At 42.1% G+C, this 144,179-nt stretch overlaps 2 protein-coding genes and 1 long non-coding RNA gene across 8 annotated transcripts; 2 read left to right on the top strand and 1 right to left on the bottom strand.

Moving 5' to 3' along the window:
• Positions 1 to 35,806: 35,806 nt before the first annotated feature.
• On the top strand, positions 35,807 to 67,461 carry RAB1A (RAB1A, member RAS oncogene family). Its single transcript, XM_004470967.5, has 6 exons — positions 35,807 to 36,113; positions 53,887 to 53,959; positions 59,171 to 59,266; positions 63,904 to 63,999; positions 65,228 to 65,359; positions 65,629 to 67,461. Exons 1-6 carry the CDS (start codon positions 36,091 to 36,093, stop codon positions 65,824 to 65,826), a joined length of 618 nt encoding a protein of 205 aa, XP_004471024.1. The 5' UTR covers positions 35,807 to 36,090; the 3' UTR covers positions 65,827 to 67,461.
• CEP68 (centrosomal protein 68) lies at positions 67,294 to 101,370 on the bottom strand. 6 transcript variants are annotated; one of them, XM_071208868.1, is made up of 10 exons: positions 101,214 to 101,328; positions 96,964 to 97,073; positions 91,610 to 91,716; positions 90,181 to 90,219; positions 88,128 to 88,530; positions 84,576 to 86,090; positions 83,053 to 83,175; positions 79,841 to 79,937; positions 72,323 to 72,496; positions 67,294 to 71,230 (listed from the first exon to the last, which is right to left on the bottom strand). In XM_071208868.1, the coding sequence occupies exons 5-9, from the start codon at positions 88,485 to 88,487 to the stop codon at positions 72,327 to 72,329; spliced, it is 2,265 nt and encodes a 754-aa protein (XP_071064969.1). In that variant the 5' UTR covers positions 88,488 to 88,530; positions 90,181 to 90,219; positions 91,610 to 91,716; positions 96,964 to 97,073; positions 101,214 to 101,328; the 3' UTR covers positions 67,294 to 71,230; positions 72,323 to 72,326. The 6 variants fall into 6 exon arrangements, with proteins under 6 accessions (XP_071064969.1, XP_012385481.1, XP_004471020.1 ...); XM_012530027.4 differs by lacking the exon at positions 96,964 to 97,073 and having other exon boundaries at positions 101,214 to 101,370; XM_071208871.1 differs by lacking the exons at positions 67,294 to 71,230; positions 72,323 to 72,496 and adding an exon at positions 79,089 to 79,630 and having other exon boundaries at positions 101,214 to 101,304.
• On the top strand, positions 86,087 to 87,645 carry LOC139436756 (uncharacterized). The gene is made up of 2 exons (XR_011646114.1): positions 86,087 to 86,705; positions 87,355 to 87,645. It is a non-coding gene; the product is annotated as an uncharacterized lncRNA (long non-coding RNA).
• Positions 101,371 to 144,179: the final 42,809 nt, after the last annotated feature.

Genomic DNA, 144,179 nt, shown 5'->3' with positions numbered 1-144,179 from the left:
GCTCTAACATTTCACAAGTCTGTCCTTTTATGTAGGTCTATTTTCATCTCTTATGTTGGGTACTTGGTGAATTTGTGAACTTGTTTCCTTCAGTTTTAGGAATTTTTCTTGGATTATTTCTCTGATAATTTCTTCCCTGCTATTTTCTTCCAATGGAGGTCCTGTAACGTTAGACTGTTTTTCTAATTTTCTTTCTGTTCTCTTCCTTTTTCTACTTCTGTGACTTTTTCTTCTGCTTTCTGGAAGATTTCTTCAGCTTCATTTTCCAAGCCTTCTACTGAGTTTTTCATTTTTGCATTTATATTTTTAATTTCTAGGGCTATTCTCTGAATTAAAAAAAAAAGCATCACATCCTCTTCTTTTTTCATGGTTGCTGATTGCCATCTCACTGTGCTATCTCTGATTCCTCCAAGTTGATTTTTTCTGATTGCTTGTCTTAGTCCACAACTTTGACTTTTAGGGTCTTTCCTCTGATGACAGGAATCCTCAGGTGTCTGTTTTTAGTTCAGAATAAGGTGTGGGGAGACTGAAAAGCTGATTTGAAGCTTTGGGTGCATATACATGAACCTTACTCATAAGATTCTCTGTGATTGGCCTGGCTGGGCCATTTAATTGAGGGGGAACTTCTATCTTATTACCTTTCGGTTTCTCCATTTTCTAAAATTCCTTGCTCCTCCCACCTGCTTTCCAGCTCCTAAAATTGTGTTGCTATTCTCTCCTCACCCATTCTCCCTGCCCTTGTGGGTTTATGCCTTTTTAAAAAATTCCTTTTCTTTTGTATTACTTTTGTTTTAGTGGGCAAAAGTAGAGTTCATATTCAACCATGTGTTCTTTTATGAAATCTCTGGGCCTGAAATTAATGGGTTTTGTTTCATTTGTTGTTTGTTGTTCTGACCCAAGCCCTCAGGCCTGACTCAGTTTCTTGGGTAAAATATGCTTTTTCACTTCTCATTTGACTTTTAGAGTTTAGGGTGGCCTGAAATTTCTCTTTAGACCTTTTAACAACAGAGACACTATTGCCATGATCTACTGGCCCTGACAGGTGTCATGGTATGTTACCTATGAGGAACACCAGCTATCTAGCAATGTAGAGGAGTTTGTCACCAGCCAATGGGAGCCTGCAGTGTGGTTTCCATCTTTGCTTCATGATGTTTGTGCTCTTTTTGCTGACCCATACCACAAAATGAACTCTAATTACAAAAACTTCTTGTGAATTGGCCTTGCATCGTGTCACAAAAAAGTCCTTCCACTAAACTAGTTCATTGGAAAGCTGTGGTGCCAGGAAGCCACTAAAAGGTCTTCAATGGAGCCATTTTTAGACACAGACTTTCTGCTTGGGATTGGGTGTCATTGGGCCCACTGGTCTTAGGGCACAGGCTCTGAACCCTGGTTGTGTGTGAGATCAGATATAGAACTTGTGTGTGTGTGTATGTGTGTAACAGGGCAGGGGGACAGGAGATCCTCAGCTCTAATCCAGACCAATTAAATCAGAATACCTGGAGAGAGGTCACAAGCAATGGTATTTTTTTAAACTCTCGCAGTGATTGTAAAGGTACCAGCATTAAGAGTCCTATCTTAGGGTGTGGAGTGGAGGAAGGGGCTTGGCTGAAGCTTTTGGGGCTTCCCTGGAAATTGTGAAGGTCACTCCTTCTTTGGTTTAGGCAAAAGGAGAGGGATCAAGGCTGCCTCACAAATTCCAAGAACCAGGAAATGAAACAAACAAAAAAATCTTTGTGCATGAATCCTTCTAAGAAAGTTGTTTTGACATATGCATGCCTTGTGTTATTTATTTATTTTTATTGCCTTTTTTTTTTTTTTAAAAGATACATAGATCACACGAAATGTATGCCTTTTAAAGAACTCATCCCTTGACTAAGGCAAAGAATGCTTGTATAGGAATTACACAGCAATCCTGGCTTCATGCTTAAAACCTTGGGCAGGTGTTATGACATTTCTCTCTAAGCCTCAGTTTTCTCATCTATAAAAAGGGGATAAAAATATCATAGTATTCAATAAACGGCAGTTCTTATACTTTTTAAATAATAAAAATGAAAATATAATGAGATGGGAGCAGATTTGGCTCAAGCAGTTGAGCGCTTGCTTCCCACATGGGAGGTCCTGGGTTTGGTCCCTAGTGCCTCCTAAAAACAAAAACAACAACAACAAAGACAACAAAAAGCAAACAAAAGGGTTGAAGAGGCTCAGTGGTTGAGTGCCGGCTTTCCACATATGAGGTCCCAGGTTCAATTCCTGGCTCCAGTACCTCAAAAAAATATAGATAGATAGATAGATAGATAGATAGATAGATAGATAGATAGATAGATAGATAGATAGATAGATAGATAGATGTATATAAAATGAAAGACAAACTAAGGTCCTAAGAAACAGTACTACTGAGGTAAAAGATGACACTGGAAGAAGTAGACTTGGCCCAATGGATAGAGCATCCACCTACCACATGGGAGGTCCATGGTTCAAACCCTGGGCCTCCTTGACCTATGTGGAGCTGGCCCATGTGCAGAGCTGATGTGCCCAGCATGAAAGAAAGTTCAGCCTGTCCAGGAATAGCACCACACACACGGAGAGCTGACACTACAAGATGATGCAACAAAAAGAAACAAAGATTCCCAGGGCTGCTGATAAGGATAGAAGTGGTCACAGAAGAACACACAGTGAATGGACACAGAGAGCAGACAACTGGGGGAGGGGAAAGGGGAGAGAGAAAAAAAAAAAAAGATGACACTGGGAAGCAGATGTGGCTCAACGGATAGAGCAACCTACCTACCATATGGGAGGGTTCAGGGTTCGATACCCAGGACCTCCTGTCCCATGTGGTGAGCTGGCCCATGCGCAGAGCTGCTGAGTGCGAGGAGTGCTGTGCCATGCAGGGGGACCCCTGGGTGGGGGTGCCCCACGCTCAAGGAGTGTACCCCGCAAGGAGAGCTGCCCCGCGTGATAAAAGTGCAGCCCGCCCAGGAGTGGCACCTCACACACAGAGAACTGATGCAGCAAGATGACGTAACAAAAAAGAGACTCAGTTTCCTGGTGCCACCGAGGGTGCAAGCGGACACAGAAGAACACACAGCGAGTGAACACAGAGAGCAGACAACCGGGGGGAAGGGAAGAGAAATAAATAAAATAAATCTTGAAAAAAAAAAAAGATGACACTGAAAAGCTGCTCTGAGCATATGTGTAAGGTTGACAACTTGTCTGGCAGGAATGTAGCAAGAACAGTGTTGCTTAACTGTGCTTTGCAAATTTTAATGTTCCTACCAATTGCCCAGGCAGTGTGTTAAAGGGCAGCTTCTGACTCAGCAGGTCTGGGGGGGGGCCTGAGCTTCTGCATTTCTAACAAGCTCCCAGGTGATGGTGATGCTGCTGCTGGTCTCAGGACAACACCTGAAGAAGCAAGGTAACGGGCACAACAGCCATGGTGTCGGCCCCACCCAACAGCCCCCCTTCGCTGGAACTGACTATTCTCTGTAATCCACCAGGACTTTTGTGAGGATTGGTAAAGGGAGGATACTGATTGCACCGGGGTTGACCTCTGACCCCAGGACAGCTCAGCCTCAGGCGGGCTTCCACCTGCAAGATGGCGGCTCCCACAGGAGCTGTGGTCATTAGCGGAGACAGAAGAGGTTCCTGGGGAATTTGCACGAAGGCACAGGCCAGGCCCTAGTCAGAGGAGAAGAAAAAAGAGAAAAGCAGAGCCAGAGACAGCCTAGATAAGATGGACAAGCTCCTAGAAACACACAACTTACACTACTCTAGAAGAAGTAGAAGAGATGGAATTAGGAATCAAACGCCTCCCAAAAAAGAAAAGCCCAGGGCCAGATGGCTTCATTGGTGAACTTTAACAAACATTACAAGAAGAAATAGTACCCATTAGGCTTAAACTCTTCCAAAAAGCTGAAGAGGAGGAAACAGTCCCTAACTCAATCAATGAGGCCAACTTCACCCTCATACCAAAGCTAGATAAAGATACCACAAGAAAAGAAAATTACAGACCAATATCACTTATGAATATTGATGCAACCTCAGCACAATCCTAGCAAACTGAATCCAACAGCACATTACACGAGTTACCAGGATCAAATGGAATTTATCTCAGGCATGCAAGTGTAGTTCAAAATAAGAAAGTCAATTAATGTAATATGCTACATTAACAGAACAAAGCCATATGATCATCTCAGTTGAAAGGCTTTTGACCAGCTCCCTTTCTTAATAAAAAGAGAAAACTAGGAAAGAAGGAACCTTCCTCAACATGATAAAGGGTATATAGGAAAAACCCATACCTAACATCCTGAGTGACTTAGACTGATAACTTTCCCTCTAAGATCAAGGAACAAGACAAGGATGCCCACTGTTATTTAACATTATATTGGAATTTCTAGCTGGACCAATTATGTAAGCAAAGGAAATAAAAGGCACCCAACTTGGAAAGGAAGAAGTAAAACTTCCCTTGCAGATGACATGATCCCATATATATAGACAGTCATGGAAAATCCACAACAAAGCTACCAGAGCTAAAAAAACAAATTCAGCAAAGTGAGAGGGTACAAGATCAACATGCAAAATTCAGTAGTCTTTCTATACATTAGTAATGAGCAATTTGAAGAGGAAATTAAGAAAAAAATTCCATTTACAATAGTAATTTCAAGGATAAAATATCTAGGAATAAATTTAACCCAGGGTGTATTATACGTGGAAAACAACAAAATATTGCTAAAAGAAACCAAGGAAGACATAAACAAAGGAAGAACATTCCATACTCATGGATTGGAAGAATAAATATTGCCAAGATGTCAATTCTACCTAAAATGATTTACAGATTCAATGCAATCCAATAAAAATTCCAGCAGCCTTCTTTGTAGAAATGGAAAAGCTAATAATCAAATTGTGGAAGGGATCCCAAATAGCCAAAACCATCTTCAAAAGAAAAACATTTGGAAGACTCACACTTGCTAATTTTAAAATATAATTAAAAACTCCATTAGTCAAAACAGTATGGTACTGGCACAAAGACAGATATATAGAATTCAGAAATCAATCCACACTTCCATGACCAATTGATTTTTGACAAGGATGCCAAGTCCACTCAATTGGGAAAGAATAGTCTCTTCAACAAATGCTGCTGGGAAAACTGGATAGCTATATGCAAAAGAATGAAGGGGGACCCCTATCTCATCCTATATACAAAAATAAACTCAAAATGGATCAAAGACCTAAATGTAAGAACCAGGATTATAAAACTCCTAAAACATAGAGAAGCATCTTTAGGACTTTGTGCTAGGCATAGTTTCTTAGACTTTCCACCAAAAGAAAAAATAGATAAATGGGTCCTCATCAAAATTAAAAACTTTTGTTCATCAAAGAACTTCATGAATTCAGAAGTACAAGACTTCCAATTTTGTTCTCCCTTTTCAAGATTGTTTTGGGTACTTGGGGTCCCTTGCATTTCTATATGAATTTTAGGATCAGTTTGTCCATTTCTATTAAAAAGGCAGTTGGAATTTTATTAGGGATTACATTGAATCTATCAATCAATTTGGGGGATACTGTCATTTTTAAAAAATCTTAATCCAAACCAGGAACAAACCATTTATTTAGGTCTTGTTAAAATTTTTAAAGATGTTTTTGTAGTTTTCACTGTACAAGCCTTGCACTTATTTCTTTCAATCTCTTCTCACATGAAGACAACAACAAAAACATCAAAACTTCATCATGAAAGTAAAGAGACAATCTACAGAATAAGAGAATATTTGGAAACCTCTGTAAGAGACCACATGGTCAGAGAGTGAAAGAGAAAGGATGAGAAGCCACAGGAAGTGCCTATAGCTCCCAAAGGGCCAGACAGACTCTATAGTTTCATTCCACATGCATTCAAAATATTCCATACACTCTCCTTAAGGGGATCTGGGTTGTCCTTGATACACTGACTCATCATTCATTCTTTCATTCACCAAATGTAGATGGAGTGCTGCTCTAGTTCAGGCACTGTTCTCGGCTCCAGAGATACAGCAGGGAGCAAATTCAGACCCCCTGTTCTCAGGCAGTTTGCTATGTAACAGAGAAGCTGTATTAGTCAGCCAGAGGGTTGCTGATGCAAAATACCAGAAATCTGTTGGCTCTTATAAAGGGTATTTATTTGGGGTAGAAGTTTACAATTACCAGGCCATAAAGCATAAGTTACTTCCCTCACCAAAGCCTGTTGCCACGTGTTGGGGCAAGATGTCTGCTGACGTCTGCCAAGAGTTCAGGCTTCTTGGGTTCCTCTCTTCCTGGGGCTGCGTTTCTCTCCGGGCTCAGCTGCTGTGCTCTTTCCAAAAGGCAAGCTGTAGACTGTCAGGCAAACAGCTCTGTCTCTTTCCCTGGGGCTTCTGCTGTGTCTAAGGAGCTGTTTCTATTTCTCTGTGTTCTTCTCCTGTGTGATCACTTTCTGGACTCTATCTCAAAACTCCAACTTCCCTTCTCTGTGGTGTGGTTTTTCTCTGAGTCCCCACCCACGGGGGGGGGGGGGGGCAGGGACTCAATGTCCTACTGCTGTGGCCCAATCAAAGCCTTAATCAGTATTTAATCAAGTAAACCTCTGAATCCAATACGATCTAATATGCCCAGAGGAAAAGACCAGTTCACAAACATAGTCCAATAGCTATTTTTTGAATTCATAAATAATGTCAAACTGCTACAGGAGCTAAGTGCAAATGGTTTCCCCCAAGGGCCCCCAAGGTCACTCTGCACTGTTCTTTTAAACACTTGGCATGTGTTTAGCTAAGTTAATACAGGATAAGGAGCTTGTTATGAAAGAGATTGTCAAAAATGAAAACATTTCAGAAAGGTCAGACAAAATACTATGATAGAATCATAACTCTCTCTAGCATGTGAATTATCTATGTATCCAAGTTACAAAGAAAGTGGAAAGTATATGGAGGTACTCTTTAAATTTTCAGAATTATATTTTAGAGGGCATCTATCTTTAAGCAAAATTATCTGAAAATAGTTTGGGATATGCTGTTGGTCCCCACATTTGTTTGTTCTTTTTTTTTTTTCAGGAGATGCAGGGGATTGAACCTGGGGCTCAACCACTGACTATACCTGCTCCCCAGTTGGCTTCCACTTTTATGCTGAGCATTTTTTAAGTACTATAGTAGGATACAAAAGACTGACAGTCACATACTTGAGTTGAAAATTTCAGCATCTTAGCAGTGTTTTATATAGTAATAGTGCATAAATTGGAACAGCTAGTGGGTATAATAGAAGTAGCAGCATTTGCAATTCTGATGTTCCATAGCTGTCCTCATTTTCTACATTAGGAAGCAGAAGAGCTCAGTAGTTAAGAATATAGGTTTTAGAGTCAAATATATTTGGGTTCTATTCCCAGCTCTCCCTCTTGATCCATACGGCCTTAGGCAAATTACTTAATCTCTCTGAGCCCTAGTTTCCTTATGTGTAAAATGGGAATAATATTTTATTATTATTGGAGTTAAATAAAACAATCCATGTGTAACTCAATACCTACTGGTTTTTATGAGTTTGCTGAAGTCACAAAGAAGCTCCCATCCCTTCCCCCTAAGATTCCTATTAGAAGCACCCAAAGGGGTGCCTCATTGTACTCACCATGAGTCCCTTCCCCTTATTTTCTTCTCCAGATTTGGATCTCCTTTGTCTACAGCTCCTGTCTATGGACTCATGGTGGCACCCCTGATTCCCCATCCCCAACCCAAGTGGTCTCTGGGTGCTCCCAATGCTTCCACTTCTCAGAGTCCAAGAACAGTGCTGGGGCAAACAGAAGTGGAAGCAAGGGGCCGCCTCCTGTTCCTGCCCTGTTATTGACAAGTCTTGCAAAGCCCCACTTGAATATTTCATCAAGTTCTGCCTCTAACCCTTTCTCACTAGTAAGCTCAAAAGCAGTCTACAGGGCTAGGTGGGTGCTGAAAGTCCTTCTATCCTCTTATATGCTCCACATTCTCAGTTTACAAAACAAAAGTTCCCTTGCATATGATTACACACATGACCTTTACTGACCTGGGTAGCGGTAGTAGTGGAAATGGGCTGTCTATACTGACAGTTACCAAATAGAAAACGCCCAGGTTTGCAACTGTTTGGATATTGATCACACTTCAGCCCGCATGCGACAACTCCCTTTTCCAACTTTTAATTTATTAGCAGTAAAGAGTATAATTTTATATATGGTGTGCTCTACTTGAGACAAACACACTATTTTTTTTCTAGTACCAACAGAACAAATCAATTCCATAGACACAGTGTTAAATTTTTATTAATAGGGTTTTGTGTAATGAAAAGAAGTAGGGTGAAGTGTCTACCTTGCTTCCCCAGTGGATGAGAGAAATAATATTAATTCTCACCTTTTAATGATCCAAATACATTCTTTTTTTTTTTTTTTTTTTAAAGATTTTATTTATTTATTTAATTTCCCCCCTCCCCTGGTTGTCTGTTCTTGGTGTCTATTTGCTGCGTCTTGTTTCTTTGTCCGCTTCTGTTGTCATCAGCGGCACGGGAAGTGTGGGCGGCGCCATTCCTGGGCAGGCTGCTCTTTCTTTTCACGCTGGGCGGCTCTCCTCACGGGCGCACTCCTTGCGCGTGGGGCTCCCCCACGCGGGGGACACCCTTGCGTGGCAAGGCACTCCTTGCGCGCATCAGCGCTGCGCATGGCCAGCTCCACACGGGTCAAGGAGGCCCGGGGTTTGAACCGCGGACCTCCCATATGGTAAACGGACGCCCTAACCACTGGGCCAAAGTCCGTTTCCCCCAAATACATTCTTAAGGCTAATGAACTGAGTCTAAGGTTGGGACTCTGAGAAAACAGGGAGAGGGGAAGTACTTCTGAATTACCTGAACAAGCTCGGGGAGTTTCTGTGGGATTGACTGACTGCAGCGTTTGGATATCAGGGCTAACCAAAATGATTGCCCCAGCCAGAGAACCTCTGGAAAAACATCTGATCAAATTCCAAGGAAAAATCCCAGGACATCACATTAACATCATACCCTTTACAGAGAAGGCGGCTTTTTGTGAATGTTGGCGTATTTCTTATGTATACTGTGTATTTATGTATCGCTGAATGTTTTGCTTTATTTTTTATCCATTTAAAACAGGCCTAGAAAAGGAAGAGTTGAATGTTCTTGATTAACATACAGATGTTTTGGAAATAATTCTAGGGCAAGCTGAAAGGTACATTTCTTACTCATGGAGCACTTTTCAGTTATCTCAAAGCACTGTAAAATAACTTGTGTATGAGAAAATTCAAAATAAGTAATATAAGTAAGTTTCACAAGATAAAGAAGTTATTATTCTTAAGAAAAAATGAAAGAAAACACATTATAAATCTAAAATAAATACAAGAAAGTATTGGACATGTTAAGAAAATATGAAAAAACAAACAGAATTTGGTGTATCATGAATGGGGTACAAAAATGCAAACCTGTTGTTAGATTTATGAACCACAGAGTTCAAAGTAAAGCATCTGGTTCTTGGCTGCCCTTTTGATATAGTAATCCCATTTGCATTCATAAGGGTGTGAACAAGGCACGGGAGATAATTTTGATGAAATTTTAGTGACTCCTTAATGAAAGAATCTTTTGGAGTTATGTCTTAGAAAATAGGTGCACCTGACTCAGTGTTAGGCAGGTGCCAGATGTTTAAAGATCTGTAAACTTTTATGCTCATCAGCCTTGACAACCATGCTCTAGATCGATTATCAGGACTTCTCTCCTTTTTTTTTCCTTCTTAACCAGTGGATCAATCAGTAATCATCGCCAGTTGGGAAAAGTAGCTTGCCTCTTGAGGCTAGGACAATCTGTCTTACTCTATATTTAAGACTTGAGACAAAGTTTTACAAAGTGCAAGCTTGTCATAATTTCTCCCATCAAGCCATTTAAAGTATATTTATTTGGAATGAATCACCTTCTTTTGGCATAGCAATGAAAAATAAACTGTGGGGGTTACATGAATTTCCTTTGACTAATACTGTAATAAAAACCTCACCTTTCCATAGTGGTTCATTTATGAGACCTATTTAAAGTGAAATTGGATAACATGAGATTTCCCTTCTTAAGACAGCCTTATGGGGCCAGGCAACTCAAGGTGGGATCTGCTGGCTGTCCAAGAGTCGATAAACTGTTACCTGTTGATGACAAGGGAAGTACGGACATTGAGAGCAAGCATTTAGGAAGCTTTCTAGTAGTAAGATATTGCTGCAAACTCCAAGCATGTAATTATATTTCTAGTACTTTATTTTCATTGCATTTGGCAAAAATGTCAGTCCATATCGGAAATGAAAAAAACTGATCCTTCAATGCAGTTAGTTTAGGAAGTACTGTTGTAGGGAATTCTTTCAACACTAATGCCATCTTCTCCTAGTATTTCTGTCTTCAGAACTTTTTTAGGCAATTGAATATTACTCTTATCCTCTAGCAGTGATTTTACCTGCAAATTCGACTCCTCTGACAGAGAAACAGCTTCAGTAAATCCTTTCCAAACAGGACTCATTTCCTTCCAGATCTTATGCAACAGGGAAAGTGTGCCCTTGGTAAGGTGTTTGTCATCATCTGGCTGGCCCCTGTGTTTAGGGGAGTGCTGAGGAAGATGTCCTCTCTGGTGTCTGTCTCCAAATTCCAGGAGGAGTTGGTTAGTTCTTATCATTCTTGCATCAGAGACAAGTTAGGTTAGCTGCAGTGTGAGGTAACCTGTAACAGGACATGAAGTGAGCTTCCTTCTCTACACACAGATGGCCCTACACTGTGAAGGAAGCAAGCAACGATTTGGGCACCCTTCTAGATTACTGGGCACCCTCCTGGCCTCTTTGTTGATTCCGCTGGCCCACCTGCCCTCCATAACCTTGACAAGCGCAACAGGAGCCTCTCAAGGCTCCAGGGCTCCTCTGGCAGCCAACACATCAGATTAACCCATAGGTTTAAAGGCTCTTTTGCACATCTGTACATACTTTTTGGGGGAGTGTATATATGGAGAAAAACAATTACTTTTTTAATCCCCCTCCCTTGTTTGCACTCACTGTCTGCTCTCTGCGTCTACTCGTCTGCTCGTCGTCTTTTTTTTTTTTTTAGGAGGCACCAGGAACTGAACTCAGGATCTCCCATGTGGGAGGGAGGCACCCAATGGCTTGAGCCACCTCTGCTCCCTGCTTGTTTTATCTCTCATTGCCTTTCCTTGTTGTGTCTCTTTGTTGCATCATCTTGTTGCATCAGCTCGCCATGCCAGCCCATCACGTCAGCTTTGCTGTCTTGCTCTTCTTCTTTAGGAGGTACTGGAAACCGAACCCAGGACCTCCCATGTGATAGGTGGGCACCCAACTGCTTGAGTCACATCCACTTCCCACAATTACTTTTTTGTTATAAAAATTTCATAACTAGAATTAACAAGAACTATTTATGTTCCAGATAAATTTTTGTTTGTACAGTGGTACCTCAGTACTTGTTATTAATTAATTCCAGGAGGCTCAGCAAGTACTAAAAACGATGAGTACCAAACAAATTTTTTTCATAAGGAATAATGTAAAATAAATTTAATGTGTCCCTAAACCAAAGACAATGCATATTTTTAAGGCAATATGGAAAAAGATAGTGTTGTATTAATATATCATTACTTTACAGGAGAAATATACCTAAACATTAATAAACACTTAGACTATATAAACTAAAAAGTTTACTTTACCTGTCCTAAGAAGAGTCCATGGCCTAATGGGATGGTGGGAGGAGAGTGGTGAGGAAGAGAGGTTACCTGCAGTGTTGTGTGGAAGGAGAGTAGAACACCGGGTACTTGCACTTCAGGTGTTCTTTCTTTTTTCAACTTGCACCACAGGTTCTGACACACTTTTGTCATCTTCACTAAAAACATATCCAATGAGAACTGCTTCTGTCTTCTATTCAGAATTCCTTGAAAGTATGAAATTGTTTGGTCATTCAATAAATTCACATTTCTGCTTATCAGAGCTTTGTCCATATATTAGTCAGCCAAAGGGATGCTGATGCAAAATACTGGAAACTGGTTGGCTTTTATAAAGGGTATCTATTTGGGGTAGAAGCTTACAGTTACCAGGCCACAAAGCAAAAGTTACTTCCCTCACCAAAGTCTATTGCCACATGGTGGGGTAAGACGGCTGCTGACATCTGCCGAGAGTTCAGGCTTCTTGGGTTCCTCTCTTCCCAGGACTCAGTTTCTCTCTGGGCTCAACTGCTGTGCTTTCTCCACAAGGCCAGCCATGGACTATCAGGCAAATGGCTCTGTCTCTCTCCCCATGCCTTCTGCTGTGTCTAAGGAACTGTCTCTATTCCTCTGTGTTCTTCTCCTGTGTGTTCACTTTCTGGTCTCCAGCTCAAAAACTCCCAATTCTGTCCTTTCCCATGCCTTTGAGCTGTGAGTTCCCACCCACCAAGGGGCAGGGACTCAACACCTTACTGATGTGGCCTAATCAAAGCCCTAATCATAATTTAAGCAAGTAAAAGTGAAACCTCAGACAGACCAGTTTACAAACATAATCCAATAACTATTTTTTGGAATTCATAAAGTATATCAAAATGTTTCAGTCCAGATGGTACTTCTCCATAAGGTTTTGAACTTCTGCCCATTTTGCACACATTTCTTTCATTGAGGAACTAGGGGCATCCTCCCTTATCTCCTCCTCATGTGAAGAAATCTCTTCAGCCACCTCGTGTTGCTGCTCCCTCGGGGAGTTCCTGCAGCAACTCATGATGTTCCTCCACTGACTCCTCAACATCAGCAGCATCGACCTCCAGACCCACGGATTGGCCCAAAGACACAGTATCCTGCACAACGGTGCCCTCTGTACCTGCAGGCTTGAGGTCAGCCTCAAACCCTTCAAAGTCTCTCTGAATCACAGCTTCAAGTTTGAAATGAAAATGACCTGCTGGTCCGTGGGCTGGATGAGAGGAGAAGTGCTGGGGGGCAGGAACCTTACGTGATGAAGCTGAACTCCTCCAGTAAGTCACCCTCCAGGCGCATTGTCCCATAGCAGGAGAGCGTTCAGTGGCAAATCTTTCTCCAACAAATATTTTTGCACTGAGAGACCGAATACTTCATTTATTCACTTGGTGAAAAATTGCCTCGTGACCCAAGCTTTGCTGTTTACCCTCCACATCACATGGAGTTTGCTTTCAATGACATTATGCTTCTTGAAAACTCACAGGTATTGTAGGCTAGTAGAGGCTTGAATTTTAAGTCCCCACTAGCATTCCCACACAACAATAGACCGAGCCTCTCCTTCATTGGTTTGTGGCCTGGTAATGCCTTCTCCTCTTTTGTGATGTAGGCCCCACTCAGCATTTTTTCCCTAAAAAACTCTGGTCTTATCACCATTAAAAACTTGGTGGAGAATACAACCCTCAGCCTGTACATTGTCTTAAAATTCACTGATGAATTCATTGGCAGCCTTTTTATTAGCACTTCCTGTCTCGCTGTGTGTATTAGTCAGCCAAAGTGGTGCTGATGCAAATACCAGAAATTTCCTGGGCTTTATAAATGGTATTTCTTTGGGATAGGAGCTTACAGATACCAGGCCATAAAGAATAAGTTACTTCCCTCACCAAAGTCTACTTCCATGTGTTGGAGCAAGTTGGCTGCTGACGTCTGTGAGGGCTCAGGGTGCCTTGGTTCCTCTGGGCTCAGCTTCTCTGTTTCCTCCACAAGGTCAGCTGTAGACTATGAGGCTCCCTAGGCTTTGCCTCTCTCCACAAGGTCAGCTGTAGACTATCAGGCAAACAACTCTGTCTCTCTCCCCAGGGCTCCAGCTTAAGACTTCGGCATCAAACTCCAAATGAAAACTCCAACATCAGAACCCCCCAGCTCTGTCCTTTGCCATGCCTTTTATCTGTGACTCCCCACCCGCCAAGGTGCGGGGAATCAATGCCCTAATTATGCGGCCCAATTAAAGCTCTAATCATAACTCAAGCAGGCCCAGGTACAGATCAGATTACAAACATAATCCAATATCTATTTTTGGAATTCATAACTTTATCAAACTGCTACACCATGCCTCATGACGCTATGGGTGCTGGTCCTCTTTTAAAAATCATCAAACCAGTCGTGGCTGGCCTTAAAAACTTCAACACTCTCATCACTTGGTTCCGGTTTGTTTTTCAAAAGATTGGCAAGCAACACTTTGGCTTTTCATGACTTCTGATACACTGTCGCCCGCTAATTGCATCTCATTTACCCAAATTAATAACAGCTTTTCAACTTTGTTGTTTGGTAATGCTTTGTTACTGCTTTAACTCCTTTTGCAACATCAGCCTCTTTTTTTTAATCACTTCTTTATTATTTTTTTTTAAGATTTATTTTATGTATTTATTTCTTCCTACCTCCTTATTGTTTTTCACTTGCTGTGGTCTGTTCGTCTTCCTTGTTTCTTTAGGAGGCACCAGAGCCGAACCTGGGACCTCCAATGTGGGAGGGAGGTGCCACGTCGCTTGAGGCACCTATGCTCCCTGCTTTATTGTGTCTCTTATTATGTTTTTACCTCTCGACGTCTCTTGTTCTGCCATCTTGTTGCATCAGTTTGCCACGCCTGCCAGTTGTGTCGGCTCACTGTCTTCTTTAGTAGGCACCAGGAACTACTGCTCCCTGCTTTGCTGGGTCTCTTATCAGGCCCTTCTTGCATCTCTTGTTGTGTCAGCTTGTTGCACCTGCCCGTTGCGCCAGCCCGCTATCTTCTTTAGGAAGCGCCAAGATCCAAACCAGTGACCTCCCATGTGGTAGGAGGGAGCCCAGTTGCCTGAGTCACATCTGCTTCCCATCGCTTCTTTATTCTTAATAATGGCGGAGACCATTGCTCTAGGCATACCATATTCCCTATCAAGATCAGTAATGCAAATACTGCTCTCATATTTACCTATTACTATATTTCTTTTTTTTTTTTTTGTAGTTCCTTGGTGGTGCAAAGTGATTTTCTTTTCTGCTCAGCACTGTCACTGCTCATTTTCTTAAGATAAGAAAAAAACACAAAAATACACAAAATGACCACAGAAGCTAAGATAAGACCACAATGGGATGTGCACAGGGCAAAAGCTACTGTGTGACTAACATGCAACCCATTTTTTTGGCTAGGAAGGGTAGTGAGTCATGAGGCAACCAACGCTGAAAAGTTCTAGCTTGCATGTCAAGTACCAAACAAACAATGAGTACTGGGACAGAATTTTCTCATCAAAATGCACTGAGTACTAAATTTGATGAGTTTCAAAGCAGTTGAGTACCAAGGTATGACTGTATTTAAAAAACTAGAATATTAAGTCTTCTCCAGTCTCAATATTCTCTCCTCCTTTCCCAGATGCATTTGCTAACATGAAGTTGGCTGTACATTTCCTTTATCTGTTTTAGTGCTTTTACTATTTTATTTATTTATTTTAACAAACTTAGTACTATATCAGTTACCTATTACTGTGTTACAAATCACCCCAAAATGTTCTGGCTTAAGATAACCACCACCATTTTATTATACTCTGTCATGGTTCTGTGGGTTGACTGGGCTCAGCGAGGAGATCTCTCAGAAGGTCACAGTCTGATGGTGGCAGGCTTCCTCACTCATGGACCTGGGGGCCAACACTGGCTGTTGGCCAAAATCTCAGCTAGGGCCATCAGATGGAACACCTACATGTGGCTTCTTCATGTGGCTTGGGCTTCTTCACAACATGGTGGCTGGATTACAAGAGCAAGTGATCCAAGAGGACCAGGGAGAAGTTGTGTCACTTTTTATGACCTAACTTCAGACGTCACACAGCATTACTTCCACCATGGCCATAGGCTCACCTAGATTCAAGAGAAGGGAACACAGACCTCCACCTCTTGATGGAAGGATGTTCCAAGATTATATAGGGCGGGAAATCTTGTGGCTATCTTGGAAAATGCAACTACCACAAGCACTTCTTATGTGCCGGTGCTATTCAAATCGTTCTACAAATAGTACGTATCCATACTCAAGATGTGGTTCTATTTTATATGTTCTTAATCTTTTATAAATGTTATCATATGGTATGTATTATTTTGTAGCCTTTTCCACTCAATCTTATAGTTTTGATCTCCACCCAGCTAACACATTTGTTGTAATTGCTACTTTATTATGCATTTAGACCTATATCACAAGTTATCCATTGCCCATGTCCATGGAGCTTCATTTTTAAATTGAAATCAGATAGCATATATTACATTGAGACATCCTTTTAACAACTACAGTAAATGGTCAGCATTTTTCCATGCTACCAAATATCCTCTCAGCACATTATTTTTAATGGCTATGTTGTATTACATCATAGGATTGGGAAAAAATTCATCTAACTAAACCCCTACAGTTGAACCTTTAGGATGTTTACAATTTTTTCCACTATTATAAATAAAGCCACACAACCATCCCCATATCTAAAAATGTATCTATATTTTTAAAATTTCCCTTAGGAAAATTCCTATGAAAGGAATGACCAGATGAAATGTTATAAACAAACTCGAGGCTTTGAAGACATACTGCCCATCTTGGACCACATTTTATTTCTGGTTAGGTTATGATTAATACAAGAAACATCTGGGTATCTCCCACACCCAACACAGTTGAAACCTTCTGTAGGCCCTTCCAATTTCATCTCCTTCCCTTCCTCCAGAGGTCCCCACTTATCAAAAATTTGATATTATTCCCATGTTTGTATATATTTATATAATCAAAATCAAACTATATATACCCTTCCTAAGTAGTTATGTATATATATAACTGTATATATGTATGTATGTGTGTATGTATGTATGTATTATTTAGCTAAAGAGGTGCTGATGCAAAATACCATAAGTCTGTTGGGTTTTACAAAGGGTATTTATTTGGGATAGGAGCTTACATTACCAGGCCATAAAGCATAAGTTACTTCCCCACTAAAGTCTTTTGCCACGTGTTGGAGCAAGATGGCTGCTGATGTCTGCCAGGGTTCGGGCTTCCTGGATTTCTCTCTTCCCCAGGGCTTGCTTCTCTCTGGGCTGAGGGTTCCTTTCTTCCAGGCGTTGTGTTTCTCTCTGGGCTCAGATGCTGTGCTCACTCCACAAGGCCAGCCTGACTATCAGGGGGATGGCTCTGTCTCTCTCCCTGGGGCTTCTGCCATGTCTAAGGAGCTGTCTCTATTCCTCTGTGCTCTTCTCCTGTGTGTTCACTTCCTGGGCTCCAGCTCAAAATTCCAGCATCAAATTCCCAACTCTGTCTTTTTCCATGTCTTTTATCTGTGAGTTCCCATTCACCAAGGGACTCAACGCCTTACTGTCGTGGCCCAATCAAAGCCTTAATCATAATTTAATCACACCCTGGTACAGACCAGTTTACAAACATAATCCAATACCTATTTTTTGAATTCATAACTATATCAAACTGTTACAATATGTTTCATATATACCATATTTCACCTATCCCTCCTCAACTTTGCTCAATATTATGTTTGTAAGATTTATCTTTAATAATACACGTATCTCTAATTCATTTACTTTCACTGCTGCTTTGTATACCATTGTATGGATATATCCTTTGATGTATTTATCCATTGTCTCATTGGCTGATGTTTAGGTTGCTTCCAATTTTTCAATAACAAACAATACAACCATTGTTACATATATAAGAGTTGCTCTGGGGCACTTTGGCTAAATTTTCAAACTGTTCTGAATTGTGACAAGACAGAAAAAGACATTTTACATTGTGACCCAGAACTTGCACACACAAATACATATAACTAAAATAAAGGTTTCACTAAATAGTATTAACCTTACTATATATGAGTACTCTGATCTATTCTATTCTATTCATCTAAAAGCTTCTGTTTGAGACCTACTAAGCTGATTTCACATGAAGGAGTGGTTGGAAGCCCCTAGTGTAGAAAAGCACAGCTTAAGGTATATACTTGGAATGCAAATGCTGGCTGTAAGATATACTCATCTTCAGCATTACCAGGCAGTATGCCAAATTACTCGAACATAGTTTGCCTCGCTTGGTACTGTCAGATGTTTTATTTTTGCCAATCTGATGGTGTGAAGTAGCATCTCATTGACAGTACCACATTTTGAAAAGCCTCTTAGAAATGGTCTTACATCCAATGGGAGTTCCCAGGCTGGTGGAAGGAGCTGTCATTCAGAAGTGGCTTAATTTATTCTGTCACTCCAGGAAACAGAGTTAGTGACTATCCTTTTCCCAGACATGGTTTAGAAGAAGTAGATGGCCAGCTTTCAGGATGGCAGTGGCGCTCTTGGAACCAGGGAGGTTCAGGCATGCGTTCTGAGAATTGTGTGAACTCTCAAAGATGTTAGCAATCTGTTTGTGAAAGGGTATATGTGCCTTTCTTTGGGGAGAGGGTTCTTAGCTTTTTTTCTCAAAGAGCTGTGACCCAGATATGACAGGCTGAACTAAGACCGTCTTTAGGGGGCTAACAAGCTTTAGGCTTCTATTTTACTAATAGGAGATGCTGAATGCTCATTGATGGGGATATTAGAGGGGATGGAGTGCAGGGTTGGGAGCAGATAGTGGAAGAAGATTTGTAACATGACAGTTGAGGTAGGGGAGGCTTGGGTGAGAAAAAAGATGCTTGATAGAAACTTTCAGTTGTTTGGGTTTGTCGTTGCACGAAAATTTCAGTGAAATCTAAACTATTCAACAGTATTTGGGGAGTAATTTTTTGGGTGTTGGTGTGTAAGTATTTGTGTTGTTTGAAGGTGGGGCAAAGGACCAGAACAAGGTCTACTGAATAGGCACTTCAGGTCACTCATATACGCACACAAAGTGTTTGCATTTTGTATGGGAAGTTGCACTATTGGGCCTCCACACACTTCTAAATCCAAAACCCCAATCCATTCACACTAAGCTGGTACTGATACTTCTAGGAATAATTGCCTTTTGAAAGAAGACCTGCAGAAAGAAAGCAATGCAAAACCCTAAGGAACTCCTTGTTAAACCCTTATACCTTTAACTACCCTTATATCAACCGTAGGCTAGGATATGAGGGCAATTAATGGTAGGGAAATTTCTGGTTCTTCTTAAACTGCATCACTATTAAAAAAACAGCCTAAAACCATGGAATTTGGGAGATAATGTCTTCATTACAAAGATTTAAAAAATGAAACACAGAATTCTCCTCCTCTTGAGTATGAACTGGTATTAATGACTTGCTTCTCATGAATATAGACAGGAGAAAATAATTTCATAGAGGAGAAATCTGGCAACCACCACCTTAAACAAGTGATCAAGGTTAATGTCACCAGTAATGTCATGCTGATATCCTCTGATATAATAGAGAAGGGCACAGCAACTCTGTTGTTCTTTTCCCAAAAATCCGTAACCCCAGTCTAATCATGAGACAGTATCAGACAAACCCAAAATGCAAAGAAATTCTACAAAATGCTTCACCAGTACACTTAAAAAGTGTCAAGGAAAAAAGAACAGGAACAGACTAAGACACTGGCAGATTGGAGGAAACATGATGGGAAAATGGTATACTGATTAACATTAGCAGAAGCTCAGTGAAAGTTATATGGGTTCTCTGTACTATCTTTGCAATTTTTCTGTAAATTTAAAATTATTTTTTAAAAAAAGTTAAAGAAAAAACAATTGTGATGAAAAAAGTAGTGAAATGCAGAGAGGTTAGTTACTGCTCAGGATTAAACAACAAATATAATAAGAGGTTTATCTGAAACTGGTACCCAGTTCCAGGGTTATTTCTCCTAGAAGTTTCCATGGTATCCATCATTCTTGGTAAACACATTTATGAATTAAATCTCACCTTGATAAATATATTTTTTAATTAAATTTCTTCTAGACTTGCTGGGCAGGAACTGAGTAAAATTCTTTCCTGCACTGCAAATCCACTCTCCCATTCTCCCAGCAATCATTTCAAACTTTTCCACTCCTCCTTCACCCGCCCTATTGCCTTCCTCCTTGCTCCTTGCCAATGGCCCAGATCTACTTCACAGCAAAAACAAAAGACATCAGAGAACTTCCTCAAATTCTTATGACCAAACCTACAAACCACCTGCTTCCATACCTACCTGCCTTTCTCCATCCCCTACCATTTCACCAAGAGATGTGCTCTATCCTGCTTCAGAGCGTGCCCTCCACCTGTGCCCTGGATGTTTCCCATTCCTACCATCTCAGAGACTTCTATCAATGATCCTCTCATCTTTCCAACTTCTCCCTCTCTACTAAAAGCTCTAGACGTATTCTATCTTCCATCTTAAAGATAATTCCTCCATGCTATATCTACCTTAGACACCTCCCTTGCCCTAACAGCCAAACTTCCTGAAAGAGTCATCCAATTTGTTTCTCATTCCTTGCTTCCCGCTTCTCTGTTCTTTCCCTGTTTGATTTCTCTTAGCATTTGACACATTAACCACACTTTTTTTGTTGTTTTAAAGATTTATTTTATTTATTTCTCTTCCCCTTTCCCCACACCTGTTGTCTGCTCTCTGTGTCCATTCGCTGTGTGTTCTGTGTCTGCTTGCATTCTTGTCATGAGGCACCGGCAAACTGTGTCACTTTTTTTGTTGCTGCATCAGCTCTCTGTGTGAGCATCGCCACTTCCGGGTGGGCTGTGCTTTCTTCGCACGGGGCTACTCTCCTTGTGGTGCACACTCCTTGCATGTGGGGCTCTTATATGGTAGGTGGATGCTCTATCAATTGAGCCACAACGGCTTCCCACCTTTTTTAAGTTTTATTGAGATATAATTAACATGGCCTACAATGCACTCATTTATCATGTACAATTCAATGGTTTTTAGTATATTCACAGATACGTGCAACTATCACCTCAGTCAATTTTAAAACATTTCCATAACCTCAAAAAGAAGCCCCATACCCTTTAGCTGTCCCTCCCCTAAGCCCCCATCACTCCCACTCCTAGTCCTAAGCAATTACTTATGTACTTTCTGTCCCTATGGATTTGCCTCTACTGGGCTTTCATATGAATGGAATCATATACTACCTAGACTTTCGTGACTATCAGAACTTCATCATTAAAAAACATTTCATTGTATGGATATATCACATTTTGTTTAACCACCTGTTGATGGTCATTTGGTTGTTTCCATTTTTGACCATTATGAACAGTGCTCCTATGAACATTCAAATACAGACTTTTGTGTGAACATATGTTCTTATTTCTCTTGGGTGCACACCTAGGAATACAGTTGCTGGCTCATATGGTAACTCTATGTTTAGTCATTTGAAGAAGTGCCAGACTATTTTCCAAAGTGGCTACACCATTTTACATTCCCATCAGCAGGGTATGAGGATACAGATTTCTCCCCATCCTCACTAACACTTGTTATTATCTGTTTTTAAAATTTTTATTATAGCCATCCTTGAATACATTGAATACATTGTGGTACACCATTCTTGTGTGTAAATGATTTGCTTGGCTTCCATGAGGCTATACACCTAGGATCAAAATATATATATTTTAAATTGGGGAAATACAACTCAGACAAATAGGAAATGATAATGTGCCAAAGATTTTACTTAACTTATTAATTAATAAGAAAGCCAGTAAAATCATAAAACTGGTTCAAAGAGCATTTTGAGAAACAGTGTTGATATGGTCCTTACAGAAGAGAGAGAGAGAGAGAGAAAGAGAGAGAGAGAGAGAGAGAGAGAGGCTGTTAGAGTAAAATTCTAAGTTAGCTGCGACACTGGTTAATGTCCTACACAGTTACTAAACCATAACCTTTGGGGTTACCCAGTAGAGGGCTGGAGCCAGCTCATTCCAGCTCTTGAGAGCTGATTATTAAATAATCAGGAATTTTGCAAGCCCTAATCCCAGAGCTGTTTCCCAGCACACACTGATTTCTACTGGAAAGGAAATTTTCACTTCTTTACTAGACACAGACTAGCATGTTAGTAAGTAATTATAGAGAGTCTCATTCCTTAATTAATAATAAAGAGCAAAGTCCAACAATGGTACATTCTTCTAAAAAACTGAGTAATCTTTGAGTGGGCGTGTTAAACAATGCTTCAGAATGACATCGAAAGACTGCAATCATCTTCTTGGCCTCATTTCCAAGTTTTGGATAGTTTTTCTTAATATTACTTTTCCTCCACCTCTCTCGCTCCTCCTTTTCAGTGTTCTTTGTGAGCTTCTTGTCCTCTTCCCTCCCTTAAACAAAGGAGCTCTTCAAGGTTCTGGCTTTAGGAACTGTCCTAGGCTGCTTCTCTTTTCAGTCTTAGTCTTTCCCCATCATTGACTAAAGAGCTATATTCATCCTTTAGACTGTCTAGCTTAGCTCACATAAGCCTTCCCTGATTTCCCAGGTAATATTGGACCTTCTTTCTGAGCACTTATCACAAGTTTAATATTCAATGCATTGCGTAATTGTTGTTTAACATCTGTCTCTTCCACTAGACTATAAGCTCCGTAACAGCTGGGATCATGTCTTTTCAGTTCTATAATTCTCAGAGCCTAAATAAATGTTTGTTGAATAAGTAAATGAGTAAATGAGGGCATGAATGGTGGAATAAAGAGTTGGTTAGATGATAATCTCATTGTTCACTGCATGACCTCAGTTTCCATCAGTATATTGGTGATTAAAAGAATGTGTATTTTTGTTTATTATTATTATTATTGAAATAATGAAAATGCTCTAATAATGATTGAAGTGGTGAATGCACAACGATGTGATTATACCAAATACCATTGATTGTACACTTTGTTTGAATTGTATGCTTTATTAATATGTATCAATGAAATTGATTTGTTAAAAAAAAACTGCTGATTCTCTTTCTCTTTTGAGACTGAATAACAAATAATATTAAGGGAAAGTCTCCTGGTATATTCCAAACACAAGGGCTAGGACATCAGAATTCCATGTATTTTGAAAAGTGTGCCAAATGTCAACAAAGGAGGTGCACAAATAGGCTGTTACTTGATCTAGGAGATAGCATGTTATTGCTCACTAGGTGTTGGGAGACCCTTCTCCATGGGTCCCTGCTGTTTCTGCATATCTGTGGTCAGATAAACCAACAGTCTTTTCTTGGAAGATGGGGGTAGTGTCTCCCTCCAGAGCAAAAAGCAGTTTTGCTTGCTGTCCAGTATAATAAAGATAATGTCTTCTTCTGAGGTGAAGGTTGGGTAGGTTTGCTTGCAGCCCATTACAAAAAAGTTGGAGTTTTCTAAGCTCTGGATTCCTCTCCTGTAATGCAACTCACTGAGTGTGCAGGCATCAGCTGGCCCTCCTTGTATCACCCTGTGGGAAGTGGGGCTCAGGAAACCGATGTGAGAAAATGATGATTCTCTGGCTATGGCCATTGTTGTGGGTAATAAACTGGCTCGTGAGATTCGTCTTCTGCCCACATCTACAAAACTGTGGCAGACTAACTTGTTAGCTTGCAGTAGGATGAAATCTCAAACCCCTCACAGTTCTTGACACAAGCAGCCGTTTACTAACATTGATATTAACTGCTGATCACAAAGCTAGGTTTTAAGCATTTTACATCCTAATATAATTGTCACTTACAGGTGCCATGCAGTATTTTGGTTATGGTTTAGAAAATTGGTTGGGTTTTGGGATAATGTGTAATTCATTATAATTTTTCCCTTTTAAGAAACTAGGAAATTGGCTCAGATTTTGGATTTTTACATAAAATGTCTACTTTTCAGAAGAGCTTTTCTGAGGTTGAATGGGAGATGCTTGTGCATTTATCTATACTAACTGGTACAAAGTTTTAAAAGTACCTTAACTCATTCTCTCAAGTGTAAGCTTTATGTTGCCAGCAACTACCTCAAAGGAAAGAGCCATGCCCTTCACTTCTTTTGATTCCCTTCCATCCTTCCTATCAGGCTTGGCACATGGTTCTTTCCACATACTGTCACTAGGATTGTGCTTGCCAAAGACTGCTGCCATATATGCCACTCCCTCACAAGAACTGGAGTCTATTTCTCCATCTCCTTCAATCTGAGGAGGTCCTGTAACTGCTTTGACCAAAAGAATGTGGCAGAAGTAACACAAGAGAAATCCGGGACAGAGTCCTTAACTGGCCTGGCCGCTTCTGCTCCTGCTCTCCTGGAACATTTGCTCTTGGGCTTCTTTCTCCTAGAACTAAGCCTTCACGTTGTGAGAAGCCCAGGACACATGGAGACCCACACGTAGATACTCTCGGTGCCTGCCTCAGCTGTGCTCCAGGCTAACAGCATCAACCACCAGTTGGGGGAATGAGTCATCCTGGATGCCTAGCCTAGATGTACCTTCAATTGACTGCAGTCCCAGTTGATATATAACTGCATTTGCATGAGAGACACGAGCAGGAACTGCTCACCTGAAGCCAGTCAACCCATAAAACCGTAAGAGATGAATGATTGTTTAGGGTTAGTTTCTTATGTGGCTACAGATAACCAGAACAACCAAAGAGGCACCTGAATAAAGAATTTCACTTGACCTTGTAGTTCTAAACCCACCTTTATCTGCTTAGAGTCCTTAAAGTTAGGAAACATGCTTTATTCAAGATCCTGCATGGCAGTTTGTACCTTATATACATTCAGTAAGTTTTTTAAAATTAATAAATGCTTGTATATAAAAACCCAAGTCACTGTAAAACAGAGGTCTTTATCCCCAGTTTTTGCAAATTGCTTTGCTCATTTATAAATCAAGCACTTGGGAAATAACTCCTCTCGTAACTTAAACTTATCCGGCCTCTTCTTCCTTCCTTCCTTTTGGGCCTGGCCAGATCTCAAACCAGAATCAAGACAAACTGTTTGATCACAAGTTTGAGCTCACATATTCTGGAACTGTTTTTGCCATTGTTAGGCAACAAATTGAATCTGATGTTATTATGGTAGCCCAGCATGGAAACTCACTTGTCACTCTTTTTACGGCTGTGAGATTGTCAGGTCATGATTCTGGGGATATAGTCTTCAGATCTCAGAACCTGAAGTACTTTTAGACAAAAAAATAAAAAATAAAAAAGATCACTCTGAAGCACAACAGTGGAAAGTTATGACTCAACCCACCTCTTCAGCCTCACTGTGTGCCTCTTTGCTCTCACACTCTGTGCTCTAGCCTGGCTGATCTTCGGATAAGTCCTCAAATTGTGCTCCTTCTTGCTACAGGACTTTTGCCCATGCTATCCCATCCTCCCACCTCCTCCTGTCCATCCCTTCATCTAGCCAATTCCCAGTCATCATTTTGAACTCAGTTCAAACCCAAGTTCCTCAATGATGCTTTTTCTGACTTCTGCAGAGTAGATGAGTTGTTCCAGTTATATGCAACCATAGCACCCTATATTTCTCCACCACAGTGCATTTCACAATTAGAATCGTATATCTTTAAATTGTGTAATCATTTTATTTCTCCTAAGATGCACTTTTCCCCCCACATTTATGAGAATCAAGACCATTTACAGGGAAGCAGATGTGGCTTAAGTGATTGAGCTCCCACTTACCACATGGGAGGTCCCTGGTTCAGTTCCCAGTGCCTCCTAAAGAAGACAGCGAGCTGGCAAAACAGGCAGGCATGACAAACTGATGCAACAAGAGGCAAAGAAGAAAAACATGAGAGACACACAAAGTAGGGAGTAGAAGTTCCCAGTACCTCCTAAAGAGGACAATCAAGGCTGCAAGCTGATGCAATGAGCAGGTGCAGCAAGCTGATGCAATAAAGTGATGCAACAAGAGATACAAGAAGAAAAACATAATGAGAGACACAACAAAAGCAGGGAAGGGGGTCGCTCAAGTGATTAGGCACCTCACTCCCACATTGGAGGTCCTGGATTCAATTCCTGGTGCCTCCTAAAGAAACAAGGAAGACAAACAGACAAAGCAAGTGCAAACAATGAGGGAGTGGGGAGAAATAAATAAAATAAATCTTTAAAAATTAAACCAAACCATCTGTGTAACTTACTGTAAATATTAATATGACTTTACTCTTTCACTGCCCTCATCAACATAGCTTTACTCTTCCAGGAAACTCTTGTCCAGGAAAATAAAAATTGCAATAACTTCATTGTTCATTCCAGGAACTTCCTGAAAATGTCCACGAATGCTTCAGAAGAGAACATCAAATGACAGTTTATATCCCAAGACTCTTTGGATACCTGGCATCAAATTCTTCACCTTCCTGTATCTGCCAATCCTAAACTATTTTTCATGATCTTTATCCAATATTAACACCTCCCTCTCCCCCCACTGAAAGAATAATCTTGAATCAGACTTTAAAAGCTCAATAAATAGCCTAATTTTGCCCTCTGAGACACTACTAAGACTCTGTCTAGATAGTGCTCTCTGTGACCATACTAGCAATAAACTGAATTTTATCTTATCAACACACTTCTTAGATGATATTTTTTGGGGGAAGAATTTCATATTTATATTCAAGCAATGTATATATTTAATGTGGTAGCACTTCTTTTTTTTTTCCTAAAAAGCTGTTATTAAATCCATGTTGGAAATCAAGGATGCCTTAAATTTTAAGGAAAAATAGTAAGTTGAGTGATAAATCTCTCCCATAAAAATTTATTTATTTTTTAAACACAGCAATTTTATTTTTATTTAATTATTTTTATGAAGTACTGGGGATTGAACCTGGGTCCTTGTATATGAGAAGCACTCAAACCACTGAGCTACGCTTGCTTCCCTCTTCCATAAGAATTTAAATTTGCCTTGAGGGCATAGACCTGGTTAGTTTTGTTCACTGCTGTATCTTCTGTGTCAGACCAGAATAGTTGCTCAATAAATAATTGTTGAGTGATTTTGTTGAGTGGATCAATGAAAAGATGACAAACTAAAATGGATTTCATGGAATGTATGGGAGCAAAACTTATTATAGGACTTCCTGCATGAGCCTTTTATGGCAACGTGGGAAAAGGTAACTCCACTTTCTCATCCTTCTACTTTAACCCAATTCCAGAAAATATTACACAACTGTATAAGAGTTTACATGGATCTCTGATTGTGACCTCATATAATACAGTTATATATACAGTTGTAATACAGTTGATTACCTGCCAGTGTGTTGTTTTGGTTTGCTCAGCTTAGTTACATGGAATCACTGTGGGAAAACGTTAAGTTTAATTTTCACAAAGGGGAAGCCAGAGTCATCTCTGCCCTTTGAGGAGGGAGTGAAAGGGGTTCTAGGGGCTTTGGTGTGCCAGCAATTTGAAAAGTGGTGCCAAAATGGCAGGGGGGCAATGGTGAGTGCTGGGGGCAGGGCCAAAGTGAGAAGGGCCAATGGTGAGTGCTGGGGGTGGGGCCAATAGTGAAAAACTGGCACCAAATTTGAAAAGCACACCAGGAATGAAAGTGGTGCAGAGCCCTTCGAGGGTGTAGGGAATGCAAGAGTGGCAACTGAGAGCGAAGACCCTGGAACTTATTAGATGATTCGGATAGGCTGTAACCGCTGAGGTACCCAATCAATGGGGAACAGGGGAGGGACCTGTGTGTTAGGTTTAGGGTATAAATGTCCATGTTTCTTGCTGTTTAGGGCGCTGGCCATTTTATCCAGGTCGTATGTCCATTCTTGCAAGATCGTTAATAAAATTCTTTACTCCTCCACAATTGAGTGAGCTTTTGTTTTCTTACAGGTACAGCTTTCTTTCTAACATCACCATTAGGTGATAAGGGGGCTATCCACTAGAGTAAGCATTGTTTGAAAGGGAGTACAAGTGAGTTTCTTAGGCCACATAATATGTCATTGTGGCTTGGTTGGTTGATCAGCTTCAACTGGAGTAACACTGTGAAGATGACTATGTTGCATTGCCCATAGATAGTGCCAAGGGAGCAGCATTGGAATGACCCCATTGGAAGAGCCATCAATTTCTTAATCGGGCGGCGGACTTGGCCCAGTGGTTAGGGCGTTCGTCTACCACATGGGAGGTCCGCGGTTCAATCCCCGGGCCTCCTTGACCCGTGCGTGTGGAGCTGGCCCATGTGCAGTGCTGATGAGAGCAAGGAGTGCCCTGCCACGCAGGAGTGTTCCTGCGTAGGGGAGCCCAACACGCAAGGAGTGCACCCCGTGAGGAGAGCCGCCCAGTGCGAAAGAAAGTTCAGCCTGCCCAGGAATGGTGCTGCACACACGGAGAGCTGACACAACGAGATGATGCAACAAAAAGAAACACAGATTCCCGTGCCGCTGACAGCAACAGAAGCGGACAAAGAAGACGCAGCAAATAGATACAGAAATCAGACAACCGGGGTGGGGGGGGGAAGGTGAGAAAAATAAATAAATAAATAAATATTTTAAAAAAATTTCTTAATTGATGATTTGTGCCTCATGTGCAATGACTGCACCCCACAGGGAGAGCCACTCCACAGGAAAAAAGCGTAGCCTGCCCAGGAGTGGTGTCACACACACACAGAGTTGACACAGCAGGATGATGCAACAAAAAAAGCAACACAGTTTCCCGGTGCTGCATGACAAGAATGTAAGCGGACGCAGAAGAACACACAGTGAATGGACACAGAGAGCAGACAATGGGGGAGAAGGGGAGAGAAATAAATAAAATAAATCTTTTAAAAAAAGAATCCCAACTTGCATTGTTTGGAACATTTGTTACAATTGATGATAGTACATTTTATAATTAAACTATTAACTCTAGCCCATGATTTAACTTCGGGGTCACTGTATAGTGTAGTTTCATGGACTGTGACTTGCTTTTTATAGGACTTATTTAGAACATTCATCCAACATTTACTCAGCACTTAGAATACCCTACACTTTGAGATATATGAATATAAAAGTGTAAAGTGCTTTGAAACATATGAATATAAAAAAGGTACTTTAAAGGCCTTTGCCCTGAATATATCATGGAGAGATATGAACAATGACTGGTATTCAATATAAATGACTATGTATTTATTGAAATATATTTGTTGATTTTACAAACAAATCAAACAATAGATATTTACTGAACATCTATTATGGGCTAAGCCCTGAAGACACAAAAAAGCATAACATCCTCAAGAAGAGCCCACCCTGGAAGAAGGTATAAACAAACACAGAAGTGTAGCTAGCAATACCCACACTAACAGAGCAGTGAGGCACTTGGCAGTGTGGCAGGGCAAGTTCACAGGAAAGAAGGACCATTTCCCACTAGGGTGAGGTCAGGAGAGATTCACGGAAAGAAAGGGGCAGGACTTGGAGAGGTGGAGAAAGGAAGTAGAGTTCAGGGCTAGATGCTGGGGAGAGTGAAAATGTTTACATTTTTTAGGCCTCCTCCATGGCAGGCACTTTTACAAGCACAGCTTCATTAATCATCTCAAAAAAATGTGTAAGGGGGAAACGCACTTTGGCCCAGTGGTTAGGGCGTCCGTCTACCATATGGGAGGTCCACGGTTCAAACCCCCGGGCCTCCTTGACCCGTGTGGAGCTGGCCATGCGCAGTGCTGATGCGCGCAAGGAGTGCCTTGCCACGCAAGGGTGTCCCCCGCGTCCGCAAGGAGTGCGCCCGTGAGGAAAGCCCCCAGCTTGAAAAGAAAGAGCAGCCTGCCGAGGAATGGCACCGCCCACACTTCCCGTGCCGCTGACGACAACAGAAGCGGACAAAGAAACAAGACGCAGCAAATAGACACCAAGAACAGACAACCAGGGGAGGGGGGGAATTTAAATAAATAAATAAATCTTTTAAAAAAAAAAAAAAAAAAAAAAAAAGAAAAAAAAATGTGTAAGGCAATGATGACAATGAGGTCTCTGCCTTCAAAGGTATGAAGATTACACTTAAAACAATTAGAGACAGCTGGTAGGTAAGAAAATACTGGACTGAATATAATCAAGCAAGATTCAGCTCTTGCTTGCTAGTGGATTTCTGGAAAAGATTAGGCTCTAGTAACTAAGTCCAAAAACCCTCCTGATCTGTTGTGGACAAGAATGGGGTAAGGTCTAGCTATTTGGGTATGCCCTGAAATAGTCCTAGATTGTCTACCAGATCCCTTTGTTACCCCAAGTCCAGGAGAACCCAGGGAATGTAGAATGGTTTTGAGACCTATTTTGGGAATTTTCAATTTGTTTTAATACACCTGTGGGCACTCTGCCTGGAGTTGAACCCTGAGGTGGACTCAGCAGCACCCTGACCTCACGGGAATATTTCAAATTGGGGACAACCCCATGAGAAGTGGGAGTCAGGGAAGTAGGCCTGCAGATGGAAGTTCTTTTCAAAGGCTTGAAGCATGGAGTTTGATATCTATGGCAGGAATACAACACTTCAAGCAATCCCTTCCTTAGCCTCTTTTCTTCCTTTTGACCATGCCTGGATGGATAGGAATTTCTTATCTGTGAGGTTTCAATGCATTGTTTTACTTTTCAGGAAGATGAGCTAAGATCTATTTTTGGCTGAAGAAGAAGCAAACAAATTTATGTAATCCTAAAGCTTATTAATAAGGCAATTATCTCTTGGGGACCCAAACCATGAATATATTGGACATCTATTAGATACAAAGCACTGTGCTAAGTGGGAAGGGACACAGTTTAATAAAGCAGGGTTCCTGCCCTCAAGGAGCTCATAGCCTAGCTGGAAAAATATAACTTATACATAAAATATTATAACTAATATTATGCAAAGTTGTCCAATAGAACTTTCAGGGATGATGCAAAGGTTCTCACACTGGTGCTAGCCAATATGGCAGCATTAGGCATATGAGACTGTTGAGCACTTGGAATGTGGATATGTAACAAACTGAATTGAGTTTTAACTTTAATTTAAATACCCATAGTGGTTCATGGCTATTGAATGAGACTGTGTGGTTTGAGGCATTCCATGCACAGTACAAATAAGAGCTGGTGTAGATCAGAAAGAAGATCGCCCACTTCAGGTTGATGTGATCAGGGAAGGTTCCCAGGAAAGGGTGGGATTTGACTTGGGCTTTGAGGAATATGCAGAATTCTGACAGAAGAATAAGTGGAAGATAGTTGATTCTGGAAATCTTCAGAGCACTGTTGGGGAAACCAGAGATTAATTATTGACAGAATAGACGTCTTCTGGTTTTTATCTAATGTGTTAAAATGATGATTGAGTTTGATAAGACCATTATCTCTCTTTAGTGTTCTCTGATACTTCCATCCTGGGGCGTAAACAAATAATTTCAAAGGCAGTGAGAAGAGCACTGGAATGCAGTGGAGACACGGATTCTATTCTGCTGTGTCATTAACTCATTCACAAGGCTCAGTTTTCTGGTCTGTAAAAAGAACTGTGTTCTCCCCAAAATATGTTGAAATCCTAACCTCCAGTACCTGATAATGGGACCTTATTTGGAAATAGGGTTGTTGCAAATGTAACTAGTTAAGTTAGAGTTATATATTGGAGTAGGATGGGCCCTTCATCCACTATGAATGGTGTCCTTATAAAAAGAAGAGATACAGAGACACAGGAGGAGAGAATGTCATGTGATATTAGAGGCAGAGATTGAAGTACTGCATCTGCAAGCTAAGGAATGTCAAAGATTGCCGGTCTGAACCACTGGAAGCTAGCAAGAGACAAGGAAGGATCCTTCCCTATAGATTTCTGAGCCTCGAAAATGGTGAAAGAAACTATTTTTGTGGTTTTAAGCCTCCCAGTTGGTAGAAATTCATTGCAGCTGCTCTAGGAAACTAGTACACAAGTAAATGTTTTCCAAGGTTCTGTCTGGCATCAGTGTTCTCTGATTCCTGTCGCATTTTAGTGACACAAAATGGTGCAGTCCAATGCCCACCTAACTCAAGTCTTGCTCAAGGTGGAGAAGGGCACTCAATGGGAGGGATGTAGGATTGCAAAAGCCTACATGGATACCACTTTCCTCCTTCAGAAGCAGGCAATAAGAAATTTTCTGTAGGTTAGGAGAGATTGGAGGAAGTTTGAGTAGGGGTGGAGAATTAGCTTGACTTGTGCTGGAAGAATGTGTGTGTCTGGGGTAAGGTTGGGTATGGAGAAGACATTGGAATGAAAGAAGGGGTGGGTAGTGACTAGGAAGTTCCAGAATCCTGGAAACATTTTCCAGCTTCACAATTTCTCCTAAAACTTTTCACCACTGCTGTGTATTATCCACAGATTAAATGTGAAATCAAGGAATGTTTTTTCACACAATCATTGGACATCTTAAATTCTGTGTTCCATTTTCTATTTTTAGTGACATTGAGAAGGGGAACAATTTCTGGTAGTTCTAGTGCTTTCATCACCAGGGTAACTCTAACCCTGACGTCAAACGACACAGCACTGCCCCTCTTTCTCCTACTCCACCCTACTCCGAGCTCCTCCTCCCGGTTTTCTGACTTCCTGTTGGGATCTAGGCTCCCAGGCTGGTAGGTAAATCAGATCTCTCTGGGTCATTGTTAGTTCCTCTCTCCCCCCCCTCCCCTACATCTTCAGGTTTCAGCTCTTCCTCTCTGGAATCTTGTCTCCCTTCCTTTCTTGATACAATTGCCCTCTTTCCTAAATGAATCTAATTACCTTTTAACTAATCTCCCTACCTCCACCCCTCACAAAGCTCCAGAATGCTCTTTTTAAAACATTGACCTGATTATCTATCTCACTTTTCTCAGAACTTTCCATGGCTTTCCACTGCCTACTGAATCAAATCTAAACTCCTTAGCAGGAATTTGGAGCTTCTATGATCTAAGGTTCCATCTCCCATGGAACCTGTGATCATTATTCCTTAAAGACATATGTATTTTCACATTTCTATGGTTTTATTCACATTCCCTCATCATTTTGGGATAAATGGCCCCTTCTGCCCATGATCAAAATTTTATTCCTTTTCAAGGTCAAATTCAAATGTCACCTCCTTCATGAAAGTTGTTGCAAGTTTTTGAGTTGTAATTGTTTCCTTCCTCTACTGTACATCCACCTCATAGCATTTTTAAAATGCCAAGTTTAAAATTGAGGTATAATTTATATGCAGCTAAATTCACCCTTTTAAGATGTATGGTTCTCTGAGTTTTTCATATAGATTTGAATAACCATCACCATAACCAAGTTATACTGTATTTCCATAAAACTAAATGGTTACCTCTTGTCCCTTTGCTGACAAATCCTTCCCATTCCTAGTTCCTGGCAATTACTGAGCTGATTGCTGTCCTTCTTCACCTCTTGCCATTTTAACCTATTTTTGCATTTTCCTCTCTAGGCCTTATCTTGCTTGTGTACACGTTTCTACCATTAGTTTGTAATCTCTTTGAAGACAGAGAGTTGTAGTCATTCATCTCTGTATTCCTCATAATTCCAAGTTCCAAATATACTGCGTGCCAGGTAGTAAATATTTGATGAAAAAAAGAGAGGGAAGAAAAAGAAAAGAAAGGAAACAAGACAGAAAGGAAGAAAGAAAGGAGAGAGCAAACAGCTCTAGGAGAATTCTGATTTATCAATAGAGCAGCCAACAGGGCTCATGCTAGTTTAAAGAATGATTCTGAGTTATTAATCTGAATGATAAAAGAAGCTACTCCTAAACATGTAATCATGAAATACATTAACAGCAAAACTTTTTTTTTTTTTTTTTAAAGATTTATTTATTTATTAATTTCCCCCCCTCCCCTGGTTGTCTGTTCTTGGTGTCTATTTGCTGCGTCTTGTTTCTTTGTCCGCTTCTGTTGTCGTCAGCGGCAGGGGAAGTGTGGGCGGCGCCATTCCTGGGCAGGCTGCTCTTTCTTTTCATGCTGGGCGGCTTTCCTCACGGGCGCACTCCTTGCGCGTGGGGCTCCCCCACGCGGGGGACACCCTTGCGTGGCACGGCACTCCTTGCACGCATCAGCACTGCGCATGGCCAGCTCCACACGGGTCAAGGAGGCCCGGGGTTTGAACCGCGGACCTCCCATATGGTAGACGGACGCCCTAACCACTGGGCCAAAGTCCGTTTCCCAACAGCAAAACTTTTTAATGTACAATTTTAAACACTAAGTTTGGGAAGGAAATAATGTAAAATAACATGCAAGTTGCAGTGAGCGAAAGGAAACACCCATCCACCACTCCCGAGCTGCCTCTGATCTTGCCCATTAAAATATCATAACAAACATAAAATGCTTTCTGTCCTGGGTATGCAGCACGTACACCCAAAACTTTCAGAGTTAAGGGACAGAGAAAAGTAATTAACATTTATTAAGTGCTGAATAACTATATGCTTTATATTGTTTTGTTTACTCTCTAACTTAGGTTAAAAGTTATTAGGAGGTAATTCTTTGCTGGAAAAGAAAATAGGCACTTACAGGAAGTTTAGGTGTATATCTCCAAGGAGAGGGATTAGAAACTGAATTTTGTCTCAGGATGCATCTTTGAGTGCTTTTCTGTTTTTTTTTATTCTAAGAAATCACAGTAAGCAGAAAGGATTGTGGGCTATTCAAAGCCCAGGATGGGGAGGGGGTGTAGTTCAGTGGTTGAGCGCCTGCTTCCCATGAAGGAGGTCCAAAGTACCTCCTAAAAAAAAAAGTCCAGGGTAAGAAACGCTTTTTGGTATCTATCATTGACCTTGTTAGGGTTCTGTTCTTGGCGTGGTGGCTACGTTCGTTTCAGAAGTCAACATTTAGGAACTCTTGTGCACTGGCTGGTGAAGTTGTCTACTAAGACATGGTAGAATTTGGAGGTTAAGGGGTTTAGTTACTAAATGTGTAGAAATGAGAAACGTCTTCTCTCCACATTTTGGTGTCATGGGAATTTAAAGTGATTTTGCAATCAGCCTCGGGATGTATTTGTCTCTGTCCTTAGACCTAGTTGGAAGATAAACTTTGAACAGTGTACTATACTATGCCCTTTGTAATTACATAACCTAAGATAATGTGTTAACGTTTAGTAGAGATTTAAATTCCTGAGCTGATTAAAGAAAGCTGCTAAGACCACAAGATTTTAAAAACGTGTTAATATTACTCCTGGAGTTTCCAGGCATTATATGCTGAAGAATTGCATGGTTCTAACACATTACTCTCCTGTCTTGCAGAATGGCTCAGTATTAACTAACGACTAAAATTAAGACAGGGGCCGGAGCAGGAAAGATCTCGAATTTTAGACTAAGGCCTCTGGGCTGTGACCAAGCAATGTACAGCCACTGAAGGTTATGGGATCTTGAAGGAAGTGCTGTTTCAGGAATATAAACCTGGCTGTGTGCAAATGGACTTGCGGAAGCGAGAAAACAGAGGCAGAGAGTCCACTCGGAGGCTGTGGCTCCATGCTGAGGTGGTAATTGCTGGAATAGGAATGGAAAGAAGGAAAACGGTAATGCCTGCGGCCAACACTGGACGATGACCGGGCGCAGGCGGGCCTGGGTGAGTGAGGAAGAGAACCGAAAGAACGGCTCCGTGTATTCCAGAGACCGCAAGTCGTGGGCAAAAGCCCTCTTACTTCCCCCTTCCACCTTCAGTCCGACATCCTCGGACGAGCCGAGATCAAGTCTCAAGCTGGTCAGGCCCACAGTAGCCACTGGGGCAGCGGAGCCGCTAGGAGTGTGATGCAGCCCGGCCTCCTTTCTCGCCTCTGCACTCGGGCCGTCGCTCCGGTTCTGGCCCCTCCTTCTTTCTCCAAGCCCGCGGTCTCCCCCCACCCCCATCCTCCGCCGCGGGCCGGCACCGCCCTCCGCTCCTCCCCTCCCCCTCCCCGGGGGGCGCTGACTCGCCCGGCTGCCACGTCTCACTCGTGACATCACCAGGGCCTTCGGCCTTAGCCAATCCGCTAGAGGGAGTCGGAGCGAAGTCCTAGCCAGCGAGTCAGCCGGGAGGGGGACCGGGAGGGGCGGGAGGGTGAGGGGTGAGAAAGTGGGGAATGGGGCGGACCACAGTCCTTCAAGTACGCATGCACCGAAGTCGCAGGGCTTGGCGGGAAACGGAGTCCTGCGGCCGCGCTGCATCGTCGGCGCTCAGCGTCTACAGTCGCGCCGCGCGACTCTCTTTCCCGGCATGCCACGGGGTGCGGCCGCCCTCTGGGTTGTATAAAGGCTCCTCGGTGTAAGGCTTTCCTATTTCCTGGTTCGCCGGCGGCCATTTTGGGTGGAAGCGGCTGCTGAGTGGCGGCGTCTGCTGATTGTGTTCTAAGGGGACCAAGTGGGGGAAGACGCTTGCTCTCCCGGAACTGCCTATCTCAGACCTTTTCTTCGATTACTCGTGGCGCGGCGAGTCAGGGCGGCGGCTGCGGCAGCAAGGGCGGCGGTGGCGGCGGCGGCAGCTGCAGTGACATGTCCAGCATGAATCCCGAATAGTGAGTGCAGGAGAGCACCGGTCGGCTGGGTCCGTGGGCCAGCTTTGGGAAGCTCTGAGGGGGCGAGGAGGGGTGGAGCGGGTGTGGAGGCTTACGCCTGGGTGAGGTGAGGGTTGTGGGGCGGGAGAGGTCGGCGGCGGGGAGTCCGGCCCCATTGTTTGACGGCTGAGGGGCGACCGGGGGGAGGGGGCGGGTCGGAGGGGTGCGCCGCGGGGTGAGCCGCCGGGGCCTGGATAGGCCCAAGGGGGAGAGCCCGGAGTGCGGAGCCGGTGCGGAGGAAGGGCACCCAGGGGAGTTGAGGGGGTTGGGGCGTTTGGGAGTCGGGTGGTAGGGCGGTGGGAAGAGGTAGTTTTCCTTGGAAGCAGTGACTTTTGAAGGAGGACTCATTTTTAAGGGGAGAGGGGAGGGAGGGAGAGCTTTAGAGGACAGTGCCAGACCCGGCGTCCCACTCTGCGGAGCTGTCAGGATCGTCGGGGTGAAAACCAGCTTTACTTGTAAATCCTGAGCTTGGTGGTTCTCTTCTTCCACCCTCCCCGCCAGGTTGCAGGTAATATGGATGTTTCTCAGGACTGCGTGGGATTGAGGAGAATGAATAGATGGGGAGAAGCGGTTTAAATTTTGAATTGTTTCCTGTAAGAGTTCTTTAAGAACTCGCAGGGCCCATCAGCTTTCTAAAAAAACCCGGGCATTTGTGAGGTGATTTTTTTTTTAGAGGACACTTAAATCATTTTGTTTTCTGTAGGTCAAAACACACAGACAACACACACAAACGCAAAAACAAAAAACAAAACACACACACAAAAACAAAAAACCGCAAACTAAAGCCAGGGTATGTTTCCTTTGCTGTCAGGTTGAAAAAGAAACGAATGGTACCTATGATAGATCCGTGGGTTTTGGATTACCTACTTGAGTGCTAGCAGGTAGGGAATGAGGTTCCATGACGTGTCATGAAAAGTTAATGCATTTCTTTTTCTTGCTTACTCAAAAAGTCACCACAGCAGATGTGACACACCTGGCTCCTTTCCTGGGAACTGGTGTTCACTTTCCTTGGGAAGAGTTTTGTTGGACTCTCTTCATTGGCCCTTTAAAAATCCTCCTGTTGTGTGTGTGTGTGTATAAACGAATAATTGGAGGAGATGGAGTTGGTATTCCTCTTCAGTGTTAGAAGTGTTTAGGAGAAGAGGAATTTCTCCTAAAAGTTGAGTTTATTTGCTACTTTGGTCAATTTCTACTTAACATTTTCCCCTAAAAATCCACCCATCAGTTTAGCTGTCATGTGTGTGTCACATGGCTCTTGCAAAATGCATTCTGACTTCAGGTTTTGTAATACTGTGGTTTGTTGTGGAAATGTTCCTTTTCTTTTGTACTGAACAGAAGCCATAGTATTTTATTAGAATTTTGTATACTTTTAAATTGTTCTTTGAGTGGCGTATTTGCTGTGTTGGCAGTTTTTTATTTCTTTATCAAGGGCTCCAAGGACGAAGTCGGTTTTGCAAAGTTGAACAAAGTTGGTTTAGCCTCATCAGACAGAGTTTAACTTGAGTTTCCTAATCCTGGCAACAATAGAGAAAACTAGGGTTTGGCACTTAGGGAGGTTTGTAAATCTTCACTGTCCAGAGAGTTTCTTATATTTGCTACATTTATTTAGTGCTGTAAGTAGATATTCTTGATCTATTTACATTAGTTGAACAGAGCCTTGAAAAGCCTCTGAATTGATTTCTTTTAGTAAAATAGGATAATAGGAATCATTCTTCTGTGGATAGTTACAAGGTTTAAATGTATGTAAAAGAATTTGAAAAGGTGATTTGTAAAGTGACGTACATCGTTATTCTAGAAATGCTGGGATTTAGGAATATAATCCTTACCATCAAGTTGCTTATAATGGAGTACAGAAAATGAATGGCATATATGTCAAATACCAGTAGATACAGCAAGTTCTAGATCTACAGCATGGATTGGAGTGAAAAGATTTCAGAGAAGGGTGAAGGGTCATGCTTCGCTGGATTGGTTGAGGAAGACTATAGAAAGGGACCAGTAAGGAAATTAGTAGCAGATTTGGTGAACCAGATGTGAGTGTGGAGAATTTTTCATGGGGGAGAAGAAAGAAGAATGGTTAATATAAATAACAAGGAAAATATTAAGTATTGTCAAGCCATCCTTTCTTTTTAGAACTCTAGATTAATGAACTCAACAGAAAGAAACCCAGAAATTCTGGCATGAAGTTTGTTGCCATAGTAAAAGTAATTAGAGAAATTTGGGAAAATAGAGAAATGAAGGAAAGAAATTCTTAGAATTTTACCACCAAACACCAGTCCATTCTTTAATACCTGTTATAAATTTAAAATATTAGGTTTTCTTTTAAATTAAAAATTTTAATGCATGAATATCCTTCCTTCATGACTACAGACTTTGCCGCCAACTTTTATAGCATTTTATGCCAAGTACTGTGCTAATGTGAAAGAATAGTTTGTTAGCCAATGTTTAGGAACACACCTGAATGTTCTTCCTTAACCGGTTTTGTTTGTCATCTAATTTATCTTAATCCTTTTAGGAACTTTTAAAATCTGCTTTATGGGTATGGCTGAATTTGGTAAAGAAGATGGGTTCTTGACAAAAGAAAAGCTTTGCTCTTTTTTCCCAGAAAGAAGAGAATTTTAGATTTTTATTGTTGACATAAAATTACCTGTTGGTAGCTTTATTAATTGAATGCTTTGCTTTATGACCTTTAAGTTGTAAGCTCTTGGTTGGGGGTGAGGAGAATAAGTATATCGATAACTAAATTTTTTAAATTAGAAGTTGTTGATTAATAGAAAAATCATGTAAAAAAATAACATTCCCATATACCACCCCCATTTATAGACACTTTGCATTAGTGTGATACCTTTGTTATAATTGATGAAAGAACTTTAAAATTGTACTGTTAACTACATAGTCTATATTTTACGTTAGGTGTAGTTTTCTCTTCATAAGCCACCCTATTGTTAACACCTTGTATTAGTGTGGTGCATTTGTTATATTTCATGAAAGAACATTCTCGTACTATTAACTATAGTCCATCGGTTACAGTAGGGTTCATTGTGTATATAATCCTGTGTTTTATCTTTTTTTTTTTTTTTTGTGGTGCCAGAAATTGAACCTAGGTCCTCGTATGTGGGAAGCCAGCATTCATCCACTGAGCCACATCGGCTCCCCTGTGTTTTATCTTTTAATTTTTATTCTAGTAACATATATATGACCTAAAATTTCCACTTTTAACCACATTCACATATATAATTTAGTACTGTGAATTACACTCACAATATTGTGCTACCATCAATTATTAAATGTTAAGATTTATGGTTGCTTTCTGTATTATGTGGTGATTTGGGAGCAATGATACCTCAGGGTTATCTTTAGGTTAGAAATAAGGGTATTGACTAACTCATTTGAATTTCAATTACAAGCAAAACCAAAAAGCTGTGGGAAGTGTAATTTGAATGGTAGAAAAATCCATGGAATGGAGCAGAGCTTTATTTTTTTTCTGGAGCTCTGAAGAAAGATTTTGATTTTCTGAGGGAGGTGGTAAAGCAGTACTGGTTAAGAAATACTTAACATTATTACCATACCAGAAACATTTTTCATAATCCACTAGTTTCTCAGCCCATCACAGTACTTTTTTAGTGTTAAAATCATGGTGGCTGCCTCTTTTTTGAGGAATGTCTTAAGAATAAAGCATATGTGAGCGGTTGTGCCTCAAGAAGTTAAGAGCGCTTGCTTCCTACATGGAGGTCCTGGCTTCTGGTTCCCTTTGCCTCCTAAAAACAAAACAAACAAAAAACCAACAAAAAGCAAAAGAAAAACCAACTCAGGGAAGCCAATGTGGCTCAGTAGTTGAGCACTGGCTTCCCATATACGAGGTCCAGTACCTCAAAAAAAAAAAAAAAAAAAAAAAGCGTATGTACCTATCATGGATATCCCAGTAAGTTAACTACAGGAGGAAGGGCTACTTGGATGAGCTGTAGATCTTTAATGCAGACAAATTTTTAAGTAATTACCTTGCTTTTAGCATTTCTTTTTTCCCCTTTGAGTACAGTGACTCCAGAGTCTCAAGATTTAATGAGCCTTTCACACTTTATTTTCCGCTCATGGTAGACTTTATCTTTTAAGCATTTGGAAATAAAAGTAGGTTAACCAGGTCTGTTATCTAGCTGATAAAATATAATTTCATTAATAAGTACAGTATATCAGTTTGCCTTCACATTATTTTTATTAGAAAAACAAAGTGACTGAAAATTGTCTTTTGTTCATTGTCCTGACTTTTTTTTTGGTGGTGGTGATGGTGCTAATTGTAAGAATTCAAGAAAGTTCTAAACTGTAATTTTGGATTTAAAAATTTTTATTTTTTCCTTATAAATGAGTTAAAATAAGAGATGCTGGCAGTTTCTTACATATTCCAGCAAATCTTTTAAGGTTTTTTTTTAGTATGATGTCTGAGATGGAAGAGCTTCAAAATCAAATGTTCTCTTGCTAGCTCTGTAGTTGGCTTTTTTTTTTTTTTTTTTTTTTTTTTTAAATAAAGGAGGTACTGGAGATTGAACCTGGGGCTTTGTACATGGGAAGCAGGCACTCAACCACTAAGCTACACCCACTCTGTAGTTGACTTTCAAAGGGAATTTTGCTGAGTAATTTTATTTCTTGGATATTACAGTCTTTTTATTCTGGAAGCAGTGTGAACATCTTATTATCTTTACATCCTGTTAGCAGTCCTTTGGCTATGTGCGTGTGTTTTCTCCTTGGTAGCTTTTGACTATGTATATGATGGTTTTACCATTTGCAGTTGTAATAGTTAAGGTTCATTTTTGATAGTAAAGAATAGCTTCCTTTTGCAATGTTATCTATTATTCTTGTCTCTCCTAACATAGTAAGATGTTTAGGGTTAAATGAAATGCTTTTTAAGGTTTTGAAGTTAAAGTTTTGCTAAGTAATAGACTATGAGTGTTTTAAGATAAAGAAAAACCGAAAGTGGGTGTAGGGTGCCAGTGCGTGAGATATTTTAGATGTGTGGCTTTTTACCACCCTTTGTCTAAACTACACTTTGGAAGTTTTAGTAAGAGATTTAGGCAAAATGCCCAGATTTTTTTTTTTTACTTCCAAGGAGAGGGGAGCTGTCAGGCTATTCGACTGTTTTCCTGTAGAAGGTGGGGCTGCGATTGCTGCTTTGATGTCTGACATAGAACCTAGGAAAGAAAAACTAGATCTTGGCTTTTCTTTGAACCTAAGGTCTGTGAATATTTCAGTTTATAAAAGGGTAATATTGGAATGGTATATGGAAATAAAGTAGTTCTGCACAGCCTGAGAAAAAGCATTTTTGGATTGATTTAGTAAACGTGAAGAAATAGGTAAAAAGTGGAAAGTAGGAAATGAACAATTTCTTGATACTTTTGTGACCTGGTGCAGTTTGCCAGAACACCCTGCCTTGTTAAATTCCAGGCTGTGGTAGGTTCTTCTGAGTACCAGTTAAGTGATTGCTCTGTTCCATGCTTGTAGAGTCCTAGTTCTGACAAGTAGTGTTGCATGGGATGTGCATGCCTTTGTTCAAAAGGGGGTCCACTCTCCGTGGGCCAGCTGCTTGGCTACAGTCTATGGGGCAGTTGATGCAGGTTGTACCTCAAACTACTAGTGATCTTTACAAGTGAAATTGACTGAGTTGTATAATTTAGATTTTCCAAAAGCAGTGATGGACTTAACATGTATGGATGTGTTTTCTTTGTTTAACAGTAGGACTTAAGTGGAATTATTCTTTTTCCTTTTCATTCTGCTTCTGGAAAATATTTTCCATTAACTTGATTTAGGACAATTGTTCTTAACCCACTTATGGTCATGGGTACCCCTAGAAGCATTTGATGAGCCCTAAGGACCTTCCTGTCTATGTCCAGAAATATTCATAACATTCTGCATAAAGTTGCAAGTGGTTGACTCCCCTTCCCCCAAGAGTCTGTGAACCTAAAATTAAGAATGCCCGAGTGAGGTAACTGAAAACAGAAAAGAGGATGTTCACTACCACACTTTTAAAACCTTGGAAACCTGAGGATGACAGAATTTAACCACCATTCTGAACTAATTTGAGTTTTAAAATGTGGGTTATCAGGGAGCATGCCTTTATTTTGACGATCTAGTCAGTGCTTTTTCTTCTTAATGCTTACCTTTCTGTTTCTAATATATGAAGTGTTCCCAAGATGCTTGAAACAAAGGCACTCTAAATTCACCAAACACTGTCATTCAAATCAAGAATAATAGGTAATCTCTGTAGTAACATAACATTACTACCTTAAAATTCACGTGGATGTTGTTAGGATCAATGCCTTGCCTAGTGTAATATATTTATGTTTAAGTGGATTAGGTGGAACTTAATTAAATAATGGAATTTATAAAAAGAACACTTGAAGCAACTTTATGAAATATATAGTATGGATAATTCTTGTGATACTTTATTTGTAGACTGGTGGCTAGCACCTGTTCTCATGAAGAGCAGTTGGGTTCATTATTTACTGAAGGTAATGAAGACTGAACTCCAAAATAGGTTATTTTTCGTTTTGCTCTTTTGAGCTGAGCTTATTCTCTACTAACACAAGCATTCTAAATTAACTTAGGCAGTGAATCACACTTTGCTTTATTCTTGGTCAGACCCTATGTGCTAGTTTGTAGATGGTTTAATTCATTCTGATAGGTTTTTTTATATAGTATTTAACACATTTACTGATGTTTTAATGGGAATATATAAAATATTAAGGAAATGTGATATGATGAAAAGAACTTAGCATTTGGAGTTAGAAAACCTAGGTTCAAGTTCACATTGCTGTTTACCACAGCCAAGTTATTTATGCTCTTTAAGCTTGTGTTTTTAAATCTATAAAATGTGATTAATACCACCTGGGTTCTGAATCTAAAGATCGTACAGTATTATGCAGATATTATTTGACCTGAGTATTGTAATGGATATTAAAATATGTGTAAATAACAGGTGGTTTCAATTTTAGAGTTTTTCTCACATTTAATCATCATACATTTATTTGTTTTCTTCTCTAGCTTAACATTTTTTTCAATTTAGATTTTTTTTTTTAATCCTTTAGTGGATGTTGGCTGTGGTACTATTGTAAGCCAGGTAACTTTTCTTGGGACAAGGTTATAAAATATGTATATATATGCATATATAAAACATGGACTCTGCTAACAACTGCTTACCAGTTGGTTAAGAAGATGTTTCATGTTCAAAAAGTATAATCAATGAAAAAGCATTAGTATGATATGCTAAAATGTTAAATTTATTGATAACTTTAAAGAATAGGATGATGGCATAACCGATAGGGTGCAAAAGATTTGGAGAAGGGGACTGTGGTTTGTTAACCACATAACAAGTTTCAGACTTGGTGTTAGTCTTGGGGTGGAATCAACAACTAATTTGAGTTCCTTATTACCAGCCAGGAATTTTTGTGTATGTACAATATTTCCCTTAATCCTTAGAATTTCTGTAAAGAAACAGTATCCTCATTTTACATGCAAGGAAACAGGCAGAGAAGAGTTAAAGGGCAGTCAGTAAGCAGCATTGTAATAATGCGATTTCCACTTCATTACTTATGGCAAACTTGTAGGAGCTTAAAATTTAAGACAGTTAATTAGGCTGCTAACATTTTTGTGGTTGGTTTCTTTAAAATTTCATGGTTGGAAAGGGTTTTTTTGTTTTTGTTTTTAATGTTGAGCATAGTTTTTGTAAAGAATAAAGACTTTATTCTTTACATATTGTGGAGTTGCTGTTTAAGGTTTTTCTAGAGTTAATGTATCCATTCTTAATTTTTCTACCTCATGACTGTTCTGTCATTTACTTAGGACCTTAGAAGTCGTGGATTTGTTTCTGTGAATAAAAGCAGAGAACTACCTTTCTCTTACTGTAGAGGGCACACTTGCTCCAGATAGTGTTACTATTGTATATTTTGCCAGCCTTTGGGAGTGGTGACTGGTGTGCTCATAGTAGTTACAACTATTAAAATAGCTGGTAATTTTAAACTTTAGAGTATAATGGTAGACTTCTGTGATCCTCTGTTATCCATCATCTGAACAAAAGCTTTGGATAAATAGCTCCAATGTTTTTGTCTGGCCTTTGAGAATTTTCCTTGTCACTTCATTTGGAAGGAAGAGAGAAAAATAATAATTGACATTTACTGTGTTCCTGTAATGGCCCAGATGCTGTGTTAGCTGTTGTAGAGACATTATTTCTAATCCTTGACAAGCCTAAGAGGATGGTAGTTACTTGCTAATCGAACCTGTTTACAGGTGAGGAAATTGTGACTCATAATGCTAAATAACTTGCTCAAAAGAATCTTATAGCTGTTGTGCCATGAAGCCTGAATTCAAATCAAGTCTGACCTGCTCCAAAACCCATGCAGAATTTGAGGACTAAAAAGGCAGGAGTCAATTACCCCTCCTTGGCACATTTTTCAGCAAATACTTGTTACATAGAGATTTAAGGCGCTCTGTTCTTCTATTACCTTGCATTGCTTCTTACAGCACTACCTGCAAAGTTCTCATCATTTTTGGAATTCCAGCTTTATTCCCCACCCCCTCCCGTTGTCTGCTCTCTCTATCCATTCTCTGTGTGTTCTTCTCTGTTCATGAGTATTCTTGTCAGCAGCATCCGGAATCTGTGTCGCACTTTGTTGCATCATCTTGCTGTGTCAGCTCCCCGTGTGTGCGGAGCCACTCCTGGGCAGGCTGCACTTTTTTCTCACTGGGTGGCTCTCCTTACAGGGCACACTCATTGCACAAGGGCCTCCCCTACGCAGGGGGACAGTCCTGCATGGCAGGGCAATCCTTGCGTGCATCAGCACTGTGCGTGGGCCGGCTCATCACATGGTCCAGGAGGCCTTGGGTTTGAACCTTGGACCTCCCATGTGATAGGCGGATGCCCTATCCGATGGGCCCAGTCTTCTTCCAGAATTCCAGCTTTAAATATGTCAAACACTGTTCTAAACAAAGCTAAACTGGAATGTGGAATGATAATTTATAGTCTCTATATAGCAAAGAAAAGTAGAATTTTAGTGGACAAATATGGGGGACAGTTTTTTTGTTTGACTGTTTTTAATTGCTTGACTTTTTCCTTAAATTTGAGAAAAGACTGTTTCCCTATCAGATTCTTGGTTAGTTGATTATTTTAACTGACAGTCGGCTTTTGTTGATAGCTGAAGGTTTATTGAGTTATTTTTTAATTTTTATTTTTTTAGATTTATTTTGAGTTTTTTTATTTTTAATTTAATTAAAAAAATAGTATGTGCACTCTATAAAATTCAAACAGCATAGAAGTATATGAAGTAAAACCTAAAAGTTCTTTGCCCTTTATTCAACAAATGGGTAACCTTTCCTGCTTGAAGGTCAATTTTGAATTGTATTCTAAGGAGCATACTTAAAGTGAATGAAGAAAAGTTGGTGTTAAACACAGACATTGCAGCCCAAGTTTGTTTGTTTTTAGTAGTTACTGGAGAATTGAACCTAGGACCTATGTGGGAAGCAGGCACTCAGCTGCTTGAGCCATATCCTTTCCCTCCCTCCAGGCTTTGATTAATCATTTAATAGCCAGAAAGCTATTCGAACAGTATGTAGTTTAATTTGTTTATAGTTTACGTGGCCACTTGATCATTATATTATAATCATGAATTTGTTTTGAATTTAACATTTCTAGGATGTTCTCAAGTATGACATAAGAACATAACATTCTTATAATACAAGTGAATTCATTCTAGATGAAAAAGAGAATGAACTTACATTCAATTTTTAAAATAGCAGGCCTTTTCTAAGATTTTTATAGCTGACATTAAGAAACTTGTATTTTGGGGATACTGTGTAAATACAGGCAGCCATGGGCTATATTCCTCTACTGTTAAACTTTACTTCCTTGGTGTATGTTTCCAAAGGTGGAATGCTGGAAGTTGTGTTAGTGTCAGCCATCTTTCTCTTATAAAATATTAATTGACATGTGAACCATATTTGATAATTCAAATTTTATTTCATGAAAGAAGAAAATGTTTATTCTCGCTTAATACAAAAAGCAGATTTAATAAACTTGTGACAATGTTGGGAATGTGCCAACACTATCTGCTTACTGCCTTGACCTACTATACCTACTTAGAAATTGTTTGTGTTAGGGCAGGTGTGCTGAACAAATTAGTAAGGATGTCAGGTCTTTGAATAAGTGTTTGTGATTAATAACGTTTGTCCCTTCATGTAACTTTGATTATAAAAGCACCTCATACTTCAGACTCTTAAAAAATTATAAGAAGAAAAAAAGTGTAAAGCAGAGAATAACAATTATTTGTAATCCTGCAATTCAGAAGAATCTGCCTTTTTCCCCCCTGGTCTTTTTTTTCCTAAAGATTTATTTATTTCTCTCCCCTTCCCCGCCCCCCCCCCCCACCCCGGTTGTCTGTTCTCTGTGTCTATTTGCTGCGTCTTCTTTGTCCACTTCTGTTATTGTGAGCTGCACATGAATCTGTTTCTTTTTGTTGCGTCATCTTGTGTCAGCTCTCCGTGTGAGCGGCACCATTCCTGGGCAGGCTGCACTTTCTTTCGCACTGGGCGGCTCTCCTTACGGGGCGCATTCCTTGCGCGTGGGGCTCCCCTACGCAGGGGACACCCCTGCGTGGCAGGGCACTCCTTGCGCGCATCCGCACTGCACATGGGCCAGCTGCACACGGGTCAAGGAGGCCTGGGGTTTGAACCGCGGACCGCCCATTTGGTAAATGACTCCCTAACCACTGGGCCAAGTCACCGCCCTCCCCCAGGTCTTTTTATGTGGAAAAACATTTTAAACAAAAATGGGATAATACTAAACAAAGTTTTCTATAATCTTTTCACATAAGTCTTTTCTCTTGAGGTTGCAGAATTCCTAGTAGCATTTTAGATTTGGAAACAAGTTGATTCATACTCCTACTTGATACTTTATGCAGTTTTATCATGTCATACGAAAGGGAGAGCATTTAACGTAAATATAATCATGAACCTAATATCTGTTTTAGTGACTTTTTAAAGAGTAGTGTTACATCCTCTCAGATAGTGACTTTTTAAGGCATAGAAAGGTATGTAAATAGAACTCTAAACTGAGAGTTGAAGCACGGGTTCTGGGATGGATGCTTTCACTGGTTTATAGGACGTATAATTCATTTTTTCCTCATCTGTTAAGAAAAATACCATTTTAAAATGTTAGCAAGAACTACATAATCATATGTCCAGGTGATCTTTCAGATTTACAAAAATTGGAAAAAATAAATCTCCTCTGCATTGAACTCCATAGCTCTTGTTTTACTGTTGAAATCTCCAGTATTGCCAAAGTAGACAATGAGTTGATGACTTAAAGGAGAAAATGAGGGTAAAAATAATTTTTCATTTGCTACTGTCTTTCATGCCTCATTATCCAGTTATTAAAACCTACTGTTAATTTCCCTGAATCTATCCCTTTCCTTCCAGTTTTAATCTAGGTCATTCTTACCTCAGCTGTTGCAACTTTCTCACTGAATTATTTCTCTTTGTATTTTTAGTTATTTTTACTTTTTAATGAGTTACCAGGGAGGGAACCCAGGACCTTGTACTTGGGAAGCAGGCGCTCATCCCTCAATCCACTGAGCTACATCTGCTCCCCAGTGAGAATTGTTCTTTTTTTTCTGTTTTTAGGAGGTACTGCAAATTGAACCCAGAACCTTGTATATGGGAAGCAGGTGCTCAGCCACTTAGTTACATCTGCTCCCAAAATTATCTTCTCTTTATATTAAAATATAATTCCAGCTCATGTTATAAACTCAGTAAGTTCAAGAAATTTAACTGAAATAAAAGTACTTGTGCCTTAGAAGTAACTTTTGCTTAACTTTTTTACCAATTCCTGCATGATTTATGATTTGTTGATTTGATATGAAAAAACAAAATGTAAAATATTTCTCTGTTAAACTTCTGTTTAAAAATTATCAGAAAAAAAGTATCAGGAGTTAGCTTTTTGAGGAAATTATTGTTAATACCAATATAGCTAATTTCCTCATGATACAGTTTAACTTTTTAATTTGTTATTTTTAAAAGTTTTATAGAAGCATTGTAAAAATGCTACAGGGAGTTCCTATATGCTCGTCACCTAGCTTCCCCTACTCTGAACCAAACTGTGGACTGTTAGATTTTTCCAACAGAGAAATGCCTGTTTCCTATTTTAGGATACCATTGTTTTAATAGTCATTATGTCATGTTAGCCCCCTCCAGGCTGTGACATTTTCTCAGTCTTTCCTTGTTTTTCATGAGCTGACAATTTTGAAAAGTTCCAGTTAGGTATTTTGTAGAAAGTTCCTCAATTTGAATTTGATGTTTTCTCATGATTAGTCTGGGGTTATGAGAATTTTGGGAAAGATACCACAGAGGTGAAGTGCCCTACTCATCCCATTGTTATCAGAGTCCATGATATTATTAGTTATATGGCTTAATTACTGATGTTTACCTGGAGCACTTGGTTAACTTGATGTCTACTAGGTTTCTCCACTGTGAAAGTTACTATTTTTCCCTTTCTGTACTCTGTTAGAAGTCAGTTACACTCAAAGGGAGGAAAGGAAGAGTGTCAAAGAATCTGTGGGCATATGTTAAAACCATCTCAGTAATAGATAAATATTTTGGGGGAGATGTTTTTAGATCATGCAAATACCCCTTTTTCCTTAAAGTTTTACCCACTGATGTACATTTATGGGTGGATCTTGCCTGCAGCATTTATTTCTACTGGTAATTTTCTACTTCCCTTGTTCCTTCTACTTTATTTTTGAAATTCTCCTGTAAGAAAGATTTGTCTCTTCTCTCACATTTATTTATTTAATCATTTATATCAGTATGGACTCATGATATTTATTTCAGTTTTGAGGTTATAATCCAATGGATGGTCATTTATTTTGTGGCTTTGGCCACTTAAAGAACTTTCAGGTTGGCCCCTGTATCTTTTTGGCACACCATGTCCATCTGTTCGTTTTGCCCGTAATGTTTACCAAGGATGGTATTAATTGCAATAAATTTCACCTGTAAGTACTTCCAATAGTCATGGTAAAGAGTAAAGTCCTATAAAATTATCTCTAATTTCTGAACAACTTTCCTTGCCCCTCCCCCTGTAGATTTTCTTTGGCTGTATCTCACAGTGAACAAGGCCTCATTAAAAATGCAAAATTAGTACATGCTTTGTAAAAGGCACAATGCTAGATACTGGATAAACAGATAAGTAAGTTTGTTTTACCTTCAGACCCACACAGTTAGGTATGTCAAACATAAGAGTAGGGAAAAATAGACTCCAGACTCTTGAGGGGTAGAAAGTATGATGTCACAGTAAATTAGAAATGTAAAAAACTGGCAAGTTCTGAATTGGTAGCAGTGAATAGGACATACTAGAATAATCTAATTTAGGAGGGTAGTGATTACAATTGTAAATCCCTATAGAATTCTAAACTAGCATAATCCAGTTTTGTTCACTTAGGTAAAAATTATATTGTAGATTGAAAACTTTGTGATCCAAAGAGAGTTACTAATTCTTGGGAATAAAGGATGAATACATCTAAAATCTTATAATTTATTGACATTTTCCAGTGTTTCTCCCTTTACTCATTTTGGCTCTTTGTACCAAAATTCTGCCCTTGTGCTCTTTGATTTTAGGTTTGCATGTATTTTTTTTTAAATAAATTTTTTATTTTTATTCTTAAAGATATTTAGATTACATGAAATATTAACACAGAAATATAAGGGATTCCCATATGCCCCACTCTCCACACCTCCCACTCTTCCCTACATTAACAACTTCTTTCATTAGTGTAGTACATTCATTGTAATTGGTGAACACATTTGGAACATTGCCACTAAGCATGGATTATAGTTTACATTGTAGTTTATACTCTCTCCCACCCAATTCTGTAGGTTATGGCAGGATATATAGTGGTCTGTCATTGCAGTGTCATTCAGGACAATTCCAAGTCCTGAAAATGCCCCCATATTACACCTTTTTCCCTCTCCCTGCTTTCAGCACCTCCATTGGCCACTGTCTCCACATCAATGATATAATTTCTTCTGTTGCTAGAATCACAGTAAGTCTTTAGTAGAATACTAGTAAGTCTATTCTAGTCCATATTTTATTCCCCAATCCTGAGGATTCTGGGATGGCGGTGCCCACTCCACCTCTAATTGAGAGCTGCCCTCAATCCCGTACAGTTGATGGATGGGACTTTCTTGCTTGCAGTTGTAGACTCGCGGTTCCTTGGTGTGGTGGTTGGCCATCCTCACCTCCTTGTTAGTTGTCGTGGGTGAGTCCAATGAACTGGAGAGTAGGTGTTGCAACTCTGCTGAGGCTCAGGGCCCAGCTGGCACATGGACAGCCCAGAGATTCAAGTCTCTTGAATGTACACCTACCAACTTCAGCACCAACTATAGGTTCAAATAGAAGGGACAGAAGAGGCATGTGTAGAGAAGTCACAACTGAGTCAGGTTTGTCATACTTGGAAGCACAAACTCCAAAGTATGGCCCACTAGTAAGGTATCAAACTCTGGAGCTATCTGCCATGACCAAAGGACCTGGGTGTCTCAGGAACCTCACTCTTTTTTTTTTTTTTTTAATTCATTGATGTATTCCATTTTAATTCAAGTTTAATTTATAAGGTGCAAAAGTTTAAGTAGAGCATAACATGAGTAACATGCGTACACTGACCGTGCATATACTTTTTTTTTTTAAGATACATAGATCATACAAAATGTTACATTAAAAAATACAGAAGCTTTCCATATTCTCCACTTCACACCCTCCCCACCCCCCCACTTTTCCCACATCAACTCCTCCTTTCATTAGTGTTATACATTCATTGCATTTGTTGAATACATTTTGGCCCACTGCTACAGAGCATGGATTATAGTTTACATTGTAGTTTATAGTCTCTCTCAGTGCATTCAGTGGGTTATGGCAGGATATATAATGTTCTGGATCTGTCCCTGCAGTATCATTCAGGACATCTCCAAGTCCCGAAAATGCCCCCATATTCCACCCGTTTTTCCCTCTCCCTGCCTTCAGCAACTCTAGTGGCCACTGTCTCCACATCAGGGATATAATTTCTTCCACTACTAGAGTCACAATAATTATATAGTAGAATACCAGTAAGTCCACTCTAGTCCATTTTTTATTCTCCAATCATGAGGACTTTGGGATGGTGATGCTCACTTCACTTCTTAAGGGGGCTTTGATCCCATATGGCTGACGGATGGGACTCTCCTGCTTGCAATTGTTGACTCTCTCAGTTCCTTGGTGTGGTGGTTGTCCATCCTCACCTCTTTGTTAGCTGAACTGGGTAAGTCCAGTGAAGTGGAGACTAGGTGTTACAGCTTCACTGAGGCTCAGGGCCCATCTTGCACATGGATAGCCCAGAGATTGAAGTCTCCTGAGGAGCACCACTCTTTGGGGGTAGTATCTATTTTGGCATTCTGTGAGATCCTGCTGAGACAGACATAAGCATTACCTCTGGGATGACCTCCTGACTCACTTTGAAATCTCTTAGCCATATAATCTCATTTGTCTTTACCTTTTTTTTCCCCCTTTTATTCAAGGTCTTTTTCCGGTCGCATTGCTAGTTGGTACTTTGTAGTAATCCCTTGGTGCCAGGGAAAGATTCTTGGGCGTCATGTCCCACGCTGTGGGGAAGGTAATGCATTTATTTGCTGAGTTTGGCTTAGAGAGCATAGTTTCCATACTTTACTGTGTTCTGTTTTGTAAATTGTAGTTGTAGAAAAATCTTTAATCTCAAATCCATGAGTTTTCTTGAACATTTAGTATATTAACAGTTTAGAAATATGCTACTGTGGTAGTAGGTAATTTAAAATGTCCCAAAGCAAGTATTATTTTATTTATCACACCACATAGGTTTTGCTTTTGTTTGCCATTCTTCTTGTCACATATTGTCTTGTTAGTAAAGCTGATGGCAGATCAGGGAGATGAGTAGTCTTTTGCAAAGACTGCCATATGCAGTGCCCAACTTTTTGTATTATAATGGCTTTGAGCCTTAAATTATCAGAAATTTTAAAGTAACATTGCTGTACATATAACTGTTAAAAGAATATATGGTAGTTGAAAAAGATGTTTTTTGGTTTTTGATTGACTCTTAATTTCTTGTAACTATATCTGTAACACAGTTGAGAAGTACTCTTAATTTCTTTTCAGCCTTATGTTGCTCTGTAATAAAGTAAGGAAGTTGATCTTTTAGGTAATGATCCCTCAGGCAACATCTGTGACTCAGTGTAGCCCCCTTTATTGTAACAGGATCCAGGAGAGTCTGTTTAGTGGATGTGTATTATTTACTGGCATTGTGGTAAATGGAGGCAATTCACTGTGCTGGAACTTCTGTTTAAAAACCAAGTGATTATATTTGTAACAATGCTGTGATTATTTTTACTAACTGAAATGTAAATTTTTAGCACATACTCATTGCCATGCTCATTGTTGAACAGTCTCTTAAGAATTTGGTCCGATTAAGGAGGAAACTATCAATAAATGCTAAAGTTAGTCAGTGAAGTGTTTCTGCCTAATATAAAGTTTTTGGTAGGAGGTATTAATAATCCTTTACTGATTTACTTGTTTAAAAGCTTCTTATTATCTTTTGTGACCTTTATTTTTTACTGCTGTTTAGGATACTTGAATTTATTTTTCATTCTTTTCCTCAGGTATAATTAGGGACAGTTAAATACACTACACTATATGGTGACTTGTTAAAACCGAAGAGATATGTTCAAAGTAATATAATAGTAACAATTGATGAATATTCACAAAGGTTATCACTTTAAAGTTTTACATCTTGCTTACATATAGAGAATTGTAATCTAAAGTTAAATTGCCAGTAACATTTGGGTTTTACTTTAAATCGGTAGCATTATTTGGGACTAAATCACAAGGAACAAAATTGAAAATCCTGTATATCTCCTAAAGTAAATCTATATTTTCTGATTTTATATCCATTTAAAATTGTTTAAAAATACATAGCACTTGTCAAGAGTTGGGAATGGCTGACATATAAAGGATTCCTTTGGAGACAGTCTATTGTCTTCAGGTCCATGAAGGGAATCCCTGGGGATGGTTTTTGAGTTAGTCCTGGTAATGGTAGATGTGCATAAACACAGCCCAGTTTCCAGTGTTCTCTGATGAGTGCTTTAATACAAGCTTAGAATTTTGCTAAAACACTTGCATAAATTGCCTTTGATTTTATCAGATTTTTAGTTTAAAATATTTATTATACAGACTTTCAAAAGTTAAATTATTATTATTTTTTCAGGCGAAAATTCTGGGTGGATGCTTGGCATGTTGCTATGAAATAATGATTTGATCTTGGATATTGAAGAAGTTTTATAGGCAGGGATAATGAAAGTTAACTTACTGTATTAATATACTGCAGAGAAGTGGGTTTTACTTAGCATGTGTCTTGGTCTTTCCAAGAATGCATATCAGTTATGTTTCCTTTAATTTTTTCCTTGGAAATAGAAGTTCTCAGAGATCATAGATGGTATTGCTTATCTTTCTCTTGTGTAATTCTGTCATTGTCAAAGATCCATCAAAAGGGTTTCTGCTCTTGGTTGCAGTTTTGACTTCTGTTAAACCATGCATGTATTTTTCATAAGCTGTAGCCTTCCACAGGTGAGCTGTTAGTCCTGGGTATATTTTTTGTAGAACTTACAAAGAAGTATACTTTTCATTAATGTAATTTTTTTTTTCTTTTTGCAGTGATTATTTATTCAAGTTACTTCTGATTGGCGACTCTGGCGTTGGAAAGTCTTGCCTCCTTCTTAGGTTTGCAGTAAGTTGAAATTGAAATGCCTTTAAAGAAATTCATGACGTATATGTTTTCTAGGTATTTAAAAGATTAAACAGTTTTAGGGTAAATGTAACGCTTTTAAAATATATATATTTTTAAAGATTATTTTATTTACGCCTCCCCCACACCCCCCGTTGTCTGCTCTCTGTGTCCATTCGCTGTGTGTTCTTCTGTGTCTGCTTGCCTTCTTGTCAGGCAGCACTGCAAGTCTGTGTCTGTCTCTGTTGCATCACCTTGCTGCGTCAGCTCTCCGTGTGTGCAGTGCCACTCCTGGGTGGGCTGTGCTTTTTGCATGGGGTGGCTCCCCTTGCAGAGCTCATTCCTTGCGTGTGGGGCACCCCTGCATGGCACAGCACTCCTTTGTGTGTGGCAGCACTGCACATGGGCCAGCTCACCACACGGGCCAGAAGGCCCTGGGTATCGAATCCTGGACTTCCTGTATCATAAGTAGGCACTCTGTTAGTTGAGCCACATCAGCTTTTCAAGTATACATCCATAATTATGTCTTGGAACTCTTAAATAGAAGAAATGTGGCTATTAAAATAAATCAAGCTTTTCAATATTCAGAAATTCAGTAAAGTATGGTTATAAAGTCAAAGTACCTAATACTTTTGGTAGAGGTTAGAGTAGTTCATTCCCACATAGGTAGCGAGGTAAAGGGAAGCTCAAGGAGTGCTAAGCCCCCAGTTATACTAATAGCCATTTTATTCTTCAGTACTCTGCACTCACAGGGGGGTGGGGGGCAGAGGGGGGCACGTGACGGGGACAGCACATTATCACTTAAGAATGTCCTGGCTGAAACAGTTAAAATTGGTAATTTTATTAAATTTTGATCCCCAAATATTCTCTTTCAGTATTCTATGTGAGGAAAGAGGAAGCACACTTGGAAAGTGCTTTATCACTTTTACTGCATACAAGGAAAAGAAAAGCATTTGTGCAGTTTTAGTTATGAGCTAAACTAGCAGCTTTTTTCATGGAACACTGTTTTTTTTTTTTTTACTTGAAGGAACAGCTGACAGGACAAGCTATAGTTATGCAGAATTGGTTATTTGGCACATATTTTCTCAGATGAACCAAGTGAGACTGTCACTTCAAGTAAAACAGCTTGATAGCATTTGTTGACTGTAATTAGATGATTTTCAAGTAAAAATTGGAATTTTAGAAATTTTAGAAAACTTGTAATTTACCACCTGAGCTTGACAATTTGTCAAATACTTATGTGACTTTTCTGATGAGTGAGTGGTGATATTTATGAATACAATTTTTAAAATATATTGAAATGTCAACTTTTGGAAGGTTTGCCTTCTGTTCAGAAGGCAAGATTTTAATATAAATATTTAATATAAAAGGATTTTCTTAAACCATTTTGAAGACTTCAGGAGAAAAATATGTATAAAAATAGTAATTTTAGCTGATATATCAAAGATCTTTAACAAGTTTTTACTAAGATATGGATAATTTGCAAATGTCAGCATCATGAAGTCTTTATTCTGAGGTCATGCATAGATTATGAAGTTCTGCTACTTTGCTAGCATTGATTTGGGGTTAGAGAAATCGTATTCCAAAGGTATCAGTAATTTTAATTGTCAACTTATTGTTGAAATCAGTCTCCTCCCAAATAGTGATTAGATTATATGAGACATAGTAATGTATGAATGAAATGGTATTTACATGAACCCCAGCTCATTGTTTTTAGGACTTTGGTGAGTGGTATGGAAAGTGGTTCAGCAATTTTTTGTGAAGTTGATATTTGGTCATTTGTAGATTTCTAGGTTTTGAAATCCTACAGAATAGTCAGATAAATAGGCACATAAAACTTTTTAGTGCCTTCATGACAATATGGAGTTTAATTTTATTATTATTTGATTATGAACTCTAACAAAGAATATATTTGTTAACCTTGGTGATGGCTTTTTTGCCCAGTCATCTACATGTGTGGTATTAGCTAAAGTAGTGAATTGTTTACTTTTCAAGTTAGTCCAAGTAAAGTTTGAGGTATAGTAATTAGAACAAACAAGTTATGGAAGTCTTTATTATTATTATTATTTCATTTAGATTTGAGTAGATGTTGGCAGAAAAAATTAAGTTAGATATCACAGATATTCAGTAAACATTTGAGGAGTAAGTAAGCGCTTTTTGCATGACCATATACGAAAATGAATTGCATTATAATTAAAAATGAAACTATAGAAGTACTAGATTAACATGATTCATTAATTTTGGTATATGAGAGTACCTTCTAAAATAAAGCCAAGACAGACTGTTAAATTTGATTACATTAAAATTAATTTTTCAAAACATAAAAATGTTATGAACAAATGGCATTAGCAAAATATATATATATGAGAAAATAAATCCTTAGTATGTAAAGTACACTTACACATCAGTTAGGAAGTAAAGTTCTAATGGAAATATGGGCAACAACATAAACAGATGGTTCACGAAAGAAAAACAAATTGCCAGTAAACATGAAAGAATGAAGATTATGTATCACTCATCAGTTGGCAGAGGTTAAAATTAAGAAATCCTAGTATTAGCTATTCTAGGTAGATGGGAAGTGTGACATCTCTTGATGATTGTGGCTATAGCCTGAGGTGTTTGTGCTTCAGAAAAAAAAAACTCTGGAATTCCCATTGTTCTAAGTCAGAGGTTTTCAGTACTGGCTACTCAGTAGAATTACCTGGGAATCTTAGGGAAAAAAAATACTGATGCCTGGGCCTCCAGAATAGAGACAAGTGTGGCGGCAGCTGTAACGAAAGTATAATAAGCTATGAGAACACAGAGGAAAGAATCTATTAACTATTATCCAAGGAGTTGAAGTTGTTAGAAAAAGCAATGTTGCCTGATCTCAAAATTGAATGAATAAAAAAATACCATGCTGAACCTGGGGAAGGGAGAACAAAATGTGCAGGAAGAGGAACTGAGGGGAGTGGATGTGGCTCCAATGATTGAATTCCTGCCTCCCACACGGGAGGTCCCCTGTTTAGTTCCTGGTGTCTCCTGAAAAAACAAAAACAAATAACATGCAAAACAAATGAGAAAACCACCTCGGGGAAGCCAATGTGGCTCAGTGGTTGAGCACCAGCTTCCCATATATGAGGTCCCAGATTCAACCCTTGGCCCCCAGTACCTCAAAAAAAGAGTGGTATTGAGAATTTTCATCATAAGGAATAGCATATGCGGTGACTCAGAGGTGTGGGAGAGTAAGGTTATTTAGGGATTTGTAAGAATTAGTATTTCTAACCAAGTACCCAGTATGTAAAAAGTGATAAGTTTACTGCATCCATTTTGTTCTCTGTCTACATTTTATTGTACCTGATACTAGGAACCCAGTTTTAAAACAAATAACTTAAACAAAACAAACGAATACCTAATAATGGTGAGGAAAAATTTTATCACATTGCATTCAAAGCCTTAAAAGTATATTGTTTTTTTTAAATGTAAGTGCGCAGAGATTTTTACTCCAAAGTACTTAGTGTTCTCTAGGTGGTGAAAGAGCATGTGACTTTTTTCTCTTTCCATGTGCTTTTTTTTTTTCCTCAAGAAGGAACTAGGGATTGAACCTGGGAACTCTAGGTGGGAAGCAGGTGCTCAACCACCCTGGCTCCCTGCCTTTTTAAAAAAAATGGTTCTCAAGATTTGCATTAAGCAAGTAGTTAAAAAAAAAAAAGTAAAATTTGTGTTTGTAAATTACTGGAATTAAGTCATGTAAACATTTAAAATTGAGTCAGTTATGATTTTTACTTAGTTATGTTCCAGCTAAACCACTGAGGAAAATCAGTGTTCCTGATGACACAGAAGAAAATTTCATGTTTTAACTTAAGAAAATTAAACCTTTTGTTCCATACTTCCTTTTCCCTTTCTCCATGGATATTGTTCTTACCAACTCAGTATTTACTCCGTGTTTATTTTTTGTTAGGAAAACAGGGTTTAGGAAATAGGAAAGGAAAGGGCAAAAGTTTTTTCTCAAGTGAAGATGGCATTTAGGCTTCCTTAGCATCTAGTTGTTGTAGAAAGGAGTCTTAGAATACTTGAAATATGGGTTTAGTGGTCATACATTTGGGAAATGCTGTATCTTGTGTTCTTTTGGACATTCATAATATTCTTTTCTTGATACAACCCTGCAGGAATGAAATAATTTTACTTAAATATATTTGACTCAGAGGATGCTTTTGGAAATACTCTTTATTGTTTAACATTTAAGACAATTACTTCTGCTAACTCATGTCAGATTATCTGCCTATCTTACCATTAATTAGTTCTAGGCTTTAGCAGTAGCAAATTACCAATATTATAACATGATGTTGACATTTTACTTCATGTAGTTATCATCCATTTTTGACCCTGTAGATTGCTTTAGAATTCCAGTATAGCTCTTTTCTCTCTAAGAATAGTGACTAGCTTCTACTTCCCTGAAACCTTATCTAAGTATTTATTTTCTGTCTCTTAGGTAATTGGCTTTGATGTATAAATGAAAATTATCAGAAGCATGAACTTAATTTTCTTTAAAATGGAGATAATACCACAGTTTAAAGGAACAGATATTTTTATATGAATATTCTATTAATATTCACTTTAAATTTTCAGCAGTTTCTTTGTAGGATATCTTGAAATACTGATATTTAACTATGACTTTATGTAAATCAAATACCATTATACTATTTTTTCATATAGATAGGTAGATGGAGCAGATATGATTAAAAAGGAAAAATTCAAAGTTCAGACCCTTTTTTCTTTGCTATATAGTGTCCCATAACTTTTACTGGGTTCAAGTCCTACCCTTAACAGAGAGTGGGCACAAGTGACTGCAGTTTCAAGACCTTTTACTACCATTGGATATCTAAAGTGTTGTTGTAACATTGAATTAGTTTCTTTCTACTGAAGTGGCTATAGGCCCAGTGATCAGGGGCTTATTAATGAGTCATCTAAGCTTGTTTTCCTTGAGGTTAACATGTCTACCAACCAAGACACATTTGAAAAAAATAAGTTATTGAAAAAACCTTAACTGAAGAAGAAACTATTGCTTATCTTAAGTTGTGAGTGCTTTGTAATCAAGAAAACAGTGAATACTGGAATAAGATGGAATGGCTGTAGTCAGAATCTTGTGCTTTGAGTTTATAAACTTTATAGATATAAATAGTTTTTATTTACTCTATTAACGTGAATTTTAATCATTAATGTTCTTCCTTTCAGGATGATACTTACACAGAAAGCTATATCAGCACAATTGGTGTGGATTTCAAAATAAGAACTATAGAGTTAGATGGGAAAACAATCAAACTTCAAATAGTAAGTGATTTTTGGACTAGAAATTCTGTTGGAAATCAAACTCTGAATGTAGTATTTTTAATATGTTAAAATTGAATATATAGTATCTAATCATGCATTTCTAATAAAAGTGGTCAAGTAAATTGATTAAAAAATTTTCTCTAAGATTACTTTCCTCATTTAAGTACAAAGCAAAGAAATAGATATAGCTTTAAGTCAGAATTGGTCCTACATAGGAATTTTGCTCTGACATTGAAGGTGTTATTGAGCATTTTCTACAAGTCTTTTACTGTGTTCAGTATTGTGGAACATTAAGAGGAGGAGAGGTTCTTCATATGTTAACTTAGTTGAAGAAAAGATATTTACTTAGTTCTGTTGTGTTTTTTAGATAAGAGTATGCACTAGTTTTGTAGAAAGTTTTATTGTTGAAAGGGAACTTAGCTTTTCTGACATGTTCATTTCACTCCAGCAAATGGATGCTGAGAGATTTAAAGACTTACTATAGTTAAATAGTAGAGCTAAGTGACCCAAAGCTCTCTATCTTTAGTATTTTGTGTTCCTATGACATGAACTTCTAATCTACCCTTACATTCCCACTTCCCAGTTAAAAATGGGTCAGTTTCTTATCTTCGTAGTGGGTGTGATGGTACCTGATAAGGAAATTTCGAGAATCAAAGTTAGTATCTTTGTGTATGTGTATGATAATGTATATGAAAGCCCACTGTAAACTACTGGGCAATACACAAATATTACTGATAATATATCATGCCCAGATGAATGGATATTTGATAAAGATTGCTATATTTTAGTTGCTCCCTTTCCTCATATGACTGATGAGGAAAAGAAGGTACATGACAAAGGAACCATGAATTTTGATACAAGTGAACCCTTGATACTCTAAATAAGGGCTTGTTAAGGATACAGTTATTAGAAATAACTTTGAACCAATGAATAGATTACCTTCTTATTAATTTTCCCTATTATATGTAATAAAGTATCAACTCTTATATCTGGCATCATAAAGAATATTTCTAAAAGATGTTCCATCCCCAATACCTCCTTTTTTTTTTTTTTTAAGATTTATTTATTTCTCTCTCCTTCCCCCCCATTGTATGCTCTCTGGGTCCATTCACTGCGTGTTCTTCTGCGTCTGCTTGCATTGTCAGGCGGCACTGGGAAACTCTCTTTTTTTGTTGTGTCATCTTGCCACATTAGCTCTGTGTGTGTGGCGCTACTCCTGGGCAGACTGCGCTTTTTTCACAGGGGTGGCTCTTCTTGCAGGGTGCACTCCTTGCATATGGGGCACCCCTACGCAGGGTCGCCTCTGCGTGGCATGGCACTCCTTGTGCGCAGCAGCACAGCACGTGAGCCAGCTTACCATACAGGTCAGGAGACCCTGGGTATCGAACTGTGGACCCTCTATATGGTAGGCAGACGCTCTGTCAGTTGAGCACGTCAGCTTCCCCCCAATACCTCCTAAAAACAAAACTAACATGAAAAAACTCTCATTGGGGAGCAGGTGTAGCTCAGTGGTTGAGTGCCCGCTTCCCATGTACGAATTCCTAGGGTCAATCCCTGGTATCTCCTTTAAAAAAAGTACTGATTTGAAATGACTTGTTATGTGCAGTGGTTGGCATTCATACAGTTGGGATGTATGTTTGTGAAATACTGATATTTTGTAATATTACATGTTACTTTTCTGTGGGGGATATTACAGTTTACTCTGTTCTGCCTTTAATCTTTAATAGGAATTTCCTTTCCAAACCTGGTGCTGAATAGTTTTGGGAAGCTCACCATTTTTTAAAGCATCTAGTTCCATTTATAAAGAACCTTTAACTTTCAGTTCTTTATATTAATCAGAATCAGTTAATTTTTCTCTTTAATTCTTCAGCAATATGGAGCTGCCTGAAGTAGACTAATTCTTCTGTTGCAGCTTGCCCTTTAGATTAATCCTCTATAGTCAGTCATTCCTTTCTGGGAGCATGTTTTCAGATTCAGAACATTTTGCAAATTTGGTTACTCTTTTGCATTTTTTTTTTTTTTTTAATTAAAACATGGTTCCTAAAATGAATGAGATTACAGGTGTAGATCAACCAGGTGAACATGAGATAAGTCCTCTCTTGATTAGGACTCTGAATTTCTTTTTTACCCTTGGACCTCAAGGCCTCATATCCCTTTCTCAGAGTTTTGCTTTGTTTTTTATCCCCCCCCCCCCCCCCCCCCCGCCTTGTGGCTTTTGCTTGCTGTCTGCTCTCTGTCCATTCACTGTGCGTTCTTCTGTGTCTGTATTTATTTTTTATTTATTCCCCCTCCCCCCTTGTGGCTTGCTTGTTTGCTCTCTCTGTCCATTCTCTGCATGCTCTTCTGTGTTTTTGCTTGTCTCCCTTTTTGTTGCATCACCTTGCTGAGTCGGCTGTCTGTGGTGCTGGCAGGTGGGGCAGCACTCTGCAGCGCAGCGTTTGGGCAAGTCTGCCTTCACAAGGAGGCCCCAGGATGCAAACCCAGGGCCTCCCTTATGGTAGACGGGAACCCAACTGATTGAGCCACAGCCACTTCCCACTTTCTCAGAGTTTTGATTTTGTTGATCTTTGTTTTTAATTATCCTTTCCTTTCAGCTTTGCCTGTTGGATAAGTTTGACCTCTCTGGGTCTTTGTATCAGTTAGTGATTACAAAACTTTCAGTAAGATAGGATAGGTATGGAATCCAGTCACATACCATGGAAGACCTTTTTCTGTGATTGTTAGTTCATTCGTAAAGCATTATAGAAATACCTCCATTTCATCAGACACTTGAAGAGAGTCAAGGTTATAGTGATGAATATAACACAGCCCTCTAAGAGATGCCATTTCAGTGTAGGGACAAACATGGAATAATCAGATATCCTATCATTATGATGGGTATTAAGAATTATACTCAGGGAGATCTAATTATAGTAGGTACAGTTATTACTGTTTGAAATGTAGAGTCAGGAAAGTTTTCAGAGTGGCAAACAGACATCAGAAGTTTTATTTGGTTGCCATTGTTTGGTTAGCTGAAATTCCTTGTTAACTTTTATTTAAAAAAAATAAAAACATTTCTTCCCTTTCTTTTGCTATCCTTGTGAAAAAAGGTTGGTGAGTAGGGGAGGGATATTTTATTGAGCAGTATCTACAGTCCGATCCATTTTACATACATTAATTCATTTTAAGTCTTTTTAGCAATTATATGAGGCAGGTGGTATCTAGGACTTACTGATGAAGAAACTGTTAGGTAATGCTTAACCAGGTTCTGAAATCAAGCCTGCTTGACCCCAAAGCTCACTTCTCCAAGGTAATATCCTGAAAGGTTTAGAGGTTCCTTACTAGTAGATCTAAGTATTCTTTTGAGCTTTGAGGCTTTTGCACAAAAAGATTTGTGATGACTTGTACCTATCTTTTTTGCTTCATTTTTCTTTTTCCTTGAGTATGTTAAATTACTGATATTATATTTTACTCCTAAATAATTCAGTATGCATTATGTTCTATTATAAAATTACTATTATCACATCTGTCAATACAAATGCCATACTATTATCTAATATCTAATCTATATTCACATTTACCCCAAATTGTAACTAGTTTTTTAGCAGATCTAGGTTGGATGGATCTTAGAAAAGGAAATTCATTCACTCAATGATCCTGGATCATTTTAAAAAACATTTTGCCATATAAGACTTTTGTGGGATTTGATATCAAGTTTACAGTCAACTGCAAAACTTTCCAGCTCTTACTTTACACTTGTATAGGTTTCAGGTCCATTTTTTATGGTAACCATTAAGTAAGCATTCAGTTATTTTCCTGCCTTCTGCCATTTTTTTAGTATCGTGAATGGGCTAAGTAGCTATTATAATTAAACAAATTTTTAAAAAAGCGTTCATTGTCTAGGAACGTTTTAAACAAGATTCTCATTGCCCTTATTAAACTCAGACTTTTAAAAATCTAGTATTTGAGTTTGCCTCTTGGTATTTTTATCATTTTTTAAAACCTAGACCCTAGACTGTAGCAATGTAAGCGTTTGTTTTAGGCATTTGAGCCTAAGTAGTGTGAATTGTGATAAACTTGTTAAAATAAGTTGTATAAAAGTATTTGGAATCCTCTTAAACTTTTTTTCCTTAGGATTACGCTAATGCTAATGCTGAGATGGTTAAAATACTATCTTGACTAATAGCAATTATCTGGATTAGGTCCTTTCAGTGCTTTCCATTATGGTAAAATGTGTTAGCAAGTAATTTTGTTTATGGTTAAGAGTGTACTGTGTTAAAAAGGCTTTAGGCCAGTAGCTTTCCTTATCAGGTCAGCCTGTCTCTACATTCACAGGGAATGCCTACCACTGTGCCAAGGGCTGTGAGGAATATAAAGAGCATGACATTTCTTAGAGCCTATACTGATAACTAGAACAATTTTAAAGTCATTATTATAAGCTAAAATTATAGGTATTATCTTCTTTACTGGATTTCAAATACTAGGCAAGAACTTTAGTCGTATGAACATTGAGAGGGCTAATATTTCCGTATCAAATCCTCATCACTATAACTATATAAGTCAAACTAGTCTCCTGCACTTTCCCAACTCTGTTTTAATGGAATTGTTTAGATTTCTTGATATATATATATCTTTTTTTTTTTTTTTTTTTTTAATAGTGGGACACAGCTGGCCAGGAAAGATTTCGTACAATCACCTCCAGTTATTACAGAGGAGCCCATGGCATCATAGTTGTGTATGATGTGACAGATCAGGTACGTTTCAAGAGGAAATTGTGTTACAGTGACAAACAGAGAGTTATTATTGTATAAGTATCAGATTTTGCAGAAAAATTTGTTCACTCCCAAATATAAATGAATCATATTAAAAAATTTTGTTTTCTAAAGATTCATGTATTCTAATATTGAAGCTGTTAAAATCCCAAGTCAGTTTTTATTTTAAAATCATCCTTATCTAGTGATCTTACTGTTGGGCTTACCTTCTGATTTGTCACTTATCTAACAGAGCTCTAGTTGAAAGCAAATGTCTCATGATACTTTGTGATGAACATATATACACCACCTAGGAAATGACTGATTTCAGGCAAGAATTTGTAGGCTATTGTGAGTTGTTTGGTTTATACTGTGTGGTACTGCTGTTTTTGGTATTGTGTTAACAGGAATTTGCCTAAAAATTACACTTGACAGAATTGCCAAAAGTGCAATTAGGGGAGTCCTGTGGAGCATGTGGTTCAGGAATAGGAATAAAGAATTCCTTTATTGGAATTTAACGAGTAGGATGAGCTAAAAGAGGATTTGAAGAAGAGAATAAATTTATGAAGGTTAGCTGTTGGGAGAAAGGTGCCTGGGGAGATTTAGAGAAGAATGTGGTCCATGGCCACACTGTGCTTTTGTTAGAAAGTTAGCAACTTATAGAATCCATTTCTTTTTCCTTTCAAAGAAAGGAATAAAAAAAAACTGATTTTTTTTAAAGCAAATGTTAAATCTTTTAACTATGAAATCATAGCTAATCAGGAGTTATTAAGCACAGAAATTTAAAATTATTATCATTAGTAAGTACTGGGTGAAACATATCAAGAGAAAAAGGATGCTAATTTTAAAAAAAAAACAAGTCATATTGCCATTAAATTCTTGTAAAAAATCATCCCCTAACCATGACTGGGGGGGAAAAAAAACTAGCATCTTTATTTTGGATCCATTTATTTAATAGCATCTTTGACATCTCTAGCATTACCAGGCACTTAATAAGTTCTCTTACTCATAAACCAAAATTTTACCAGATTTCAAAAATGAAGTTATAAAGGGCATTTCAGTTACACAATCCAAAACAATTGGATTTGCCTCAATCGTAGTTTCATGTTGAGCTATATTTCCCTCTTTTTTCTTATTTGTTAGGTCAGGAAAGATGCTTCTGTGTGTCACTTGCTTCACTCAAGCAGTTGTGTCCAGAACTATATTATCATACTTTAAAATGTCTTTTTAGGAGTCCTTCAATAATGTTAAACAGTGGCTGCAGGAAATAGATCGTTATGCCAGTGAAAACGTCAACAAGTTGTTGGTAGGGAACAAGTGTGATTTGACCACAAAGAAAGTAGTAGACTACACAACAGCAAAGGTATGTTTAAAGTTTGATTTTCAAACCTAATTTGGAAGGTGTTAATTTGAAAGGTGTTGAATTTGAATCATGTATGGGCATGGTGTCATACAACAGCTACAACCATCTTAAATTTTAAAATCTATGCACTAGAATACTGACCAGGAAAATCTGTGTAGTGTCTGTTTGGATCCTGTAAATGTCCTTCCCTTCTCCCCATTTCAGATAGTTAAAAATGCACTAAGTGAAAAAGGATTTTTCAAGTTTATTGTGCCTTATTATTCTCTTAGGAATTTGCTGATTCCCTTGGAATTCCATTTTTGGAAACCAGTGCTAAGAATGCAACGAATGTAGAACAGTCTTTCATGACGATGGCAGCTGAGATTAAAAAGCGAATGGGCCCTGGAGCAACAGCTGGTGGTGCAGAGAAGTCCAATGTTAAAATTCAGAGCACTCCAGTCAAGCAGTCAGGTGGAGGTTGCTGCTAAAATTTGCCTCCATCCTTTTCTCACAGCAATGAATTTGCAATCTGAACCCAAGTGAAAAAAACAAAATTGCCTGAATTGTACTGTATGTAGCTGCACTACAACAGATTCTTACCGTCTCCACAAAGGTCAGAGATTGTAAATGGTCAATACTGACTTTTTTTTTATTCCCTTGACTCAAGACAGCTAACTTCATTTTCAGAACTGTTTTAAACCTTTGTGTGCTGGTTTATAAAATAATGTGTGTAATCCTTGTTGCTTTCCTGATACCAGACTGTTTCCCGTGGTTGGTTAGAATATATTTTGTTTTGATGTTTATATTGGCATGTTTAGATGTCGGGTTTAGTCTTCTGAAGATGAAGTTCAGCCATTTTGTATCAAACAGCACAACCAGTGTCTGTCACTTTCCATGCATAAAGTTTAGTGAGATGTTATATGTAAGATCTGATTTGCTAGTTCTTCCTCGTAGAGTTATAAATGGAAAGAGTACACTATCTGATTAATAGTTTCTTCATACTCTGCATATAATTTGTGGCTGCAGAATATTGTAATTTGTTGCACACTATGTAACAAAACAACTGAAGATATGTTTAATAAATATTGTACTTACTGGAAGTAATATCAAACTGTATGGTGATAAGTATTGTTTTAATTCTTACGGTTAAAGGGAATTATAATTATAGCCTTGCAATTAGACTCAAAACAGCCATTTGTGTATGCAGCCAGGGCACTGTAGACCTATCTCAGAGCAGTATCCTTTAAGCTTCCCAGATAATAGACCCGATAAAGAACCTTAAGCTTCTTAAGTAGAGATTTAACCAACCTTAGGTGGTTCAGGGAGATGAAACTGTATGGAAACAAGTACATTTAGAATGTATGCTATCTAGCCTATCTCTGATCCTTCTCTAAAACCATTCAAAATGAAATGGCTTCATTTGTCAACATTTTGCTAATCTGTTGTAGAGGTGGAAAGCAGCATATACCTGTCCTATCTGGCAGATGATCAGATAACTAACACATATGCTAATATGTTCCTTCTTTGTTCTTGAGTCAGATGTCAACTATATCATCCTCTCCTCAATTGTATAACTTATATTGGAGGAGTTAAAACATTGTAGAAAACAGGAAAATTCACTTTTTGTCCTAATTTTAGAAATTATATTCCTCTAAAAATTAACTGAAACACAATGAATGCTGGATGGGAATGATAAATGAGAGAAATATATTTATTTCAGTGAAATTTTGCAGTTACAAAAATTTTGTCTAATAGGGCCCTGAAGATAATGAGGGTTTGTTTTATCTTCTTTTGCTAAGACTGGCATTTTAAGATATAAAGGTCAAAGATTTTTTTCCCTTGGGATATATATAAGTAGCAGCCAAAACATTCATCACACAGGAGATTAGAATGTGGCTGTTGGCAACACATTTTATGGTGGGGTCATTAATTCAGTGATAAAATTGAAGCTTAAAAACAAGTCAAAAATTATAGGTTTATTTTTCATTGAACAGGCAATTGAAATACATGGTACAAAAATAAGTGGTAAGATTATTGTAAAATGAAATGAACAGAATAAATATCATTTTCATTTCCCATCTATGAGCCTTTCACAATAAAATCATAGTTTACTTTGTATTATAGATGTGCTTGTTGGATCTATTCATCCTCATATGAGGGAACTGACAAATTCCTGAAGGTACCAGTACTTAAATTGGGTAAATGTATTTTGATGCTTCAAAAAATGTTTCTTGCCTTATTACACTATAAAGAGAATAAGAGTTCAGAAATTATTTTCTAAAGAAGCTGAATGACATAAAACAAAGTTAGATGTGATGCCATGCAGTTCAATTTTATATACAGCAGAAACTGTTCAAAGCATTACCTTGTTCTTGGTGCGTTAGCAAGAAACACTACATGAATTAATGGTATAGGCATATTTACATACTTTCATTTTTAAATTCTGGTATTCTTCCCCCCCCCCCCCCCCGTGGCAGTCAAGATTAGAACTTCAGCACAAGATGTTTCAGCATACTTTACTAATTTTTTTTTTAAGATTTATTTATTTATTTCTCTCCCCTCCCCCGCCCACCCTGGTTGTCTGTTCTCTGTGTCTATTTGCTGCATCTTGTTTCTTTGTCCGCTTCTGTTGTCAGTGGCATGGGAATCTGCGTCTCTCTTTGTTGCGTCATCTTGTTGCGTCAGCTCTCCCTGTGGGTGGCGCCATTCTTAGGCAGGCTGCATTTTCTTGCGTGCTGGGCGCCTCTTCTTACGGGGTGCACTCCTTGCGTGTGGGGCTCCCCTACGTGGGGCACACCCCTGCATGGCAGGGCACTCCTTGCGCACATCAGCACTGCGTATGAGCCAGCTCTACACGGGTCAAGGAGGCCCGGGGTTTGAACCGCGGACCTCCCATGTGGTAGACAGACGTCCTAACCACTGGGCCAAGTCCGTTTCCCATACTTTACTATTTGCTTTTATGTATATACCAGTAAATGCACTTTTACAGGGGAAAAAACAAACATTTCAAGCTACTATGGGCTTTAACAATATGCTGATCTAATAACAGAACTATTGATCATTTTAAAAATACAAGTGGCCATGAAAGCTTACATGGTATTATATATAAAAGTGTTTTATATCTGATAGCCTTTCCAGTCTAAGTAGTAATTTCCCATTCCTTATACTGAAATTTCCTTAGACATACATGCTGCCATTCCAGCATATTTTATATTAACTCTTCTTTGTGTTCCCATTTAAGCTTCAAAACAGCCCTATATTGACATCATCTCCCATTTGCAGATGAGCTTGGCGATGGAGCTGCCTCAAGAACCTGGGTCTCCAAATTACCAGTCCAGCTCTTAAAATTGCCACTTCCCTTTGGACTTAAGTACTATTAATGTTAAGGGACTACTAAGAAATTTTACCAACAGGTAAATTGGGGATTTCATAAACTGCATTAAGTAAGCCAGTGTCATCCTGCCAGGCTGGTGTGGCACCAAGTACACTGGCCAGCCAGGCTACATGAAACCAACCCTGCCATGTCTGCTTGTGGGAATGCTGCTGGCAGCACTTTACTAAGCTGGAACAATTTCATCTAATATTTTAAGGGAGTTCTTAAAGTACTGCTTAAGATATAATTAACAGTTGTGCTGTTGATACTCTCCAGTGGTATTCACAGCCAGGTGCAGAGAATTGGTACCTTACAGTCATACCTTATTTCAAAGGAGATAAACAAAAATAACTTAGATAATCTTAGGTAAGGTAGCACTTTCTCAGGAAATAGGAATACCAAAATAAAATATTCTGTGAAAATTCCTATTAGGAAGTTGATTATAATTTGGCCATTTTGTTTCTATAGGTTGTCATCCTGAATTTTTACATAAGACTTCTTTTCATTCCTGTCAAATGCACTAGTAAATTAATGGTTTAACTCCTCAGGGCTATTCTGTGACATACATATTCTCAATGGAAAGGCATGCTGTGTAAAATGTATCAGTTTAATAGACCAGTAGACCTTTTTCTTTTTCGCCAACTGTAAGTTTTGAAGAGTATTTTACATAATACATTGATAATTATTTTCTAGGAAAGTCTGTTTTTTAATCCCCTTATGTTTGAAACCAAGATTATTATGGAAATTACAGAATCATCATACCATTTAATTCTGATAATGCCCTTAAACATGGTAAACCATACCAAAGTAGCAGCAGGCACTTGGAATAGCATTATTTTATATGGCTGCTATCGAATTTATATTTTTTGAGGTACTGGAGCTGGGGATTGAACCCCCAGACCGCATATGTTGGAATCCGATGCTTAACCACTGAGGCACACGGGTTCCTCCTGAGTTGGTTTTTCCATTTGCTTGTTGTGTTTTTGCTTTTAGGAGGCACCATGGACCAAAACCAGGACCTCCCATGTGGGAATCAGCTCAACCTCTTGAGCCACATCTGCTCCCTTACTGAATTTTATACATACATTTCCCCTTCATAGCTAATCTTTAATATTAGAATTTAACAGCTCATTTTTCATAAAGTCTTGAGAAATTTGAAGCAGAAAAATTGTCATATTTGAAAATAGGACTGTAGTTCATCTGGAGGTGACTGTGGATAGTATTGAGATTAGCCTTCAAAGCTATGACCCAAAATTTATTTTAAGGAAGGTAATTTTGAATTAAGAGATTTTGTCCTGAGGGGATATTAGAAGTCTGCTTATGAGAATAATTTCCAAACTCACCTTCTTTGGGCTTAGTATGATTTGCTCATTTCTATTTAAACCCTAAAATCTTCCTTTCTCTAGCATTCTCCTCAACTAATAATTTGGAAGGGGGTTGTAAAAAGATCTTTAATTGCTTAAAATCGTGAAGAACTCTTAAGACGTATCCCACTGTAATACTAAATATGTAAGGAAAACATGTCTCCATCTCCATAGCCCACAGAGAACCACTTTTTAAGTGCTTTTGTTATTGCAGAATCTGTGGTTACCAACAATTGATCATTTTGTTCTAAAAGGGTATAGGAGTGATGCCTGAAATGGTTAATCCCTTTTGTCCCCTCTGTTGAAGTACGTACATGTTGACTTCCAAGCAGCAAAGAATTTCCTTCTTGTCCTTCAATTTTGACAGCCTTAAGTTTCTGAGGAGTTGCCCAGCCTATCCATTCCCTGACCAGCCAAGGTGTGGAGGGATGAGTCATGTCCCAAAGGTTAGTTACCCTTAAGCTTGACAATGAGCTCCACTGCCCCAATGAAGCAAAATGGCAATTCTTTTAAGAGTTAGGAAGATGGAACCCTAGCTGTGAATATTGACAAAGAGTATTATAATAGCCCAAAGTAATTTGTAGAGGTTCTCTTTGTTTTTATCCCTTTTCTTTGCAGACTAAGGGTTTAAGCCTCTTCTAAAATCTTCAAAGATGGATTCACAAAGCTTAAGCTGCTTTTTTTTTTTTTTTAAAGATCCAAGTTCCTGGCTGACCATTCACTGTTTTCAGTCTCTTATGCCCTCGTGTATGCCGAGGTGTATGTAATACCAAGCATCCAGTAACATCTTTCTGATGCTAGCAATTTTTAAATGATCTCAGCAAGTGGAAGAATTAAGGAACTCTGTTCCTTTTAACCAGATAAAAGGGGAGGAAAGACCTTTGCCTTGCTGATTTTTATCAAAAATGTCAAAACTACATGCTCTTTGTAGAAAAGCACCAAACAAAAACCTTAGTTTGGAAGGATTGATTTTAAATAAATATAGTAACTCAATAGCCCTTCCTTACTTACTTTGTGGAAGAGAAAGGCATTTAAAGCTAGTACTTATTTTCCCCCTTGACTTCACTGTTAAATGGTTCTTGCAAGGACTTCCTTAGTTTGTTTTTCCCACCAGCCACATTTTGGCTGACAGATTATATCTCTGCCTGAGGATGCCTGAAAGAGAAAAAGAAGCATTTGTTTGCCGCAAGGGAAAAAACCACAGCAGCATTCATCTATGTTCACTTTAGAACTAAAGTGATTATTACTCAAATTGCTTTGAGTCAAATTTAGGGATTCCTTATTCTTATCATGCCTGGATTTTATCCTTAACCTTCTTTAGTCTACAGTGAATCCTCACCTGAAATATCTTTTATGAGAGAAGTACTACAAACATAAGTTAAGGCAAGTTGGAAGGGAATGGTATGAGAAAATGTGCAGAAAATCTTTGTGGGAAGGGGGTGAGGGCATGGAGAGTTACTATCAGTAATTCTGGTGCTTGCTGTCAGGTTGCTTTGAATTGGGGTAACAATTGGGCACGATATGCACAATGGGGACAGTGTCATAACCCCATACTAGAGAAGCAATGATGTGCAGAAATTAAAAAGTAGCTACAGATAAGTTTTGCTTCTGTTGTCCTTGGGTAGAAGGTATGGTGGTGGTGAAAAGGCTGTTCAAAAAATGGGAGCGCAGGACACCCCAGCCCTTAGGAAGCTGGTGAAACTGAGGAATGGAAAGCACCACGGTGAGCTGAAGGCTTGTCATGTTAGGAAGACCCACAACCTTCTTCCTGGCAATGGTGACAACTCCTTTTGCAATGCAGGCATACTTTTATTGTGCTTTGCAGATATATATATATATATTTTAAATACAAACTGAAGGTTTGTGGCAACCCTACATCATGCATTTTTCCAGCAGCAGTGCATTTCATACTTCCTGTCACATTTCAGTTAAGGTATGTACACTGTTGTTTTAGACATAATGCACACTTAATACACTACAGTAATATAGTAAACATAACTTTTATATGCACTGGAAACCCAAAAACTTAATGTGGCTTGCTTTTTTGTGGTGGTCTGGAACCTAACCCACAAATTGCTTGGGGTATGTTTGAACCTACATGCTGTCGTCTCCTTAAATCTCATCTATTTCAAATAGCTCTTTGCTTACCCAGCTTCTAAGAAACAGCTGACTGTTGAAGGAGTTCTGGACCCTAAACAACTGTGGAACTGGAAGGCAAATATTCCTCTCTAGGGTTGCTCTACTTACCAGATTAAAGCCCTTCACATCGGCGTTCCTTTGCTGTCACTGGCTTATTGTCAGGGAGGAGGGTACAGCCAGCCATCATGTCCAGAGAAGTTAAGATAGAGTCATACAAGTGATCTGCATGGCTCTCCAGCTCACCAGACTGCTTCGCGATCCTCCCAAGGACATCCTTTAAAACTGACACAAGTGTGGTTTAAAGCAATTAGGCAGACAACCCTGCAAAAGTGTTGCACAGTATTTTCAAAAGAATATAAAAGGATGTGTTTCTCTTTTTTGCACAAAATAGGAACATGGCAATTGTATCAAAATGTCTACTTTAAAACACTGATTCTCCAGGAACTTGTGTCACACTGGAGGGTGTATGTTACCTTCTGATTAAGCTGAGAAAAGAATTCACCTGCTCTAAACTATATAATTCAAAGATTACTATACAGATATGGTTCTGTGGTGACTGGAGTTCTCTTAACTTTGAAGATAAGAGTGCACAACCAAGATCCTGTCAGGTTGAAGGCTTAAATGAAACAAAACAGGCCAAAGATTGGGACTCTTGGCCCTGGAAAGGCCCAGTTACCTCCAGTTGGCTAGGGTTTGTACTTTAGTGTGTATGGGTGGTCTGGTCAATATATGAGTTCTTTTTTTGTGGGTTCCAAATAAAGACAAAATTCTCCAAAAGGAGATTGAGACAAGACTGTAGTAAAGTCAAGATTGACTCTTACAGCATCAAATTAAGTGTTCATTTGAGGAAGGGAGGGTGGGCTAGGTTGAAAATGCACCAGCCACAGCAGGCTTATTTTGATCTTTTTAAGAAGTATATTTTGTTAAACACAAAGGCTGCCTTAGCTTCCTGGGCCTTTATCAGCTGTTTTACCACTCTCCCTGGCTTCCTGCCACAGCTGTAACATCTATCAGCAAAGGAAGGAAAAGGGGAAGCTACATATTTGCAGACAATGCTGACTGGATGACCGGAAGGAGAAGTAACACAGGCTGGCTATGCTGAACTCAGCCCCTGGGTAAGCCACATCAGTACATCAGTGCAATGTTTTTGGGGCAAAATGTTGTTCTGACAATTTATGAGAGTTGCAAAACATGCAACAAATCTGGCCTGTGAGGGTGACTAGCCCAGGTTCTTTTCATCCTGTTCACCAGACCTCTGTGCAGTCCACCTGGGCATTATCAGAATTCATGGGGGCCTTGACTATAGAACCTTTATTTTGAGATTAAGCTCCTCTTTTAACTTCCCTTTAAAATGTTTGGTTGGGGCCAAGTAAAAGGGAAGCTGGGAATGGGAATGAAATAATTTTTTCCTAATGAGTTTTTTAATGTTTTAATGGAATACACGCATACAGGAATGTGATTTGGCTTAATGCCAACAGTTCCAAGTCCACTAATACAATAAAATAACGAATTTGGGTATAAGAATACTCAAATTATGTCCTTCAGTAACTAGGTCAAAAAGGAGTGAATCCCTGGAGGATTGTGGGAAGACAGCAAAGTAGTAAGATCCAGGAATAAGTCTCTCCACCAGAACAAATAATAGGCAGGAACTGTCTGAAACAATTATTTAAAAATTCCAGAGTACAGGAGAACAATGCACAGCATCCAAAGAAGAGGAAGAGGAAGAGGCTGGTAACTTACAGTAGAAACTAGTACATTATTGTGGGTGGCAGTTACTGGCACCCAGTCTCTCCTGCCCACCATAGAGTATGGTCCTGGCTAGCTTGCTGGTGACACAAAAATCTACTCCCCAAAGATCAGGGCTGGTCACTAATTATAGCTTTTGATTAGCAACTTGAGATCACTGGGGGCCCAGCTCTGAGGATGACTCTTGTTCCAATCCACCCAGACAAGGGTGGCTGAGGAGACTTTTAAAGATGCTATGCTTGCTCCGATCTGTGGTGAACAGTTTGAAGGGCTGCATTTGCTGGGCAGGTCAAGAAAGCACAGCTTTGGGAAGCCATGGAAGAAGCTCCTGACGCCCTTCCTGATCTCTCCCCAAAGCAGTTTGGAATTGGTTTGTGCCCCTTTGTGGGTCCCTGGCCTTGTTCCGGCTGTTAAAAGACTGACTTAGAGAACTCCGTGTGTGCCCTCCCCGTCTTGGGAAAAGCAGCTTGAGATGACAATGAAAGCAGTCTAAGAAACTGTGAGGCAGACAGCAAAGGATTACCTGCTTTACATATCAGTAAAGGAAGAAGGTCTGTATCCCGGGAAATACAGTGGCCCTTCAAACTCCTGTGGAACTCCAAAATGACTTTATATATTTGAGATGTTAAAGTTTTATTCCTGTGGTAACCACAAGGAAAACAGATGAAAAATATATCCAGATAGAAATAAGACGGCTCAATATGGTACAACACAAGAACCGAATATAAAAGTAGGCACTAACAGAAAAACGGAGGGACAAAAAAAAAAAATACTAAGTAGCAAATAGAAGAAATTACAATTATCAGTAGTAACTTTAAATGTAAATGGATTACATTCTGCAGTCAGAAGGCAGAGACTGGCAGAATGGATAAAAATGCATGGACACAACTAATAGGCTATCTGCAAGAGACTCACCTTAAATTCAAAGACACAAATAGACTGAAAGTGAAAGGATGAAAACATATATAGAATTCAAGTAGTAACCAAAAGAGCTGGAGTAACTTCTAGTATCAGAAAAAACAAATGTTAAGAACAGTAACAAGTTGGGAAACGGACTTTGGCCCAGTGGTTAGGGCGTCCGTCTACCACATGGGAAGCCCGTGGTTCAAGCCCCGGGCCTCCTTGACCCGTGTGGAGCTGGCCCATGCGCAGTGCTGATGCGCGCAAGGAGTGCCGCGCCATGCAGGGTGTCCCCCACGTAGGGGAGCCCCACGCACAAGGAGTGCACCCATAAGGAGAGCCGCCCAGCGCGAAGGAGGGAGCAGCCTGCCCAGGAATGGGGCCGCCCACACTTCCCGTGCCGCTGATGACAACAGAAGCGGACAAAGAAACAAGAAACAAGACGCAGCAAAAAGACACAGAAAACAGACAACCGGGGGAGGGGAGGGAAAAAAAAAAAAAACTAACAAGTGACAAAGAAGGTCATTAAATAGCAGAGTCCCCAAAGTATATAAAGCAATAATGACAGATTTGAAGGGAGAATCTGACAGTTCTACATTAATAGCCGGAGGCTCTATTCTCAATAATGGATAGAAAAGTCAGAAGATCAATAAAGTACAGGACTTGAATGATACAGTAAACCAGCTATATCTAACATATATAGAACAGTGCACTCAACAAAAACAAAAATACATGCTCTCCTCAAGTGCACATGGATCATTCTCCAAGACCATATTTTGGGCCATAAGTCTCATACTCAAAAAATATTGAAATCATATAATGTATATTCAACCACAATGTAATGAACTTAGAAATCAAAAACAGGTAAAATTCACAAATATGTGTAAATTAGGCAACATAAACAACCAATGAGTTTAAAAAAATCTGAAGCGAAGTTAGGAAATACCTTAAGGTGAATGAAGCATGAAAACACGAAGTTCCAGAATGCAGCAAAAGGGCAGTGCTGAGAGGAAATTTATAGCTCTAAATGCATCCATTAACAAAAATCAGAAATGAAACGGGGGACATTACTACTGGCCCCACTGAAATAAACTCTAAAATAGATGCTCTGAACAACTGTATGCCATTAAATTAAATAACCTAGATGAAATGGACAAATTCTTAGAAACACACAAACTGCTTACATTGACTCAAGAAGAAACAGATCTTAACAATTTACTAGTAAAGAGACTGAATCAGTAATCAAAAACCTCCCAAAAAAGAAGGGTGTCCCCCGCGTAGGGGAGCCCCACACGCAAGGAGTGTGTCCCGAAAGGAGAGCCGCCCAGCACCAAAGAAAGTGCAGCCTGCCCAGGAATGGTGCCGCACACACGGAGAGCTGATGCAGCAAGATGACGCAACAAAAAGAAACACAAATTCCTATGCCACTGACAACAACAGAAGCGGACAAAAAAAGACGCAGCAAATAGATACAGAGAACAGACAACTGGGGTGGGTGTAGGGGGAGAGAAATAAATGAATTAAAAAAAAAAAAAAAAAAAAGCCAGGACCAGATGGTTTCACAAGGGAATTCTACCAAACATTTCAAGACTTACCTCCAGTTTCGCTCAAACTCTTCCAAAAAATGAGGAACACTCCCTAACTCATTCTACAAGGCCAACATCACCCTCATACCAAAGCCAGATAAAGTTACCACAAGAAAAAAAAACTTAATATTCCTTATAAGTCCACAAATCCTCAAGAAAATACTAGCAAACTGAATCCAGAAGCATATTAAAAGAATTATAAAGCATGATCCAGTGGGATTTATCCTTCGTATGCAAGGTTGGTTCAACATTTTTTAAAAATCTATTAATGTAATATACCACATTAACAGAATGAAGTAAAAAACAACAACAAAAAAACAAAACAGAAAAGGCATTTGGCAAAATAAAGTACCACACAGTATACCCCTGCTCAAGAATATTTTGAAAACTAGGAAAAGGAAGAAACTTCAGCATGATAAAGGGCATATATGTAAAGCCCACAGCTACAGCCTACTTAACAGTGAAAGAATGAAAGCTTCCACTGTAAGATCAAGACAAGAAGGACCATTGTCAACACTACTCAAAGTTCTTGTCAGAGCAACTAGGCAAGAAAAAGAAAAGGGAGCAAAACTGGAAAGGAAGAAGTGAAACTTTTCCCTATTTGTAGGAGATAGGATCCTAAATACAGAAAATCCTGGAAAATCCAGAACAAAGCACCTAGAACTAATGAATGAATTCAGCAGTGTTTGGGGTACAATATCAACATCCAAAAATCTGTAGGATTTTTATACACAAGCAATGAACAATCAGAGGAAGAAATCAAGGAAAATATTCCATTCACAATAGCAACTAAAAATATCTAGGAATAAATCAATAATGATTGAAGTGATGAATGCACAAATATGTGATTACACCAAATATCACTGATTGTTCACTTTGGATGGATTTATGCTTTATTAATATGTACCAATAAAACTGACTTGTTAAAAAAAAGAGAAATGCAAATGACTTAACTGAATAAAACTATTAGCAGCTGGGGAAAAAAAAAATCTAACCAAGATGTAAAGAACTGATACACAGAAAATTACAAAACATTGCTAAAAGAAATTTTAGAAGTCCTAAATAAATGTAAAATTATTCTATGTTCATGATCTGGAAGACTAAATATCATTACAAAGTCAGTACTAACCAAGGCAATTTATAGATTTAATGCAATCCCAAACTTCTATCAGTTGGAGAACTGAAGCAGCAATCATCAAATTTTATGGAAGGGTAAAGGGATCCAAATAGCTAATGCCATCTTGAAAAAGTAAAATTGGAGGACTCACGTTTTCCAATTTTAAAACTTATTACAAAGCAACAGTAATCAAAACAGCATGGTACTGGCAATTGAGAAAGAATAGTTTCTTCGATAAATGGTGCTGGGAAAACTGGATCTCCATTTGCAGAAAATAAAGGAGGACCCCCATCTCACATTATATATGGAAATAAACTCAAAATGGATCCAAGACCTAAACAGAAGAGCTAGAAGAACTATCAAATACCTGAAGAAAATGTAGGGAAGCATTTTCAGGACTTCGTGTCAGGCAACAGTTTCTTAAACTTTACGCCCAAAGTAAAAGCAACAACAACAACAAAAGATAAATGGGACCTCATTAAAATTAAAAATAAAATTTGTTCCTCAAAGGACTTTATCATGAAAGTAAAAAGACAACCTACTCAACAGGAGAAAATATTTGAAAACCACCTATCTGGTAAAGGTTTAAAACCCAGGATACATAAAGAAATCCTTCAACTAACACCCAATTAAAAAATGGTCAAAAGTCTTGAACAGACATCTCTCTAAAGAAGATATACAAATGGTCAGAAAGTATTAGGAAAATGTAAATCTCAACCCATGAGAATGGCTGCTATTAAAAAAAGGGGAACAGAATGACAACAAATGTTGGCAAAGATAGAGAGTATTTAAATAGGAACACTCATTTGTTGCTGGTGGCAATGCAAAATGGTGCAGCCGCTGTGGAAGACAGTTTGGCAGTTCCTCAAAAGCTAAGTACAGACCTACCATATGACCTGGCAGTCCCACTTACATGTCTGGCATATGGTAAGCTTCACTGTAATGCTGGTGTAATTACAAGTGGCAGAGGAGCTTTGTATTCTGAATTTCTGTACCAATAAAATAGCACAAAACCACAGTGGGTAAGAACAGAGCCTAAACAAAGGCCTCAGGAGGACAGAGGATTACAAAGGGCTCACATAATTCATACTGGATAATCATTTCCCTGTTCAAATCACTTTAGTGGCTCCCTATCCACAGAAACCCCACTGCTTCATCATGGCACTATACTACTGGCTTTCAATCTTGGCAATTTTTCTCCCTAGGGGATATTTGGCAATGTCTGGAGACATTCTGAGTTGTCTCGACTGGAAAGAAGGGATGTGTGTGTGTGTGGGGAGGGTATTATTATACGAACATCTGCTAAACAGCCTATAATACACAGAATGGCCCCCATGACAAATTATCTGGTCAAAAAATATAAACAGTGCTGAAGTTGAGAAACCCTGTTCATCCTCTCCCAAATATGCACCTGCCCGTCATTCTAAGGAAAGCTCCTCACTGCATCTTAGGCACCAGTTTCCTGTCCAGCTGCTTGCTTCCAGTGTAACCCCCACTTCATTTCACAACACGGACTGAGGCATAATATAGATGGATGTTGTTTTTTTTAATACTCATATAGTCATACAGAAAATTAAGCTGCTTTTAGGGTCCCATCAGTTCTTCATGTACCCTGGCATTCTCGTAGCTCATCCTCCATACCATATACCCCAGCAAAGACACTTTCCTAGATGGGGAATCCATTCTGCAAAATGGCCACGAACTGGGTTTGTTCACCACCGCTACACAGTACCCCCTCATCAGTTCACGTCCTTCGTCAACTCTTCCCTTAGAATAGCCTGATGTAAAATTCTTTGAACAATTCTTTTCTGAAACAAGTATTTCCCTAAAGAATAACACAAAGCAACAGAGAAGTTGAGCCTGAGGTGGGGAACCCTTAGGGGCTTCCCTCTGCGAATACCCTGGCCCCAGACCAAGGACAGTTGGACTAAAACCAGGATTCCCTCTCAGAACACCACCAGGGAATATAAAAGCAGAAGCAGGAGAGAGTGTAGTTCTTGCAGGCCGGACACCTAATTCGTCATGAGCTTGCTTTTCAGACTGCGATGGCCTCATCAGGTGCTGCTGCTGTAAAGGAGGCGGGGAGGGGGCAGTGATGATTTGAGGAGCTGTCAGGCCAGCCACAGGATCCTAACAGCAATGGGTGCATGAGGGAGGAGTTCCTGTGACACCAGCTCCTTTCCAATGTCACTGACATTTATGGGTCTTTCTGCGTTGCTGGGCCTGCTGCCAAGAGGGATTAAGCTCTGGCTGAATTCAAAACATTAAGCATCTTACCTGGCGTATTATCCAACAGGCACTGGAGAAGAATCTCTCCTTTCTTTAAGACACTGTCCGTCAGGAACTGGTGTTCATCTATATCTTTCTTAAATTCCTTAAAGCACATCAGGAAAAGAACAAAGAAAAAAAAATCATAACTATAGTTTTGTAAGAATAATTACTTCAAAATGAACACCATGTAGGATCATGTAGGGTAGTTTAAAGATTCTCCTCTAACCTGGAAGATAAACCCAACCAGCCTTCAGAATTTCGCAATTAAACAGTACAATAATTTAACTTTGGCTTCTTTGAGACCAAGACAAATACAGAGTCAATTGTTACTTTTGTCTACATCTTGACAGCTGAAGAGTTCTCTTCCCTGGCAGTGCCTGCCTCACAAGCAGTTTTAAGTCAGGATTTCCGTTTTGTGCCACACCTCATGAGTGCCTTTAAATCACAGGGTCTGGGATTCTCAAAACAAATGGATTCTATTCTAAAGGACCTGGTAAGTAAGAACCACTCTATATCTGCCATTAAACTGACTTTGGGGGGCCCCTGCCTCTACCTCCGTGTCCTCTCTGAGGATCTACAAGATGAACAACTGAGACCCTGGCATCAGGGAAAGCTGAAAGTCTCCTGAGGAACTGATCTGTTTTCTCCTCATGCGGAGCAAGCCTTGAGGCTGTATTTTTTAATATTCCTTTAACTGCTGAGAAGTGTAAAATTAAATCCACGGCCCACCTTTAGTCCAGGGTGCAGAACTTGATGGTTCACATTTGAAGTGATAATTTTCCTCTTGGACTTACTATTTTCTTGTCTCCCATTTTCCATTACCCTGATACCTATTCTCATTATTTTCTTTGGAACTACATCTAGTTTACATGCTGCCTCTAACCCACTGTGTAATTAAGACAAAATACAGGGGAAGCGGACTTGGCCCAGTGGTTAGGGCGTCCGTCTGCCACATGGGAGGTCCGCGGTTCAAACCCCGGGCCTCCTTGACCCGTGTGGAGCTGGCCCATGCGCAGTGCTGATGCGCGTAAGGAGTGCCGTGCCACGCAGGGGTGTCCCCCGCGTAGGGGAGCTCCACGCGCAAGGAGTGCACCCCGTAAGGAGAGCCACCCAGCGCAAAAGAAAGTGCAGCCTGCCCAGGAATGGCACTGCACGCACGGAGAGTTGATGCAGCAAGATGACACAACAAAAAGAAACACAGATTCCCACGCTGCTGACAGCAACAGAAGCGGACAAAGAAGAACACCCAGCAAATGGACACAGAGAACAGACAACTGGGGGGGAGGGGAAGGGGAGAGAAATAAATAAAAATAAATCTTAAAAAAAAAAAAAAAAGACAAAGTACAAACATATGAGAAAATGAGTCAGAATTAAGATAGGTGATAAAGTGGCAGCTCAGATCTCAGCTCTACCAATAAAGCAGGATGATTGCTTCTGTCTGGCCTGGAAGTTGAGGCAAAGGAAGATGGCAGGAAGGGTAAAATGCAGAGAAGGGAGTTGTCCTACTGGGCACCATGCTCTGAGGGCCTTGTGGCAGGGCGCCTGCTATGACAGGGCTGGGCTGCCCACAAAGGCCAGATGTAAGTCTTACAAGGGCAATTTCCCCCAGAGAAGCCTGGCATGGGACACCAGCATTGGTCCTGCACCAGGGCCTCTTGGGGGAAGGGGACCCTGCATAGCTATAAGCACAGAGTACCCTCTGGACTCACCCCTCCTCTCCCTTCTGCTCACTGGGAAAGGAACCCTTGGCAACCTCTCCACATAAACTGGAAACAGCATTCCGGCTAGGGCGGGGCAGCTAGCCCCACCTGCCCAGGCCATGCCTCTCCCCTAAATTTTAGTTGGCTCTCTCCAGCTAGGGTGTGGTCCAAGTGAGGCTCTCTGTCAAGAGCTCACAGGCCCTGCTTCCACTGCCCTAGCTCATGCAAATGTAAACCACGCCCTCTTCTGGAAACAAATGGTCAGGTTTACAAGGTTGTAAAATTTCAAAGAACGTTCCCAGAAACCTCTGGACTAACACCATCTCAGACCACAAACACCTCTGCTCTTTCATGAAGAAATAAGGAAGAATTGGCCAACAGGAAGTGGTAACAGCCAGTCTGTAGTGTGGCATGGTTACCGTTACACTTACAGTATCTATATAATTTATCACACTAATCAAGATACTTCTGAGAATAAAAGGAAGATCTAGTAATTACTCCAGAATGACAAGCAAAAACAGAGAGATGTATGGCCACCCTAATGGTATTACAGTAATATAGGATCAGATTAACCAGAACCCACAATTAAAGGGAGATTTCTAAAAAACAATAGAACTTCAATGAAAAAGGTAAAAAAAGTTACCTAGAAACAAAATAATGTCAGATTTTTGTTTAAATACCATCAAAACGCCCTGTGTATATTCTGGAGTCAGTAGTTTCAGCTCAATTCCTTATATACCAGTGCTGACCAAGAGAACTTTCTATGATGATGGGAATGTTCCATATCTGCATTTCTATGGTAGCCAAGTGACACTGGTGACAATCTGGGGCATTTGAAATGTGGCTAGTGTAAGTGAAGAAATGAATCTTCAAATTTACTTAATTTAAATTTAAATAACCAGGAAGCAGATGTGGCTCAAGTGACTGGGCTGCTATCTACCATATAGGAGGTCCAGGGTTTGATTCCCAGGGCCTCCTGGTGAAGGCAAGCTGGCCTGCACAGAAATGCTGGCCCATGCAGGAGTGCTGGCGCAGCAAGATGACGCAACAAAGACACACAGAGGAGAGAGAATAGACACAGCAGAGTGTCGGGGCTGAGGTGGCACAAGAGATTGAACACCTCTCTCCCACTCTAGAAGGTCCCAGATTGGTTCTTGGTGCTGCCTAAAGAGAAGACAAGCAGAAACAAAGGAACACACAGCGAATGGACACAGAAAGCAGACAGCAAGCAGAAAACAATGAGGGAGAGGGGGAGAAATAAATAAATCTTAAAAAAAAAATTAAATAGCCATATGATGTATTTTCTATAAACTATTTGGCCTGGGAAATAATTCATACACTTTAGAAAATTTTCAACAGTAAAAAATTGAAAAGGGGCCTCTGATTACAATTCAGGTAAAATAGTTACTTGAGTCAACACACCAAGCAATTTCAATTACTTGCGCTTTTACTCTGTAGTCAAGTAATTCAGCCCATTGTCATGGGTGAACAAACCAGAAACCAGGACCAGATATTTACCCGGTAAAGCTGGAGAGAAGACTTGAGACCTGTAAGGCTGGACTTGGGTGGAATCAAGTAGTTGGTAGTGTCTGCTACATTGTAAAGCCAGTGAATCAGCTCTTCCAGCTGACAGCAAAATGTCTGTTTAGATAAAAGAATGCATGCTGTTTATATTTTGAAGAAGCTTAAAATATCAAGGGGTTCCCGGAAATGATACTGTGTCTTTCTAGAGCCCTTACTCCAGGCGTTAGCATGAATCTCCTTCTCCTCTGCTACCCGCCCTCACCTCCACATTCCAGCGCCAGGCCAACATGAAAAGCCCCCTGCGGTGCTCTCTCCTCTGAGCTGGAGGCAGCTCTGCAGGTGAGACTGCAGAAGCTCTGAGAGGTGCAAGCAGGGAGGGGAGATCAGCCCAGAGGGCGTGCCTGCCACAGAAACGAATTCTGTGCGGAAGGAGAAAGTAAATTTGACAGCTAAAATCATGACTAATCTGAATCCACAGCTGAAAACTCCTGAATTAGAAAGTGCTGGTCTGTATTCCGCTCCCACACTGCCCAGGAAGCTGGGCCCCTGGGCTCTACTGCCAGCCACTCACCCTGGGAAGGCTGTAAGCCAAACAGTTTACGTCATGGGATCTCAATTTTTTTTTCCACGAAAAAGGTCCATGACGACGTTTGTCGCATCTGCTTCACAGGACAAACTAGGAACTGTCTGTAACAGTGGCTCAAGGTGCAGGGCCAGAGGGCCTTCCACTCGGCTGGGGTGTGCCTGCAGTCACGTCAGGGGCAGCAGAGCCCTTGGAATACGGGGAGAGTCATGTTCCTGAACCTTCATCATGTGCCAGGCATGCAAGAAGCCTTTGACATCAATACTTTGTTTTATCTGCACAACATCTGTAACAGTCTACAGACTTAAGACATGGAGCCAGAATCGCAAAGATAGCATGATTCAAATTCAGATCTGGCTGACGAGGACCCTTTCCTATAGAGCATTAATCATATCTCCAGATATTCCTAGGTGGTCCACAAAACGAAGGTCTAGAAGTCTGGAAAATGATAACAGACTAGCGCTCCTCGTGTTGGAGAGCCCTATCATTTTGGTATACTGAAGTTTCTGAGAGGCCCTGTCAAAAGAGCCACTCACCTGTGTTTATCCCCATGTTTCCCAAACATATCCAAGCACAGAACCCTTTTTGTGCAGAATACCTCTTCAAGTTCCCAAGGTCAGGAGTGCTGGGAAGCAGCTTGGGTTGTTCAGAGCTCCAGCTCTGTGGGTCTGATTCCTGGCTCTAGCCCTTGCTACCTGTGGGGTCTTAGGAAAGTTACCCAACCTCTTTGTGCCTCTTTCTCCAACTATAAAAGGAGAACAGTAGTACCTCTCTGGTAGGGGAACGTAAGGATTGAAGAAGGTAAAGAGGGTACAGTGCTGGTACACAGAAATTCTCAGTCAACATTTAGTACTATTATGGTATTAGTAGATTAGGGGGAGAGGAGACAAGACACCTCCATTCAAAGCCTCTTAAATGCTGATTTTTTTTTTACCTTCACACAGTGCACCAGTGATTCCTTTCCCTGCTCTCCTCCTTTCCCAGGAGGCTGTCCTTCGGCACCTGGATCTGAGAATGCCAGCCGGTCTGACATAGCCAGGAAGGAGTGTGCTCTCAGCAGTCCAGAGCCGCTGCCCAGGGCCTGGCTGCTCTCCAGTCTGCCTTCCCGTGCAGAGTCTCGGGGATGGATGAAGGAGCCCAGCAAACAGTGGTTTTGACCCGCAGGGCCCCTGGGCCCTGGGAGTGCAGCTGCAGAGGGAAGTTGGCTTTGGGTGGAGTCTGATGGGAGGGAAGCTGGCCCATCACTGTCTGACACTTCCAGGGAGCTCTGCCCTCCTGCGGCCCTGGTGGGCAGGGTCACCAAGGTGGGAAGGGAGCCGAGATAGGAAATCAAATGAGAAACCTGTGTCAGCCGAGAAGGCAGGGCGAGATACTCATCTTCACTCTCCACCTCCTCTTCTGATTTCCATCCAGACTCTGTGTAGTCAGGGCGCAGTGCACTCTGGCTGACTCCCGAGGTCTCTTTCCCTTGCTTGGGCGAGGGCCACCCTCTGTCCAATGCCCTCAGAGTGGGAGAGCTGGTCTCAGGGCGCCTGCCCGTGCGCAGCCGGTCCTTCAAGCTCCTCCTGGCTGACTCTCCGCTCTCCCGAGCAGCATCCCTACTGCCTGGGGCTCTGGGGGTAGATGCAAGCCGGCTACGAGATGCCAAGCCCATGCTGTCCTGCTTCTGAGGCACTCCAGAGGGCCACTGTTTAAGGCTTGGCTCTTGAAGCCGAGGGAACGGTAGGCCAGTGGCCTCTGCTGGTGGGCAACTGTGAGAGACATTAGTGGGTGATTTCAGGGTACTTGCTGGGGAGACAGAGAAGCTATCCAGGTCTACACCAGAGTCCTGCAGCACATGGCTATCAAGGTGCTTTGAGAGTTGAGGCCTGGGTCTCAGTGGGTACGTATAGTCAAGCAGGTCTTCATACTCTTTATTTGGGTTCCAGAGAGGGGAGTGGCGGTCAGGGGAAGGAGGCAGGGAATCTGGCAGCACACAAGCCCAGTACTCGGCCTGGAAGGAGAGGCGTCTCCTGCCTGGCCCATTAGCATCACCCACAGAGGACACAGGCTGTGGCAGCCAGTGGCGCTGAGGCCCGGGCCCCACCACAGAGGAGGGTGACTGGGGAACAGCCAGCTCCAAGGAGGAGACCTTGGCAAGGGAGCAACTCTGAGGCTCCACCTTCTCTTGGTGGCCCAGACAGCTACTGACTGGGGATGAGGCAGAGATGCTGTAGCTGGGAAGCTGAGGAGCAGCAGTACCTGGGCTCACCAAGGACTTCCACCTTGAAGGAAAAGAGAATCCTGAGATGGGAGGCTGCTGGCTGAGGCCCAGTACCCGGGGTGACTCAACTGGGGATGATGCGTCATCTTCAGTATCAGCATCATGTCCTGAGCAAAGAGCTGTACTTCTGGGAACAGTAAGGGTCTGAGGTAGCTCCTCCGAGGCAGAAAGCTTGGTCTCTTCCAACTGTAATAAGAGGGAGGAAAAACACCCAGGTGAAAGTAATCAAACCAACTTTCTTTCTTAGATGACAAATAAGGTGTTTTCTCTGGGGTCCCAGACAACATTCAGGGAAGGTCTTGAAGTAAGAGTCTGCCACCTGCGGCAAGCAGCAGACAGAGGATGTGCTGCTTGTGGCCAGCACTGGGACACACACTGCAGTGGGCAGAACAAGTGTCTTCCCCAAACTGACCCCCAATAGGCCTTTCAAAAGTTGTTCCTCCATGGATCTAGTTGGGAGAGAGCAGAACTCAGCTCTGTCTACTGTGGCTGGAATGCACTGTCTAGCCTTCGAGAAGCACATCCTGGGCATACAAAACCCTCCATCATTCCGTCACTGAGAGGAGACAACTACAAGCCTGGCAGGCAGGTGCCGCACCATGCCATGGCCTGCTCAGTGGACAGGCCAAGGTGGCTCCTCACTGGCAAAATGAGTCATTCATCTCAACTTCTGCACTTTGAATTTTTAATCTGCCTGATGAAGAACTCACGCCCCAAGGGAGACCGGACAGAAGAGCTGGTTAAGGGCATGACTTTGGAACCAGAATGACCTGACGTCACATGCTAACTGCCACTTTCCAGGTATGACTGAGCCTCTTTTCCCTCACCTGTAAAGTGGATGATAAAAGAGCCTTTTGAATGGGGATGATAAAAGAACCACGTGAAGATGAAATGAGCTCATGTGTGAAAGCTTACAATAAGAGCTCAACAAAAAACAGACATAAGTGCCAGGCTCATACTCATGAAACTCAGCCCCTTTCCGTGTTTGCCTACTTGCTTCCTGCCTCACTCAATCTCTGACTCACAGAATCTGAAGCACAGGGGCCCAGCCTTTGTTCTCTCCCAGTCACACTCAGAGCCTCCCACAGGAGGGGGCTCCACAGGAGGAACAGGCAGCAGCCAAGGCCACAATGACACCTCGAAGTTCAAAGCATTCCCAGGAAAGGCCTTGGCAAGCAGAACCTAACAGGATGTCAGAGCTGGGAGGGACAGAGCATTCAGGTCACCCCCCCAATTATACCGAGGGCCCGAAAGGTCCAATAACTTGCCTGAGGTCACAGAGCCTGGTAGGATTTCCTGTCTCAGGGGACTCCCACTAGGAGAGGCGTACACGCAAGGAGGCCCAAAAAATTCTCTTTGTCCTGTGTACTGGGTTGAATAGTGTTATTGAAAATTCATGTTTACCCAAAACCTCAGAATGTGACCTTATTATTTGGAAATGTTTTTGCAGATATAATTGGTTATGCTGAGGTCTTATGGTGGGCCCTGAATCCAATGACCGGTGTCCTTATAAGGCTGTGTGACAGAGGTGCGCAAGAACTCCATGTGATGATGGCGCAGACTGGACTGATGTGTCTACAGGCCAAGGAACCCCAGGATTGCCAGTAACCACCAGAAGCTAAGAAGAGCCAAGGAAGGATCCTCCCAGCACCACTGGAGAGAGCACAGCCGTACTGTACTGACATCTTGATTTTGGACTTTAAATCTGCTAAACTGTGAGAGTAAAAGTCTGATGTTTTAATCACCTTGTTTGTGGTACTGTTATGGCAACCCTAGGACAGTGCTGACTGCGACGGGGACTCCGGGGCTCTGACAGGCCCCGTGGGTCTCCGGGGGATACAGGAGCCCTCCAGAGCCCCACAGTCCTGTCTCCTACTTCCTCAAGGCCTAATCACCAAGTCAGACATAGGCCAGGGTTCCCAATCTCAGAGCTCCCCAGTCTAGCCCCCTGGACAGGAGGCTCTTGGCCGTGGCATTCCTGATCCTCAAAAAGTCACCAGCCGTACTCCTGAGGAACAGGAGATGCTGTGGACAGAACTCCTACTGGGCCCAGGCCCAGCTCTCCAGCTCATCTTGTAAAACAGGAACTCATCACTTTTAGGCTCCCCCATCTCACCTTGTGCAGTGGCTGGGAAAACACATAAGATGATGAAAAGATGTTGAAACATACTCCCCCCAGACAGCAGTGAGTAAATCTATAGTCCCATTTGCCTTAGTACCTACCTGGTTTCCCACAGAGTGCAAAAGATCTCCAGTCCCTGTGCCAGCAGGAGGAAGCAGGCAGCTGAAAGGAGGCTTGGAGCCACCAGCTACTGGCTCTCTGTTGGTGGTGGAGGCCTGTGGCTGGGAGGCTCCAGAGGGGCCGCCGGAGTCAGTCCCACCCCAGCAGGCAGCGGCAGGTAGCCCCTCTGACCCCCACACAGGGGAGGCGGGCCCTCCCTCAGCTTCCAGGCGTGGGGGCTGGTCCCCGCTCCCCAGCCTCGTGGAGTCTACCTCCAGCTCCCTAAGGCTCCGCCTCCCATAGGACTGAAACTTTGTGTCCGAAGATGCCTCCACCTCTGCTTTTTCTTCACCCAGGCCCATTGAGATGTCTCTAGGTCAGGGTGCCCCCGAAGCCTTCAGCTCCCTACAAAACAGGAGAAAGGGAGAGAAAAATATAAATTTTCTGCATCTGTGTCCAGGCAACTTTGCTTTTTAAGGATTAAGGCAAATATTCTTTTGGCCAAAGAATAAAGGAAACAAACAGTGGCTGTTTCCTCAAAGGAAGATGGAGACCAGCTTGTCCTTGGGCTGAAACTCTTCCTAAGGGGACACAGAAGCACATGATTTTGTTCTCTCTTTTTATCGTGGCTGGTACCATCCCCAGCAGCAGGCACGCAGGAGGGTCGATTCTGGTCTAAACCAGAGTCAAGGCTTGCGTCCTACTTAAAGTCACCTTTTCACCCGTCCCTTTGTTCCAGCCCCACAGGGCGAGATGTCCCAGCCTGGGCCCTCCCTGGGCCCAGCACTGCAGTGGTTCTGTTGTAGCAACATCCCCACTGGCAGGCGGTTCAGGCCTGGCGCTGACGGTCCTGCTCCAGAGAACAGCAAGTCGGGGCATGCCCAGGCCCTGGCCACGCCCCAGAAGGATGCTCCCCAGGACACCTGGCTGTGCCTGTGCAGGAGGCAGGACCCTCTCAGAGCGCAGAGACCACACCCCAGGCTGTGAAGCCTGTCGAGCTTCTCGTTCTAAGAACAGCCAGTGGCCAGAGAGAGAGATCAGGGGCTCTCCTCACGCTAGCTTGAGTGGTGTTGAACTTGGTGACCAAGGGGAGCTGTGGAAGTCCAGGTGAGTGACAGGGTAACGTTCACAGTAGTGTGTGCGCGAGGGAAGGAGGGCGTCAGGCAGCCAGCGGGCGGGCAGGCAAGGGAGCGCAAGGGTGGGACCTCGGGGCGGGGCGGGAGAGGGAACGACCACCCTCAGCCCCAATGCAACAGCAAGGGCCGCCCAATCACAGGAGGACCCAGTGAGGGAGGCGAGGACACTGTGAGCACCCAGGGCTTGCGGCCAGCTGGAGGGCACTCTGGCCAACCTCAGAGCTACAACCTGGGCAGAAATGGAAATAACCCTGTTTCCTGGGAGACCAGACTAAGTGACAACAAGAAGAGGTGCTGGTGGCGACAGGGTAGCCTGAAAAGGCGGAGGCGGCTGTGGGCGGAGGCTCGTCCTGCTCGGGCACACTCTGGGAACCACAGCGTGGTGGGGCAGGGGGGAGGGCAGCACAGCACAGAACCCGAGACTGCCCGCTCTGCCTGCCTGGACACATGAGGCTCCAGACCAAGTGAGAGGGGACCCTAAGAAGAGTACACTTCACATGTACCCTCATTTCTGCCTCCACAGAAAGGCAGAAACTAGTCAGAAAAAAAACTTCTTTTTAAAAACAGGTAAGGCAATGATATGGATCAAATATAAAATGCATGAGCTATAAGTTTTCCTCTACCCTGGTCCCCCAGTCCACGATTTAAGTAAGTCCCTGCATGCAGAGCAGTTGTGACAGTGCCTGGCACATGCCATGCTCTGAGCAGCCAGCAAGTATGAGCTACAGTTGTGTCATTATGGGGGTGGGATGCGCTGGTGGTGAGAGAATCAGTGCCACAAGTCAGCTTACAAGGAAGGAGCAGAGCAGCCAAACAGAGGGAGAAAAAGCAGCCAATTTGTCATATAAAATCAGGTAAAATATTTACTAGTTACTACTACAAAAAGAGGTAGTGGGGAGTAGCTCAGTGATTTAAGTACCTGCTTCCCATATATGAGGTCCCGGGTTCAATCCGTTACCTGAAAGAAAAAAAAAAAAAAAGAGGTAGGCAGGCTTACTAGTTTTGGTGAGGGCCTCCTGTCTCTTGACACATACGCAGACAAGCACAAAGATAGCTTTTCAGCCCTCCCCGCTGTCTTCACATAAAGGGAGAAAACTGTACAGGACAGACTGTTCAGAACCTTGTCTCCCTTTTTTTTTTCTCATGGCCTCAGCTGTATTCCAGTGTAAGGATGCACTATAGTTTATTTCACCAGACCCTTATGAATGGGTATTGTCATTTTCAGTCTTTTGCTATTACAAACAATGCTACAAAGAATAATCTCATATTCACATCACATGCAGGTATGCTAATACATCCATCGTATAAATACCCAGAAGTAGAGTTGCTGAAGCAAAGGGTATCTGCATGTGTAATTTTGACCTATGTTGGCAGGTCGCCCTCTATAAGGTTGGCATCAATTTATACTCCCCCCAGCAACATGTCAGAGTGTCAGTTTCCCACAAGAGGCAGGTACTGTGATCTTCAATTTACAGACAGAGAAACTAAGGCTCAGAGAGATTCAAATCCATGCATAGATGACTCCAGGTCCCAAGTTCTTTATGAACCAACTAAGGAAAAAGTTACAAGACAGATAAGCACACAAAGCAGAAGAGAAGACTAGTAGATGGACAGAGATAAATGATCGAGTCCTGCCAAGACAGATTTCCACGGAGCCACATCCTCACCTTCGCCTTTAAGAGAACATCCATTAAGATGTTTAAAGGTGAGCTGTGTTTCTACAGCTCTGGGAATAAGCTGGACCCATGAGCTGGATAAATTAGGGTGAAGGCTGAATCCAGCTTACAGATCCCCTTTTCTACTTCTTGCTCTCTCCCCCAAAACTTTTTTTTTTTTTTTTTGAGGTACTGGGGCCAGGGATTGAACCTGGGACCTCGTATGTGGGAAGCCAGCGCTCAGCCACTGAGCCACATCAGCCCCCCTGTGTTAGCTGTTTCATTTGCCTGCTTTCGTTTTTTTTCAGGAGGCACCAGAGAGCGAACCCAGGACCTCCCATGTGAGAAGCAGGTGTTCAATTGCTTGAGCCACATCTGATCCCCCCCAAAAAACTCTTAACACCCAGAGCATGCCTGTCATGGGTGACATCCCCCTTTCACCCTCTATTGACTAGAGGGTAGGGCTTGGAGATGGGGTCCCTGGAATAAGATGATGCAGCGGCAAGAAAGGGATGCAAACCAAGGTCCGTCTCTTATCTCTGCTTTTGTCTTGATGATGTATTCTGGATTTGTCATGCCTGGACCTCAATATTCAGAAAAGAAGGTGCTCATTTATCCTGGTGGGGTGGGGGAAGCAGGGGGTCAGCCAGAATTGTAAGCTATTGCACACAACTTCCCAGTGTACATACACACCTGAAGCAGGTTAACAATGTCACCAGAGGCCCTCTGGCCTTCTGCTTCAAAGACGAGGTAAGAATGTCTAGAATTCATCATTAATTATTTTCATGGCCATGGTAGTTCTAAAAGAAAAAATACAGGTTACTATTTTCTCAGTTCCTTCATAATCTTATTTATGAACCGACCTGACATGTTTTTCCCCTATTCTACACAAGTCTATAATTCAGAATGAGAACTAAAACAAACATGTGAAAGAAAAGAATTTTTAAAAAATATATGATAATGCATTCCAAATTATATACAAAATGCTACAAAACACAAAGTAAAGGAGAAATCAACTGGGATAGAGATAATCAGGGAAAACACCTCAAAGTAGATAACTGTTGAACACAAGTCATGTTTAAAACATTGACCTGACCTAAGGTAAATGACGTGACCTAAGGTATATGCACACACTGTTGCTTCTTAGGGCTCGCCCTTGTCTGCACTTTGCCAGGTGGTCCTCTATAATACTCCATGAAAGTCAGGTCCTCATTTCCTTGGTTTCTAGAGTTTACACATCATTCCTCCAGGGATGGGGGAGGGTTGCTTGGACACTTCCAATGAGAGATGGCTTACTCCCTTTTAAAACAGCCCACTGGACTGCTGAAAATGACATGCTGTATTGTACCAACACCATCTCCCAGGTCATCGGCTCTAAACCGACTACCCCATGGGGGCCTCCATGTTCTTAGATCACAAATTTTACATTGTTCCTGAGGCATGGGCCCCAGCCAGCCTCCTCCCGGACAATGAGGCACCTGGAGGCAGGACTGAGTGACAAGAGGCCCAAGACAGTGAACTACGAATGGCTCTCCCATCTGCGAAAGGTCTGTACACACAAGAACTGCCCTGCTGTCCTTGGCCACACCAAGAGACAAGCCACATAAACTTGAGGATATTCTAGGGACCACCTGAACTTTGTTATTAAAATTTCCCATTACTTCCCGGGACCTGCAGAGGCCATATGATCCATCAGATATAGTTAGAAGAAATGTAGGCTTGGCTCACTCTTGCCCTAGGGTAAAAATATGCTCTCACATCATGCTTGTGTAACACTAACTCCATAAGCCTGGAAATCTGACCCTTCTTGGATTCTGCGGTACCACCCTTGGGTGGCCCAGCTGCCAGGGCTCCCTCCCACTCACTCCTGTCCAGGATGGAGAAAGGAGGACAGGGCACGAGTGGAGAAGGGGAGGTTGATGGTTCTCTCTCAACAAAACCATTCAAATATATGAATGTTCAACTAGGAACAAATCTCTCCAGAACAAAAAAGGACTTTCCACAGGATTCCTTAAATCATGAGCTCCCTTGGAAGCAATTCAATGCATAACAATTTTGCCCAGGAAGCTGTGTTCTGAGAAGTCCCCTCTCTGTACCCTGTACTAGCCCCAGCAGGCTGGGTGTTGCGAGAGCAAGCCCTACTAGTTGAGGGCCAAAGCCTTGAGACTCTTGGTTGTTGTCACAGGAAGCCATAGGCATAAGGGATAAACGTCATGCATATATACAGGCAGAACCAAACAGAAAGGCTCTCAGGGCTGCTCCTTCTCTTAGAACATGAACCTGCCCATAAGGCAAGGGGGACAGGTGGGTGGTGAGGCTTAGCATGGCCAGGCGCTGCAAGACTTCTGGGAACTGGATCTTCGGACGGAGAGAGCTTGAAGACTGAGGCCTGTCCAGGCATGGGAGGCAGCATGGAAGGGTATAAAGATTGTGGGGGGGCGGGGGTGGGCAGCTAACAAAGGGGGCAGCCGCAAGAGGCCCAGGCCTGCTTCAGACCCAGGCTGAGAGGCCAAAGGTCAAGAACAACCATAGTTCCACCTGTGACTTCCCTGGTTGTGGAGGTCTCCCCACACTGGAGCTTCCAGACCTGCCTTCTCATCTTTCCCTGTCTTTGCAGGTGCAGTCAGAGCACAGACTCAAAGCTACTAAAAGGGGGAGAGGGAGAAGTAGACCATGTGCCCCGTGGCTTAGCAATGGGCAGGACTTGGGCACCAGCAGCCCCCTTCTTTTCTCTCCAGGGCTGCTTCCTAAGTTTTGTTTAGAATCAGCAGAAAAGGAGGCACCGAGTGCCTCTCAGTCCACAGTGGGGAGGGCTGTGGGCCAGCCTACCTGGCTGGTTGTTTTCTTGCCTTCTTACTCAATGACTGACTGGGGCCACCAGAGCTCACAGCAAGACCTATCTTCTAATTCATTGTGCAAGGTCTTCAGATGGCCTTAAAAGAAGATGCAGCTGGCATATCTACAAGGAACTTGGTTAAGCTCCCAGGAACCCTGTTCTCTAAACTCTAAGTTCCCTGCCTCCTCAGCAGTCAGCTGACTGTCCCAGTTCAAAAAAGCTCCAAGTATAAGCAAGGATGCTCAGAACTGAAAATGTCAATCAATCAATGGCATGCTCTATTCCTACCAGAGCAAAACAGAAAAACAGCTTTCCTGTAACAAACAAAAATCGCTCCTATTGTCACCTGAAGCTGTACCTGGACCATATGGTTACAGTTCCACAGGCAATTGTTTTTATTGTATTGACAGTTTTCTGCAAAGTCATCTAGCTATACATATGAAAATTTATAAGAATCTTGTCCATTTTCTCAAGAAAAAGAGGTGCTATTAAGAACGTCATTCACTAGGAAAGCGGACTTGGCCCAGTGGTTAGGGCGTCCATCTACCACATGGGAGGTCCGCGGTTCAAACCTTGGGTCTCCTTGACCCGTGTGGAGCTGGCCCATGCGCAGTGCTGATGCGCACAAGGAGTGCCCTGCCAGGCAGGGGTGTCCCCCATGTAGGGGAGCCCCACGCGCAAGGAGTACGCCCCATAAGGAGAGCCGCTCAGCACGAAAGACAGTGCAGCCTCCCCAGGAATGGCGCCGCATACACGGAGAGCTGACACAAGAAGATGACGCCACAAAAAGAAACAGATTCCCGGTGCCGCTGATAAGGATAGAAGCGGTCACATAAGAACACAGCAAATGGAGAGAGCAGACAACTTGGGGGGGGGGGCGGGGAGAGAGAGAAATAAATAAATAAATCTTTTTAAAAAGAAAAAAAAAAAAAGAATGTCATTCACTGTATCACCATGTCCTTTTTTGGAGAACCCATGGGAAAATAATTCTCTGATCTTAGTAACAGAAACACCTGTTTTTATTGAGCAGCCAGTTTGTTTTTACTTTTTAGTACTGGTGAAAAAAAAAATGAAATTTTCCTTCTTGCTTTGGTTGCTAGGAAGCCAAGGGCCAAATCTGTAGCTGCACCCTAGTAAAGCATATAGGGCAGAGAAGAATTCACCTTTTGTTCTAAGTTTACCCTTGATTTCTTATTTTTATTTCGCCTATCTGCCTCAATAACTTTTTAAGAAAAAAATGTTACACTGAAAGTATATCTTGGAAAGATTCCTCAAATTATTTTTTGAAACAAGACAGAGGAACTGTTAAGAACAGAATAAAAAAAAAAAAGTAGAAAGCAGTACCTAAATACTAAGAAAACAAAAACCTCCTTTTAACCAAATGCAGATACTTGGGTTTGTACAAGGTGTGGTCCATGGACCAGTGGCCTCCACATCTCCTCAGAGCTTTGTGGAAACACAGACTCTCAGGCCCCACCCAGGAGCTCTGAATGAGAACCTGCATTTTAATAAGACCCCCAGATGGCTGATAACCACAGCAATGTTTAAGAAGTACCAAGAAAGTAAGTAAGCTTGTGTCAGCCCCCTGAAAGCAACAACTGAAGCTCTGATTTTGGAACCATTCACTGAGTGCCTTTCATATGCTACACCATGCACACATGAGAAAGTTTTTGGTACTTACCCTCAAGGCCTTTGCCACAAGACACTAGAAAAAGCAAACATCTTATTGAGTTTTAATTCTAGTTCTCTTCCTAGTTCCACCACATCTGCAGCTATTTCTGCCACTGAAGTCCTGAACCCCTCAGTCATCCATAAGGGTTGGAATCAACTACTTCCCAACTCCTGTGAATGCTGGTATTTTGACCTCTCATGAAACACAAACGTTCTTAACAGCACCTAGAATAGTGAATCTTTTCCAGGTTTTCAGCTGACTCTGCCCAGATCCATCAGAGGAATCACTACCTAGAGCAGCTAAAGGTACAAAATGATTTCTTAAATAATAAAGACTTGAAAGTTGAAACTACTCCTTTATCTAAGGGCTGAAGAATGGGTGTTGTGTTAGCCAGCATGAAGACAACAATCTCGCTGTACATCTCATCAGAGCTCTTGAGTGACCATGTGCATTGTCAAGACATGGTATTATTTTGAAATGAATCTTTTTCTCTGAGCAGTAGATCCCAAAAGTGGGCTTAAAATATTCAGTAAACCACTTTGTGATGCACAAAAAAAGAAAAAATAGGTAAATGGGACCTCCTCAAAATTAAACACTTTTGTACCTCACAGAACTTTGTCAAAAGGGTGAAAAGGGGAAGTAGACTTGGCCCAGTGGATAGGGCGTCCACCTACCACATGGGAGGTCCGCGGTTCAAACCCTGGGCCTCCTTGACCCGTGTGGAGCTGGCCCATGTGCAGTGCTGATGTGCGCAACGAGTGCCGTGCCATGCAGGGGTGTCCCCCGGGTAGGGGAGCCCATGTGCAAGGAGTGTGCCCCATAAGGAGAGTCGCCTAGCGCAAAAGAAAGTGCAGCCTGCCCGAGAATGGCACTGCACACACGGAGAGCTGATGCAACCAGATGACGCAACAAATGGAAACACAGATTCCCGGTGCTGCTGATAAGGATAGAAACAGTCACAGAAGAACACAGCGAATGCACACAAAGAGCAAACAAGGGGGGGGGGGGTGGAGAAATAAAGAAATCTTAAAAAAAAAAAAAAAAGGGTGAAAAGGCAGCCAAATCAATGGGTGAAAATATTGGAAATCATGTCCCCTAAAGGTTTAATATCCAGGATATAAAAAGAGATGGTACAACTCAACAATCAAAAGATAAATGACCCAATGGGCAAAAGACCTGACTAGACATTTGTCCAAAGAAGAAATACAAATGGCAAAAAAAACACAAGAAAAAATGCTCAAGACTGCTAATGATTAAGGGAAATACAAATCAAAACTACAATGAGTTATCATTTCATACCTATCAGAATGGCCACTATTAAAAAGACAGAACTACAAGTATTGGAGAGAATGTGAAGAGAGAGAAACACTTGTTCATAGTTGGAGAGAATGCAGAATGGTACAGCCATTGTGGAGGACTGTTTGGCAGTTCCTAAAGAAGTTGGATATAGACTTGCCACATGACCCTGCAATCCCACTATCAGATTTGTACCCAGAAGAAACTAAAAGCAGTGACACGAACAGACACCTGCACACTCACGTTCATAGCAGTATTATTCATGATTGCCAAAAATGGGAAATTCAGGTGTCCATCAACCAATGAATGGATAAACACACTTTTGGAAATTCATACGATGGAATATTATGCAGCTGTAAGAAAAAATGAAGTAGTAAAACATATGACAATAAGGATGAACCTGGAAGATATTATGTCCAGTGAAGCAAGCCAGTACATTTAATTGAGAAATGTATGTTTTTATTCAACTGTATTTTCTTTTTTCTTTTTATTTTCAATTATTAAATATACAAAATAAAGTTAAAAAGAAAATCATGTTGTAAACAGACGTGCTATCATCCAGTATGTGCTGTTCCATTCAAAGGGCATAGAGTAGATTTAGCTAATTCTTAAGGGACCTAGAATGTTCAGAAGAGTAAATGAGCACTGGTTTCAATTTAAAGTCACCAGCTGTATTAGCCCCTAACAAGGGAGTCAGCTTGTCCTCTGAATCTTTGAAGCCAGGCATTGGCTTTTCCTCTCTAGCTAGGAAAGTCCTAGATGGGATCTTCTTCCAATATAAGGCTATTTCACCTACACTGAAAATCTTTTGTTTAGTGTAGCCACCTTCATCATCTATGTTAGCTAGATTTTCTGGATAACTTGCAGCAGTTTCTACATTAGCACTTGCTGCTTCACCTTGTACTTTTATGTTACGAGATGGCTTCTCTCTTTTAAACCTCATGAATCAGCCTGTTAGCTTTATACTTTTCTATAGCTTCCTCACCTCTCTGACTTCACAGAATTGAAAAGAGTTAGGGCTTTGATATGTATTAGACTTTGGCTTAAGGGAATCATGTGGCTAATTTGATCTTCTATCCAGACCAAAAAAACTTTCTCCATAACAGTAATAAGGCTGTTTTGTTTTCTTAGCATTCATACATTCATTCGAGTAGCAATATTAATTCCCTTCAAGAACTTTTCCTTTGAATTCACAACTTAGCTAACTGGCACAAGAGGCCTAGCTTTCTGTCTATATTGGCTTTTTAAATTTATTTATTCAAAAATTTTTTAATATTAATTTTTAAAAAATTTCTCTCCCCATCGGGCCCCCCAGTTTTCTGCTCTCTGTATCCATTTGCTGTGTGTTCTTCTTTGACTTCTTCTATCCTTATTAGCGGCACTGGGAATCTGTGTTTCTTTTTGTTGTTGTTGCAGCATCTCATTGTGTCAGCTCTCCATGTGTGCGGCGCCATTCTTGGGCAGGCTGCATTTTCTTTCACGCTGGGCAGCTCTCCTTATGGGGCACACTCCTAGCACGTGGGGCTCCCATGCGGGCACGGTACTTCTTGCGCACATCAGCACTGAGCATGGTCCAGCTCCACACGGGTCAAGGAGGCCCGGGGTTTGAACCCCAGACCTCCTAAGTGGTAGGCAGACACCCTATCCATTGGGCCAAGTCCGCTTCCCTATATTGGCTTTTAACATGCCTTCCTTAGTAAGCTTAATCATTTCTAGCTTTTGACTTAGAGTGAGAGACATGCAACTCTTCCTTTCACCTAAACACTTAGAAGCTACTGTAGGATTATTAATTGGCCTACTTTCAATATTGTTGCCTCTCAGAAAACAGGGAGGCCAGAGAAAAGGAAAAGAAATGGGGGAACGGTTTTCAGTGCAGCAGTCTGTATGCCATCTTATATAGACATAGTTCGTGGCACCCCAAAACAATTAAAATAGTAACATCAGAGATCACTGATCAGCAAAACAGATACAATACTACTGAGAAAGTTTGAAATATGACAAGAATTACAAAAATGTGACACAGAAACAAGTAAGCACATGCTATTGGAAAAATGGTAGTGAAAGACTTGTATGATGCAAGATTGCCACAACCTTCAATTTGTTTAAAAAAAGAAAAAAAAAAGGCAGTATCTGCAAAGTGCCATAAAGCAAAGCACAATAAAATGAGTATGCCTGTTTTTGTCTGGAAAGACTCCAAATAGTTAAGAGAATCTGATATGCCAAAAAGGCCTATAGCTGGAAGGAAGTGTAAAACTTAGACGTCTGCTTCCTGTGACCAAAAAGTGGTACTGACTTAAAATGAAGCTTACAAGGAAAACCTGGAAGTAAGGCAACACCTCCCAGGGGTTGTATCTGTCACTTTTAAGTCTGGCAACAGGTATAAAGCAGACAGAAAGACTTCTTCCACTTTTCCCATTGGTGAGCAATTTTAAAGATAGGAGACAGTTTCTTCACAAGAGCAAATTTAAGTTATAAGGAGAGAAGCCACCCAAAATCCACCTCCACAAGCTCCTTCTCTGGCTAAACCAACCATCCTAAAGATTTTCTGTCAGCCACATTAACCCCATCTGTTTTACTCCTCTGGTCTTTTCTATAATGATTTTAAATAACTTTAATCTATTAAAAGTATATTAAATACTACTGTAATACTTGGCTAAATTGTTATTTGGCACTTGATCTCTAGTGGGGGTAAGACACTAAATGCATAAACAGATAATCTATGGAATATCTTTAGTGTGGAAGGAGAATCAGGGAAGGCTTAAGGGATTAAGGAACAGATAAGGACCAAAAGGTAGAGAGGCCCTGAAGAGTCAAGTATTAGACATATATTTGGTATTAATGAGTGAATCTGTTTAAGTATGTATTTTTTTTCATGGTTTTTGTTTTGTTTTAGGAGGTACCAGGGATTGAATACAGGATCTCACACATGGGAAGCTGGCACTCAAACCCTGAGCTACATCCGCTCCCCTATATTTATTTTTAACCTAACAACTGTTAACAGCTCTTGAACATTTTCTTTTCCCAGGCACTATGCTAAGAACTTTATGACAATATTTTATTTAATCCTCCAAACAAATCCATGAAATAGGTACCATTACTAGTCCCATTTTACAGATCAGGACACTGAAACACTGAAGCCAAATAACTTACCCAGACTGAGTAACATGGCAGAGCTAAAGTCTGATCTGACTTAGAGAACCTGCGCTCAACTGCCTCCCTAACTGGTAAGAATAACTAGCCCAACAAGTTAAAACAATGAGCGTTTTTGTTTTGTAAAGTTTTGGCTACATTGCTGACTTTGTGTTTTCTTTTTACTTCCTTCAGTCACTGAGTGCCTTTTATGTCCCAAACATTGTGCTAAGGCCTCCGGGAAAACACAAAACAGTGTGATGTGTAAAAATAGAGGGGGATAGAAGGTAACCCAAAAGAGGGGATAATTATTAGTTTAGGGGATGGGGACTGAGAAGAGCTTTCCAGAAAAGGTGAAATTGATGTATTTGCTTCTTTTCCACAATGAGTGACCCAGAATTCACCCAGGTGGTGGGAAAGGGCATTAGAGGGAGCAAGGATTAAAAGTGGTGCCTTGTACTTCTTTAACCAAGCCCTAAGCAAGTTGATCCAATCTACTTTGTCATGCATTTATAATAAGAAGCAGGCTTCACACCCTAGATCTGTTTAACTGTTGGGGTATCTACAAATGCTACCCTCCTCGGCGGTTTCCCCTCCCCCACTAATTTCCAGTGAGGTTCAATCTGCCCTGACACTAGCAGATTTCTCCTCATTTTTATTTTAAACAATACACCAAACCCAACAGGTTTTGGACATGTGCCCATGGGCCCCTGATTACTGTTTAGGTGATGACAGTTGGAAAGGATGGCCCTTCAAGGCAAAAAAGTGAGACGAGACATCTTGCTTTTTCCCCTCCACATCTGGGGGTTACCGCATTCAAAGCGCTAAGAAGGCATCATTCGTCCATACTTTCCAGTGGGAATAACCCTGATCTGGTGCAGGAGAGTCGTGATCGGGGACCAGCGCACCATCCTCGCTCACCCGGACACCGGGGCCCCGGCGAGGGAGCAGAGTAAACAGGACGCGCCTGGGGAGAGAACGTCAAGGGAAACTGACTTCCCCCTGAGGGCCAAGGCCGACGAGCTGTGCAGCTGCTCCCAAGCGAGGATGTGCGGACACGCGCGCTCCCCGGCCAGCAGTCCCCGCGCACCCCCATTTTTAAGCCCAACCTCCAGCCTCCCAGCCCCAACTCCCCGGCAGAGACCCGCACACCCCGTTCCGCCGGAAAAATGGAGGCGAAGGCACGAGGCATTCCCGCCCCCAGGAGGTCTTTGTGCCCTTCCCGGCGGGGCGGCGAGGCCCGGCGGCCTGCACAGGCACCGGCGGGAGAGACCTGAGGGCACGGGGTTCGGGCCGCGCCCGCCACCCCCATCCAGCGCCGCGAGCTCCCCGACAACCCCGCCTTCGCGCCCGCCGCCACCTACCGCACCCCAGCCGCTCCGGTCAACCAAGCCGGTCCCAGCGGCCACAGCAGCCCCCGGCGGCGGCTGCCGCGAGGCGGGGATCCCAAGCAGCGACGGAGCCCGCCCGGGGGCGCTCGGAGCTCGACACGGGGGGCGGGGCCACGCGCCGGCCACGCCCTCCAGGCCCGCCCCTCCTCCCGGCCCGCTCCTGGTCCAGACCTGCGCCGAGGGCGCCTTTGGAACAGCGCAGCCGACCGCGACTCTCAGTCCAGAGCCTCGACCAATAAAAAACCTGCGGCTGCAAGAAAGGCCCACCCCTTGCATTGTCTTGGCCTATGGAAGGCCGGGTCTCCTTTTGGCTGCCGTCTTCGCCGGCGGCGCTCCCACCTCACACTTGATTCTTAGGAGCGAGAGGGGATGTACCCGGCGCGTTAATTGAGGGTGGGCAGTAGGAGAGGGGCGACGCGGATGGGTGGATAAGGAGGAGCGTGCTCGCCTGCCTGCGGTCCGACTCATTTATTCACTCCAGCATTTTGCTCAGCGCCGCTGCCCAAGAGGCGGTCCAACACCCGAGGGTGCGCCTGTTTCCCTCCGCGTTTAAACGACCAGGCTGCCTGCGAGCGAGTCCCAACAGGTGCAGCCGGAGCAGGGAGAGGTCCTTGGGCCGGGTGGTTAGGAACAGCTTCGTAAGGAGGTGGGACTTCCGCGGGCTCAGAAAGGATGGGAGGGGTGCGGGTAAGGAGACCGAGCTGCTTAGCGACTCCGAGCAGCCTGGTCTCATGGGAAATTGGTGATGGAGTCGGAAGGGAAGTCGGAGCCAGCCTGTGGGAGGAGGCGGTGATGCACATCCTTCCTCCGCCCCAGCGAGAGGCCTAGGATCCTCTAGACACAGCTCTTTGGCTGTTACTGCTCAGCAGAGTCCTGGGGCAGAGAGGAATTGCCACCACCAGGCCGGGTGGGAAGGAATGGGGTTGTAATCACGTGTAACCTATGTCAGACCCACTCCTCCCTTCTGATGATTTGTTTTTCTTAGCAGCCCTTTCCATAATCTGCCTTCCACGGAATGCCCCACCAGTTCATACCACAGATCTGTAAATGTTTGAACCCCAGCCTGAGCAATGTCCACATTCTTTTCATGGTGCTCCTGGGCTCCAGGCAGTGTAGAAGATAAAGACCTGTTGAGTTTTCCTGAACCTTCCCTGACAGTTACAGAGGTCACGAGCTCTGGACCGCAAGAGCAAAAATTAGCCGTAGATGGTTGTGTTTGGGCAGCACATAGGTTTTGTTTGTTTATTTTTTAAGAATTTAAACACCACCGGCACCGTCTCTCCTTATTAAGTAGCCGCCAAGCCCTTCACGCATTTGTTACCTGCCTGACATCTGAAGGCATTTGGGTTTATGACCCTCGATCTTCTCTGAAACAGGGAAGATGTCCAGGGGAGTCAACTAATCCCCCAGGCTGAGACCTGGGTCTCTCCCTGCCGAGACACTCTGCTGAACAGAGAATGGGGCCGAGTCAGCCTGCGACCTAGGGCACCCAATCCAAGTGTTACCAGATTTTATTTAGGTTCTTGACTTATGCTGCAGAAATGAGCATTGGGTGAGTTAGGCCAGTAATTTATTCAGGTAAGGAGGGAAGAGAAATGGGAGAAAATAACAGAGCAGTGTTCCCAGGTAGAGAGGAATGGGGTGAGAAGTGATAAAGAAGGCTGATTACAGGCTACAATTCCCCGTTATAGATTATACATGCTCAGGTTTACTTGTGTGGCCCTGTGGCAGAGGAAAAATGGGGATGGTTGTGTGCTGAGGGCAGGACGGGTCCACAGGCAAGAATATGCCTCAGAGAGCGGTCAGTCCCCTTGGTCTGCTTTATAAACTACTATTCCACAACTTTGCTAATGGCAGGGGAGGGGTTCCAGCTGTTTGCTGTTTTGGGTGATCACACCACCTATCAATCCCCCAGTAAGGACCCAATGATAAAGTCCTTGAGGAATATCCGGGGCTTTTCCTTGCTTTGTCTTTGTTCTGGATAGCAGAATCTTGGGGGTGGGGGTCTTCCCGCAGCCATTTTGGGGCTTACTGAGGTCCACATGGACTCTCTGCCACATTCCAGAGCCATCTACTGATTCCCTATTTTACTAGCCTGCTTCACAAGGGAAGGGACTGTGAAAGGAAAAACCAAGTCCAAATGAATAAGGATTCAAAGAGCCAAGGAAGTCATGGGTGGTAGAACTTGAAATAAGCAGAAAGGAAACAATTTTTATTTATTTTATTTTTTCACTTTTTTAAAAAAAGATTTATTTCTCCCCCCGCCCCCCCACCCCAGTTGTCTGTTCTCTGTGTCTATGTGCTGCGTCTTCATTGTCCACTTCCGTTGTCCTCAGCGGCATGGGAATCTGTGTTTCTTTTCGTTGCGTCATCTTGTGTCAGCTCTTCATGTGTGCGGAGCCATTCCTGGGCAGTCTGTACTTTCTTTCGTGCTGGGCAGCTCTCCTTACAGGGCCCACTCCTTGCGCGTGGGGCTCCCCTGCGCGGGGGACACCCCTGCGTGGCAGGGCACTCCTTGCACGCATCAGCACTGCGCATGGGCCAGCTCCACACGGGTCAAGGAGGCCCAGGGTTTGAACCGTGGACCTCCCATGTGGTAGACGGATGCCCTAACCACTGGACCAAGTCCGCCGCCTTTTTTACTATTTTAAAACTTATTTTGTACAGTTAATAATTGAAAATATAAACCCTAATTTAAAATAAAAAGAAAACAGTTGAATAAAAACATCTCTGGGGGTGGGGGGTAAATGGGGACCTCATATTTTTTGAAAGTAATATTAAAAAAATGAATTTAAAAAACCCTTAAATATACTGGATACATATAAAAAAATTTTGAATCATACAATGTGTTATACAATTTATTTGGTTCATAGTAATGCAATCATATAGTATTTGTCCTTTTGTGTCTGACTTGCTTCACTCAACATACTGTTCTTCAGGTTCATCCATATTGTCTTATGCTTTACTGTAAGAAAGAAATCTTTTTCTGGAAGAAAATAAGGCTCACTGATTATGGAGAAAAAAAATTTATTTTCAACCTTGCAAGAAGGGGCACACAACCAGAAAATGTGGCTGGCACCCCAAATAAAGAAAAATGACACAATGTATACCCCTAAGCCTAGCACCGAGCACTTCCTCTGTTTTTCTATAGATTGGATACTTCAAAGGTTACAGCCTATCGGAGAAGTCTAACTTCCCCGCAAGCTGAAGTTTTTGATTAGCTCCTTCCCCGTCACATTCCAACCATTTTAACTTTCGTCTGCTCCTTTTGCCAAATAAGGAATAGAATTTAGTGCTGAATTGGTATTGACTTAGCTCTTTCTTGGGTATCCTTTTTACTGGCTGTAGGACTGGCTTAAGCTGGTTTCCTTTGTTCCTGCTTAACCTGGGAGTGGGAGACTGAGGCAGTAGGTTGCCAGGTTACATTAATTAATATTTTCTTCCTTTATGTGAAAACTAAACTAATTTCCGTTTCTTACAATTGCCCTTCTTTTAAATTCTCTTTAGTTTTTACATTTCTGTTCTTTAAATATTCTAAGCGCAATCTCACACTCTTCACCATAGGGATCTGCTTCTTTAAGGGGGTACAGATTGTTTTGCCTTTACTGTGTGGGCATTTGTTTGGTTAGAGTGGTTTTAATGAATCTTCGAACTAGCCCTTGGATGCATGGAATGGTACAACATCTGACTGTGGTAAGCACCCCAGCTGAGATAATGAGGGAAGTCAAGATGGACAGTGCAACCCCTTTCCATTTTCCAAACCAATTTTCAAGCCATCCTGTGAGTGAATCGCTAATGCCAGAATTCTATGCTAATTCCTCAGATAGGGCTGTTAGGCCTTGTAAAGCTTTAGTGATAGTTCCATCAGGGACATTTTTATTGGGGGTGAATGAACAGCAACTACCTGCAATCATAACAAAGACTCCCCTTTCTCAGCTAGCATTGTATCTAAGACCATTCTATTTTCCTATGCCAGTCTGCTAGTAGCATCTAATTGTTCTGCAATTCCCTTAACTGCATTCCTGTGTAATTAATAAATCTCTGTCGATTATAATAATTGTAATTAATCTACTTTTTTATTAATGGTGGCCCACCAGAACGAGAATGACTTAAACCCAGCTGCTACCTGGTTTCTAGCCTTAGATCCTTGGGGAACTCTTATATTGTCTAGATAGATTAGCTCATTAAAAGAACCAAATAGACTCCTCTTTCCCTCCCTGGGATGTTATTTTTGCTTTTTTTTTCCAAATGTCAAGGTGAATGGGATAGTCAATTGGACCAGAGCACAGGTTTTACCCCACCTCTCAGGCAGTATTGGTTGGAGAACACCCTTTCCACAGTACCACCACAGGTTTGCTCAAGGTCTGAGCAAACTGGAGAAATTGTCAGTATGATCTCTGCTCACATTCCACACTTGTGTACACGAGGCCATAGTTTCAAGGTTCCAGAATCCTTCCCCCTGTCTAGAGAGACAAGCAGAGTAATTCCCTGGGCCTAGACAGGAGGCAGGTATGGTCTTGATGTTTCTGGTTTTGACCGGTAGGAAGAGAGAGGACAACATACTACAATTTTCACCAGGAGTAGCTTTCTGGAAGAGGAGTATCATGCATTTAAACTCCCTCTCATGCTTTTCCATACCTATTGGAAAGGGTACAATATGAGCTGTGGGTTGGCGTGTTGCACAAGCGTAACATTGCTTTTGTTCAGACTCTGGACTGTATATTTGATCCATTCCACCCAGCATTTGTGTCCCCATATCTTGTCTCTATTTCTATGGTTTGCTTTAAATCTTCTGCCTTAAGTATCCTGACTGCTTTGGGACCATTTTGAATTGGTTGCTTTGGGATCATTTGAATTTGGTAGGTTTTCCCGTGGCATTTCTGAAGGGTTAGCTGGAAAGGGTGTTGTCGATGTCATACTACAGGTGGAGGAAGGACTTGGATACGGAACCTCCCCAGAGGGTCTTCACCTGTAATGTCTGCTCCCATTCTATAGACTCTACTGATTGGTCCCTAGTGCTGCTCCCAGTTTCTCATTTGTCTGCCTTCTTAATAGTTATTACTACTGGATTGCACTGAGGACTTTTGCAGTCTGGCAGTGTATTACCTTTATAAAAGCTTATCTTAACCTTTAATGGCCTTGAACTTGGTGAGACCCATCCCATATTCATGGTCCCTCCCTTATACTGGGTAGTCCACCATACATCATCCCAGGAGGAGCAAAGTGAGGCTTGACTGTAACCATTCCCCACTGGCTTGGGGCATAGGTATTTATTTTCCCCACTCAGCCATCACTGGTGCTCTGAATTCCCACAGTCTATTACTTGGCAGGCATCAAACTGTGCGACTTGGGACTCCAGACCTTTAGTCACATTTATAACTTATTTGAAGGGGCTAGTTGCTTTTTGGGTTTGAAATGCCATGGCTAATAAGATTATTTTCATCTGTAACTTAAGGTCTGAATTCTTCCTTTGGTATTCTGATAAGACTAGAGCCATTGTTGACTAAGACGATACACAGCTCAATCCACCCCCCACCCTTCCCCCACCCCCGCCAGTTTTGTTTTTTCAGTGTGATCTTTAAGGGATTTTCCAAGACTCAGACAAAGTTGTTGGGTACCGATCATCTGGTTCAGGTCCTTTTACTTGAGTGTGGTGAGTCCAGCCTTTTTTTGCCATTTGAACTGCTGTTTTAGTTGTTAGCAAGACTTGATAAGGTCCTTCCCAGGTTGGTTGGATTTTGGATTCTTTCCATGACTTGATTAGGACCCAGCTGCCAGGTCGGTGTTGGTGGACTGCAAATTCAAGAGGCACAGTCTGAGCCAACAAACCCCAATGTCTGAGGGATGACAAAGTAGAAGACAAGGCCAGTATATAATTTTGAAGAAAGAGATCCTTCGACTCAAAGGAGGGGAGTTCTCCAGGCTTCCCAGGGAAAGGCAGACCAGAAAGCATTTCAGAAGGAGAAATTCCCAGTTCCCTCCTCGGGGCAGTTTGGATTCTTAACAGAGCTATAGATAAACGTTTAACCCATGGTAATTTGGTTTCTAAGACCAACTTAGAGAGATGGTTTTTTAAGGTTTGGTTCATTCTTTCCACTTTCCCTGAGGATGGTGGGTGCCAGGGTGTATGGAAGTTCTATGTGACACCTAGACCCTGCATAATATTTTGCAATACTCTGGATATAAAGTGACTACCATTGTCCGGATCTATATTTTCTACCAACCCATACTGGGGAATGATTTGTTCAAGATAATTTTTGAAGTCCCTAATGCTGTAGGTGAAGCAAGAGGGTATGCTTCTACCCACCCTGTCAGGTGATCCACAATAACCAGAACATTCTTGAGTAAACCTACAGAGGGCATTTCAGTATAATTAACCTGAATTCTCTGGAATGGTCTGAGGCTGGGCTTCCTCCCCCCTGGCACTTGCTTTCTTAAAACTTTCCTATTAACTCTCTGACAGATTATGCACCATTTTTTTATTTGTTTGGGTATAGTATAAAGGACCATACACCCAAAATGCTTGCGGACCAGGTCACACATGACCTGTACTCTCCAATGACTCCCTTGGTGCAAAACTGCTAGTACTTCCCTCATTATTTGCTTATTCAATATCTGCCAGCCATCTGGGAGGAGCTACTTCCCTTGGCTATCCAAGGTTGCCCCCAATTGTTCTAGTTCTTTTACTTCCTTTTCAGAGAATACAGGGATTTCAATTTTTGGGGGGATGGAGGGTATCAGGACCATTAGTTCCAGAGCAGAACAAAGGGAAGCCTCTTTGGCCTTTTTATCAGCCAATCTGTTGCTTTTTGCTTCAAAAGTGTGACATTCCTGATGTCCATTTATATGTACCATGGATATGTGTCTTGGTAAGAGCAGACTGGCTAACCCTTGTTTTACCACATCCACATGGACTAATTTCTTCCCTCTCCTATTGATTAATCCTCTTTCTTCCCAAATTTTTCCAAAAGACACAGACCATGCCAACGGCATATTTAAAATCTGCGTGGACTGTACCATCTTTTTCCTCTAACAATTTAAGGGCTTGATTTAATGCATATGTTTGAGTTGACCAATCATTGGGCAGTCAGCCAGCTTCTTTCACCTCACATTTTAGCCCATCAACAACAGAATAGCTATTGTGCCTTTTTCCTTCCAGGACCCTAGAAGACCCACCTGTATTAGTCAGCCAAATGGGTGCTGATGCAAAATACCATAAATTGGTTGGTTTTTATAAAGAGTATTTATTTGGTATAAGAGCTTATAGATACCAGGCCATAAAGCATAAGTTACTTCCCCCCCAAAGTCTATTTGGAGCAAGATGGCTGCTAACGTCTGTTAGGGTTCAAACTTCCTGGGTTCCTACATCCTGGGGCTTGCTTTCCTCTGGGTTCAAGGTTCCTTCCTTCCTGGGGCTGGCTTCTCTTTCTTCTGCATGCTGACTTCTCAGGGCTCCAGCTTAAGTCTTCATCATCAAACTCCAACAACAAAACTACAACACCAGAAAACCTTCCGCTCTGTTCTTTGCCATGCCTTTTATCTATGAGTTCCTACCCTTGGTGGAGGGAACCACCCTAATTATAATTCAATCATGCCTAGGCACAAATCAGATTACAAACATAGTCCATATCTATTTTTGGAGTTCATAACCATATCAAACTGCCATCATCTATAAACAATTTTTCCCCCAAATGTAAGGGAAGGTTCCATAGGTCAGCTGGACTTGGGTTTGGTATTGAATTAAGTCTAAACAATCATGTTGAGGCGTTTCTACTTGGTTGGACCCTTTCCAAAGGAAAGAGCCTGGGTTCAGACTATGGTCAATTGTCAGTATTAAATCATCTTTTTCCATCAGAATTGCTTCATATTTCAGAATTTGGGAATCCGTTAACCACCTTCCTGCTTTTTAAGACAAAATAGTTCTGACCTGATGAGGGTGCTAACAACTAAGGCCCCTTCAAAGGTCAGTTTCCTGCTTTCTTCTACTAAGAGAGCAGTTGCTGCCACGGCCTGAACACACCCTGGCCATCCCCTGGATTCTGGAAAGGAAGACCATGGGCTTTTTTGGGTCTCCCCAGATCTAGGTTAGGACTCCTAAGGCTGTCCCCTTATCTACTGTAACACAAATGAAAAGGTTTTTTGAGGGATGAGAGGGCTAGAACAGGAGCTTGCACCAATACCCTTCTGAGCCCCTGTAAGGCCTTTACTTTTCCCTCCTTCCACTCTAATTTATCAGGCTCTTCCTCCAACAGTTTTTGGTATAAACTTGTGGTTTGGGATGCATAAGATTCTATCCATAATCTACAATATCCTACCAATCCCAAAAATCTTCTTTTTCTCTTTTTGTTCAGGGAAGAGATAATTCAGTAATGGCCTGAATTCTTTCTGGATTTATCTTCTTCCCTAACTAATGAGATGGCCTCGGTATTTGATCTCCTTTTCTACAAATTGTACCTTACTTTTTGACACTCTTAGCCCTTGATCTCCCAGGAATTTCAATAAGCTCTTTGTAGTTTGGGCCATTATCTGCCTTTCTTCACCTGATATTAGCATATCATCTACATATTATAAAAGGGAAATTTCAGATGGGACTGCAAATTTCTCCAATATTTTTTCCAGTTCCTACCCAAAGAGGTTGGGAGGTTTTGTGAAGCCTTGGGGTAAAACTGTCCACCTTTATTGCTATTTTCTTCCTGTAGAGGGATCCTCCCACTCAAAGGCAAACAAGTCTCTACTCTCTGTATCAAGGGAACAGGCCCAAAAGGCATCCTTTAGATCATTACACTAAACCATTTATGATGGTAGGGGATCTTACTAAGGAGAGTGTATGGGTTTGGAACTACTGGGTGTCAAATCTGAACAATTTGATTAATGGCCCTTAGATCCTGTACCATCCTCCAACTACCATCTGAATTTTGATAGGAGAATTGAAGGGAGACATGCAGGGCTCCAAGAGTTCAAGTCCTTGCCTCCCCTTAAGGGGAATGGAATATTGTCTTGGACAAATAATTTCCTCTTCCTTTTTCAATTTGATTTTAATAGGGGGTACTTCCAAACCCCCTCTGTTCCCTTTTCTCACCCACACTTCCTCTCTGATACCTTTTTCATCTTCTTCAGTGAGCATGGCTAAGAGTAATTCTATCTGCCCATCCCTTACTTCCAAATTCAGACCCATGAATTCTATTAAGTCCCTTCCCAACAAATTACTCCTGGCTTCTGGGATGTACAACAAAGGGCCTACAATTTGATTGTTTTCCCAACAATTATTAGTGGGAGAAAGAAAGGGGATCTCAAATCTTCTCCTTTTACCCCTGAGACTGTAAGGGAACTGCCAGAGAGTTTGGTTTCTTTGGGAAGATAAGTCACAGAGGATCTGGCTGCCCAGGTGTCCACTAAAAATGTACTTTCTTCCTGATATGGGCCCACCCTTAGATTTACTAAAGTTTCCCAGTAGGCTTTAGAAGTGAGGAGCCTCAGACCCCCCCATCCTCAAAATTCATGAGGGAGATTACCCAACTCTCTTTCTTTAAACTTGGGCATTCCCTTTTGAAAAGACCAGGCTTCTCACAGTTATAGCACCGTGCAGAGCTTTGCATTCTTCTTGCGGTTGCCCCCTTATCTAAATAAGCCTGTTTTGCACCTTTATCTCACCTCTGCCTGTTCCCTTCCTGACTCATTTCCAATCTTTTCTTAACTATTTGGTCCACTGTGCTTATCATAACCTTTGCTTTCTGTTTTTGCTTTTCCTCCTCTCTCTTTACAATTTCTGAGACTCTCTTAATAACTCCTCCACTGGCTTATCCATCCATCCTTCTGTTTTCTGAATCTTTTTCTGAATATCAGGCCAAGACCCCTTCACATAGCTGACTTTTAACATTCCCTGAGCCACAGGATCATCAGGGTCCATCCCTGAATATTTTCTCACTTGGTCCCTCAATCATTGCAGGTAAGCAGGAGTTTCATCCTTTCCCTGGATTAATTTAAAGGCCTTATTCAAGTTTTGAGATTTGGGTACAGTCAGTATGATCCCCTGTATAATGAGGTTCCTAAGATCTTTCATTTGTGCTCTGTCCCCGAGGTCATTATTATCCCAATTAGGGTCTGTGTTTGGGAACTTCTGTTCTGCTGCCGTTACCCCCTGTCCAGGCAGATGCTGCCTTTCCCACTCCTTCATACCTGCCCTCCACACCATTCCTCTTTCTTTTCCCATAAGGAGGATATTCAGTATGGATGTAAGTTTGGGTGAGGTATATTAACTAAAACCTAGGAATTGATCTACTTGTTCAGCCAGCCCTGCTGGATCTTCCATTAGTGATTTCATCTCCTTTTTGAAGTTCCCTACTTCAGAACTTGTCAGTGGGGCATTTACATAGCCAATCTCCCCTGGCCCCATTGGTACTTCTCTCAGTGGATACAAAGGCTCAGTGGAGTTTTGCTCTTTCACTATCTTCTCCTCAAGTGCCCTGGGGAATGGAAAATTTTGTATATCTTTCCTACACTGTTCCAATTCTTTCCTCAGCTGTTGGTTGGTTGTAACTGGTGGGGCTATTGGCCCTGCTTGATTCCCCAGTTCCCCAGGCTTTAGAATGGATTCTGTTAGGCCCTCCAAGTCTAATGGCCCTTCTTCCAGGAGGGGAGGGGGAACGTAAGGAGGAGGGAGATTAGACAGGGGGTCCCAGGGTTTAGTTTCTGCAGCTTTTGTTTCTGCAGCCTTAGTTTCTGCAAGCTTAGTTTCGGGGTCTAGCTATTTGGGGAGAGTGGCCCCCTTTCCCTTTAACCAGCACATGGCATGGCCAGACTCTTCTTTGGAGAAGGGTGTTTTTCCATTAACATACAGTACAAGGTTGGCACAAAACCAATCCTCATCTGATCCATATTTTGGCCAGAATACATCAGGCAGTAAAATACTTTCTTTGGTTCAGATACAACAGCAGTATTCAATCATTTTCTTCTATTACTATCAGTCCAATGCCTTAATATTCTCCCTAATAGACTATCTGGAGGAATGTTTCCAGGGGATCCTACAGATATCCCCTGCCCCTTTTTCCCAGTTAACTGACTGCCTCTATTTTCCATTTTGAATCCTGGGTCTCTTTTTCTTGAATCTTTTGCTGTGTCCATCTCCGGCTCTTTCCCTCACGGGAGAAGGGAAACACAAATTGGGAATCCACACTCACTTCATGCAGTATATCACGCATCTCATGCACACACAGTGAACCTCAGACTCATCAGAATTCCCGACCACCAAGGTAATACTTAATAGCCTTTCTTCTTACCTTGGTCCATGCATGGAGTCACCTGGTCAACAAGAGGCAGATTTTTCCTTCCCTTCTTCTCGTCCACAATCAGCAGATCTAAGCATCTGTTCTCAAGCCTTTTGGCTGCCAGAGGTGAGGCCCCCGCTGGTGGAGTCAAAGACTGCTTAAACAGCGGGGCACACCTCCCTGTCGTCCACCCCGGGGGTCCGCACTCTGAAGCTTCAGAATCCCAGACAAGCCCCCAAAGCTATAAGAAAGAAATTCTTTTCCTGGAAGAAAATAAGGCTCACAGATTGTGGAAAGGAAAAGAATTTTTCAATCTTGCAAGAAGGGGCGCACAACCAGAAAATGTGGCTGGCACCCTGAACAAAAAAAAAAATGACACAATTTATACTCCTGAGCCTAGCATGCAAGCCCTTCCTCTGTTTCTCCATAGATTGGATACTTCAGAGGTTACAGCCTATCTGAGAAGTCTGACTTTCCTGTGCTGAAGTTTTTGATTAACCACTTCCCCCTTCACATTCCAACCATGTGCTCCTATCCCTCCACATTCTTTCCAACATTGTGAAGTGATATCTCATTGTAGTTTTGATTTGCAAGGAAATAATTTTGAAGTCAGAAAAAGACCAGCACACATTATACTAGTTGTTTTTTCAAGTCCCCCCACCTGCATCATGTCCTTTCTGCCCTCCTCTCAGATATTCCCTATCCCTCCTTTGAACTCGGCATCACTCAGTGTGCACTCCTTCCCCCTCCCCTCCCTTTATAATTTCCTTCCCAGTGGGTCTCCTCATTCATCAGAGAAGAGATGGGTGGGTGAACCCTGAGGTTTCTCTTTCTACTCTGACATTCTGTGAATCTGTGTTGTGAGCCTCTTTCGTTTTTGCCTGACAAGTTATCTTTCCTCTGAGGAATTGCCTGCAGTCTCCTGGGTCATGTGGTCTTAAGGACTACTACAGTTCTTGGCTTCCCTCCCTCCTTCCCTCCCTCCCTCCCTCCCTCCCTCCCTCTCTCTCTCTCTCCCCTCCCCCTCCAAATTTCCTCTCCTGATAAGGACACTTGTCATATTGGATTAGGAGCGAAATCTAGTTTGACCTCATCTGAAGTAATAACTTTGTCAAAGAGCCTATCTACAAATACAAATGCAGTCATATGACTGGAGGTTAAGATTTGAACATGCCTTTTTGGGTGACACAATTCAATCTATAATACTCCCCTTAATTTTTCAGGGAGGGCCCACCACCCAATCCAAGATGATCTGAGTTCTTTTCTGGGATTTTAGAGAATGAGGCTGGGAGAGAGAAACTCTTTCTATCCTTAGTGGCTCTAAGCTTGGGTGAAGTAAGCCTGGAGCTGTGGATGGTTATACTCCTTTCACTGGAAAAGTTGGAAAGCCAGGCCTAGAAACAGGAGAAACCCAGGAAGGTGAAGAAGCAAGTTTTGCAGCCAAAGCCTCACTGCTCCAGGTCTCTGATCAGAGTATATGCCTGCACTTTTGGTGCTGCCGCGACTTAGTTTTCAATTCTTCTGTGATATTGTGTCCTCACTGAAGATTCACGCCTAGGTCCCGTGCCTGTGTTCCAGCTAGTAAGGCACAAGAAGGGCTTCTGGTTTCTACTAATGGCCCCTTTGACTTCTGTTGGGGGGACAACCTTCCAGCAAGACTCATATAGTGGGGAGCTCCCTCCAAATAAGAATGTTCAGATGCTGGATAGCTAAAAGGAACTCTACTGTAGTTGATCCTTAGGATTCCCAATATCCACAGACATCCTTCTTCCCATGCTTTCCATTTTAAATAAGAATACTTTATTCAACATAATGCAATCATCTCTCCCACAACAACAATAAAAAATGCACTCACCCACATCCCAAAGAATAGCTCCAAGTTTTATCAGTTATTGTGTACAGTCCCAAGTCCACCAGTATGTGATGGGTCTCTTCTACTAGTTTTCTCATCATCATCAACATTAGCTCAATGTTATATTGCTAATTATAACACTAAATTGTAAAGTTTTTTTTTTAATTATTTATTTATTTTTTAAAATTACATTATGAAAAATATGAGGTCCCATTCAACCCCACCGCCCCTGCCCCCCACTCCCCCCACAGCAACACTCTCTCCCATCATCATGACACATCCATTGCACCTGGTAAGTTCATCTCTGAGCATCACTGCACCTCATAGTCAATGGTCGACATCATAGCCCAGACTCTCTCACGTTCCATCCGGTGGGCCCTGGGGGGATCTATAATGTCCCGTAATTGTCCTTGAAGCACTATCCAGGACAACTCCACGTCCCGAAAATGCCTCCACATCTCATCTCTTCCTCCCGTTCCCCACACCCAGCAGCCACCATGGCTACCGTTCCCACACCCATTCCACATTTTCTCTGTGGACATTGGATTGGTTGTGTCCATTGCACACCTATGTCAAGTGAGGGCTTAGATTCCACATGGGTACTGGATGCACTCCTCCTGCTTCCAGTTCTAGACACTCTAGGCTCCATGTTGTGGTGGTTGACCTTCTTTAACTCCATGTTAGCTGAGTGGAGTAAGTCCAATAAATCAAAGTGTAGGAGCTGAAGTCTGTTGAGGCTCTGGGCCTGGGTGTCATATTATCAGTCCAGAGATTCAAATCCCCTACATATATCTTAAACCCAGCACCGACTACAATTCCAATAAAGTAGCATGCAAGTCTTGTGAAAAGAGATCCCCTCTGAGTCCATTTCCATCACGCAGAAACACCAGGTCCAAAGAAGGGCTATCTGTCATGGCAGTGAACCCCTTCTGCCATGACCATAGAACCCGTGGGTCTCTTTATCCCTCAAAAGAACCAATACCTGGGGTTGTATCTACCTTATCTGTCTCTTAGACTCTGTTCAGTTGTACATAGGGGTATTCCTTCTGACAACCTCCAGACTCTTTTTTAGAGACTCACAGCCTTATAATCTCATTTCTGCTTTCCATTTCCCCCTTACATTAGGTCAAACAGCTTCCCGAAGTCATGTTATTATATGTAGACAGGTATATTCTGCTGTTCCGCATTGAATCTTTAATTCAAGGTCATTTTATAGTTGCTTCTTCAGCTGGTATGTGGTAGTGATCCCTCGGTGCCAGGGAGGCTCATCCCTGGGTGTCATGTCCCACGCTGGGGGGAATGCATCGCATCTATAAATTGTAAAGTTAACCACCACTTTAAATAAAACATTGAAGGGAATGGAGTGAAAGTAAAAGACAATCACTTAAAGTTCTATATTTATTTATTTTTTATTTTAGATTTATTTATTTCTCCCCCTGTCCCCCATTATCTGTTCTCTGTGTCCACTCACTGTGTGTTCTTCTGTGTCTGCTTCTCTTCTCTTTAGGCAGCACTAGGAACCAATCCTGGGACCTTCCAGAGTGGGAGAGAGGCGCTCAATCTCTTGGGCTACCTCAGCTCCTTGGTCTGCTGCATCTCTTTTTGTCTCTCCTCTGTGTCTCTTTTTGTTGTGCCATCTTGCAGCATCAACTCTCTGCTAGGACCACCTTGCCACTCAGGCAAGCACTCCTGCATGGGCCAGCTTGCCATGCAAGCCAACTTGCCTTCATCAGGAGGGCCCGGGAACCGAACCCTGGACCTCCCATATGGTAGATGGGAGCCCAATCATTTGAGCCACATCTGCTTCCCAAAATTCTATATTTATACATTATATAGCAAACAAAGAAATGCCAGGAGAGACCACCAATCCTCACTTCTTACAATTGGTGATGAAGCTTTACTGGTATTTATGATTTCCCTTCTCTACTGTCCATTCCAGATTCCCCTTGCGTTCAAGCAGCCATTCAGCTTTTCCTGGTGGAGTGAACCAAATATTTGTCTGTGAGGAGCCTGCCTCAGTGGGCCTGCCCGATGATGGAGTACAGTACATAGCCACTGTCTTGCACCCCTCCTGGTATTCACACCCATGTGTTATCCCATCTGTTTCAGTGAGTGTGGGTTGGATTTAGTGACTGACTGCCTTCTAGCAAACAGCATGCAGTAGAGATGGTGGGATGTCATTTCTGAGATAGGGTTGCAAAAGGACCGTGACTTTCATCTTGGATATTCTCTCTCCCTCACTTGTTTAGCTGGAAGCTGGCTGCTATGTTATGAATGTCCTTATAAAGAAAAGGCCCATGTGGCAAAGAATGGAGGGAGGCCTCCACCAAGCAGCTAGAGGAACAAAGGCCCTCAGCCAATAGCCTGTGAGGAACTGAATCCTGCCACCAACTGTGCCGGTGAGCTCGGAGGTAGATCCTTCCCAAGTCAAGCCTTCAAAAGACACCACAACCCAGGCTCACACCTTGTTTGTGGCCCTGAGCCAGAAGCTCCCTGGTAAACAGTGTCTGGATTCTTGATCAATAGAAACTGTGAGATAAGTGACGTTTAGGAGCCTCTATGTTTGGAGTAATTTGTTTTACAGCAACAGATGACTAATACCCTAAGAAAGGATATGTCTGTTGTATTCTTTTAACTTTTCTGCAGATTTACAATTTTTCACACCACAGGGACTCTTTGGCTAGTAAACCATGTTGACACAATGACCATTGTATACTAAATTCAACCACTGCTGGCGTTTGATGCTGCTGCAGTAAAAATGTCTCAATTGACTCTGAGTCTCTGATTCACTAGCAGGATCATCATGTGCTCAAGCTCCAGCTTCCAAGGTGTGGGGCCAGGTAGAGAATTGTCACCTGGCTGTTGCCAAATCTCCTATTATGGAGACTTCCCTTCCAATAGGGAGGGTATTCAGACACTGGATAGAAAGAATGGAAGGAAGGGAGGGAGGGAGGGAGGAAGGAGGGAAAGGAAAGGAAGGGAAAGGAAGTGAAAAGTAAAAGGAGGGAAAAAGGAAAGAAGGAGAGACGGAGAAAGAGGAAGGATAGGACAAGGCATGTCCTCTACTCCCCACTCTCTTTTAGGAGAGAATAAGACCAACACAGAGTTACTGATGACCTAATTTAAATTCTTGGAGACTGATTATGGTAGCCCAAATACTATCCATCCATCCGTCCATCCGTCCATCCATCCATCCATCCATCCATCCATCCAGCCAGCCAGCCAGCCAGCCAGCCAGCCATCCATCCAGCCATCCATCTATCTACCTATCTATTAATACGGTCTGTGCATAAATTCAAACTTATTCTATATCCAAGTATACCTAGTTCCCTGGAAAGCCAACTGAGAAGTATAAACTCCACAGGCTTTGGATATTCAGGGAGGATGCAAACCAAATGTGTTAATTAATGGAATGTGGGATTTCTTGTTAAAAGCTTACCTGGAATGTGGGGGATATGTGTTAATTCAAGCTTACCTGGAGGATATAACCTATCTGATACTCAGATAAAACACTTGAAGACAATAACAAAAAGTCCTTTTGCATATAAGCACCATTTGACTCCCCACTCCTACATCCCCTGTATAAAAGGGACCCAAAAATCCTATTTGGGGCTCAGTTTTTAATAGGACAGGAGCTCACCGAGTCCGGCCAGTCGTAATAAATCTTCCTTCTCAGAATTCTTGTGTCCTGGCCTTCAATATGGCATACACCTGACTTCTCTCTGCTACAACACTCTATCATCTATCTATCTATCTATCTATCTATCTATCTATCTATCTATCTATCTATCTATCTTCCCCTCTGCCTTTACTGTCTATCACTTGTAGCACTGAGAGAGATGACCTATTGTTTGGCTGGTCACTTTTTAGCAGAGGGTGTTCCTGTTAGCCAGAGTTTTCTCTTCAGCTACTTCAGAAGGTTTAGATTGGTCAGTAGCTTGGATGCCCTTGGGACCAATCCATTCACCTGCCTCTGGAGTGGTACTGAACAGAGCAACTTCTGCAAAGGAGCCCAAGCTGGGGACTTTGGCAGGCATTTTGTGGCTTCTGTAAGGGGACAGTGTAGGAAGGAATTTAGCTTGGCTGATCCACTCCTGTCTTGTTACTGTATTTCATTTAGGTTCTTTGACTATGCTGGAGAAATGAATTTCAAGAGCATGTTGGGTGAGTTAGGTCAGTAATTTATTCAGGTAGGGAGGGAAGAGAAATGGGAGAAAATAACAGATCAGTAGTTCCAGTCGAGAGGAAGGGGGTGAAAAGGGATAAAGAGGGTTGATTTACAAGCTACAATTCCCCATTATAGATTATAAATGCCCAGGTTTACTTGCATGGCCATGTAGCAGAGTCAAAATGGTGAGAGCTGTGCACAGAGGGCAGGAATAGGTCCAGAGGCAAGAGAGCAGGCGAGAGAGTGCTCAGGTCTTGGGTTCTGCTTTATAAACTATTAATTATTCCACTGCTTTGCTAATGGCAGGGGAGGTGTTCCAGCTGTTTGCTGTTTTGATTGATTACCCCACCCATCAATTTCCTGTGATAAAGTCCCTAGGGAACATCCAGGGTTTTCCTTGCATCCAGAAGAAGTTTTTCTTTTGGATAGCAGAATTTTGGGGGTGGGGGTCTTCCAGCAGCCATTTTGGGGGTTACTGATGTCCACGTGGTTTCTCTGGCAGGTTATAGATCCATTTATTAATTCCCTATCTTACTAGCCTGTTTCAGTCTCACTGACATAAAAAAGAGGAAGGGGATTTTGGGTTAAGACAATGAGATAGATTTTGAACATGAAGGGGAAGTGAGATGTCCAGGAGGTGCTGTCTAGTAGTGAGTTGACACAGAACTGATATTCAGAATGCACAGCTGAAGATGGAAGTTTGGTCATATAGAAATAGATGTCATGGTTAAAGTTAGAGACAAGAAAGAGATTTTCCCAAGCGTGAAAGAGAGTGTAAAGCTGGAAAAGCTAAGGACAGTTGCTATAATAATACCTATACTTTTAACCATGTCCACCAGAACTTTGGAAAGTTGCATCTAGAATAAACTGGTGAAGTGAGTGAATTTTGCAAACTATACCTTGCCTGGTCTAAGTGCAGCCACAGACTTCATGCTTAACATTCAAATGTATGACATTGTCTGATCATTATGTTTCCCAAGGTAGGATAAGTTTTTGAGATGCTCACATGGGATTTCCTTTTCCTTGAGCAGGTGGCAAGCAGGCTTTGTGCTCCCTTTCCTGGGGGTGGGGGGTAGGGGTTGTGGTAGGCTGAGGGCAGAAGTTGCCTGCAAAACACTTCCCTTCCTGGCTTTGTTTGCAAAAGTCTAAACCCACTGAGGTGACTGAATGTCCCTCAGGGAGAGGGAGCAGGAAATGGCTCGGGGGGATTTTCCTCAGGCTGGGGTGGGGCTCAGGGGTCCTGCAACAGACCTGTGCTCTGGGGAGGTGGTCTCAGAGAGCAGCAGCCGTGGGGTTCCCAGCCTCACAAAGATCCCCGGGTCCCAAGGGTAGAAAGCAAGAGGACTGTTAGATCTGAGGACACTGGGGGCCTTGGCAGTGACTGATGATGAACAATAACCGCAGGATCTCCTGAGAACCTGCCAAGGACAGCCTGAAGTAGAAATAATTTCTTGTCAGTTTGGAGCTGAAATTAAGTTGATTTAAAAAATTAATTCCGAGATGGAATTTTTAAAAAGATGCTGTATACAGCTTTTTTTTTTTTCTCCACAGAAGTGGAATTATGGAGTCAAAGGATGTAGGCACAAGGCTCTTGAAGCATGTGGCCTAAATGTCCTCTGACTGTGCCTTTTAGAGTTGTATTTTACAACTAGAAGCTGGGAAGTAGCTCAAGAAGCTGGGTAGAGCATCTGCCTACCACATGGGAGGTCCAGGGTTCAAACCCAGGGCCTCCTGACCCGTGTGGTGACCTGGCCCACATGCGGTGCTGCTGTGCGCAGGAGTGCCATGCCACGCAGTGGTGTCCCCCGCGTAAGGGGAGTCCCATGCGCAAGGAGTGCGCCCCATAAGGAGAGCCGCCCTGCGCAAAAAAAAGTGCAGCCTGCCCAGGAATGGCGTTGCACACATGGAGAGCCAATGCAGCAAGATGACACAACAAAAAAGAGACACAGATTCCCGGTGCTGCTGACAAGAATACAAGTGGACACAGAAGAACACACAGTAAATGGACACAGAGAGCAGATAACTGGTGGGGGTGGGGAAAGGGGAGAGAAATAAATAAAAAAATAAGTCTTTAAAAAAAAAACCCAAAAAGCTAGAAGGCTTCTTCTGGGATGGAGTGAAGGGAAGGACTGGAAACCTCTTAGGAGGCTATTGCAATATTCCATGTGAGATATGATGAGGGACAAAAGTAAGATTATGGCAGTGAGGAAAGAAAAGAGCCAAATCCAGAGTCATTTAGGAAGTGATATCAACCAACTATCTCCACATTTGGGTGGAGCCATGAAGGAGAGGGAACAATCAGGAACACCTTCCTAATTTCCAGCTTGAAAATCCAAGTAGATAAAAATCCTATTGAGAAGTAGCGTAGCTCAGTAGGAAGATCTTGTATTTTGGATCTCATCAGACCTAGTTCATATACCAACTCCCTCACTATTTAGCTGTGTGTCCTTGGCCAAGGTATTGAAACTCTCTGGGCGTATTTGCAGAGACTTTCTTGTTCCTGAAGTGGGGAGAGTAACATTGGCCAGTCTCCTGGGTTAGTTTAAGGATTAAATGTGAAAAAAAATATATATCTTTTTTAAAGATTTATTTACTTATTTCCCCCCCTTTCCCCTCCTCCCGCTTTGCTGTTTTTGTTGTCAGTGTTGTCTTCTCTTCTCATTTTCTCTCCTCTAGGATTCACTGGGAGTTGATCCTGGAGACCTCTGATGGGGAAAGAGGTTCCCTGTCAATTGCACCACCTCAGTTCCTGGTTTCTGCTGTGCTTCACCTTGACTCTCCCCTTGTCTCTCTTTTGATGCATCATCATCTTGCTGCGTGACTCACTTGCGCAGGCACTGGCTCCCCACGTGGGCACGCGCATGGGCACTTGCTTGCTGTGTAGGCATGCTTTCTCCTTTTCTTTTTCACCAGGAGGCCCCAGGGATTGAACCCAGGTCCTCCCATATGGTAGGTGGAAGCTCTATCACTTGAGCCACATCCGCTTACGAAAATGTGAAAATATTTTGAAAGCACCTGGCCTGTTGTCACTTTGAGGAAATTACAGACAGAATAGGATCAGGAGATTTGGAGGATAAAGGATGTATTTGATTTGAGATAAATTGTGCTTAAGATATCTGCAGGAGCTGCCATGTAATAGACTATATCTTGATATACGTTTGTTTTTGGAGAGACCTAGCATGAGAGTAACTAGAAAAGAGGCGATTACAGTCCTGCCGCCCTTGGGGAGTGGGCCGAATGACCCACAAAGTGGAGTCCAGTTTGTGACGAAGAGATTCTAAGACTGTTGACAGGCTTGAGGTGAGAGTGAGGTCTTCATCTGCGGAACATCCACTGAGCATCTTCCCTGTGCTAGGCCCTCCCTTCTAGAAGCTTCCTGACTGGAATGGCAGGGGACTGCAGCTTGATTGGAGACCACACGTTTTTTCCTTATATCAATGTAGGCTTCAGGCCTCCACCTGACCAGAAAAATTTTCCTTCCACAACCGACTGTCACTGCTGTATTTAGTGAAAGCAGAGGGCCCAGGTATTTCCTGTAATAGCAGGACCAGGTGCCAGAATCAACTGCAGAATTGGGTTCCCTAACCTAGAAGTACTTTTTTATTCCTAAAAAGGCACTTAGGAAAAAAAAGGGAGACATTTACCTTACAGAACTCAAGAGATTTCCTGGGACTTTGGACAAAAGCTCCTCTCTACCCTACTCCTTCTTTAAAAATGAGGATACTGACACATTTAAAAGGGAAAATCGGACTGAAGGCACTCTTCTCAGCAGAAGATTGTTAGAGGACAGTAGACCTCTCCTCTCTGGAGAAAATAAGATGACTTTTTTAATAGGAATTGTGCTGCTATCGGCACCACTAATCTAACTGCATGTCGAACAAGCAGGACTTATGAGTTATAATCCTAACAGCAACTTTACTTTTGAATCCCATCATCCCTTTTGAGGGTATTAATAATTCTTCCCCCTTCACCTCACAAGCCCCTTTATTTTTCTGGTTGCTTTAAGTAAACAGAGGTCATCACTTTAAATCATAAAAACAGGAGTGGGAAAGGGCCAGCAACATTTACCTTGAGGGCTAGCAACATTTACATAGTAAGACGGCTTCATGCTCTCCCAGCCTGAGGGTGTGTAAAGCGGATTGTCTCATGGGGTTCTCTCTTGAGAACCCTAACATTGCTGGTTTTACCTGAGTTCCCATGACCTGGGACTCCCAATAGTTCCTTTGCTCCCTCTACTGTCCTGAAGAATCCACTACAACCTCCTCCTTCCAGCTGCCCTCCTATTCTTTAGATGACCCTGTGGGCAGTTGTCTAAGGCAGCCCCCACCCTGTTTCTCCTTCTTTCTTGACATCTGCTCCTATCTGGTCCATGAGGCAGCCTCACTCCCCTTGCCCTGAAAGACCGGGCGCCCATCCCGGAGCAGCACAAACTCTCCTTCCAGAGCAGCTCCTCAGCCTCTAGCTTGTCCTCTAGATTTCCTGATGGGGGCAAGACACTCATTCACTCTGCTCGCATCGTCATCCGGGCCACTCGTCAAGCCCGTCTCACGTGGCTTGGGTGAAGATGGGCGCTGCCCTCCCCCGTCAGTCAGACTCCAGGCAGGAGACGGAAACCACGCCGAGGCTTTTAACCGAGAGTTTAGCGGGAAGAGCTGTCAGCTGGGCGTGGAGAAGCTGAAGAGGCGAAAGGAGAACACTAGGGGTCGTGCCGGAACAAGGCAGGAAGCAACTACCACCGCTAGGGCTGGGAGGGCCCGGAGCAGCGGCTGGAAGGATGACAGTGCAGGCGTTTGCTGGAGCGGCCTGCAGAGCGGACGCTCTGAACGCTGAGGCGGCGGCGCTGGCCGGGGCGCGCCGGGGGCCTGCGGGAGTGTGATTAGGCTGATCAGTGAGAGCTGGAGAGGCGGCGAACGGAAGCCAGCTTCGGCCGCTGCGGCCGAGCAGCAGCCTCCCGCGGCGAGAGGAGCAGCAGGCGGGCCGCCGGGAGGACGCCGCTCCTCTCGCGCCGGGCTGCCGCCCTCTGGCGCCCTCTATGGGCGGAGCCTCAGAGCTGCCGCTGGCGACGGGGCGCTGTGGTTTGCAGAGTCCCGGGCCCAGAACAGGAAGCTGAGTAGAGAAGGCGGGGTCTGAAGCTGAGCGACCATAGCTCGATGACTGGCACACCCCGTTTTTATTTCTCTGTTTAAGAAATGCTTAAAAAAGTGGTCTCATTTCCAATAACCAGTCCCCTTTTCTACCCTCACTCTGGGTAATTTGTCTAACAGATCCCAGTGCTCTACTTTGAAAACCTTACCGCGTGGTCCAACTCACAACTCACATTAGTATTCAAAATCTATTGTATCTTGGTGCTTCGTTGAAATTTCTACTTTAATCCAATTATAATAATAATAGCTAACATTTGATGGACATTTAGTATGTACCAGCTCGTGCTAAGTGATTTGCATATTAGTAAATCTCTTTTAATTTTGTTAATTACTATTTATCACCTACTATTATTAATAGTAATTTACTTTTATTACCCCCATTTTACTGATGAGGAAACTAAGGTGCAGAGAAGTTAAGTCACTTGCCTAAGGCCACGCAGCTAGTAAGGGATGGAGCCCAGCTTTGAACCTAAGCCATCTGGCCCCACAACCTGCTTCCTTCACCACCACATTAGATTGACAGTTCTATTGTGTGACTTGAGTTTATTGGTCTCTAAGGAAATAATTACATTGGGGAGAATGCGTCAATGATAATCCCCAACTGCTTTCATTTCTCTTATGCTTGGTGGTCATACCATTTCCTTCCAACTCTGGCAGTAGGGGGCTGACTCACAACTAGGGAGAAAGGGAATGTCCAGAGCTGACGTGCTGGCATGTCAGGAGTACCCAGCTTGCCAGCATCAGGAATAGCCTGCAGGGTCCTGCTGATCATTGCAGTAGGTATTGCAGTCAGGCAGGCAACCATTCCGTGCCTCCTTGGAGGACAAATAATGCAAATGGCATGCTCAGCCTGGGCAGGAGAGGGGCTTAGCAGGGGCCAGGTCAGATTCCTGGGGCAGCCGCAGAGCCCCACAGGCTAGCTCGGCAGGCAAGTCGCCCCTGTCCTCTCTTCAGTGGCTGATTTTTCACACTACCTTCAAGTTACTCAGGATTACAATGTACCAATCCCCATGTGCTCCCTGACCCCCCCCCCCAGGGCCCCAAAGAAACTATAAGGAAAATAATAATTATAAGCACAAAAATTCAGCTTTCCACGTTCATCATTGTCAAATGCATTTAGCCCCCTAGTTCCTCAACTTGGCAGTTCTAGGACCTCCACTCCAAGGACCCAAATTTTCCAGTATCTTCTCCAAATGCTTTTCTACTTTGTCCATATGCTCCAGCTAACTACCTACTCACCAATCCATCCCCAAACATTCCCCTCATTTTCCCACCTTTGCTTTTGCTGCTACTGTTCCCCTGTCTGCAAAGTCGCTTCCCACCTCACCATGTTGAAATCTCAATCACACTTGAAGACTCATTACATCTGTGAGGGCCCTTTATGTTTCAAGTGACAAACAATAAAGGGACGCTATTAGCTCACGTAACTAAGAAATACATAAAAACTAAAAAAAATTAAATTAAAAAATTTTTAAAAATTAAAAAATAAAACTAAAAACTAAAAAAAAGAAATATGGAGGTGTGCAGCTTCAGGTGATACCTGATCCAGCAGCTCAGACAGCGACACAAGTGACCTGGTTTTGCTCTATCTCTCTAGTCTGCCTTTTACAGTGTCTGCTTTGTCCCCAGAAACCCATGGTGTCCTCACAGTGGTAGTTGTGTTCCATATCTTCTTTTGCCTCTTCATAAATCCATTTTTCTCCACCTTGTTCAGAGCCCAGGGAGGCTAACCAGTACAAATCACATTTGTGAGTTCCCTGGATCTCCGCCTTCCACTTGGGTTTGGCCAGTGGCGAGTACCAGCAGGAGCTCAGAGGATGGTTGGTTGGTTATTTCTTAAAATTTTTATTGTGGTCACGTGCATGAGGTATTTATTTATTTATTTTTAAAGACTTATTTTATTTATTCCTCTCCCCTTTCCCCCTGTTGTCTACTGTGTCCATTTGCTGTGTGCTTTTCTGTGTCCACTTGCATTATCCTGCGGCACTGGGAAAATGCATCTCTTTTTTGTTGCTTCATCTTGCTTCGTCTGCTCTCTGTGTGTGCGGCACCACTCCTGGGTGGGCTGCACTTTTTTCATGTAGGGCGGCTCTCCTTACGGGGCGCGCTCCTTGTGTGTGGGGGACCCCTATGCAGGGATGCCCCTGCATGGCATGGCACTCCTTGTGTGTGGCAGTAGTACCGTGCGTGGGCCAGCTTACCACATGGGTCAGAAGGCCCTGGGGATCGAACCCTGGACCCTCCATATGGTAGATGGACACTCTATCAGTTGAGCTACATCCACTTTCCACATGGGGGATTTATTAACCCTACTTCTGTGGGGGCACACCTAGGCTGCCTTCCCCTCTCACCTATCAGGTAATGGTCTCCACACAGTTCACGATTTGTTTCCTGACACCACCTTCTAGAGACTCAAGGTGGTACTAGCTCCAAACTACTCTACTATCACCCAAGGTTTCCCTCTAGGCTGCTGTGTCACCTTTGTCAGTAGTTTGTTAATTTGCTCCTTAACTTACCCAATTTGAGGGTGTCATCTGTTTCCTGCTGGGGACCGCAACTTATGAGAAGTGGGCTCTCTCCTCTCATGGTAACAAAATGGTGGCAGCCATCTCAAATCACACATCTTCACACCACACCGCTCAGGGGATGAGAAAGGGTTTCTTCTGAAGGTTTCACCAGAAGAGAGAGAAAGTTTCTTTTCCACAAGTCTAGCAAATATCTTGATTCTCTTTGGCCTCAGCTGTGTTACTCATCCACCCCTGCACCAATCACTGAGGGGTGGAGGGGATGGTGATGGGGTGGCGATGCTGGTGACAGTGGTGGAGAAGGTGGAGGAGGAGGTGGTGGTGATGGATGTAGGGGTGGGATCTACTCATCCACCCAAATTGATAAAAGGACTCTCCGGTACTGGGCTGAGGTCATTTCAACCCAAACCATATGTCGGAAATGGGTGAGGGGTGATTTCCCCAAAACAAAACATAGGTGCTCTTGATGGAAGGGGGAGGGAAGGCAGTGTTTTCTCTCCAGGCGCTCTTTCCTTCTTTGAAGAATGTCCTTATTTCCCCAACTATACATCATATCGTGACCAGCCAGACAGGTATTGTTCCTGCCCCGATGGAACTTAGTCTAGTTGGGGAGACAATTAGATACACAAAATTAATTGTAAATTTTGCTGAGTGCTAGGAAGGAGACAAATGGGGTGCTGAGAGAAAAAATATATGACTGACCTACTTGGAGAGTAGGATTAGAGAGGGCTTCTCAGAGGAGGTGACATTTATGGAAAGATGAGAAGGAGCCAACAAGTAAAGAGGGTTGGCAGGGAATTCCTGGCATACTGGCATGCACAGGCTGGAGAATGGTAAGTGCTAGGTGTGAGGAACCTATGAAAGGCCACTGTGGCTGGAATGAGGTAGGCAAGGAAGAGAGCCACCTGGATGAGGCAGGTGAGGCAGGTGGGGGCTTCAGGAACCAGGGTTTGGATTCCATTCTGGATGCAGAGAGGATTTTAAGCAGAGGTCATCTGATTTACATTTTACATTTTACATGATCTGATTTACATTTTAAGATCACTTTGGAGAAAGGCACATTAATTTGAAAGCTGCTGTGGCTGTCCAGGTAGGTGACAGCAGGACCCAGAAAGCGTTCCAATTGTGGAGGTGGAGAAGACTGAATGAATCCAAGAAATACTTTGGAGGGAGGAGCAGCATGATTTACTGATGGATCAGATGGAGGCAGAGTGGGAGGTAAAGGAAGGAGAAGAATGAAGAGTAACTCCACGGTTACTGGCCTGAATACTGAGTGATGCTGACTGTGTTGGGGGCAGGTGGGAATAGGAGGTCAGCGGCCAGCAGAGGCCACCCAGCATCTCTGGGTCTAAGTGCACATTCCAACAAGAGTCTGATTGGCTCCCCTTGGGTCAGGTGCCACCGGGTCCATTCCCAATACTGAGAAGGCAGGAGGCACACAGAAACGAGTGTACTAGGGCCTGCTGAAATCTGCTAATAGCCTAAAAGAAAGGAGAAAACAAGTGTATGAGTAAGTAGAATACAAAGCAGCATATTATAAGGCCTGGGACAGATACCATTTGGGATGTCATCCCAGACCACCATTCTTCTCTGAGAACCTGCCCACCCACCCTGAAGTAAGGGCCAGCCACAGCTGCTGGCAGAAAGGGGTCTTCTCTGAGACAAAACAAAACAAAACACACACAAAGAATGGAGAAAGATGGAGTATGTCAATACACAGGTTCCCAGCTCTGTGCCCAAAGAATTTATGATTCCAAGATGACTTTGTGATATGCCCATTTTGATCTCTCATTTATTCGAAATCCCCTCATAATTTATATGGTTAATCTACAGTTGCTTTTTTCCCCACATGCTGGAATAACTTTTTAAAGATGATTTTCAAGTTACTTTTTGTGTCTATTTTAATTTCCTGCCTATTTAGTAAGCCCTCTGCACCCACAGAAACTTCTCCATGAATTTTTGTTTATGAACCATCCAGGACTTCTAACCATTCTGAGACACTAATGTCTTCTTCTTTGTTTGGGTAGAAATTATTTATTTATCTCTATGTCTGTAGACAAAGAGCTTTACGGCTAATGTAGATATAAAAGTTCTCAGTTTCCTCTTTCTATTGTAAAAGACTGTTCAGTGCATTCCAGCAGGGTGAGATTGAACAAATTATTTATCCTTCTTAATCCTCAGTCTCTCATTTCTTTTTTTTTTTTAAAGATTTATTTATTTTCTCTCCCCCCAGTTGTCTGTTCTCTGTGTCCGTTCGCTGTGTGTTCTTCTGTGACTGCTTCTATCCTTATTAGCAACACACGGGAATCTGTGTTTCTTTTTGTTGCATCGTCTTGTTGCGTCAGCTCTCCGTGTGTGCAGCACCATTCCTCGGCAGGTTGCACTTTTTCTCGCACTGGGTGGCTCTTTTTATGGGGCACACTCCTTGTGCGTGGGGCTCCCCCTGCGTGGCAGGGCACTCCTTGTGCGTATCAGCGCTGCACATGGGCCAGCTCCACAAGGGTCAAGGAGGCCCCGGGTTTGAACTGCAGACCTCCCATGCGGTAGGTGGAGGCCCTATCCATTGGGCCAAGTCTGCTTCCCTCTCATTTCTAAATAATACATTTTTTATTTTTAAAATTAAAAAATATATATTTTTAAAACTCTCATTTCTAAAATGGCAATAATAATAGTTGTATGATCAGCCAAAGGGGTGCTGATGCAACATACTGAAATTGATTGTTTTTTTTTAAAAGATTTATTTTATTTATTTATCCCCCCTTGCGGCTTGTTTGCTGTCTGCTCTATGTCCATTCACTGTGTGTTCTTCTGTGTCTGCTTGTTTTTCTTTGTTGTGTCATCTTGCTGTGCCAGTTCTCCGCGGGCACGGGCCATCAGCTGTCTGCGGGCACAGGCCATGAGCTCTCTTTTTCTTTTCCTGGGGCTTGTTTCTTTTTCCCCTGTGAGCTTACTTCCTGGGGCTCTGGCTTAAGGCTTCAGCATCAAACTGCAACATCAAAAACCCTCCAACTCTATCCTTTGCTATGCCTTTTATCTGTGAGTCCCCACCCCTTGGAGGTCCCCAAGTAGGGAGTGGGTCCCCACTCCCTACTGACACAAGAGGTTTACCTGATTACGTAATCAAGTAAACCTCTGAATTCAATGTAATCTCATATGCCCAGAGGAAAAGATCAGTTTGCAAACATAATCCAATATTTCTTTTTGGAATTCATAACTATATCAAATTGCTACAATTGTGCAAACCTCACTGGGTTTTTCTGAGGATAATCCATGTAAATACTTACCACAGGGCCTGACATATGGCAAACCAAGTGCTCAATCACAGTTGGCAGCTATCCCCATAAAAAAAGAATGAGAGTATCTAACTACCACAGAGTGATCTCTAGGCTATATTGTGAAGTGAAAAAAGCAAGGTAGACAAAAATATGTAGAGTATGCAACCATATCAATCCATCCATCGTCCATCAACTTATACATTTATATTTAAAAAGCAAATAATGGAAGAATAACTAATAATAAAAAATGGCTACCTAGAGGTAGTCAGACTTCTCTGAATATAACTTGTTTTGTACATTTGACTTTGGAGCCCTATAAAGAAATACATATTTTTAAAATAACACTAAAAATTTTTAAAGCTACCCCTAAAAATAAAGCAAACAAAAGACAACTCAGTTTTGGGCATAATAGCACAGATGGGAACAATTCTAAGTGACTGGAAAGCAGAGTAATTTAAGTGTATATTCCCAGTGGGATATGCCCTGAAGACAAAAAGAACTTTCCCCAATAGTGCTAAGGTGTTTACAGCAAATCATATTTTCACTGTTATTCAGAGATTGTTGTGTGTTTATCATTGTATGCTAAAGGAATACAATATGTGGCATTGTAATTCTACCATTCCCAGAGTCAATGAAAACCAGAATTCTGAGTATGGAAGAAAGGAGATATGGATATAAGGTCAAAGTAGTCCATAAAATCCCTGTAGTCCTGATCTTGAATGGGAACTCCCAAATATGAATTCAAAATATGTTTCCTGAGTCTGTCCGTGGGAAATGTCCAAAAATAATGACCAACCCTATAGCAACGAGCATCCCTAACCTCTAGATCGTGATGGCAAACATCATTTCCCTCTAAAAGGCACCAGGAGACCTTGTCCTGGGAGAAAATTTGGGTCCAGATCTTGGGCAGGAAATGCATGAGATGAGCCTGGAAGATCTTGTCATATCAGAAAGTAAAGAAACTTACAAAGATGACTAGGGTCATGGCAAAAGGACTCAGGAGCCAAACTGAAAGCTTCCCAGTGACAAAGCTGGGACGATTTCAGCATCAATAAGGATAAAGACTGCAATGGATTAAAACACATCGAATATATTTAAACCTATGAGTTAATAATGTTACCAAAAAGAAATTTATTGCTCCCTGTTGGTGGGTGCTAGAAAACTAATTCATTATTTTGAAAACTGTAAATGAAAAAAGAATAAGCATCTATTCTGCTTTTCTATATGAACTGTACTACTGAGTAACCAAACAATAGAAGAATAGTTTTTTTCTTAAGTGCTTTATAAGGAATGGTGGATTTAGAATCCCATTTTACAACCCCTAGTCTATTAAAGGATCTAAGTATTGGGCATCAACAGCTGTGACCTCTAGCAGGCAACCAGACATTAATCTCCTGCCAGAAGACACACTACCAACCAGGAAGTAATCTTACTAAAATACCAAACCTGAATTTGAGCAAGTCTCTAGCTCCAACAACCAATTTATAAGAAATTCAGAGGACAGCAGAGAGGAACACATTAAATCATGCTACCTTAGAGTTGTAATCACTGAAGTCAAGACTGCGAGAAACTCTGCAGGTCAAATGTCCTGTCTATTCAACACAATAATTTTAATGAGAAATTAAAAGAGAACTTTTTTTTTAATGAATTAAGAGACATCTCAACCAATTGTGTATGGACCTTATTTAAATCCTAATTGAAATAAGCTCTTAGGGAAATGGACTTGGCCCAGTGGTTAGGGCGTCCGTCTACCACATGGGAGGTCCGCGGTTCAAACCCCGGGCCTCTTTGACCTGTGTGGAGCTGGCCATGCGCAGTGCTGATGCGCTCAAGGAGTGCCGTGCCACGCAAGGGTGTACCCCGTGTCGGGGAGCCCCACGTGCAAGGAGTGCGCCCGTAAGGAGAGTCGCCCAGCTTGAAAGAAAGTGCAGCCTGCCCAGGAATGGCGCCGCCCACACTTCCTGTGCCGCTGACGACAACAGAAGCGGACAAAGAAACAAGATGCAGCAAAAAGACGCAGAAAACAGACAACCGGTGGGGGGGGGGGGGTGCAGGGATTAAATAAATAAATCAATCTTGAAAAAAAAAAAAAGAAATAAGCTCTTTAAAAGTTCTAACTTGAGGAGTGGATGAGGCTCAAGTGGTTGAACACCTGCTTCCCACATGGGAGGTCCGGGGTTCGGTTCTGGTGCCTCCTAAGAACAAAAACAAGCAAACAAATGAAAAAAACCAACTTAGGGGAGTCCATTATGGCTCAGTGGTTGAGCGCCGCCTTCCCACATACAAGGTCCCGGGTTCAATCCCTGGCTCCCGTACCTCAAAAAAAAAAAAAAAAAAAAAAGAAAGAAAGAAAGAAAGAAAAAGGAAAAAAACATATGGGAGGGGGAAATAGGTGGGTATCAATGAAATAGGATTAGACAGTGCATGCTGGTTTACCTATTTTTGTATGTATATTTTAGTCCCCAAAATTTAAAAAAAAACCTTTTTTTTTAAAGGGAAAGAACACAAGGTAGCAAAAAAATTAAATGAACAATTATTCCCTATATTCCCAACCCTACATCTCTGGCCTAACTCCTTAATGTAAAAAGATCCATTTGGACCGTCAAGATTTGGTTAAAAAAAAATCCATTTTCAAATTCCTTCTTCACAGAACTTTAGAGGCACATTTTCGATATAATTCTATTAATTCTTATGGTAATGAGATAGTCTGAATTTAGCTAATCATTCAGATGAGTAAAAATGACCCCTCTAAATTAAAAGCTAATTGTTTTGATTAAACTTTTTCTACAATGTCTTATACATTCCCTGTCACAGCAAATTGAGTTACTAAATGTAACTTATTTTTCTTTGTCATTTTATGACTCAGTATCAAGGTTATGAAACCTCAGGCACTGTCCTGGATGTAATCCAGCCTTGGGGGCTATGTAATTATCTGGTGGTGTTAGTGCTAATCTGTAAAGCTCAAGACTTCTTTTGCAGATGTTCTGCCCATGTCCTCCCTTCTTACTGCAGTCAGCCTGTCTGCCTCCCACTTGCCCCCATAATTTGTTCACTGCTGTAATTTTTTACCACAGCCTGACAGGGTGCCCTGTTCACAGCACACAGTAGCCATTTAATGAATTGGATTAAACCTGGGAAGAATGGAAGGCTGACAGGAGAAAGCACATAATTAAGCTCATTAAATCATTAACCTTAATTTTAGACGTATCACTTAAGCTCCTGGTATAGTTTGGGAATTTATACCTGTGTTTCAAATGGTTGAGGCTGCCAGGAATTGGGCTGCTAATGAAATGGGGGTATTACCCTATTATAAATTAAAATGTATGTTTGCAGGCATGCATAATTGCTGCTAATTTGCACAGCAGGAAGAACAAAAGCAGCAAATTGATGAAGGAGTCCTGCTCTTTCTATGATGAAGAGTAGTTCTTACCTTAAGTACCACCTCTCCCTTCATTGTGGATATCAGTGGGTGAAAGGATTGTCTGTGGAATCCAAATCCACTTGTTGAAACCAAAACACACTTTTATAAAAGAAAGTGAAATATTTTGACTAAAAAAAGAATTAAGCAAATTGTGTGGAAACAAAAAACACAACCCATAAGCTTAATTTAACTGGTTCTCCTACTAAAATTTTTGATCTTTAACTATGAGATATATTTTAAGAGCATCTTTAGTAGGCACTAATAATTTCACACTAAACGTTCTTCTGCTCAGGCCCCCAACCTTGGCGTCATCCTCGACCCCAGTCACATCCAATCCAGCTGTAAAGCCTGTTGGCCCTACCTTCAAAATATATACAGAATCAGCAGTTTCTCAACACCTCCACTGCTACACCCTAATCCAAGTCACCACTGTCCCTCTCCTGGACTTCGTTTTAGCTTCCTGCCTGGTCTCCTGCTTCCTCCACTCTTGCCCCGACTACTGTCTCTTCTTTAGCCACTGGAGTGATTCTTTGTAAAACAATCTTACCTGATCTCGCCCCAGCTTGGTATCTTCCAGTGGCGCCCATGGCACGTGCAGTCCACACTCTCTGGCCCCTGCCCACCTCTCAGAACTCACCTCCTCCACTCTCCCTCTCCATCACCCGACCCAATCCTGTAGGCCTTTTTGGTCTTTTGGTCATGCAATAAATATTATGGAATGAATGGAATAAACAGTTGCTGAGTAGACTAATCAGTTCTAAGGTAATTACAAACAGATTGTTATGCTAGCCCTGCCCTGGGAGATGCTCTTCTAGACCTTTGGTTCTCAGACTCATGGGGTCTCAGAATTTCCTGCAAGACTTGTTAAAACACCAATGGCTGTGGGAAGCGGTTGAGGCTCAACTGATAGAGTGTCCACCTACATATGGAGGGTCCAGGGTTCTATACCCAGGGCCTCCTGATCTGTGTGGTAAGCTGGCCCACATGCAGTGCTGATATGCACAAGGAGTGCTGTGCCACTCGGGTGTCTCCTGCGTAGAGGTGCCCCATGTGCAAGAAGTGTGCCCCATAAGGAGAGATGCCCCACGTGAAAAAAAGCGCAGCTCGCCCAGGAGTGCTACCGCACACATGGAGAGCTGATGCAGCAAGATGATGCAACAAAAAAGCAACACAGATTCCCAGTGCTGCTGACAAGAATGCAAGCAGACACAGAGGAACACACAGCCAATGGACACAGACGGCAGACAATGGGGGCAAGGGGAGAGAAATAAATAAAATAAACATAAAAAAAACAAAAACAAACCAAACACCAATGACTGGGCACCACCCCTGGAGTTTCTAATTCTGAGGGTCTGGAGTGCATCTGAAAACTTACATTTCTAGCAAGTTCTCAGGTTAGGCAGATGCTGCTGGTCAAGAACCAATGGCCTTAATATTCTAACTTGAAAGGCCAACTGATCATTCTGAGCAGAAATTTGGCAAAGTTTGGCCTGGTAGCCCTATCTGCCTCTTTGGGTGAAGCAGATAATTGCAGAAATGTATGGGAAAACAAACCCTGGACTCATTTTTTGACATTTAACCACAGGGTGGCTCCCTAACTCCAATAGTTACTCCATTTGCCCCTAATTAAAACAGCCCTTGCTATCGGGAGTAGTTCCCAGTCATTTCTCTTACAAAATCAATCAATCAATCAGTCTTGAATTTTGCTGTAAGGCTACCAGCCAGCTGCCTCACGGGGCACGCTGGTAGTTTCCACAGAGCCAAGGTGGGTAAGATTCTGTACTCTGTTGGAAACTGCTCCTGTCATTCCGGTGGAAAGGAGTCAAGGAAAGTAGATTTGTAAATGGAAGAAGACATTGTTATCAGAAGACTAAAGGAGATGACTTCACCGTAGCCAACAAGGATGGAGCCCCTTCCAGGGCAAAGGTTCACCTTGGTGGAGCCCAAATCCTGGCACATGGAAGATACTCCACCGTGCAACCCCCTCGCTGCTGTGATGAAGGACAAGAGGACCTTTCCTTCAGTTTCCAGCTGCCCTTACCTGGGCCTTCACTTCATTTCCAGCCAGGTAAGGGGACCTGGGACCAGCAGGAGTGAGAGACAAGGATGGAGGCTCAAGGGCCTGGGGATGATGGCTTCAGGGCAGCCAAAACTGGCATGGGGCAGGCACCTGAGGAAGAGGAGCTGGGCTGGCAGCTGAAGGGCCAAAGTGGTGCATGCTCGGGAGCAGGAGGAGGGGACACCCTAGCTGCAGGGTCCCCTCTTCTTGCCTCCACACCTGCTCTCCTGCTTTGCTTTCTTTGGAGAATGAACTCTAATTTCACACATAACGGAGCCTGGAAAATGTGTTCAAGGAAGAATGCACCAAAGTCAAAAATAGCTTTCTATATTGTGAGGAGGGTGCCACTCCCAGAAAGATAAAACTATGAAATTCCTAATGTCACCTTTGTCCCTTAGACAAAGCCTTCAATAATAGCAGTTTAAACATGTCCTTTCCATGTTATTTCTCAGTGAGTGTCTCATTGAGGCTAAGATTCACTGCTTTGAGTACCAGTTGTAGTTTTCACCTTTGTTTCAATTTTATTAAATTTAGGAGACCCGTGTTTCTTATCACAAATATAATGGCTTACATTTCTGTTTTCCACTCCTTTGAGAAAAAACAAATAAGGACAAATGCAACGAAATACTCGATAGCTGTAAAGCAAATATTGCTAAACAAAGATGGTGACTCCACTGAAACAGATCCATTGAGTGGGTGTAAAGTGTTCATTCATCTGATAAATAAAAGACTGCATTTGTCAGATAACAGGCATTTAGGGGAATCAGTATATAAGTCACCTTGTCTGGAATAGGAGGATGCATGCTAGAGGTGGGAGCTGTGGCAGACCATGGACCACCCAAGGCCCATTCTACCTCCTTTCAGGTGCACCTTCCTGAGCAGGACAGCTGAAAACCACCGTTCACACTTCCTGGACTCCCTTGCAGCTTGGGAGACTAAGCAGAGGTACCTGTGTGAAATTCGGAGATGAGCCTGGGAAGGTGGAAGTGAGTGATATGGGGTAGTGCTGCAGCAGGGAGACCCAGTTGGAACAGTTTTGGAGGAGGTTCTGCTGCCTGGTGAGTGCACAGGTGCCAAGTGCTGTGCAGCAGCAACTGTGAAGTTTCTGTTTGGAGAGATCTGTTAGAGCTCAGAATTCCTAGTTGTGGTGCTTCTGGCTATTAGTGACCCACTTGTTTTCCCTATCCCTCCTAGAAATGCTGTAAGGTCCTCAATGAAATCCTCTCACCAATGCTTTTCTACCTTCGGGAACTAGAGTGGATTCTGTCGTCTGCAAGGCAGACGCTTACAGGCGGGGCACTCCATTGAAATCAGAGCTTTTCAGCATGACCTCAAGGAGAGAGGTTTTCACATCTTTCTTCAAATCCCCTGTTACACTTGCTTCTTACAGTTCAGTTTTGATGTCTCTCTCCCATGTGTTCTGATGTACATCATGTCAGAGGGTTTCCAGTGTTTTCTATCTGACTGCTGATTTTTTACCCTCTGTTTCTTCATCCAGTTCCTGTAAGGTATTCATTTTGACATGCGGCTTGACACTTAGTTGGCACATCTGTGGCATGTCCAGCACTGTCACTTGCACTTTTTTTGACAGTTCTCTGAGAATACAAACCCCATGGAGAAATAAACAGATTGGCCTGTACCCCACAAAATTAAAAAAACCAACAAGACACTAGTGTTCATTGATTCAGAGCTCCTTTACATTACATGATACCTCTCACTAGCCAAGAGCATATAATAAAACTCACTCTACTGGCTGATCAGTATTGTAAAAAAAAAACTATGTTGACTCTTCTCAGGTGAACAGCACTGTCAACTTTGCATAGAACAATGCAAACGTGGTATACTTTTATTGTACAAAAGGGCAGATGGCAGGAACGTTCAGTACAGGGAAGTTGAAAGTTGCCTGGAGCTGCTTCCTGTAAATAACACTTACTGGACAGTGAGAGAAGGCACCTGTGCTAAGAAAGAATGTAAATGGGCTAGCCCAGTGGTTGCAACCTTGCATGCACGTTAGAATCACTTGAGCTTACCAATGCCACTGCCCAGGCTTACACTGTCCAGCCTTTGTTAAAGCCCCAGTGACTCTAATGAGCCCTCATGGTTGCACAGCACTGAGACAGACCTTTTCATATTTGTGAATGTGGCTCTTTCTCCTCTTTCCCACAGGAATCTTCTGAGGCTTTATGATGAAGTAACCACACAGCTTCTTTCACTAATGAGTAGCACGTCACTAGAGGCCAGCTTCCCATTCAGAGACTGTTTTTTCTGAAAGAATTCAGCTACTTCTGGATAAAATCCAGCCTTGGGAACCTTGGATTCTTAATGGGGTAGCTAGCAAGATGAAAAATACAGATGATGATTCTATACTCATCCAATTGTTACAAACCAGGGGACGGTTTGCATTGCAGCTCTACATAGGGCTCTGTCATCCTCTTGGCAGAGCACAAACAAGAGCAGATTACTCTTCAAATGAGGTAATTCATGGCCTCTCTAGTTAGGTGGGGAGAGGCTTTTGGGGCATTATCTAGAATGGAATCTCCTAGCAAATATTAATTACCAGGGATGCCCAGAGATAATGACAGTTGTTGCTCTTAAACTCTCACATGTCCAAGCATCAGCTGAGGAGCTTGTTAAAATGCAGAATTCCTCGGCCCACCCCAGCCCCACTGAACCTGCATCAGCAGGTGGTTCTGAAGCTCACTAGCCCCACGATTCTCAGCCTTGGCTGCACAGTGGATGCTTGGGTCCCAGCCCCAGAATTTCTGATTATTTGGTTTGGGATACAGCCTGGGCCTGGGGATTTTCCCAAGCTCCCCAGAGAAGTCTATGTGCAACCAGGACTGGGAACCACTCCTGGGCAAGATAAATGTTCCTTTAGACTTTTATTCCTATTCGCTCAGAATGTTGACATTTCTGATTTTCTTTGGAATTCCATCAGGATAGTAGCAGAGCAGAAGACACCTAAACCCAAGGTCCATCTGATCTAACCCACTCTATTTACAGATGAGGACACCGAGGACAGGAAGGTGCAGTGACCAGTCCAAGGACACACAGGGAGGGGCAGGATTAGCACCAGGACACAGACCCGCTTTCATTGTCTGTCCCCCACCATGCTGCGTGCTGGGGCACAGAGGAAACTGTGGATGAAATAAAGTGCTATGAAACATTAGAAACAAAGAGTGATAACAACATTAATTAGTCCTCTAAAGATCTTTAACACCACACCCCCCTCATGGATTTCTAACTTCATATTATCTTCCATGTTTATAAAGCCATGCTTGGTACCTTGGGGCCCCTGGATTCCAAGTCTCTTTTGCTCCACTACTGGGCACCTAGGGATACCAGATTACCCCCAGGCCCAGGATTTAGTAAATGTGGTTGTGCTCTCATCCTGCTCTTTCAAGATTAGATTTCAGTTGTGATGGAATGACTGAGCTCCTATGGAAGTATTTTAAGCTCATCCAGTGTCTTCTTAATATCCTTTGTTTATTTATTTATTCGTTTTTTAAAGATTTATTTATTTCTCTCCCCTCCCCCCACCCCCAGTTGTCTGTTCTCTGTGTCCATTCGCTGTGTGTTTTTCTGTGTCCACTTCTATTCTTGTCAGTGGCCCCGGGAAATTGTGTCTCTTTTTGTTATGTCATCTTGCTGCATTTGCTCTGTGTGTGTGTGGCACCACTCCTGGACAGGCTGAACTTTCTTTTGTGCTGAGCAACTCTCCTTACGGGGTGCACTCCTTGTGCGTGGGGCTCCCCTACACGGGGGACACCCCTGCGTGACACGGCACTCCTTGTGTGCATCAGTACTGCGCGTGGGCCAGCTCCACATGGGTCATGGAGGCCCTGGGTTTGAACCGTGGACCTCCCATGTGGTAGGTGGATGCTTTATCCATTGAGTCAAGTCCACTTCCCGATATCCTTTATTTCTTAAGTCATATTTTCCTTCAATACTTTGAATTGATTGAATAGATTCGTGTGTTTATCATTGATGAGTTGTCTTACCCTGTATCTCATCAGGGTATTTGGTTTGTTCCTTTGGCTGGACCATCTCTTCCTGTTTCCTGGTATGTCTTGTAATTTTTTGCTGATGTCTAGGCATCTGAATACGTTGGTGAATTTACTCTGATGGTCAATCTCTCTCTGTCTTGCCTAATGTTTTTTTCCCCATCTTCTTTGATTTGTAAATCAACTTATTCTAAGTCTTTAAAATTGCCCAGCTTAAGTTATCAAAATCAGGGTAGGGACTCACTAATTGGGATGCAGACTTTCTCTTAGGGGTGGGATACAGAGGACCTAAAATTTTTCTCCTTGCAATGTCCTGGCTGACCAGAAGATGGCCCTTGTCAATGAACCTTTCCACAGAGGTGTTTCTTTCAACCTCCGCTTTCCCATGTTTCTGCTCTGACCAGAGCTGAGATTCAAAGTAGGCTCTGCTGGCAGAAAACACTGAAGAGAAGCCCTCTGACTCACCCAACCTCTTCCCTTATAACAGTGGACAGGGAGGAAGATGTTTGTTCTCCTCTCAGTTGGCTGCAGTGAGCCAGAGGTTTTATCCTGGCTTAATGTCTTGAGGGTGGGGATGGGAGCCCTTCCTGGATGCCACAGGGGTTTAGTAACTCACATTTATTGTTTTGGGTTTTTTATCTCTCTGTCCCTCATCCTCCTGGGAGTTGTGTGATACTGTCCTAGTCTGCTGACCCCAAAACAGGTCCCTTGGACAGCTTTTGGCCTTTTCTCCATTGTTTTTGTCAGAGAGTTGTGTCCTGCCTGCCTACTCCAACACCATCTTCCCAGAATTCACCCCATGGAAGTATTGTAGCAGTTTATTGTTGTTGTTTTTCTTTTCTAAATATCCATGAATATAAATACACCAGGCTAATGCTTTTCCATGCCGACTAGTTAAGTGGAAATTGGTCAGATCAGGGCTTCCTGGACAAGTGGCTTCTCCACTAGCCCTGTATTAAGGAAGGAACCATGACATTACTACTTTCCCCATGGAGGGGCGATGCTGAGGAGGGCTGCACCAGGTGGGGTGGTGAGCATGTGAATATTCACCCTGAGACTCAGCAATGCCTTGCCAGAGCATTCCGTTTTGTAGAAGAGGGTTCATTACCAGTTGGTTGAGAACAAAACTGCTAACAAAAACCACCCACACACTTGTCAGATTAAAGCCACCTGTTAGTATCACCCCATTATCCTGGATGCTCTTGGGGGCTTGATTCTCAATCCATCTCCTATTCCTTCCTTCCAACTCTTCCACAGATATTGAGTGCCTATCATGTCATAAGTTAAGTGATATATTAGTTTCTGGATTAGGTCATCCTGGAGGGAACTGGGATCCTTTTCTGGGCCTGTGGGGAAAGGAGAAAGAGCCATAGACCCTGTAACCTTTGTCAGATAGCCTTTGTCCATGGGAAGAATATGTTTTTTTTTTTTAATGGGACAGTAATAATATAGCATCAAGTGATAAATTTATTGTCTCCTGATTTCAGAACTGGAAACACAAGTTTTCCACAAACGAAGTTACTTTTTTTTGTTTTAGTTTAGTTATTTTTCTTTTTGTTTAATTTTGCCCTGCTTCTGCCCTGCTGTTTTTTCTATCTGTGCCCATTTGCTGTGTGATCTTCTGTATCTATTTCTCTTTTTGTCTTCTTGTCTTTTTCCTCTAGGATTCATCGGGATTTGATCCTGGGGACCTCTGATGTGAAGAGAGGTTCCCTGTCAGCTGTGCCACCTCAGTTCCTGGTCTCTGCTGACCTTCACCTTGACTCTCCCCTTTGTCTCTCTTTTGCTGTGTCATCATCTTGCTGCGTGACTCACTTGCGCAGGCACGGGCTCACCGTGTGGGCACTCAGCTCGTTGCGTGGACACTCAGCTGACCATGCGGGCATTGGCTAGCCAAGGGGGTACTTGCGCGGGCGCTCAGCTCACTACACCAGCACTTGGTTTGCTGTGCAGGCACGCTTTCTCTTTCTCTTTTTCACTGAAAGGCTCTAGGAATTGAACCTGGGTCCTCCCATATGAGAGGCAGAAGCCCTATCACTCGAGCCACATCCGCTTCCCTTGTTTAATTTTGATAAGCTCACTATTTAAAAGATTTGCTCAATTCTGACTAATACAGTGAAGGGAACTTTAACCTTCTGAAAGGGGAAACCCCAAATCTGCAATCAGTTTATACATAACTGGATAAGAGAAGACCCCACTTAAATCACATGTATGTCCAGTCATCAGCTCAAGAAAAAATTTAAATATAGATTTATCATTCTTCATAAAGATAATGCTAACATCAATGATAAATGATAACATGATTCTAAAAAGTTTCTTACCAAAGAAGATATTTAAAAAAAGCACAAGGAAAGAAACTCAACATCGTTAGCCAACAGGAAAAGGCAACTCAAAACCACAGTAAGGTCTACTTCATAACCACAAGGATGGCTACAACAAAAAAGAGAGATAATAACAAATGTTGGGTAAGAATGTGAAGAAATGGAACTCTAATATACTGTTGGTGGGAATGTAAAACAGTCTGGCAGTACTTAAAAAGTTTAAACAGAGTGGGAAACGGACTTGGCCCAGTGGTTAGGGCGTCTGTCTACCACATGGGAGGTCCGCGGTTCAAACCCCGGGCCTCCTTGACCCGTGTGGAGCTGGCTCATGCGCAGTGCTGATGCGCGCAAGGAGTGCCGTACCACGCAGGGGTGTCCCTGCGTAGGGGAGCCCCACGCACAAGGAGTGCGCCCCGTAGGGAGAGCCGCCCAGCGTGAAAGAAGTGCAGCCTGCCCAGGAATGGTGCCACCCATACGGAGAGCTGACACAACAACAACAACAAAAGAAACACAGATTCCTGTGCCGCTGGCAACAACAGAAGCGGACAAAGAAGAACATGCAGTGAATAGACACAGAGAACAGACAAGGAGAGGGAGGATAAATAAATAAATAAATCTTAAAAAAAAAAGTTTAAACAGAGTTACCATACATACAACCCAGCAATTTCTTTCCTAGGTATTTAACACAGAGAAATTATGACCTATGTTCACACAAAAACTTGTGTATGAATGTTTATAGCAGCATTATTCATAATGGTAAAATGTGGAAGCAAACTAAATGTTCATAAGTGGAAGAAGACAGTCACAAAAGGTCATATATCATATGATTTCATTTTAATGAAATGTCCAGGAAAGACAAATCTATGAAGACAGCAAGTGTATTTGAGGTTGCCGTGGGCTGTAGCATTTGAGGGGAAATGGGAAGTGACTGGGGGTTTCTTTCTGGTATGATGAAAATGTTCTAAAATTAATTGTATGTCAATGGATTCACACTCTGAATATATACTAATAAGATCAAATTGTGCACTTAAATGGGATGTGAATTACAGCTCAATGAAGCTCTTTTTTTTTTAATTACTGAAAATTATAGTTAAAATGCAACCCATGAATAGTCCATGTTTTTTTCCTATGTGCATGCTAGGTCAATGAAAAAGTTGCCAAAAGTAAGGATTTTTAAAAATATCTGAACAGAATTTATGGAAAACCAAATATAAATATTGTCTAACACTTTACGTTGATGTTGGAGTAAAACGGCACTTACTGGGACACAGGGACTGATATGACCACAGGCAGAGAATTTATTGGGAAGCTCTCCCAATGGAGGGGGTCTGCAGAATGGCCTTCAGCCTCTCCTGGAAGGGGGGGATTTGCATTTATACAGAAGTTCCCTAGGCAGGGAAATGATAGTTGGTGGGAAGGGGTTGAGGGTCCGAGTGAGGCGCAGGGCCCAATCAGAAGCCCTAGCGGTGAGAATTTTCCCTGATATGGCTAGAGGATAGTGGGTTAGGGAACTATGGTTTCTTGGAATGCTGCAGGAGCAGATGTTTCTTTGATCTGTAGGGATTAAAGGGTTTCTTTGCCTTCCTCTGATATGCAGATAGCAGGTCTCCATCTCCCTCTGATACCCAGATAGGGAAGGCCTTTATCTTCCTTTGTTTCCATCTCTCTGTAGTTTCTTTGTTTAACCTGGGGGGAAGTGCCATGCCCTCAATCATGGGGGTTAGCCTTTTCCCAGTGCATGTCAGGGGAAACTGAGCTACAGCTTGTTAGTTATTGCAAACCTCTAACAGTTGAGAGAAAGTAGTTTAGCTGTTTCCCATAGTTCATGATGACAAGCCAGAGGAATTTCTATCTTGATTGCATAGTCTTATTTCTATCTTGCTACATAGTAAATTATCCCTAAAACTCAGTGTCTTAAACAATAACAAACCTATCTTTATTTCAAACAGTTCCTATAGGTCCAGAGTTGGAGACTGGAGTAGCTGGGTGGTTCTGGCTCCAGGTCTTTCATGAGGTTGTACTCAAGAGACCAGTCAGGACACTGACATCTGAAGCGCCGATTGAACCTGGAGGATCACGCACATGCTGGCAAGGTGGTGCTGCTCTCGACAGGAGGCCTCGGTTCCTCCCCATGAGGCCTCTTTTAGGACGGCTAGACTGTCCTCCCCGCAATGGCAACTGGCTTCCTCCAGAGTGAGTGATCCAAGCACGAGCAAGAGAAAAGCTGCAGTGTCTTTTTTTTTTTTTTTTTAAGGTTGGCTTTGTTATTTATTCACCCTATCTCAGTTATGCCATTTGGCTTCTAGAGTGACAGTCTCCTGGGAGCCGGGCAGCCCCATCCACCCTGACGGGAACCACGGTGAGCGAGCAGGGTAGGGCCCCGTGAGCAGGGTCACGGCTGCTGTCACGGTTTCAGGCTGCTGGCAGGACCAGGGTGCAGCTCTTTTATTTCCTAGCTGTGGAAATCCTACATCCTCATTTCCACAATAGCCCATTGTATGTTCAAGTCAGGCCTGTTCAGTGTAGATAGGATTTTCAAGTCCAGGAATACTAAGAGGCAGGGATCTTTAGGGCCATCCTGGAGGCTGTGTACCACGCACAGATACGTGCCTTAGTCTGTCTTCTAGCTAGTAAAATTTCCAGCATCCAACCAACAAACCTCGAACCATTTTCCCTGTCCAGAACATTCATTTGTCCTCGGATTGGGATAACTGAATCCTCTCTCCCTGGCTGAATATTACGGCATAATTTATACTTGGCTTCCAACAAATGATACCAATGGCAAGCGGGTAAGGAGCGTGGGGAAATAATTCTTTTAGAGCAGGAGTTGACAAACTTCTTCGATAAAGGGATAGGTAGTAAATAATTTAGGCTTTGTAGGCCAAGTCGCAAAATCAAGGATATTA

The sequence above is a fragment of the Dasypus novemcinctus genome, chromosome 17 (assembly GCF_030445035.2).
Source record: "Dasypus novemcinctus isolate mDasNov1 chromosome 17, mDasNov1.1.hap2, whole genome shotgun sequence".
NCBI lineage: Eukaryota > Metazoa > Chordata > Mammalia > Cingulata > Dasypodidae > Dasypus > Dasypus novemcinctus.
The sequence above is the reverse complement of the archived record's forward strand: the minus strand, read 5'-3'. Positions and strand labels throughout refer to the sequence as shown.

Coding starts and splice junctions, on each gene's coding strand:
- CEP68 (XM_012530027.4), bottom strand. CDS start 88,487: ATGGGCCTGGGTGAAGAAAAAGCAGAGGTGGAGGCATCTTCGGACACA. Junction 83,176..84,575: donor CACTGGTGCACTGTGTGAAG/GTAAAAAAAAAA, acceptor TTATCTAAACAG/ACATTTTGCTGTCAGCTGGA. Junction 79,938..83,052: donor CTTCTCTCCAGCTTTACCGG/GTAAATATCTGG, acceptor ATGTGCTTTAAG/GAATTTAAGAAAGATATAGA.
- RAB1A (XM_004470967.5), top strand. CDS start 36,091: ATGTCCAGCATGAATCCCGAATA. Junction 36,114..53,886: donor TCCAGCATGAATCCCGAATA/GTGAGTGCAGGA, acceptor TTCTTTTTGCAG/TGATTATTTATTCAAGTTAC. Junction 53,960..59,170: donor GCCTCCTTCTTAGGTTTGCA/GTAAGTTGAAAT, acceptor TCTTCCTTTCAG/GATGATACTTACACAGAAAG.